The sequence below is a fragment of the Barbus barbus genome (genome assembly GCF_936440315.1).
Source record: "Barbus barbus genome assembly, chromosome: 42".
In the NCBI taxonomy this organism is placed as follows: Eukaryota; Metazoa; Chordata; class Actinopteri; order Cypriniformes; family Cyprinidae; genus Barbus; species Barbus barbus.
The window spans coordinates 10055663-10199841 of record NC_136720.1 but is presented as its reverse complement, the minus strand read 5'-3'; the positions used below and the strand labels follow the sequence as shown (position 1 = coordinate 10199841).

General features: G+C 37.7%; 3 protein-coding genes across 16 annotated transcripts in view; all 3 read right to left on the bottom strand.

Annotated features, from left to right (window-relative positions):
* Window positions 1-8739: 8739 nt before the first annotated feature.
* On the bottom strand, window positions 8740-58727 carry LOC306861593 (carboxypeptidase M-like). Its single transcript, XM_079403962.1, has 9 exons — window positions 58551-58727; window positions 57462-57628; window positions 49912-50009; window positions 36636-36805; window positions 18412-18599; window positions 16759-16929; window positions 16396-16548; window positions 14263-14411; window positions 8740-9493 (listed from the first exon to the last, which is right to left on the bottom strand). Exons 2-9 carry the CDS (start codon window positions 57625-57627, stop codon window positions 9245-9247), a joined length of 1344 nt encoding a protein of 447 aa, XP_079260088.1. The 5' UTR covers window position 57628; window positions 58551-58727; the 3' UTR covers window positions 8740-9244.
* Window positions 58728-59514: 787 nt separating this feature from the next.
* On the bottom strand, window positions 59515-124828 carry LOC306861765 (USP6 N-terminal-like protein). 2 transcript variants are annotated; one of them, XM_079404231.1, is made up of 15 exons: window positions 124493-124828; window positions 117977-118062; window positions 83303-83376; window positions 77946-78028; window positions 76625-76664; window positions 74110-74190; window positions 69416-69523; window positions 68875-68984; window positions 67545-67593; window positions 67192-67312; window positions 66683-66777; window positions 65723-65788; window positions 65515-65614; window positions 65147-65299; window positions 59515-62669 (listed from the first exon to the last, which is right to left on the bottom strand). In XM_079404231.1, the coding sequence occupies exons 2-15, from the start codon at window positions 117978-117980 to the stop codon at window positions 61300-61302; spliced, it is 2454 nt and encodes an 817-aa protein (XP_079260357.1). In that variant the 5' UTR covers window positions 117981-118062; window positions 124493-124828; the 3' UTR covers window positions 59515-61299. The 2 variants fall into 2 exon arrangements, with proteins under 2 accessions (XP_079260357.1, XP_079260356.1); XM_079404230.1 differs by lacking the exons at window positions 117977-118062; window positions 124493-124828 and adding an exon at window positions 98207-98526.
* Window positions 124829-128869: 4041 nt separating this feature from the next.
* The window catches only part of LOC306861751 (CUGBP Elav-like family member 2), a 154332-nt gene continuing 139022 nt past the window's right edge, over window positions 128870-144179 (bottom strand). For 6 of the 13 annotated variants that reach the window (XM_079404209.1, XM_079404206.1, XM_079404202.1 and 3 more), the window contains 4 exons: window positions 137684-137863; window positions 136094-136237; window positions 134818-134983; window positions 128870-133176 (listed from right to left, as the gene is read on the bottom strand). In XM_079404209.1, the coding sequence (XP_079260335.1) occupies window positions 134856-134983; window positions 136094-136237; window positions 137684-137863 (452 nt within the window). In that variant the 3' untranslated portion in view covers window positions 128870-133176; window positions 134818-134855. Of the gene's footprint in view, window positions 134984-136093; window positions 136238-137683; window positions 137864-144179 lie in introns of all 13 variants that reach the window. The other 7 variants (XM_079404205.1, XM_079404208.1, XM_079404210.1 and 4 more) reach the window with 2 other exon arrangements.

Below are 144179 nucleotides of genomic sequence, written 5' to 3'. Positions count from 1 at the left end.
CGAAACCAAACACTTATATTTTCGATATGCACAAAAATACATATATCCTTTGTATTCATTACGTGGTTAAAGCCATAGATGAAACAATCCTTAATTCTCAATAACCACATCAATCATGTGAAAATGAACAACTAGTGATCAGTTTCAGTTATACATTCTGGAAAAAGATTACCATAATACCATAAGTTCAAAATAACGCAACAAGCTTTCACGTCACAAAAACATCCTTTAATATTTTGTAAATATATGGTATATAGTGTTTTGTTTTCGAGTATAATTTCAGTCGCAGAAACTTAGTATAACCTTGTTCCCTTTTAAACTCGTTTCTAAGCAAAGCTGTGGCTCTCTCTTTGTCTGTTTTAGAGAACGCCACAGAAAGGGGCGCATTCCTTTCTTGGGCGAAACGCGAAGTCGTAAAATCTTCTTCAGCGATTACTTTTCTTGAATTACGGCGGGAGTAAGAGTTCTGTTTTCTTTCAAAATGACAAAAAGGGAGTTTTCTTCGCTAGATCCTGATTTTATGGTCCCTGGAGAAAAGGGGCTTTTGAGGGGCGCTGAAATGCGAGCTTTGTCCTTGCTTCGGGAATTTGTTGATAATAGGTGTGTGCGTATCAGAAATAAGACCAGTTCTTCTTACACCGAGTTTAAACCAAAGTTAAAAATAACTACAACTTATGCATTAATAGTTACACAATTATTAACCTTGAATATTAAACTTGTTTTAACAAATTAATTAAAAGAGCTTACCTTTTGGCGCAAGGCAAAAGAAAATGGCGACGAGACAACTTTTGCTGTGGTCTTTGGGGTTGTCTTGAGGGGCGGAGCTTAACAGAGTAAAGTTAACAATGCAGAATTCAACTCTGATCATTTTCACCAACACTAGAGGACATTTTTCACTATTTATTGTTAAGTTAACTCCTTAAGAGTAAACGGAGAGTAACACTGCTTAATTAACACTGACAATTTTACTGTGTAGAGACTGTTTCTGTTCCCCGAACTAGAAAATACAGAAAACATCCAAACCAAAGTAAGAGTAACAATTTAATTGATGTTCAATAAATAAAAAACAGATATAATACAGATAAACAAATGATAAAGCTTGGCTTATTGAATATTAGATCCCTTTCTACAAAAACACTTTGTAAATGATATGATCACTGACCATAAACTAGATGTGCTTTGTTTGACAGAAACCTGGCTAAAACCAGATTGACTACATTATTTTAAATGAGTCTACCCCCCACGATTACAGTTACAAACACGAACCGCGTCCAAAAGGTAAAGGCGGAGGTGTTGCCCCAATTTATAGCAATATTTTCAGTATTTCTCAGAGGTAGAATTTAAAGTATAATTAGTTCGAAGTAATGGTGCTTCATATAACGTTATCCAAAGAAACAAGTGTTAATGATAAATCCCCTGCGATGTTTGTACTTGCTACTGTATACAGGGCACCATACAGACTTTATTAAAGAATTTGCTGATTTTCTGTCTGAGGTAATGCTGGCTGCAGATAAAGTCCTAATTGCTGGTGATTTTAATATCCATGTTGATAATGAAAGTGATTTGTTGGGATCAGCATTTATAGACATTCTAAACTCCATTGGTGTTAAACAACACGTTTCAGGACCTACTCATTGTCAAAATTATACTCTAGATTTAATACTGTCATATGGAATATTCAATAGCTCAGAACAACTTGATGTTGTAACAGAAACTACAGACTCTCACTTTTCTAGCACTTTAGATACGGTTGCTCCTTTACGCTTAAGGAAGATTAAGGAAAAGAGTCTAACACCGTGGTATAATGAGCACACTCGGGCCTTAAAGAGAGCAGCCCGGAAAATGGAGCGCAGCTGGAGATAGAGGTATTTCGTATTGCTTGGCGGGAAAGTACCCTATCCTACAGAAAAGCATTAAAAACTGCTAGATCTGCATCTCTTTTAGTCATCTCTTTTACATCTCTGTATGTAATACAGTGGCTAAATTAACAAGAAATATAACCTCAGCAGGTGCAGACACCCAGCAGCACAGTAGTAATGACTTTATGAACTACTTTACTTCCAAGATCGAAACTATTAGAAATAAAATTGTAACCATGCAGCTGTCAGCCACAGTATCACATCAGACAGTGCACTATAGATCCCCTGAGGAACATTTCCACTCATTCTCTTCTATTGGAAATGAAGAATTGTATAAACTTAAATCATCTAAACCAACAACCTGTATTTTAGACCCTGTTCCATCTAAGCTCCTAAAAGAGGTGCTTCCAGAAGTAATAGATCCTCTTCTGAATATTAACTCATAATTGTCATTAGGATATGTCCCAAAAACCTTCAAATTCTCATTAAAAAACCAAAACTTGACCCCAAAGAATTAATTACAGACCAATCTCGAATCTCCCTTTTCTGTCAAAGATCTTAGAAAAGGTGGTATCATCACAACTATGTTCCTTCTTAGAGAAAAATGATATGTGAGGATTTCCAGTCAGATTTTAGACCATATCATAGTACTGAGACTGCTCTCATTAGAGTTACAAACAACCTGCTTTTATCATCTGATCATGGTTGTACCTCTCTATTAGTGCTACTGGATCTTAGTGCCGCGATTGACACTATCGACCACAACATTCTTTTAAATAGACTAGAAAATTATGTTGGCATTAGAGGAAGTGCACTGGCATGGTTCAAATTGTACTTATCTGACCATCATCAATTTGTGGCAGTAAATGAAGAGGTATCATACCAGTCACAAGTGCAGTATGGAGTACCTCAAGGCTCAGTACTTGGCCCCTTTTCACGCTTTACATGTTACCCTTGGGAGATATCATTAGGAAACATGGTGTTAGCTTTCACTGTTATGCTGATGATACCCAGCTCTATATTTCTTCATGACCTGATGAAACTTACCAATTTGCAAAACTAAATGTATAGTTGATATCAAAAACTGGATGACTAGCAATTTCTTACTGCTAAATTCTGAAAAAAAAAAACAGGTTAATTATTGGACCAAAAACTTTTGCATGTAATAATCTAGATCACTGTCTAATACTTGATGGCCCCGCTGTAAATTCTTCGTCATCAGTTAGGAACCTAGGCGTAATTTTTGATGGCATTCTTTAGAAAAACATGTTTCTAGTATTTGTAAAACTGCATTTTTCCATCTTCAAATTCAAATTTTATTTGTCACATACATATACATACGTAGTACGACATGTAGTGAAATGTATTGTACGACTGTCCAACAAATTGTCCAACAAAATTAAGAAAAACCTCAAGTTTACAAAAATACAAATAGAAAAAATACAGTAAACATATATACAGAAATAAACTAGCATAAAATAAAATAACAAATAGATATGAGAATAAAAATAGATATGAGGAATAAAAAATAGAATATGATTCTATATAGATTCTATAAAAAGTAAAGTGTATGTCAGTGATAAAGTGTCCGTGTGCTGTGCAGTGCAGTAAAGTGTATAAGTGAGTAAAAGGAATACTAAAGACAAAGACAAATGGTAAGTCCCACTCATTTATCCTTACGTAACCTTTTACAAATTAGTGCAGATTGTACTTGAAAAATGTGCAAAGTGGAAGTGTGGGGTGATGTGATTATAGTGGAGAGTGGTTAAGACTCCGAATGGCCTGCGGGAAGAAGCTCCTCCTCATTCTCTCTGTGTTCGCCTTCATGGAGCGGAAGCGTCTCCCTGAACGCAGCAGAGAAAAGAGTCCATTGTTGGGATGGCTGAGGTCCTTCACTATCTTCCTGGCCCTGGTCAGGCACCGCTTGCTGTAGATGTCCTGCAGGTCAGGGAGCTCGGCGTGAATGGTACGTTCCGCTGAACGCACCACCCTCTGGAGGGCTTGTCTGTCCTGCATAGTGCAGTTCCCGAACCAGGAAGTGATGCTGCCCGTCAGGACGCTCTCGATGGTGCAGGTGTAAAAAGTCTTAAGCACCCGAGAGGGAAGTCTAAAGTCCTTTAAGCGTCTCAGATGGTACAGACGCTGCCTGGCCTTCTTCACCAGGGTGCTGGTATGACAGGACCAAGTCAAGTCCTGCGTGATGTGAACACCCAGGTATCTGAAGCTGTCCACTCTCTCCACTGGAGTCCCGTTGATCGTGATCGGCTGGTATGACCGCTCCTGCTTCGTACTGAAGTCCACTATCAGCTCCTTAGTTTTGCTGATGTTCAGGTGTAGACTATTCACCTGGCACCAACTCTCCAGGTTCTTAATCTCCTGTATGTAGGCCGTCTCGTCGTTGTCTGAGATCAGGCCCAACACAACAGTGTCATCAGCAAACTTGATGATGGTGGTGGAGTTGGAAGTGGCCACACAGTCATAAGTGTACAGTGAGTACAGCAGGGGGCTCAGAACACAACCTTGAGGGGCTCCAGTGCTTAGGGTGATGGAGGATGAGGTGTGTTTACCCATCCGTACGGCTTGCTGTCTGTCCTTCAGGAAGCTGGAGATCATTTGGCACAAGGATGTGCTGAGACCAAGGACCTCCAACTTGGAGGTGAGTGTGGAGGGAATTATGGTGTTAAACGCTGAACTGTAGTCCACAAACAGCATTTTTACATAATTCCCTTTTCTGCAGTCCAGGTGACTTGTTGTGGTGTGGAGGAGGTGTGAGATGGCATCCTCCGTGGAGCGGTTATGTCTGTATGCAAACTGTAGTGGATCCAGTGTGTCTGGTAGTGATGCAATGATGAAGTCTCTGACCAGTCTCTCAAAGCACTTCATCACCACTGATGTCAGGGCTACAGGGCGATAGTCGTTTAGGCAGGTGGGCTGCGGTTTCTTGGGGACAGGAACAATGGTGGACTGCTTAAAGCATGAGGGGACTATGGACTGTTCCAGGGAGAGGTTGAAGATCTCGGTGAACACCGGTGCTAGCTGGTCAGCGCAGGCCTTCAGAACCCGACCTGTGATGCCATCTGGTCCTGCTGCCTTCCTGATGTTCACTCTCCTGAATGCCCTCCTCACGTCATGCTCCGTGATGGTGAATACGTTGTCCTCACCGGCTTCCTCAGCGTGCATGCAGTTAGCACTGCTAGCGCCGCTAGCGTGATTAGCTGCAGCTTCGAAGCGAGCATAAAAAGTGTTCAGCTCGTCAGCCAGAGAAGCGTCCGCATTCCCCGATCTGGAGGGTGGTGTTTTATAGTCCGTGATGGTTCTAAGTCCCTGCCACAGACTCCTAGAGCCGCCATGTTGGAATTGCGACTCTAGTTTCCTCCCGTAGCGCTGCTTCGCCGCCTTCACCGATCTGCGCACGCTGTAAGATGCAGCCTTGTAATCATCCATGTTCCCGGTGATGAGCCCTGTGGTTGTAGGCAGCGGAGCGGGATCTCAGGGCGTCGCGGATGGTTTTATCCACCCACGGCTTCTGGTTGGGAAACGTCCTGATGATGGTTTTCTGCACCGTATCATCCATTAGTTTCTCTATAAATCCCACAACCGCTTCCGTAAACAAGCTGACGTCATCAGAGCTGCGCCGGAACATGTCCCAGTCTGCGTCATCTAGCGCGTCCTGCAGAGCGGCCACCGATTGGTCCGTCCAGCGTTGGACCTCCCTCTGCACCGGGGCTTCCTGTTTCAGCCTCTGTTTGTAAACAGGCATGAGGAAGATGGCGGCGTGGTCCGATTTCCCAAACGGTGGTTGTGACTGTGCCTTGTAGCCGTTCTTGTATGGGGTGTAACAGTGATCTAATGTCCTTTCGCCCCTGGTGGGGCAGCTGATGTGCTGATGGAAGTTCGGCAGTGCACGCTTGAGGTTGGCACTGTTGAAATCTCCCAAAACAATGAATGCGGCGTCCCGGTGCTGTGTCTGGTGAAGGTGTAGTGGTTCATGTAAATCCCATATCGCAGTGTCCGTGTCCGCTTGAGGTGGAATATAAACGGCACTGACGATGACCGAGCTAAATTCCCGAGGGAGATAAAAAGGGCGACATTTGATGGTCAGAAGTTCAAGATTCGGTGTGCAGGAGCGTGAGAGGGCTACAATGCTTGCGCTGTCGCACCAGTGTTTGTTCACCATCAGACATACTCCACCTCCCCTAGTCTTCCCCGAGTCCAGCGTTCTGTCCATGCGGTAAACCGAGAAGAACTCGGCCGGCTGGATGGCGTGGTCTGGTACCGCTGGGTTCAGCCATGTCTCGGTGAAGCAGAGAAGGTTGCAGTCCCGAATGTCCCTCTGGAACCTGACTCTTGCCCTGACATCTTAAAAATATATCTAAATTACGACCTATGCTCTCAATGTCAAATGCAGAAACATTAATGCATGCATTCATGACCTCAAGGCTAGATTATTGTAATGCTTTATTGGGTGGTTGCTCTGCACGTTTAACAAACAAACTCCAGCTGGTTCAAAATGCAGCAGCTAGAGTTCTTAGAACCAGGAAGTATCACCACATTAGCCCGGTTCTGTCAACATTGCACTGGCTCCCTATTAAACATTGTATACATTTTAAGATCTTGCTAATTACCTATAAAGCCCTGAATGGTTTGGCACCTCAGTAATTAAGTGAGCTCTTATCGCATTATAGTCCTTCACGTCCGCTGCGATCTCAAAACTCTGGCCATTTGATAATACCTAGAATATCAAAATCAGCTCTGGGCGGGAGATCGTTTTCCTATTTAGCGCCCAAACTCTGGAACAATCTACCTAACACTGTTCGGGAAGCAAACACACTCTGTCAGTTTAAATCTAGATTAAAGACCCATCTCTTTAACCTGGTTTACACATAATACACTATCGCATTTCTATCATTCAAATCCGTTAAAGGATTGTTAGGCTGCATTAATTAGGTCAACCGGAACTGGGAACGTTTCCCAAAACACCTGATGTACTTGTTACATTGTTAGAAGAACTGCATCTACACTAATATTAGTCTTTCTTTCTTATTCTGAGGTCACCGTAGCCACCCAGATCCAGACGGTGGATCAGCACCTAGAGATGACCTCTACAGCCAGGACACCTAGATGAGCCCCAGAGACTGATCCCCAGTGAAGACCGTCTCCAAGACGGCCATCGGGACAAGACCACAGGAACCCAGATGAGTCCTTTGCACAATCTGATTCTGTTTTAGCCTAGATTTAAACTGCCGGTTTTGTCTGGCCAGAGGAGAATGACACTATTTCGACAAACTATTTTCCCGTCTAAATACTGTAAAGCTGATATAAAGCCACCCAGCTTTATATCAAGCCGATGTAAAGCTGCTTTGACACAATTTGCATTGTTAAAAGCGCTATACAAATAATCTTGACTTGAACATGACGGTTGAGTCGTGTTAGAAAGCAAAGTGTGGGTAATGTTCGGTTAAACACTGTGCTGTAGCTGCTGCAATTATAAAAGCTAGCTGCACATTTGTCATTTAAATATAATTATATGTGAAATATACAGAAATGTAGTGGGAAGAAAAATTTAATATGTGGTATCGGTTTAAGATGAATAACAATAATATATATATAAAAAAATGTTTTAATTCTTCAATGTTGTATTTTTTTTTGTTAATTTTATGACAAGTGAAAATTATGCACTTAACCAATTAATTGAAGAGCACTGATTTGATGCAGAAATCAATATTAGAGTGTTGTGTATTCCTCACTGTTGTCTGGTGTGTGTTTTTATGAATGCACAGATGGAAGACCTTGGGGCTGAATTCAGAGGGTGACATTTTGAAAATGAGAGCACTCCGGTTCAGAACGAATGAGGTAAACCCAAACAAGTATCAGTAGCACAATCATTTTAAACAATGCAGTAAAATCAGGGTTAAGGTCATTGACACAACGTGAGGTCGTATTTATTTTTTAACGTGTGAAAATTTCGGACTCATTGTGCAATCACATTTACACACTGCCTCCGAAACTTTCGTCCGTCAAAAAAAATTCGGATCAGGTTTGATTTTCTGCATTTTCGCATCCGTAGCATGCATTTTGATAGGAAAGGATGGGGAATACGGAAAAACGCATGCAAACATTTCGGACTCGATGACCTTTAGAATAAAAAAAAAGATGTGTCTGGCAGCTTAAGCGTAATAATAAATATAGGGTGGATTTCAGAAGCCTTTGGATTTGGCACTGGAGAGGGGTGTCTCAAAGTCTGCCCGAGATCCTTCCAGTAACATGTAGAAGGGTCATTCTCAGGAAATAGTGCTATATGCATTGAACTTGGTACTGATAAGTAATTATTCAGAAACGCTATTTTTATTAACTATTTATTAAAGGCCAAACGGGTTAAAGTTGTGACATAAGCACAAATAGCTGAAAAAAGAGCATGTATGTAGCATGCGATTTGTAATTGTATAAGTTAGCTGGGTACCTGTCTGTTCAAACGTGGGGGAAAGAAAAACAGCTGCCAGCTGCCATCTGAATAGCAAAAGAACATAACACAAGCAAAGATTAACAGTCCTATTTAAGGACAGAGAGAGAAAAAGCAAAACTGATGTTTGAAGTCATTTGCAGTGATTAGTATTGTTGAAATGATTGACGAGGTTATCAAGAAGGCTTGAACGAGCAGCGGCTCCTCTTCCTCCATTACTTTGACACTTTTTTTTGTGCAAATCAGCTGATGCGTCATCCTGAAAACAGAAAATTCTTAAGCATTTTTCCAAACCTTATGACTGCAGTGGCTCTAATAATAGCGTAATGAAGTTGAAGAGATTAGTGTAATTTAATGTGGTAATATCGGCCTTGCATGGCCACACAACGGCACGTTTTAAAGCACACATACAGCAGATCCTGCGTTTGACATGTTTATTGAAGGCACTGTCAGTCTTTAACGTGAGACTGCATGAGGTAGAAGGAGCACTGGGTTTCATGTTACACAGCTGCAGTGAGACTGTCAATGTAGAAATGAGGTTAAGGAAATGAGCTTGGCACAGTATCTGCAAATCTTGAAACGCTAACTCCAAAGAAAACAGACAAGATGAAAATTTGTCCAACAATGATATTTTGTATATAGCACATATGTTCATATACACAGCCTTCAACAGTATCTTCCACTATTTCAAATGAGACGGCATTATAAAACATTAAGTCAAACAAGGCTAAATGTAAAGCAGTTGGTCTTTTTGGTCAAGGATTTGTAACTTGGCACTAGTCGTTATTACACTTTTTACAGCGGGTTGTGGATATTTTTGACACACTCCATGTGTGTTGACAGTTACGATAATTGTAGATGTCACGATTTTGTGCAATAAAAGCAAAAATGAGTTTGTCCTTAATGTTTAAGAGTCTTTGCGCCCTCAGGACAGCATCAGAAGTCTTTGGAGGAGGAATAAGGTAAGTGTAGTGAACACGCTGGACAGCAGGGTGGCACTGTTGCTCTTGTGGAGTCCCAGATCTGAGGTGGTGCAGGACTGGGGTAGTTGCGTTGCCGTTGAGCTGTAGTCACCGTTTTGCAGGAGGAAGTTGTGTGTGAGTGCAGAGAATGTGTCTGGACCGTATGGCACTTGAACTGTCTGGATGAGGGTCTTGTGTCCCGGGTAAGTGACCTGGACATAGGAAGCAACATCGATGTAACAAACTGTTATTCAATGTCTGTATGAAAAAGAAATGTTTAAGTTGCAAATGGGCACAATTCATCTGTCTATATTGTGATTAATAACATTTTTGTAAAAAGACCGGTTATAGTTGTCCAAGATTGGCTGCAAACAGTGTCCCCATGTGTTTTTTGTTTTGTATTAGGCAATGTTCTGTAATGTTGTAAATGTATATTGTTTTAAGCGTGTATCTGTGTTAATGTGCTGTACTGTTTCCTGTAAAAACTTCAAGTTTTTGATTTTACTGCAAAAGTGTGTAATGTATCAAAATTTGCAGTGTTTCTTAGTTCTATATTCTTTGTACAATTTGAAGTTTAATTGCAAGCATAGGTGTTTCTGACGAGTTAAACTGCACTCTAACATTCTACAAACAACATACAGCTAACAATGTTACAATTTAGAGTGCAGTTTAACTCATCAGAAACACCTATGCTTGCAATTAAACTTCAAATTGTACAAAGAATATAGAACTAAGAAACACTGCAAATTTTGAAACGATACACACTTTTACAGTAAAGTTGTTTTTCTAAAGAAAATACTTAAACTGGCTTTTGGGAAAACAAAAATACTATAAACTACCCTTATGCTACAGTGGCGTACCTTATTCGACAAAACTTCTCAATCATCTATTAGCTTTCACCAAGTTAGACCTTTGGTTTTCCTTCTATCCCTTCATGTATGAATTAAACTATCTACTATGAAGCCCTGCTTAAGCCTCAGTTCTTATCCCCACCGTCACACTACTAACTCGTCTAAAACATCTATATATAGTATGGTCCATATAAGTTGACACGCAGATTCAAAATTCCAGTTAATGAATATGGGCTTGAAGTGCACACTCTGAGCATTCATTTTAGTCTAGTCTAATCACCACACAGTTCTTTCATATGTAATTGTTTCTGTCAACCCGCATCATGCTGTCAAAGGAGCTCTATGCCGGTGAAAGACAATGGTTAGGCTTCAAAAACAAAAATCCATCACACACATAGGAGTGGCCAAATCAACAATTTGGTAAATTCTGAGAAAAGAAAAAACACCACCACCGAGCTCAGTATTCCAGGATGTTCACCGAGGACAACAGTGGTGGATGATCGGACCATCCTTTACACTAGAAAGAAAAACCCTTTCACAACAGCATCCAGCCAAGAGGAAAAACTCTCCAGGAGGTATGCAATCAAGAGAAGACTTCACGAAAGCAAATACAGAGGGTGCAAGCAAGGCCAGATTAGACTTACAAAAAACATTAAAAAAAAGCCACACCACTTCTGGAAAAGTATTCTTGGGACTGCTGAAATGAATCAAATATCAACCTGTACCACAATGACACAAGAAAAAAGTATGGAGAAAGCTCATGATCCAAAGCATACAACATCTGTGAAACATTGTGGAGCAGTGTGATGGCCGGAGCATGCATGGCTTCCAGTGGCACTGGTGTTTTAGTGATGACGTGACACGACAGAAGCTGCCAGAAGAATTCTGAAGTGCATAGGGGGATATACTCTCTACCCAGATTCAGTCAAATGCAGCAAAGTTGATTGGACGGCACTTAGTACAAATGAACGATGACGCAAAATCAACCCAAAAGTTTTTCCAAGGGAAAAAAAATGGATTATTCTGCAATGGCCAAGTCAATCTCCTTATCTCAACACAACTGAGCATGGATTTTACTTGCTCAAGACACAACTAAAGGCAGAAAGACAACTGAAATCAGCTGCAGTAAAGGCCTGGCAAAGCATCACAAAAAAGGAAACCCAGTCTCTGGTGATGTCCATGAGTTCCAGACTTCTCAATTAAATATTACACATATATATATATATACAAACTTTTTACTTTACATTTACTTGTGCAATTACACTTGAGCCCCTGAAAATGGGAGGACTGTGTCTAAAACTGGTTGTAATCTTAAATTTTTGTTCAAGCCATTCAATTAAAGCTTAAAGTCTGCACTTCAATTTCAGCTTGATTGTTTTATTTTAATTCTATTCTGGTGGCATACAGACCCAAAAATAAGCAAAAATTGTGTCCAGTTATATATGGGCCTGACTTGTGCATGCATGTGTGCATATACACAATTGAAGACAAAATTATTAGCCCTCCCAATTAAATTTATATTCTTTTTCAAATATTTCCCAAGTGATATTTAACAGGCTAAAGGGAATTTTAACAGTATTTCTTCTTATAAATATTTTTTTCTTTCAGACTAAACCTTATTTGTTTCAATTTGCTTGGAATAAAATCATTTACAAAACAAATGGGTCTGGTCAATGTTATTAACCTCCTTAAGAAATTATCTGTTTCATTAGTTACGGAACAAACAACTGTTGTCCAACGGCTTGCCTAGCTAACCAAACTTGCCTAATTAACCCTCTAAGCCAGGGGTAGGCAACGTTGGTCCTGGAGTGCCGATGTCCTGCAGAGTTTAGCACCAACCCTGAAAAAACCCTCACCTGCCTGTAGCCTTAGTAATTCTGAAGGCCTTGATTAGCTTGTTCAGGTGCGTTTGATTAGGGTTGGAGCTAAAGTCTACAGGACAGCGGCACTCCAGGCCCGACGTTGCCTACCCCTGCTCGAAGCCTTTAAATTGCACTGTAAGCTGAGGATTAGTATCTTGCAAAACAACTACTAAAATAATATGTACTTTCATAATGGCAAAGACAAAAAAATATTTTACACTTCAGAAAAACATTTGTTAATGCTCATAAAGTAGGAGAAGCATATACATGTTTATCAAAGCGTTTAAGTGTCAAGAACTGCCGTGAGAAGTATTATCAAGAAGTTTGAACAGACCCACACAGTGGACAACAGTGGCAGGACGCAAAAGATTTAGAAAACTTTAAAAAGAAATCTAGTGACAGAGGTTTCTAAAGACCCAAGAACAACTGCCAAGACGCTAGTGAATGATTTAGCCATGTCTAGGACTGATGTCTCCACGAAGATGGACACTAGAGGCCCACGCAAGAATGGACTGTGAGGTTGCCGAACAAGAAAAAAAAAAACACTTCTGAAGAAGAGACACCTCCAAGCTTCACTGAAGGACAAGATGGAGACAAATTATGCATTCTGGAAACTTGTCCTTTGGTCAGATGAGACAAAACTACAGCTCTTTGGCCCTAGAGATGCTGCCTATGTTTGGAGAAAGAAGGGAGAGGCGCTAAACCCAAAGAACACCGTTCCCACAGTGAAACGTGGCAGTGGGAGTATAATGTCGTGGGGATGTATCGGTGCATTTCTCGTCAGGGTCAAAGGAATCATGAAAGAGGCAGACCACGAGAAGACTTTAAAAGACAACCACAGACGATCTGCAGCAAAACATGGTTTGGGTCAATGTTTTGTCTTCCAGCATGATAACGACCCAAAGCATACCTCGCTTCTGCTGAAGAACTCCCTCCAAATGAGCAAAGTGAACATCTTTGGACTTCTGTGTGCCCCACTGATTTTCTATTGGATTCTTTGTGCAGGCCAGTCAGAGTCCATGCCAGGACACCAACAAATCTGGTGGAGCTTGAGAGATTTGCTAAGGAAGAATGGGCTGCGACTCCTCAGGAGGACATGCCTGAAACTTGTTCACAACTACAACAAACGACTAAAGGCTGTTATCAAGCAAAAGGGATTCACCATTGGCTATTAACATCAGAGGGTTTATAGTTTACCTTTTTTATTCTTGGTCATAATTTTGTTTCTATTTGTATTAATAAATTTAGTTTCTATTTGTATTAATAAACTATTATGTTTAGAAATGCTGTGTTTAATTTTTTTTTCTCTCTGTTCAACAGCACATGGGAATTATAAAAAAAAAATGAAATATTTTATAGGGGGCTAATAATGTTGTCTTCAACTGTGTGTGTGTGTGTGTGTATATATCATTTTTTTTCTTACACCTACAAGAAAGTAGTGGTTTTATGTAGGTGTTAAAATAATAATAATAATACAAATAAAAAAATACATATACACAAACACACACATATAAAATATTTAAAAAAAATTCTTACACCTACAAGAAAGTAGTGTTTTTTTGTAGGTGTTAAAATAATAATAATTTCTTAAAAAAAACAAAAAACAAATATATTTTTTTTTTACACCTACAAAAAACTACTTTCTCAAAATGTATTTTAGGTATTGCTGACTTTTCCTTAACACTTAATGCAATTTTACCCATATACGTTGATTGCTTTACTCATAAACTAACATTAACAATAAACTAATGTCAAAGAATGCAGTGCTTCCTTGTGCGGGTGAAATAACTGATCCTGCAAAGACGCTACACAAAGAAATCCTGAAAATAATACAATCTACTTGACAAACACACATTGACCTTTCTCAGACTACTTTACAATAATGCTTCTATTGCATTATTTATTCCGGCCTTACTCTAGATATTTCCAAGGCTCCTTTTAACTGATAATCACTTTTACTATCTAAACCTCTTATTTAGTCTCAGGGAATGAAGCCTTTGCCCCAAATTTACAATTAAACAATTTGTTTCTCCCCAATGAACCGTATATCCTGGACTGAGCGATGTGAAAACAGCCCACTTTACACGAGGTGCTCAGAGAAGGCTGCCAACACTTATGGTTCAACTAGGCCAAGTACTAATCACTCTTTTCCTAAATATATAGTTTTGTGATACTGTTGTTGAACAAGACAGAGTAAAATCACACTGTTGAAATTGAGGACTCAACACTTTGAGCTATGAAACTCCCTACAAGGCGGCCTGATCTTACTTTGATTGTGTAGTTTCCGGGCAGCAGCAGTCTGTAGTATTCCCCGTTATGATCTGTCCTGAAGGGACAAAGGTTTCTTCTCCCCTCTACCTCCACTACAGCGTTTTGGACAGGCTTCCCATACGAGTCCATCACTACTCCTTTCACCCCTGTGCAAAAACAAACAAACAAATACATAAATCTTTCACTTCACGTTTCATAAAGGTACTTTTCCTCATATTTGGGCAGCCAGCTAATATCACAACATGACAGTGATCAAAGGGAACATATTTTGTTTATCAAATGGAAAATACGTTTTCTTCCTTTCCTATAATATTTTACATACACCTGCATGACCTCCATCCATTAAGGAGGTGCTACGCCAGCAAGTTGCTGTCTTACGTACGCGTCAAAGACTTTTTAAAGGTGCACGGCCAATGTTAGAAGCGGTCAACCGCAACTTGACTGTAAACAATATAGTGATCTCAGTGAGGTATTATGACACTCTAGCTGCTCCAGTTAAACATTGTTTGCCCCGTAGTTTAAAAGGTGTGGTGACGCGTATTGGTTTCCGATCCCACTGTTTGTTTGCGGATGGATTACAGGGACTGTCGTGTCAACGCTGGGTGTGGACAGTGCCTTTGTCCCTGTGACTCAGCTGTGGGATTGTCCCGTCGCTAAAGATCAGGGATTGGATGGTGTGTGTTTGTGCTATTTAATTGTGACTGTAACAGGATATGTTTATTGTGCCACAATAATCCATCCGCCCTAATCTTTTAATCCACTTTATTTTGCAATGTGGAAGTAAACAGTTTTCTGTAAATGGACCTGACTTCCAATTCGTTAGCTGCTATAGGCAAATGAGAAGAATACCGCTTTGCAGTTTCAAGCAGCATAACGAGCTGTTTTGTAGAGCTAAAAACAGTCCAATGACACCAGTAGCCCTTCACAGGAAAAACAGGTGGATAATTGAGTGTAGGCTCGAATGATAAATCAAGTGACATCATGCGCTTGATTTTTTTTTTAAACATGTTTGCTCAACTTGTTTGGTCACTCATAGGGCCCTATGATTTATGCAATACAGACAACACACAGATTCCAGCCTTTATGGCATTTATACTGTAACACAGTCCGAGATTTTGAATAATACATAATTTTTATAATGGCTAATTTGGATAATCAAATCAAGAGATAGACTACTGTACTTCATAAAACCACTGCTACTTAAATGCAAAATCTGCATAGCCATTTGTGAATGAGCACCATGATTGTGTGCACCTAACTCTTTACATCTCGCTATATGACATGCTATCCATAAACTTCATCTCCTGCTCTGACAGTTCTCTTCATCAGAATTTTACAATTTCAACTATCAGCATTTCATGAACACAGAAACGCAAAGGTCTTAATTTAAATATTAAACTCTGACATAAGTAGAAGTGAAGTGTGGCCAAGTATGGTGACCCATTTAACCCATCCAAGTGCACACACACACACCGTGAACACACACCCGGAGCAGTGGGCAGCCATATTGATGCGGCGCCTGGGGAGCAGTTGGGGGTTTGGTGCCTTGTTCAAGGGTCTCACCTCAGTCGTGGTATTGAGGGTACAAGAGAGCGCTGGTTATTCACTCCCCCCACTGACAATTCCTGCCGGACATGAGACTCAAACCACCGACCTTCAGGTTACAAGTCCGACTTTCTATCCATTAAGCCACGACTGCCATTGAACATTGTACATTGAACAATAATTAACACAATAAGTAATAATACATTTTTTTGGTCACACTTTATTTTAAGGTGCAATTTTCACAATTAAAAAAAACATTAACTATGACTTTTGCCTTAACCTCTTAATTGGCTGCGTATTAATAGTAAGGTACTACTATTAAGGCTTTATAAGTACTAATAAACAGCCAATATGTTAGTAATAGTCATGCTAATAATCAACTACTAAATATAGTGACAATTAATCCCTAAACTAAAGTGTTACCTTTAACATTTATTGTGCATAAATGCGTTCATTTCATTACATCAATTCGATTGTTAATGTTCTATGCCTTCATTTCTGTGTATATATTGTAATACTCTATTATATATGATAAGAAAATGTCACATGTACGCTTGTGAGCACAGCCTTGTTTTGTCTGCCTACCTAGGTGTACTTGCTGCATGTAAGCCAGTAGTGCGGGTTTGTTGGCCGCCCATAGGCCTGGAAGCTGCTCCTCTGGAGGATACTTGCAGCAAGAGATTTCCAGCGTGAGCTCTAAACATTGCGCCCACACATAGTTATAGTCTTGCATTCCCCCTAAGAGAACAACACATGAGTATGTAACTGTTACAAAACAGCAACAAATAATCTCAGTGTCTCAAGTGGCATTAAATGGATTATATACTTTTAGATTTTACAATCCTATTCCAAAAAGTAATCATTACAATTACTAAATCACAATATCAGCCATGTTTGCAGGTAAACTCTCATGAACAATTATTAAACTGATGCTTACAACCCTTTTACCTGGTAGAGGATACCAGTAATATCCGTTAGTGATGCCGTGGGTGAAGTCCTGCAAATCGTAACAGCTGTTTCCTTTGTGCATCTCGCTGTGGCTGTAGGAGTAGGTCTTTGCCAGGTGGACAAACACATCATCGTCGGGGGAGATGCTGAGGCTTCCTTGCAGCTCGCTTCCTGAAACAAAGTCAATCACATTACTGTTTTACGTAGTTGGACTCAAAAGAACTCCAACAGAATCGTTGTTCATCATTAAGACAGTTGTTTAAACTTTTTATGCGTTTTGAAAATGATAACTTCATTACTTTTAAAACTATTTCTGCCTATAATGACATGTTACTACAGACAACCATTCTCACAATGATAATAATTTTAATAATACTAAGAAAAAAACAACACATAACACTGGTTTGCCTGCCCCACAGGTTGTTAATGCAAGTTAATTACCATAAATGCATGAAGCTTTTAAAACCTCACAATATCGGTGCATGCCTTCAACCCTGTGAAGCCTAGCATATGAAAGGCACAAATAATAACATTGTAATAGTAAATCAATAAATAAGACACGACATAACAGTTTTTATCAAAAGGTACACAATTTTCAAATCAATTTTAAAACAGTAGGCATGTGCTTGCTGACAACAAATTCATATTCCATGCGTCAGCCTTTTATTAATCACATACCATACAGATCTTATGCACCAGAGAAATAAGAGTGCGATCATCTTTAGAATTCTGTCTTTCAAATTCTGTTTGTGTGGTAGCTCTATGGCATCGCTGTTAAAGATGAAGTAGAATTTCTTAATGTACAGTTCACAATATCATGAGCATTGTAATGTTCAAAGCAGATGTCAAATGTCCCACTACGACCTTACCTTCATGATCTAGAAATATAAACAGAAAACAGAAGACAAGTGCAGTGCTGAAAAGGGGCAGAGCTACATAAGGTCTATTAGAGAACATAAAGCTCAAATTGAAGGAGAAATCAAAATAAAACAAAATAAATATAAATTAATATAAAATATAAATTAAATTAAAATAAGATAAACTTCAATTACATTTTTAGAGGCTCAAACTAAGCAAAAATATTAAATTTGGTGCAACTGATGATATTTATGACCAAAAACAAGATGAACTATACTAAAACTGGATGTCTTGTAATTTACATAAAAACAATGTAATGCAAATACAGTAGAGAGACAAGTAAAAGATTCCTCAAAAGCATACTGCATCGGTCAATATTTTAAGATTTTCTAAAAATGTATGGATGATCAAGTAAGCCTAAGTTCCTATGTGTTGTTGATCTTGAAATATTACTAACATTAATAATATTCTTACATTCTTTAAAACATTTTCTGACATTTACTTGGTAAAAATCACAAAAACGTCACAGCAAAAACACACGTGTACCGGGGGGGGGGGGGGGTGCTTTTATAGTAATTTAGAAGTTTACTTGCTGGAAAACTATAAACTGTAAAGCAAACAAGGATAAACTACATTGTGAACAAAATATTTCTCTATATTTCTCATGCTATTGAAAATTTACAGGACTTACAGTTTTCATTTCAAATATGACACAGTAAGCTTTATACAGTTAACATTAACATGAATCTCTATCAATTAAAAAAAAAAAAGGATATAGCTTCATTAGCAACTGACCTCCATTGCTATTGTCATAGGGATAGCTGGCCACCACCGCTCCTCCGTGGAGATTGGCAGAGAGGACGAAACTTTCCGACTTTAGCCAGTCCATTACGGCCCTGACCTCCTTCTCCCTTGCCTGATCTGTTTTACTCTCAAACACATCTGGAAAATTGCGATTCAGGTCCACTCCGTTCTTATTGTACCTGTGGGGGAAATCAGTTACACCATAAAACAGGTTCAATAAATCTTTTCAGAAATAATTGCGACTATAAACTGTATTTTAGCATTACACACAGAGATTACACTTCACCTATGGTTTTCCCTGATTATTTCACTTGGCACTGTGTGTGTGTGTGTGTGTGTGTATGTTCAGTATCTCACAGAAGTGAGTACACCCCTCACATTTTTGTAAATATTTTATATCTTGTCAAGTGACAACACTGAAGAAATGACACTTTGCTACAATGTAAAGTAGTGAGTGTACAGCTTGTATAACAGTGTAAATTTGCTGTCCGCTCAAAATAACTCAACACACAGCCATTCAGGTCTAAACCGCTGGCCACAAAAGTGAGTACACACACGCTTGACACCATCTGGACCAAATAAGTTTATCTTGCTCTCATCTGACCACAGGACATGGTTCCAGTAATCCTGCTTGTCGTCAACAAACTGTTTGTGGGCTTTCTTGTGCATCATCTTTAGAAGAGGCTTCCTTCTGGGACGACAGCCATGCAGACTCCATTTTGATGCAGTGTGCGGCGTATGGTCTGAGCACCGACAGGCTGAGCCCCCACCCCTTCAACCTCTGCAGCAATGCTGGCAGCTACTCATATGTCTCATATGGGCTGACAATTCAGTGAATGTCCTTGGCTGGCCAGAACCCAACTCAATCAAACATTTCTAAAGCCTAAAAATGTCTGCCAGCCCCCATCCAACCTGACAGAGCCTCAGAGGTGAAGAGGTCAGGAGAAGAATGAAAGATAATTGCCAATCATACTTGATTATTTTTGCAAAGTACTTATTTCAAGTATTTCTTTTTAATAAATTAGCAAAGTTGAAAATCTTTTTTATTTTTCCTTTGTCATTATGGTGTGACATTAGTGTAGACTAATGTGAAAAAGCAACAAAACTTTTGCAAGGCACTGTATTTGTCCCAAATAATGCACACAATTGAACGTTCGAGACAAATGACATAGCTTATCCTTTCGCATTCTCATACAGGAGAAGGTTACACTTAGTCTAGCATTTACCTGAGACTAATGTGTCTCATTACCCATCTCAGACTTCCATCACGTTAAGCAAAATCTAACAAGAACTCGTTAAACTCTTTAAACTGTTATTTCACAGATCTTCAGACTATTTCAATGCTGATTTAGGAGTATAATGTGTTACACTGACTGACTGGAAATTAGCAAAACATTTCATAAGTGAACATACGAGGGATGGGGGATGTGTTCAGCTTTGTGAATGACAGGAATTCAATTGATTGAAGTGGCCTGCTCATTAAAAACAAATTCTAATCCACAGTCATCAACAGAGAACAAAACGCAGTGTCAGCTTATGACGACAACTCCAAAACAGTCAGAATTGTGTTTTTCACTAGCATTTCCCCCTTCTCTTAGACCCTCACAATAGGCTCTTTTTTAAATAACTCATTACCCCAAAACACTGTTTAGTGATGTTGACTCACCCCATTTTTTTAAGGAAGAGCTGATAAAAAAAATAAAATAATGTAAAAACTGTAACTTGAATGCAATGTAAGTCGCTTTGGATAAAAGTGTCTGCTAAATGCATAAAAATGTAAAAAAAAAAAAAAAAAAAAAGTTTCCTTCAAACTTTCACAAACAATAACATGATTATTTTGTGGATTTGAGTAGCGCACCTGACTCAGTGCTGCCTGAATCTGTGCTGACACCAAATCTTAAAGGATGAAGAACATCAAAAAGCTAACTAGCAAACTAACAGGCCAGTGACAGCCGTTCGCATTAGCTTGCGCTGACAGGTCTAAATTTGCAGGTGGATTAAAGTGTTGGCCGTGACACCATCGGGTGGAGCGATCCTTCTTAATCCCGAACGCAGAGCGCCCGCTCTACACTATACAGAAGTGCTTCCCTCAGGGATTCCTATCTGCTTACTGTTGCAACAATTTGAAGTGCTTTTAAATGGCCTCTCTTGGTCACAAATGCAGCAGAACTATACCAGCACGTCTGGATGCAGGCACACGCGCTGAAATATCAATATTGCTAAATCAAATCAAATCAAATACAAAAGAAAATGTTTTATTTTATTCTAATTTGCTGATTTTGAATTCAAACAATTATCAACATAAACTGGTTGAATTTTGATGATTTAAGTGTAAATAAAAAGATTTTGAAATATCTTTGGAAAGAAAACAATAATAAAATATTACATTGTTCTACATTGGGTTTCACACAAGGTCATAGTCTTATGCAACTCAAAAGCCAATGACGATGGAGAAAAACAAAAACAAACAAACAGGTTTACTTGAGGTTTTGATGCTCAATAATCAAGTCTCCTTGGGTGGTCGACGTCAAAACCAACCCAGGCTCAATAAAAAGGATGTGTGCACGCGCAACATTTCGCTGGCGTTCTCGCACAGCCGTTTCTTCCCGCTTTCACAATACAATAAAAAAAAAAAAAATTAAAATTGGCCTGTACTCTCATCTTCAATGGCTGTTGTAGTTTAATGGCAGAGATGAGCTTGCTTATGCCAAGTTCTCTTACAAATATTGAAGCTCTTCAACTTGTTTGAAAGCTTTTTGAAAACTGATTAAGCACCTCATAAATCCACTCAGATTCTATCGTGTGTCTGGCTCGGTTTGGACTTGGGTTGTTTTCTTTCGCTGATTGCAGGCCTCATCCAGACACCCGAATCCTCTCTTAAGACCCTTGAATCTAAATCACGGCAGACGCTTAAGATGATCGATGTGGCGTGAAACCGATTTGGTCGTAAAAACGGTTGATTAGCAGCTTTCGCCTCTATAAACTATTTGTCTAAAAGAGCTCTTGAGGTTTCCATTAGTGGTGAGCTGTTAGTTTGATGGGGCAGAACGGATCGCTCTGGGCTTCATCTTGTCTGACACTTTTTCTGCCATTTCTTATTCAAGCTTTGGGTTTTGTTAGGGTATAGCTGATCCTGGGTTAGCCTAAAAACACACACTGCTCCATCTCAGATATATAGAGTGATACTGGGGGTAAACTTGGTGGGGGTTACGTTCCTTCAACCGCTGTTTAATGAGAGCTTGGAGTTGATTTATCAGGATGACTTCTATATAAGTGCAACTTTACACACACACACAGAGTAAGATTTCTTAGCATGCACACATGCAGCCACAAAATATTTGTCAGCCTGCACTCAAGGTCTGTCAGCATAATTTGGAGGAGTATCAGGGCTGTCACGGGGCGTCTGGATGTGTGAGAACCATTAATCTCTGAGTGAAAGGCATTTAATAGTGTTTATGTTGTGCTTTGTGGCTGTGGAGTGATCGGTGCAGAACGGAAAAATTTCTGGCGTGTTTCACTCATCCTTAAAGGAATAGCTTACCAAAAATTCTCTCATTGTTTATCGAATCTCATGTTATTTCAAATCTTCAGTGGAACCAACAAAAGAGCAGAATGGCCAATCGGCTTTTTGTTGTACAATAAAAGTGAAGCAAATGGGAACATGGGCTGTCAAATTCCAAAAACGACAAAAAGACATATCAATACAATCATATGTACAACTCATGAGGACTTTCAAATAATATGATATTTACTTTTGTGTGCACTCAAAAATACAAGTTTGTCATCCAAAAGTTCAAAAATACATTTACATAAAATGCGAATTCAAGAGAAATTGGTTTGAAAAGACAAAATAATGCTTTAGATTTCCAAGATGATAATTTTATGCCATTTGTATGTAGTGTGATGAGGTTTGAAATGTCAGTTCTACAATAATAATCACTATTAGGTTTTCAAATAGTGCAGGACACTGTATATTTTGTGTAGGATTCAGTAAGTAGTAAGCCACTATCCCATTACAAACAGAGTCAGGTTTTCCCTATCATCATTCCGCCCCACCCTTCCCTATCTGCCCTTCTTTAAAGCCAGAGGTTGACATATCGCTCTAACAAAAACAAATGTTTCAAAGCACCGCAGATCCACGCTGTTTACACTGTTCGAGAATTTGACCTATAATAATTGTATAATTATCCCTGTACATTAAAACGAGGCAGAAACTGATTGTGTTGCCCTTTAAAGGACATCACTCTCTCTGTGTACAGTGTGTGTGAAATGTTAAAGTGTTAAAATGTTAAAAAATCAAGATGTAGTGGCCGCGTTCCACTGCAGACTCTCGAACTCGGTCTGAGGAAAAAATCCTGCAGTCCAGCTGTGCTTTCGCCATCAATTATAGTACTTTCTCTGAAACCTCAGAAGTTTGATTTGCGCTAATGACAAACTAACCGTTCGTGTGTGTTCGCTTCTTTCCGCAGTGAGAAAATGAGGAACTCCAGACCAAGACATCTGTGAATCTTTTGATCGCCCCTAAATGTTTAAAACCTCAAAAGTTGCCTTTTCTTAAATCGGCAGGTCAAATTATTGCCATATTGGACATCAATCTAACAACACGGTCTATTTTCAGACGCTTTTGTACTGTGACTATATTTGGTAGCTTAGAAAATCCACTGTTTCCCAAATGAATTTATCAGAATGTCCATTTCCGGTCAATTAATCCTTTGAGAACAACATTTCCTCTCAATCTAAAGGATGACATGATTTTGCTAATTATGATATGTGACTCATATCTGCAAAGAACTAACGTATCCAAGCAATCTACTGCATTAGATGCCAAGGATGATTATTGTGGGTGGCCATAAATTAATATGTCCTTCCTTTCTCCACAAGAAACATTCATACACAAAGCATTCCTGTTTTCAGTTTTCAACATTGATAACGAAATGGTACTTGGGGACCAGATTGGCACATTAGATTCATTTCTGAAGAACTGGAGTAATGGCTTTGCAACAGCAGGAATAAATCTAATTGACCCCTTACTAACTCAAGTACTTACAAACTATAGTATGTTTCAAGCCATTTACATGGCGCTCAGAATTAGGGATGTGCGGGTCTAGTCGACTAGTTGACTAAACGGTACAGCTTCGACCAGTCGACATTGAAAACAATAGTCGATTACACGAGAACAAAACCCCCCATAATTTTATCGTTCAAATTATCATCATTTTAACGTTACATTTAAAACATTTTAAATAACTAAAAAAAAAAAAACTTTCGAAAAAGAACATCAAAATATTTAAATGTATAATTTTTCATGTCAATCATGCTTTGGCAATCTGTATTGTTAAAAGTGCTATATAAATAAAGGTGACTTGACTAACAGAATTATTAAAAATGATTAACTGGGGTTTATCAATCACTTAAACACGCATTACAACACATAATAGCCTTTATTTAATCTCCATTTATGACATTTTTCATACAACCTAAATGCAGGAATGAAGAAAAAAAAAGAAAAATTCACCTACATCTTGGATGGCCTAAGTGTCAGTAAATTAACAGCAAATTTTCATTTTTGGGTGAACTATCCCTTTAAAGCTACAGTTGAAAAACATGACATCTGTAATACAACTGCAAAACCCAGTTTAAACTTTGTTTAATGAACTAAGAAAAAACTAAAAGCTAAACAAATGTTAGCAAACATTTACAAATATTGTTACTGTTCACAATTACATCTTTAAAATGAGGCAGAAGTATATATAAAAAAAGTGACCCAGGTGTTATAGTACATAAATGTGTTACAGTATATAAAATCAAATCACCTTTATTTACATAGCGCTTTATACAATACTGATTGTGTCAAAGCAGCTTTACAGAGTCAAACAGGAAAATAGTTGTCAATGCAAGAGGACATTAACAAGTCATTTTTCCAGTTAAAGTCGGTTCATCTGTGATTCAGTGATGACATCATCCAGTTCAACTCTCTTTCAATAATGTCTGTGCAATCAGCCAAGTGTCCCCAAATAAGCAAGTCAAAGGCGACAGCGGCAAGGACACAAAACTCCATCGGTGACAGAAATGGAGTAGAAAACCTTAGGAGCAACCAGGCACAGTCAGGGGGCAGTTCTCCTCTGGCCAGATAAAACCAGCATAGCGTGGTTTAATTCTAGGCTGCAACAGGTCAGATTGAGCAGAGGACTTGTCTGGTTCTCGTGGTCTTGCCCCGATGGCCAACGAGGTCTTCAAAGGGGATCGGTCTCTGGAGCTCATCTAGCTGACGTGGTCTCCGCTGACATTCAGGGCTGTAGGGGTCATCTCTAGGTGCTGATCCACCATCTGGTCTGGATACGGAGTGGACCTGGGTGACTGCAGTGACCATCTGATGGTGGCTACATTCACCTCGGAATAAAAATGAAACCGACTAATATTAGCGTAAATGCCACTGAGAACAGTAAAGCACATTATAATTGTAGTAAAAACTCTAAACATTTGCACATATTACCTGGAATGAAAACAAACTCCTAGACTTGAAAGTGCACACACAGTATGTAGTTGCAGTGGAGCGGTTCTATTGTACGGAACGTGAAAATCGAGACACCAGCCACCATAGTCCATTGTTTACTGGGAGCCAGAGGGATTGACATCTTGGCAAATTTAAAAGTGCTGACTAATGCTAAACGTAAATTCAGTAAGATTGTTATTCACGTCGGCGCTAATGATGTTCGACTTTGCCAGTCGGAGATCACTAAAAATAATGTTAAAAAGGTGAGTGAACTTGCAAGTATGATGTCAGACACTGTAATATGCTCTGGCCCCCTCCCTGCTTACCGGGGTGATGAGATTCATAGCATACTGTCGTCACTCAATGGCTAGATGTCTAAGTGGTGCCTGCAGAATAACATAGGTTTTATAGACAATTGGACAAGTTTTGGGGGCAGACCTGACCTGTTGAAAAGAGATGGTGTTCATCCTTCCTGGGGTGGTGCCGCTCTTCTCTCTAGAAATATGGCACATAGTCTTAGAGTTCGTACTTGACTAACTGGGGCCCAGGTCAGGAAGCAGACAGACTGGCTAAACCGACCGTCTGCTAGCCACATCACAGAAGTCAGTTAATTCTCAGCACATAGAGACTCTTTCACCTAGATAATCACACTATAGATTAGAGACTGTGTCTGTTCCCCGAACTAGAAAATACAGAAAACATCCAAACCAAATGAAGAGTAACAATCTAATTGATGTTCAACAAATAAAAACTGCTTACAATACAGAGAAACAATAGATAAAACTTGGCTTACTGAATATCAGTCCCTTTCTACAAAAGCACATTTTGTAAATGATTTGATCAATGATCATAACCTAGATTTGCTCTGTTTGACAGAAACATGGCTAAAATCAGATTAATACATTATTTTCAATGAGTCTACCCCCCAAGATTACTGCTATAAAAATGAGCCACGTCCAAAAGGTAAAGGGGGAGGTGTTGCTACAATTTATAGCAATATTCTCAGTATTTCTCAGAGGGCAGGCTTTAAGTATAACTCGTTTGAAGTTATGGTGCTGCGTATAACATTATCTAGAGAAACACGCGTTAGTGATAAATCCCCTGTGATGTTTGTACTGGCTACTGTATACAGGCCACCAGGGCACCATACAGATTATAAATAATTTGCTGATTTTCTATCCGAGTTAGTACTGGCTGCAGATAAAGTCTTAATTGTTGGTGATTTTAATATCCATGTCGATAATGAAAAAGATGCATTAGGATCAGCATTCATAGACATTCTGAACTCTATTGGGTTTAGACAACACGTTTCAGGACCTACTCCTTGTCGAAATCATACTCTAGATTTAATATCACATGGAATTGATGTTAGTGGTGTTGAAATTCTGCAGCAAAGCGATGAGATCTAAGATCATTATCTAGTCTTGTGTAAACTCCATATAGCTAAAACTGTAAATTCTACTCCTTGTTACAAGTAGAACCATCACTTCTATCACACAAGACTGCGTTGAAAGTAATCTTCCTGATTTATCTCAATTCCTCAGCATATCCAATAGCTCAGAACAACTTGATGTAACAAACTATGGACTCTCTCTTTTCTAGCACTTTAGATAGTTGCTCCTTTACGCTTAAGGAAGATCAAAGAAAACAGTCTGACTTCGTGGTATAATGAGCACACTCCCACCCTAAAGAGAGCTGCCCGGAAAATGGAGCGCAGCTAGAGGAAAACAAAACTAGAGGTATTTCGTATAGCTTGGTGGAAAAGTACCCTATCCTATAGAAAAGCATTAAAAACTGCTAGATCTGATTACTTCGGTCTGTTCTAGAAGAAAACAAACATAACCCCCGGTATTTATTCAATATAGTGGTTATTAACGAAAAAAAGCATCAACAGGTGTTGGCATTCCCCAAGAGCACAGCAGCAATGACTTTATGAACTACTTTACTTCCAAGATCGATACTATCAGAGATAAAAATTGTAATCATGCAGCCGTCAGCTACAGTATCGCATTAGATATATCTATTAGATATGCACTATAGATCCCCTGAGGAACAATTTCACTCATTCTCTACTATAGGAGAGGAAGAATTGTATAAACTTGTTAAATCATCTAAACCAACAACATGTACGTTAGACCCTATTCCATCTAAACTACTAAAAGAGCTGCTTCTAGAAGTCATAGATCCTCTTTTGGCTATTATTAATTCATCATTGTCATTAGGATATGTCCCCAAAACCTTCAAATTGTCTGTAATTAAGCCTCTCATTAAAAAAACCACAACTTGACCCCAAATATCTAGTTAATTACCGACCGATCTCAAATCTCCCTTTTCTGTCAAAGATACTAGAAAAGGTAGTATCCTCAATTATATTCCTTCTTAGAGAAAAATGGTATCTGTGAGGAATTCCAGTCAGGATTTAGACCATATCATAATACTGAGACTGCTCTCATTAGTTACAAATGACCTGCTTCTATCATCTGATTGTGGTTGTCTCTCTTTATTAGTGCTACTGGATCTTAGCGCTGCGTTCGACACTATCGACCACAACATTCTTTTAAATAGACTAGAACACTTTGTTGGCATTAGTGGAAGTGCCTTAGCATGGTTCAAATCGTACTTATCGGAACGCCATCAATTCGTAGCAGTGAATGAAGAGGTATCATATTGATCACAAGTGCAGTACAGAGTACATCAAGGCTCAGTACTAGGGCCGTTACGGTTCACGCTTTACTTGTTACTCTTGGGAGATATTATCAGGAGACATGGTGTTAGCTTTCACTGTTATGCTGATGATACTCCGCTCTATATTTCTTCGCGGCCCGGTGAAACACCAAATTGAGAAACTAACGGAATGCACAGTCGATATAAAAAAAAAAAAATGGATGACGAGTAATTAATTATTGGACCCAAAAACCCCACATGTAATAACCTAGAACACTATCTAACACTTGACGGCTGCTCTGTCGATTCTTCGTCATCAGTTAGGAACCTAGGTGTGCTGTTTGATAGCAATCTTTCATTTGAAAGCCATGTTTCTAGATCTGTAAAACTGCGTTTTTCCATCTAAAAAAAAAAATCTAAATTGTGACCTATGCTCTCAACGTCAAATGCATAAATGCTAATTCATGCGTTTATGACCAAGGTTAAGACTATTGTAATGCTTTATTGGGTGGTTGTTCTGCACCTTGATCAACAAACTACAGCTGGTCCAAAATGCAGCAGCTAGAGTTCTTACTAGAACCAGGAAGTATGACCATATTATCCCGGTTCTGTCAACATTGCACTGGCTCCCTGTCAAACATTGTATAGATTTTAAAATCTTGTTAACTACTTATTAAAGCCCTGAATGGCTTAGCTTCTCAGTACCCGAGCGAGCTCTTAGCACATAGTCCTCCACGTCCGCTGCGTTTTCAAAACTCTGGCCGTTTGATAATACCTAGAATATCAAAATCGACTGCGGGCGGCATATCCTTTTCCTATTTAGCACCCAAACTCTGGAACAATCTACCTAACACTGTTCAGGAGGCAGACACACTCTGTCAGTTTAAATCTAGATTAAAAGACACATTTCTTAACCTGGCTTACACATAACACTAATACGCTTCCATTATTCAAATCCATTAAAGGATTGTTAGGCTGCATTAATTAGATCAACACTCCCCATAACACACAATGTACTCGTTACATCGTAAGAAGAATGGCATCCATGTTAATATTTGTCTGTTTCTTTCTTATTCTGTTTCTCAGTCCGTGTCCGGATCAGATGGTGGATGGGCACCGGGAGATGATGTCTCCCTGATCGTTGGCGGAGGCCGGGACACCTGGATAAGCCCCGGGGACATATCCCCAGTGAAGACCTCGACTTGAATGTGATAAAACTAAAAGAAAATAAATTATAAAATACCTAACTACGTAATACTATTATTGTTAGAAACTGCAACAATATAAAATAGAAATAAATACATTTATACATTTAAAATTTTAATTAAAACAATAAGTAAACAATAAACAAACAATTATCTCTTGGCCAGAGGAGAACTGGCCCCCCAACTGAGCCTGGTTTCTCCCAAGGTTTTTTTCTCTCCATTCTGTCACAGAGGGAGTTTTGGTTCCTTGCCGCTGTCGCCTCTGGCTTGCTCAGTTGGGGACACTTAATTTCTAGTGATTATCGTAAATTTGATTAGCAGATACTATTTAAACTAAACTGATCTTGACAATGACATCTCTGAACTCTCTAACTGAAAATTGAGTGTTTGATCTTATTTTTATATATTCCTGACACGCTATCCTCCAATTTGATACTGTTAAGTGCTTTGAACAGTCTGTATTGTTAAAAGCGCTATATAAATAAAGGTGACTTGACTTGAGCTTGGTGCCTTGGAAGAACTGACTGGGTTACATCTGAAATCTTGCAAAGATGACAAAGCACCAATGAAACCTTTGGCTAAAAGTACATTTTAATTTCAATGTATCAATATCAGTTAATTAAATTTGCGACTGAACAGAAGTTGCAACCTTTTTTTGGCACAAATCCATTCCACAATCCATTGCACAACAGGGAGCATTGATGATGACTGGATTTGTAATAGCCCTATAATATGAAATGTACATGTTCTAAGTTACCTCAAATAGCATAAAAATAATATTAAAATATAACAGTCCTGCATGTTGTTGATAAATACCAGTGGTGACGTTTTACAAATTGATTGATCAGTTGTCTCAGTGTTTACTAAGCCATGGTCTTCCCCAGACCCAGTGCAGGAACTCGTGTGCACGATCTACTGATTCACTACCTAGGGAACTGACCGAGATGCTTTGAACGGCCTTGTGAAATGATTCAGTTGTTCATTTTTGTTTGGAACGACGAACTTCTCTTCCGAAGCGCCTTCACAAGAAAAGAAATGCCGTCTAACGTTAATCCACACGTTTGAAAAAGAGCGACAATTCACTGTGGCTTGTTGTTCGTCACGTCTTTTTACTTCACGGGACAATTGCAAAAGTTTACACACGAAAACCCATTAAACATGCCCATGTTAACTTCAAATGAGCGCATTACAGTGGTTTACATCAAGTTACTCGTTTCATAGATTTCGATTAACGTTAGTCGTATTAAGCATAACTTAATTAGTCAAAGTCTGTTCACATCTCTGTGGTTAGATCAGTGTGCACAATAATGTGTCTTTGACCTTAATTATGTATGTTTTGATTATCCTGTGTTGTAAATAAAATACAAAAAAAAAAAAAAAAAAGTTTTCAGTCTCCTCACACTCTGTCTTACCTGCCTCAGACACAGTCACACTGATGGCCCATTAGCAGCTTTAGGGGAGGGCCCTTTGTCTCTCAGGTGAAAATCACTTAATATTCAAGCCCATTACCACTCCCTCGCATATTGGCTTTCGATCACAAAACATGTCTTTAAAAATGTAAATTACTATTGTTTTCTGTGAATGATTAAGCAGAATGATTTTCACATAATTGTGAAGTAAATATTCTAGCCTACAAGACTGATTACTCAAAAGTCTTATTCAGGACTATGTAGTGTGGGTTTTATGGCCTTATTTCAGCTACATTTTTTCCCAAAAACTTACTAACCACGCATAATTTTTTTTTCTAAAAAAATGCAAACATGTACATCCATCTTGGTCACATATTATTGTAGCACAGTTTGTGCTGAATACAAAAAAAAAATACATGTTGGTCAATAGTATGTTATAAGTAGCTGAAATAAGCACAAATATCAGGGCATGTCAAAACATCTCAAGGGCCCCAAAATCACCTCAGGCCCCAGAGGGTTGTTTTGATTTGAAAAGTTGAAAGACCACATTCCCTTCACTTAAATTTCCCTCAGACAGATCATACAATGCTTATTCAATGTTTTATATATGTTGTACGTTTGTGTACAAATATATAAATTTTAAATAAAACATTTACACCTTTTAAATGTTTTCATAAATTCAGTCTAACGTCAAGTACAAATATTTATTAAGTGCCACTTGACTTACCTGACGCCTGAATTTGACACACGGTCTTATCCACTTTTCTTCAGAAATACAACTCATAAAATACTTTCCAAATGTCCACTCAAAAAATTGAATATATTGCCTGATTTTCTCTTTCAATTTAGTCTAAAAAAAATATTTACTGCAACTTACCTGACGCGTGAACTTGACAAGATGGTGGCGCTGTTTCTCCCGCAAAGTCAAAGGCTTGTGCATGTGCAGAATGATCCCTGTGTTGGCTGGATTTGGTTTTATTAGTTTAGTCAAGATTTAGATTTGAAAATAACCATTCATTTAACATTTTAAAATATATTTGTGCAGACTTAATATGTCTTCTCAACTAAGCCCAAGCAATAAAATTAGTTCAACTTAATTTTGCCCTTCCAACATTGTTAATTGGATTTTTTACAGTGTATTGAAACCCACAATTTTTTTTTTATATATATATATATATAACTTATTTTAAATATATATATAATACACAGTAGTGAAAATTTGAAGTGGATTAAAACCTTTGTCCAAAAACCAAAATGCATTCTTGTCTTAGGACAACTTCAATGAACTTTTTTCCATCCACTTCAAATGTTGACTACTGTATTGGGTACTTTCAATTGGGAAGTGGCTGTCCCAAACCCTAACCCCTAAATTCAAACTTATAAACATTATATTGAAATAATCCACCCATTACTTTCCTGTCTGCTCTCAACTGTCCTATCAAAAGCCCTAAAAAAAATAAATAAATAAAAAAGTATACTGAATTATGAACCAAGATGTTATGATAGTTTTTGGTTCAATGTATATTCAAATTAATGCTCAACTTTGATCCTTCATCCTTAGCCTTTTACAAAGAAAAATTTGAATTCAAAATAAAACTAATCTCAAATCTCATCTGAAATACTGAAAAACATGTATTGATTTACCGCTGGAAAAAAATAAAATAGCAATAAAAATATGTTTACAATCTAGATGCAAGCAAAATCTTGATAGGTCAAAATATCCATTCTAATTAAATTATTATTACTGTGTTTCAGTAGTGTCAAATTTGGGGAGAGGACAAATATTCCAAAACTTTCTGGAAAAAAAGGGGAATTAACTGCACAATTATTAGAAATGTATGCCTTAGATATTAAACAATTTGCATACATTTTTTGGAAAGAGACATGTCCTTTAACAGAGTACGAGATTCACCTCAGCAAAGTGGAAAAGCTTGGAGAGGGTAAGCGCACAAGTCAAACAGTGGCTCGGACTTCCACAGTGCTGAGGGATTGTACGGGAATGGCAAACTGCAACTACCCATTACAAATCTGCTGGAAGAATTCAAATGTACTAAAGCAAGAGTGGTTATGACCCTCACTGACTGAAGATTGCTGTTGCTATTCGAATAGCAGCTACTCGGGTGGCAGCAGAAAAGAAAGTGGAATCCAATTGAAGTCATGCACGATAAAAGGTCAGCTCTTCATTTCAGGGATTTGGTTATTCAAGTCCAACAAGGGAGAGCAGGCTTTGGGCTCATCCCAAAATCTAATCAATGGTATAAGGCAACTTCAAAGCAGAAGAGACGTTGTGGAGGAGATGAGGAGGCTGGAGGATCCAGAACGGCACGCTAAAGCCATTTCAGTGGCCAAGCAGGGTCAAGGAACTAACTGGTTGAACCTAAAAAAGAGAAAACTCAGCTGGTGTAATATCTGGGAAATGGAGGGACCTTAGCTGAGCTAAACTGAACTTTCTCATCAAGAGAGATGATCTCCCACCCACACCTCAGAACCTCAGCTGTTGGGAGAAGACACTTCTTGTTCCCCGTGTAAAGCACCTGCATCCCTGAGACACATACGACCAGCATGAGCTACAAGCCTCACTCAACAGCGTTAAGACGTGGCAGCATAATCAAGTTCTAAAACAGCTGGCATCAGTCCTGGAACAGAGGTGAACTACCACAAATGCTTCTCTACAATCATCAGTAGGATTTTCCTACCTCACACCAGCCGGCCAACCTCCAATGCCCCACATGACAACAAAAGATGCAAGCAGTCTCAAGCAGTCAAGCATTCTGCTCAAGACTGGAGGAGGAATGTGGAAAAAAAGAAATAAACAACTGGTGTTTCCCCCAGATATTGTGATTCCAAAACGTCCTTTGGTCCACAACAGCCAAGCTGGCATATTTTGAGGAGCTTACAGTACAATGGGAGGACGGAGTGGAGGAAGCATTTGAGAGAAAATAGAAAATGTTTCAAGTACAACTTGAAGAATGAAGAAACCGAAGCTGTGCAAAACGGCTGACTATTTCTACAAATATCTGACTTGTTTTGGTACAAAAAAAACTTGGTAAACTTTATGAACTAATTTTGAGAAACGAGGTCAAATCTGAAACTGCATTTCATGACCTCTTTAAGTAACCGGATTCAGAACTGGAATTAAAACTGTTCATTTGCTTGTGCTTCCCATCTGTTCCTCACGTGAAGAGTCATAGTTTGAGCTCCGCTGAATCAAAATAAGAGACAGTGGCAGCGACTGACGGGCAATAAGAGCGAACCGCAGCACGTAAAAATACCATCGTCATCATCGTCAATGTGCACAGCTGCGTGGCTGCTGTTGTAGCATGCTTGCTCGCTTTCGCTCTTGCTCAATATCCTTCTCTCTGAGCTTGCCCACCATATCATCAAATCCAGATTAGATCTGTTTCCAATTGCGCCCCATCTGAGCAGGAGCGCTTATGTAGTCTCAGGCTGCAGGAGCGGGATGGTTTGTATTCAAGGATGTGGCTTCTATGTTATTAGATGAGGTCTGGTGCGTCTCCAAAATTTTGGGGCGTACAGAGTTGGACATATGACTGAACTTGTTTCACACGGCCTCCATTGCAAAACCTAGTGGGTTGCTTCACTGTCAACTGCCTATAAAAGGCAGCTACTTTTTAATTGTGCATTCACACTTACAGAGGTTTAATTGTGGCTGGTTGCCAAGTCGCTGTGCTGCCAGTTGGAATTTGTTCTAACAGGACTTTACTCTGTTACTGCTCTTTTGTATAATGTTGAGCTCAATTTTATCACTTCACTAACAGCCTTAGTGGCTCACAGATCACTATATAACAATGTAACATTTACCAAAATTGATTTGACTCAATCACCTATGATTTCCGATAAAAAACAGAATTAAATGTGATTGCAATGCAATATAGCTGCTTTGAAACAATATTTATGCATATTCATATATGCATGCATTATTTGTGTTATACAAGTAATGAATTGAAACATTCCCGTAACAGTAAGAAATTCAGGTAGAACATCATTGGTGTGGTAGTCCCTTTAAACGTACTGCCGCAGTGACAAGTTAAGTTGTTATTTTTTTGTTTTTTTTGGACAATGTAGGAAACAATATGCTGTTAACTTGTTGATCATTTGATTTGGCTTTAGAACGATGATATTTTCCTTTATATTTTAAGAAGGGGTTCTTCTCAAGGATCATCACAGGTTTCAAGTTGGCGTTGCTCCCAACTCCCAAAACAATAACTTCAAATGAATATAAAAATCACACATTTGTGACCCTGGACCACAAAACCAGTCTTAAGTCGCTGGGGTATATTTGTAGCCAAAAATACATTGTATGGGTCAAAACCTATTTTTATTTTATGCCAAGATCATGTTCCATGAAGATATTTAGTAAATTTCCTACTATAAATATATCAAAACTTAATTTTTGATTAGTAATATGCATTGCTAAAAACTTAAATTGGACAACTTTAAAGATGATTTTCTCAATATTTAGATTTTTTTGCACCCTCAGATTCCAGATTTTTAAATAGTTTTATCTCGGCCAAATATCATCCTATCCTAACAAGCCATACATCAATGGAAAGCTAATTTATTCAGCTTTTTATTATTTATAAATCTCAATTTTGAAAAATTGACCCTTATGACTGCTTTTGTGGTCCAGGGTCACATTTGACACTAAACATACTGGAGAGTGTGCATAGACATGAACTTAACTTGCCGTTTTTGAGAGCAAAAAGGTTGCTGTCTGAGACTGTAGGAAAAATGAACAGACACCTCAAATAAATCACTTCTAAATTATCACTGAACACTAGGGTTAAGAACAGAGCTGATATCTATGGAAGCCTATTTCTGCCACTGAATAAAAAAAAAAAAAAAAAAAAAGAATTGCAACTTTCTCACAATTCTGACTTTTTTCCCCCTCACAATTCCAAGATTACATCAACATGTAAACTCGCAATTCTGAGAAATTACGTCAGAATTGTGAGAGATAAACACACAATTCTGAGAACAGTCTTTTTTCCTCCTCAGAACTGGACTTTATAACTCGCGTTTGCGAGTTTAAATCTCACAATTCTGAGAAGAAAAAAAAAAGTCAGATTTGCTAGATAGTCGCAATTACCTTTTTTATTTTTTGTTCAGTGGCATAAACAGGCTTCCATAGATATCTATCTACCCTGTTCTCTCGAGAACAAAGCAAAACACCTGCCAGTAGCTAAAAGCAAATTAAGAGTTAATTTGCAAAAACATAACTCTGTTTTTAACACTTTTCACAAATGTTTTTTTCATTGAACACTAAAACCCTGTTACGTAAAATAACTAGCAAAACATTCATGCTTTCAAGGGATTAGTTCACTTTATTTCTAATCATACAGAGTGATTTCAGATTGAGATCACCCAATGGGAACTCCCACATCTTGCCTCTATTCAACCCATCTACATCTAGTTTCTCTAAACAGAAAAGAACAACATGAGGTGCTGACTTGTCTTTGATTGTTATCATTAAAATCAGAAGACACCAAAGTGATACAGTGTACAGCATTTTGCCGTCTGGTTGGCACCGTCTGGTCAAAAGCCGCATTGTTTCATCCACAGGGATGAATTAAACTCAGTGATCCAGATAGCAGATTTCATATCCTCCAATTGCAGATTTCACCATTTTTCCACATGGGTACATTTTTGTTTATCAGCAGGTTGTGGCGACAGACCAAGAAGTTATTTTCCATTGCTTCAGGGCTTATGACACCCCTTTCCTCCAGGAAAAATATGTACCATTGTTTGGGAGTCTGTGGGTCCCACAGTTTGAGTTTCAGTCTGTTTGGATGTTTATGTTTATCTTTGTGCATCTGTATGTGTGAGTAAAATCCCTCATGCCAGATAAAACGTGTGTTTTCGGCATTTTCATCCTGCTTATCATCAAGGTTTTGGATGATTTGAGAGAAAAGTGTGCTGTATCTCTAAACTTCTCATCTGAGGCATGATTTCTCTAGGCAGACCATTACAGGCTCTGACAACTTGGAAATAAACTGTTCTGAATTCCTTGCAGCAAAATTAATTCAGCTTTTGAAAGAACAAATGATTTGGTTCATCTGGATGTTAAAGGGTGATTATGGAAAAAATTATTCTCCTTTTCTTCAATGTACAAACGTTAATGTTTTAAACTACCCAGTCCACTCAGAATGAAACTCTACAGCACATTGTCCCTAGTAGGCCTGAGACTAGAAACATCACAAGGTAGTAGCCAATACGTTTCAACACTGGTCTTTTTGTGTTGACAATAGTTTTCATTATTGGGTGAACTATCCCTGTATGTACGCAATAAGTACACAAATTAAGGACATAATGTTGATGGTTCATTGATCGTTTCTTATGTCCAGATTTTAACCATATGCCTATGCTAAACTTTGTGCATGCCAGCTGTTGTTCATACAGCTTTAGCATCTCTCTCACACTTACCGGCCTATTGTATACATGCATTCCCGGGTAGATGACTCGAAGCCATCCGGGTTCATGGATGGCAGAATGTGCACACGACTGCTGTTCAACAAACGTGTCACCAGCAGATCACTCCGGTAACGGCTGGTCAGATAATCGATCAACTGAAGCAGTAACACACGGCCCACAGCCTGAACACAGAAACAAAGACAGTCAAAAACAAACAACACTAACACGGTAAGCATGGTAAACTTACTGTAATGCACGACCTTTAGTGGTTTATTTTTAATAAGCAACTGAAAAAGCAGTATGATAACAGCCATGTTCATTAAAAAAAGAAATATACACAAAAATAGTGATATTAAAAAAATTAAATCAAATATAGCTGCAAGCAGCGATGACGGGCCCAAGCCGTCAATGCATACGCCACCCCGGTGGCATCAATAAAACGGTGCCCAGCGAGCACACGCATCACAGTAACCCTCTGGCATTTTGGTTTTAAGGGATACGGCAATTAAAGGGTTAATCCAAACCAACAACTCTGTGAAACACACACACACACAGAACAACATATACAACTTTATAACACTTTTCAATATTTCAGTTTTTAACATTAACTATATTAATGAACATGAACAATAATTATCTAGTATTTATGGTACCACTTTCTATGAAGCCCGTATTTATAACACGTAATAAAAGGTATTCTTAAGGCATTATAATTAATGCATAATGCATTCTAAATAACATTATAAGAAACTCTGCAACTACATGTCATCTAGCAGTCATGAGAGTATTAGTAGTGTGTCTGCTGAATATACTGTATGCTAACACTTTATTTTGATGGTTCCTCAACAGACAAACTGAGTATATGATTATTTGCAAGTATGTGAACATTCTACCTACCCTACCTAAGTCTACTAATACAATTAGTTTTATATAAACATTCATGCACTCAAGAGATGTCCTAAGGTGTTTATAGGCAGCTATAAATGATACATATACATATATACACATGTATATACATATATACACATATACATAGTTTAATAATTGTATTTTTCATACTATATTAATGATCAATTTAACATTTCTAAATTATTGTTATTTACAAACCAGTTGTTTAGGAGTTTTCAGTGGATCATAAGATCACTTAGAAAGTGTAAATGATTAATAAACTATTTAAATGTACATTTATAAATCATTATTTAGATAATTGCTCAGTGTGTTAATAAATGCTTTATTAACATATTCCTGCTGTAATTCATGATTAATTCAGGTAGTTATAAAACATTTAGCAGTTGCCAGCCTTTTATTTGTGTGAGGTCATCTAAAGTGAGGACGATTTATACCTTATAAAAGCATTTACCGTATGTTACCGTATATTGTATTATTATTGTTGTTATGATTCATGAGATTTTAAACACACAAGGTTTTTTATAATGCATTATGCATTCATTATAATGCTTTAAGAATACCCTTATAATGTATTACAAATACCGGCTTCATAGAAAGTGTTACCGTATTTATTAGTGTTAGTTAATATTCAAAACTGAAACATTATTAAGATTTAAAGTTTTATCTGTTAACATTAGTTAATGCACTGTGAATTAACAAACATTTTGATTAACATCAACAAACATTAATAAATGCTGTGAAAATATATTTTTCATTGGTAGTTCATGTTAGTTAATGCATTTATTAATGTTAAAAAATTAGACATTATAGTTACCATAGCTTTTAATGATTTAAGCATTGTTTAATGATTTATTTTTCCATGAACTAACATGAATAATTTACTAACACAAAGTAAAAAATATATTGTTAATATTTAATGTTATTTGTGAATTAACCAATGTTAAAAAAACAACATTTAACTGTTGTTAGTTAACATCATTAATAATTATATACCATTTAATGTTGATCAATATTAATTCCAAAATGTGTTAACATTAATAAAATTTTAAGTTTTATCTTTTGAACATGACTATTTTTCTAACATTAAAAATTTTGTTCATTGTAAGTTCATACTATCAATGAAGAATTAACATGCTGTAAAAAATATATTTTTCATTGTTAGTTAATGCATTCCCTACTGTTAACAAATGAGACTTAATTATAAAGTGTTATCAAAACCTTTAATGCTTTATAAAGCATTTTTAAGGATTTTATTGATAAGTTTAAACAGACTCACTCTCTCCCTCCCCCTCCACACTCACTGAACTCACACAGTCAGTCACCCACCAAGTCACCCACCGCACACATTAGAAGCACAGTGACAGCAGATCTCTGATAAGTTTTAAAATTTTCTTCTCGCCATAGTGTATTGTAAATTCATGAAATTAATCACATATCCTCAGACTGTCTTGTTCTGTGTATGTAATTTTTTGTTTGGAAGCTGCTCTTAAAAGAAAAAATAAATTGTGTTCTCTTTTTTACTTTAACTTTAATAAATTCAAGATATCCTAAATCCGGCCGCAATTTAGCATCTTCAGGATCTTGGCATCATGTGAAAAAATGTTTGGTGTGAATTTTTGGTTTCTGCTTGGAGGAGTATGAATTTGTTTACAGCCCGTTTAAAAAAAAATAAAAAATCTAGCCGACTTCCTGTTGGTCGTAGCTAATGACTGTAAATTAGAAAGTTGTCCGGCTTAATGTGAACAATTTATGTACCAAGTTTGGTGTCTGTAGCTGAAACTAACCCCCCCCATTTTTGACAAAAGGTGGCGCTCCACTTCCTGCAGCCAGTTGGTGGCGCTATAACTTTCAGTCATAAAAGTCACATCTATCCGATCGGCATCATACAACGAAGAAACCACTGAAGTTTGATCAAAATCAGACAATATATGTCGACGTTATTAGGCATTTCCTGGGTCTCATTTTTTGCCATAACTTCATCGCCTCGCCATGGGCAAACCGTTCGAGATATCAAAAATATCTTCGCAATTTAGCGTCCCCAATGTCTTGAGATCATGTTCACCGAGTTTGCTGGCAATCGTATGGAAATCCTCAGGAGTATATCAAATTCCAGAGCATGCGCTTTTTAAACAGCCCTGAATAGCCGACTTCCTGTTGGGCGGAGCCTATGACATGCTGCGCGGAAGCTGTTCAGCTCAATGAGTTCTATATGTGTACCGAGTTTCATATGAATACGTGCAAGTATGTGTGAGCTATACATCGTGTTTTCTGTCAATTTTCCAGGGGGCGCCGTAGAGCCCGTGCCACGCCCGGGTCCCAGCCTCTGTGGCGTCCTAATGGCCGCAGGTTCCAACGTGCGTGCCTATTTTCAAGAGTTTGAGCACGTTAAGTAGGGGTGTGCGATATGACGATTTTTGATCGTGGACGATAAAAATGTCTCCACGTTCTGCTTTTTAAGAAATATCGTAGTATCGCGCTACCGCGCACATTGTCAAATACAGTTCTGGCGCCTCCGTCTCTATATACTGTACAACACGACATACAGCAGTAGAGTTACTCAGACAGGACACTGCACTTATTCGCGATCGCAAAAGTACATTATTTGCATACAAGCCTTGCTGGTTAAAGGTTTAATTCGCGCGCTGGTCTGACGTGCGCTTGTTCTGAGCGCATACACCTGAAGCACGCGCACTAAAACGCCTGTCTAACAGCGCCTGATTACTCAACTAAGTTATATTTTGCGCTAATACTGTCAAAACACACAAGGTTTACATACAGACTGAGTTGGTTATCTCTAAAATGAAAGTAATTAGTTAAGAGAGAAACGGATGCGTGCCTGTACTGTATATTAGATGCGTGCAGCTCTTAAAGGGACAGGACACTAAATGTGCTGTCGACTGTCATTAAAGGGATAGTTCACCCTAAAATTTAATTTCTGTCATTATTTACTCAGTGGAAAACCAAACAGTTGCTGGTCCACATTGACTTTGATAGTAGGAAAGAAAAATCCTATGGAAGTCACTGAGGACCAGCAACTGTTTGGTTTTCCACCTTCTTCAATATAGCATTTATAAATGTTCAGCACAAGAAAGAAACTCATTCCGGTTTAAAACAACTTTTGAGTAAATGATGATATAAAAATACAACATTATGACAGAATTGACAGACAGATAACAGAATATTAATTTGTGGGGGAACTATTCATTTAACGTTAACAAAACAAAACGCAAAAGAGAAAAATCACTCACTATTCTTGACTGAAACACTTTAATACAGTTGCTTTAGGAATCAGTCTATCTAGTGTTTTATTTTTATATTTGTTCATTCAATTTCATTGAATGCTCTGCTAAATACACCTATTGTACCTGGAAATAAAGCACTGTTTGTTTTATTTGTATATTATGTGTATCTTTGTTCTTATTTTTTAATAAGAAAAATAAAATAATGACAAAGATTTTTTATCTTCGCCCACTTTGGCCTAAATATCTGCCATGCATCTTTGTCTTTCTAGTTTGGCTGTAATGCTCAGACAACTTGTAAAACCAAAATAGTAAAACTAACAAAGAATCGTGATAAAAATCGTGAATCGTGATATTTCTATAAAAAAAATCATGATATGATATTTTTCCCATATCGCCCACCCCTAACGTTAAGGCCCCCAAAAGTGCCCGGATAGTTGGGAAAAAACAATAAAAATCCTTAGGGGAACAATAGGGCCCTGCGCATTACTGGCTTGGGCCCTAATAAACTATATAAAAGTAAAACAAATGACATCAAATTTTACACCATCCAATCTTACCAGTGACAAGTAACTGTTTGACAATGATGGGAAAAAAATAAATAAATTAAAAAAAAAATTCACAATTGTGATGACTCAATTTCAAGTGTCCAATCTCAAAATCCTTGTTTGGAGTCAGATTAAACAAGGCGCACGGAGTCATATTGACACTAAAGCTTGATAAATTAAGTGAGCTTTGCAGAAGCGCAAGTAAAATAACTACATGCATTTTACCTTCGCCCTACGCCAATGAATTCAGCCGTTGGGCCAATGGGTGGTCCTTACAGACCACTGAGATTACGCTGTGGGACAGGTTACCCAGAATGCCCAACAAAATGGAAATCAAGTAACTGACTGTCTAATTGCCTTATCAATCACGGTTGAAGCTACTTTTATTATTAAGTAATAAGTTTAGGACATGGGAGTCAAAATGATCCATATTATTAACTGTCCAACTGAAATTCACCACAGCAAATGTGTTTCTTGCCTAATAAACTAAAATAATTAAATATAAACTCACACCTCAGTATTTACATAAGTATTTGTCATGCTTAAAAGAGATGTCAGTATCTTCAGCAGGAAATGAACGGTTCCTTTCTTGGAAGACATCACTGAATGGATCATTCATGTTAAATCATTGTGGTCTCTTCTGGACGTCACAGGTACTTTGATGTGGTGTGGCGTGCAAACCACTGCCATTCACATCTTACAGGAGCAGCTATACCAAAAACTACTCGCAGAACCTGAAGCCCGAGGCGCTCATATACTGTAAGACACCATGGCAAGCATTGAGACTACAGATATTATCGGTCTGGTGTGGATGTCTGTGTTCTCTTTCTGAGAAACGACTGCCTCCATTTGTCACGAGAACAAACCTTTTTCATGGAAAATATATCTTAGTGACACTTAGTGAGGTTAAACACACACTGTGACACCATGAGACCTGTGATTATGAAGCACAAGTACAAGCCAGTAGAGTTATGGGTTAAACTTTCTGTCCTGGAGTGTTGCATTCTGCATCTAAGAGCATGTATGATTACTGTTATCTGTGACAGCCGAAACGGACCACAGCAGACATCAGCTTATCATTGTGATAACACCTTGTAACAATCTCACTCATAAAAAGACACCCACAAAGAAAAACATGCCAATGAATATACAAATTAAAATTATATATTTATAATAGTGTATAATAAATTAGTTCAATAGGTAAATAAAACGTACATACACGTCATTTAAATAAACAAATAAAATCCATAAATTTCAAACAAAACAAAAAAATATATATAATTATTTTCTCTTTGGAATCTATACTATGGGATATTATGATTTAACGGTCTTTTCAGTTTTTCCTGTTCCGGTCTACATCAGCACTTACTGACTCGTCTCAGAACAAACATCCATTTCAGCAGCAATTATACTGTTCTGGGGAAACCGTAACGTCTCATTGACATCTTAGAAGTTCTTAAACATTGTACTTGTCTTTTTATTGTTCACATCACTGCAAATTGCTTTATTTAGCGGTTATATGTTGAGGTGTCATTACATTTAGCTTACAAAGTACATTGAAGTGGCTGAAACTTTATTGATGTGGTTTTTGTCTAACATACAGTTTACATGGTGTCCATCTATTGTAAGGGAGAACAGCAAATTATGAGAAGATCCAAGAACTGTTTACCATTTCCTCTTCAAAAGACCCACACCAACACATACGGCACACCCTCAGTGCTCCAGACGTGATCGCAGGGCCAACACCAGGCCTGAAAAACATGATCTTCATACGATGCCCTGATGCGCACACCAAAACATTTCAGCATGTGTGTGAGGGCACAGACAGATCTCTCACACCTGTGTGGTGATACATTTAAGGCCAAGCTTATACTTGTTGGTGAAACAAAACACCTGTGAGAGAGGAAATGGTAGAGGACTCCAGCTTAATTTAAGAAAGCATTCAAATTCAAACAGGATTTTGCTGTCATACTAAACTGCTGTGAGTTTATCTGGCTGAGCGCTGTAGATTCCTGACATCTATTCTTTTATGTTGTGAAATGTTTGGTTGAAGTGATTGGGAAATATGAAACCGTTTCAGACTGCTGACTGAATTAATACTGCGCACAAAACTAAGCATTTGCGAAAATCTTACAAAAGTGTAATGCTATTTCATAACATGGAAATGCCTTTTATTGGATATTTTTAAGGATTTTTTAAAAACAGATTAATGAGATCATGTGAATATGAAAATAACCAGACTTGTGCTGAATACTGATGGTAAAAAGATCTGGAGTTGGGAGTCAAGAAAAACATTAACTGACAAGCCTTTAAAAACTGTAGTGAATTAAATAACTAAACAAGAGGAGAATATTTATGGGTCTATTTCTGATTACCGAGGCGCGTGGGCTGCTTGTTTAAGTTGGCATTCGTGTGCAGCCCGTGTGTCTCAGTTGGCACGTAGACAACAGGAGAATTGTCCTAGATAAACCAATACACATTATACCCCCAGCTTCTTGTCAAGACCACCCAAACTCTGTCTTGTCATAACTACCTTAATTTACACAATCCTTAAATAAGATTGAGGGTCAAATCAAGAGTGAGTGAGTGAGTGAGAGAGTGAGAGAGAGAGAGAGAGAGAGAGAAGACGGAAAAAAGGGAGCCACTGTTGAAAACCTCCGGTTGGACTCAGAGCAGTCTGTATATTCACAATCGCGCTTTCATGCAGCCGGTGGGCCGGGTCTGGTCTGGCCGGAGCAGCGTGCAGAGGAATAATTTAAGATCGAAGTAAAACCAGAGCTGGAAAAAAGACTAGTCAGTCACACTGCACTGACTTTAAGGCTGAAGGTCATCTGACCCCGTGTTACACATTCACTAGACTTCAACTTTCTGTGCATGCCTCTGGTTACATAATGCAATCAGTTTTTTTGATGCAAAATAATGCATAATTTACAAACCCAATTCCAAAAGTTGGGACACTGTACAAATTGTGAATAAAAACAGAATGCAATGTGGAAGTTTAATATGTCAATATTTTATTCAGAATACAACATAGATGACATATCAAATGTTTAAACTGAGAAAAATGTATAATTTTAAGGGAAAAATAAGTTTTTAAATTTCATGGCATCAACACATCTCAAAAAAGTTGGGACAAGGCCATGTGTACCACTGTGTGGCATCCCCTCTTCTTTTTATAACAGTCTGCAAACGTCTGGGGACTGAGGAGACAAGTTGCTCAAGTTTAGGAATAGGAATGTTGTCCCATTCTTGTCTAATACAGGCTTCTAGTTGCTCAACTGTCGCATCTTCCTCTTTATGATGCGCCAAATGTTTTCTATGGGTGAAAGATCTGGACTGCAGGCTGGCCATTTCAGTACCCGGATCCTCCTCCTACGCAGCCATGATGTTGTAATTGATGCAGTATGTGGTCTGGCATTGTCATGTTGGAAAATGCGAGGTCTTCCCTGAAAGAGACAACGTCTGGATGGGAGCATATGTTGTTCTAGAACTTGGATATACCTTTCAGCATTGATGGTGCCTTTCCAGATGTGTAAGCTGCCCATGCCACACGCACTCATGCGATCCCATACCATCAGAGATGCAAGCTTCTGAACGGAGCGCTGATAACAACTTGGGTTGTCCTTGTCCTCTTTAGTCCGGATGACATGGCATCCCAATTTTCCAAAAAGAACTTCAAATTTTGATTCGTCTGACCACAGAACAGTTTTCCACTTTGCCACAGTCCATTTTAAATAAGCCTTGGCCCAGAGAACACGCCTGCACTTCTGGATCATGTTTAGATCTGGCTTCTTTTTTGACCTATAGAGTTTTAGCCGGCAACGGCGAATGGCACGGTGGATTGGGTTCACCGACAATGTTTTCTGGAAGTATTCCTGAGCCCATGTTGTGATTTCCATTACAGTAGCATTCCTGTATGTGATGCAGTGCCGTCTAAGGGCCCGAAGATCACGGGCATCCAGTATGGTTTTCCGGCCTTGACCCTTACGCACAGAGATTGTTCCAGATTCTCTGAATCTTTGAAGTTATCATCTAAAGTGCATAATATCATCCAAACTCTTTGCAATTTTTCTCTGAGAAACTCCTTTCTGATATTGCTCCACTATTTTTCGCCGCAGCATTGGGGGAATTGGTGATCCTCTTGCCATCTTGACTTCTGAGAGACACTGCCACTCTGAGAGGCTCTTTTTATACCCAATCATGTTGCCAATTGACCTAATAAGTTGCAAATTGGTCCTCCAGCTGTTCCTTATATGTACATTTAACTTTTCTGGCCTCTTATTGCTACCTGTCCCAACTTTTTGGGAATGTGTAGCTCTCATGAAATCCAAAATGAGCCAATATTTGGCATGACATTTCAAAATGTCTCACTTTCAACATTTGATGTGTTATCTATATTCTATTGTGAATAAAATATAAGTTTGAGATTTGTAAATTATTGCATTCCTTTTTATTCGTAATTTGTACAGTGTCCCAACTTTTTTGGAATCGGGTTTGTACATGATAATACCCAAGATACTAGCACAAGTAAGAATGATGCACTAATTGCAAGCAACACTATTACTATAGCTCATATACTTGATAAATTATGCTAAAGACATAAATGAAACCTTAAATGCATTTATGATTTTCACTTGTTGGACAAAGAGATTGAAAAAACGTGGACAATCACGGAATCTAGTCAAACATTTTTACATGGATAAATCAAAAGTAGATCGGTACACTTAAAATTGAAACACGATATAGACTAGCGTCTGTGAATATTAAGCCACAAAATACTATTTAAATATAAAACCTGCATGTTCTTAGTTTCTTACGTGAATGAATGGCGTAGACATGCGGTTTAGTTTACTACACACATACTGAAGTGTGACGCTTGCGGTGTTTTCAGCTGCTTCGTTTTCTGAGAGTCACCGAGTATATTACGGTTCATTTTGAGAAAAACTAACATTTACAAACAAAAACTTCAAGGTCTTGCAGTAACCCATCAAAATAAAAGTTTGGTATAACTTGAAGAAACTGTGACGGAAATATGTTAAAGTAGTGATATTATTACTACTAATAATACTACAATTATTAGAACATTTTTAAAGGAATATTTACCAGAAAAGGAAAAAAATATATGCTTTTGATTGTTAATTTAATTAAACCATTAAAAATGGAACTACATTTGCTAAAAAACAAACAAAAAAATCTATTTGTAAAAAAAAATTCCAAAATGTTAGCAGGAAACTTGTAGACTCATTATCATTTTTTTCCTCTCCCCAACTCTACCACTGTGCTTAGAATATCTGGTAAGCTTCAATAACAAAATGATCTTGAAATCTGTTATAAACCATGATTAAGTAAACCGATTTAAAGTAAACATAACTGATTCTGCTGTGGACAGCATCTTCTGGCAAAACACAGTAATGCATCTGCCTCAATCCTCACAAAGCATTATGGTCTAATGGAGCGGTTGAAAGTTCATAGTTTGTACGTTCAGAAATGCATTGCATTATGGGATTGAACGAGTGCACTCAATGTCCACTATTTTTTCGTTACACAAAAAAAACCACAAAAAAAAAAACAGCCAGTAGCCGATCGTGAAACGAGCAGAACAAATTGTCCAAACAGTTCATAAAACCATTTGTCTTTATGCAACTGGCAGAAGCTTTTATCCAAAGTGTCTTAAAGCACATTAAAGAAACATTCCTCAAAATCAAACTGATAAATCAAACAACCTTGATGTTGCTAATGCTTGATCTACAGGAATACAAAAGCAGCAATTGTTGCAATAAAGACGCAAAATGTTTCCGACATTCGTTTGTTCCATTTGCGTTTTATAAATCAGGGCCAGCAGTAATGTAATTATTTACTTTTATTCTCAGTACTGCATTGATGTAATGCACAATTCCCATCTCTTCTCCCCTTTCATCCCTCAGTAATCCATACTAGCTCTTTCTGTGTTTACCATCTGTACGCTCGCTTTAGCTAAATGTTTAAAGAGACTTTTTGCCATTCAGGTTTACACAATAGGATCATGTTCTGTCTTATGGGGTCATTAAGAGACTCTGACCATCTTAGGAGCACTTTAGCGGTGTATCAAAGGTCTGGCACACCTCATCGTCAGATGACTCGTGGATGCTGATTGTCAAAGTTTGTGTGGCAAATTTGAGTAATGTTTACATGTTTATTTGATCCTCCCATCCTGGATGTTCATACGGCTTCCTTACACTTGCGCGACTTGAACAGTGGTCCTCTTTAAACGTCCAGACAGGATGTTGTCTAATTAGATGACACCATGGAGCCGCAGCTGCCGTCAGACAAGTGATGCTTTGACTGACCAAATTTAAAATGCCATTAAAGAAATGTACAGTAGCTACGGGTGGTCCACATGAAAGCATCTGAAGGTGAAGCGTTTTTTCGGAAACTACTAAAATAACTTTAAAAGAAAGCACAATGACTGTGAAATTTCAAATACTGCAGAAGTATGCAAAATGACCACCAAGTTTTATAGGATGTTGTGAGTGGTTGCCAGGGTGCTGTTATGTGGTTTCTAAGATGTTTCTTCAGCAGGTAAGCAGCCTTTAGCATGTTTTTAAAGCATTCTGACTGGTTGCTCACTGGCCAAACAGCCCAAAGTACTTGCCTTAGAAAGCCACACCAATGATTGATATCCAAATACACGATTAGTGCGACCTTTAATCAGCGGTTGGTCAGATAATCAGGGTGTTTTGCCCCAAAATTACACCATTGGTTGAGCTCAAACATAAAGTTTAAAGGGGTCATGAACTTCCACTTTTAAGGGGTCCACTTATAATGTTATCAATTTATACATCAAAAAACATCATAATTTACAAGTAATAGGCTATATTCGGTCATGTTTAGACCCCTTTCATCGGAACACTGTTGGAATAGGCATGGCGGATCGTAAACTCTGACGTAAACGCTCACTGCTATGATTGGCTAACAGTTGTGTATGGTTTGACAGCCTACAACTTTCATAGATGGACGCTGCTGTGATTTAGGTTAAAAAAAAATGATCACAAACAATCTGTAAGACAAAACAGTGATTATGTGATAAAAACAGTTACTCACTTGTGTGTTGCGACATTACTGTCAGATCCAATGTAGTCAGCACAGCATCATCTTATAATTTAACCTTTTCTGAAAATCCTGCATCAAATTGTGCCTGAATCTGTGGTAGAATGAGGTGAACAAAGGACTAAGTTCTTACTGACATGGTCTAGCACTTTGTTAAAAATAAAGTTTATCATTAGGTTTCTGAGTAGACCTGCATTTGCCGTTATTGTCATTTACCTACTGTGCGCACTAATCGGTGGGCGGGGCTAAACAGGCAGTGATGCAGAAGCAGGCGTTGATCTTCTGTAGAGGTGGTGTTTATCCACACGATTACTTCATAAAGTGGCACATTCCACAACCTGCCGTTTTGGCAAATTTTAGACTAACAAGAAAGATTGGAGTTCTGAAACTCACAGGATGTTTTTATAGCACAATGACTTCTTATATAACAAGAGATTGATGAATTTTGATTTCTCAGTTCATGACCCCTTTAAATAATATTCTAAAAAGCACCCGTGAAAACAAACCAGGAAAGAGACTGAATGAAGATTTGGGAAAATGACAGATTTATCACATTCCAGTAAATTATTTATGGAATGTTAATTAAACTAGGAGAGTTGATCACAAGGGTACAGTATTTGTTGTCTTTTCCATATTGTTACCGTGGAAGAGAAAAATAAGCTAATTTGAAGGAACAGAACACAGCAGACTAAAATGTTCCATTATATCCTTCTGTTCTATTGCGTTTATGATTAATGTCACATTAAAGTTCCCAGATGGATAAAAACGCAGCATGATGGAAAATTCATGTGTTATTCAGTTAAACAAACAGATAAGAAACTTATTTGAAATAATTTCAGTCCTTTTGAGTTGAAGTTCCCCAAAGGGGATGTGCCACTAATTATACGAAACCTGTTCATAAGAGGATGGTCATCACTGCAAATTGATCTGTGATAAGTACTTTTTTTTTTTTTAAAGTAAATTAAATATTTTTACATTTTAGCCAATAATGTCTCCAAAATCTCTCCCAGCCCATTCATCCAATAGCAATTCAAACCAGTTTCTCCTCAGCAAATTTAGCTTAGCCCCCCTCACAAAGACAGGAAGCATTGAATTCACAATAGGCACATTGGTGAAAAATCCCCCCCATACACCCCACCTTGGAAAAAAAAATTCCCGGTGAAGGTCACAGTCCACTGCTCTTCATTGGCGTCCCGGCCGGTTCCTCGGACTGTAATGCTTGTGTACAGACCCTTTTTCCCCCCACACACCCCTTCAGACCAGCACTGGCCCCCTCTCGCCCAAACAAGAAACAAAACTAAACACACGCAGAGCTGGATCTATTTAAAGAAGCCTCCAAATACAAATTTAGCCGCATCTAAAGAAAACAGACATGCAAGACTGAGTTCTTTGGAAGCAGTTCAGGGATATGAAACCCGTTCACGCAAAAAGTCCTGCTTACAACACCAGACCTAGTGGAAGCATAAACATGTTTTGCAATAAATAACAGTGAAACAGCCGCATTACCTCGTTTCCGTGCATGTTGCCCACGTATTTGAATTCCGGGATGCCCGTTCGGTGTTCTATGGGATGTTGACCCAGTATTAAGACCCAGAGTTCTCTTCCTAGAAAGACAATGTAAATGTTAATCGACTGCAAACAAATGTTTCAATAAATGAATCAGTGCATTTGCAACTGAATTAAGTGCTGTGGATCTTGTGCTGGTCACATGATTAATGTCTCGGTTTTCTCAGTTAACCAGATACTCAAATAATGTTTTTGCACAGTTTGGCCAGGAACCTGGCAACCCAATCCCATGTAATCTCACGTCTAGCTCTCATTCACTCTGTCTGCTTGTCTCAGCCTCTGAGGACTACTGAATATGGAGATCTCATATTCATTGTGCAAGTTGAAGCATGCTTGCTTCAGAACAAAAAAAAAAAAAAAGAAAAGAAATCAAGATGGGCTTAAAAAGGGAAATGAAGTCTTCCAAACCATGACAAATAAGTGTTTGTCTTTAGAATTTAATGAGTGAATTTGATTAAAATTCAAATATTACAATTTAGTGTAGCTTTTCAATTTTAATCTTAAAATATAAATATAAAATTAAATTAAATGGTCTAATAAGCACACACAATACTCTAGCCCAGGGGTGTCAAACTCAGTTCCTGGAGGGCCGGAGCCCTGCCGAGTTTAGATGCAAACCTACTTAAACACACCAGGGGCCTGTTCCATAAAAGACGCTAAGAAAAGCGGGGATTAAAGTCCAAAACCTGACTTGAAATAACCTAACAAATCAATCGGGACTAAAGCGGTTTCATTAAGGACAATTCAAGTTAACCCAATCTGACTAATTCGATCCAGGTTCAATGAGTCAGGATAATGTGACGAACATGCTTATTCTGAAGCAGCCCTTAATGTCGATCATGGATCAATTCGATCCACCATGGCAAACAGCGAATATTTGTGCCGTTTAACGCATTTGAAACATTGTGTTTTCCTCAGTGCATAACTGACTCGTCACAGGTATATTTTTCATCTGTAAATGTCAGAAAGTCATGCAAATATATCCATTTAGCTGTCAGGAGTGGGCGGGGCTTACGTGAGTGAACGATTGCTGCGGCGCGCATGCGCGCTACACAGACGGAGCAGGATAGAATAATAGTGCAAGAATTCTGAATAAAATATACATTTTGCTAAAAATATTTGTTGTTGGACATTAAATGTGACAATTTTAATCCTACATTTACGTGTATTTTTATGATAGCAGTAACTGTTAATCAAATGTAAGCTGGCTATACAGCAATGGCTCAAATGAGTTAAATGTGTGTTCCTCTTATCAGTTAAAATGTAGTCTGATTTCTATTATTTATTTAAATTTTTAATTCAGTGATTTTCACTTTTGATTGTGTTTTTATGCTTTAATGCTTTAAAGAGCCATTTTAGATTGTAATGTTTTAATGTTCTAATAACCATAGGTACAGCTGTCATAAATTCAGAGAGAAAGGCTGCATGGCTAGAAACTTCTGATCAACTGAATGCACTAGTAGCCACAATGCTAAAATGTCATTAGCCTACATTTTGGGCACAATACATTAAATAGAGTTGGTTATAGCCTATTTTTATTTATTTGATTATTTAAGGTGTATTTTCTGTATACATTTATTTTTGGACCGATAATAAATTCAACTGCTTGTATGTGAGAGAGTCAGTGGTAATATTGATGCGTTCCTATTGGTCAGTGTTAGAGGAGCTCAGCTTAGCCTGACAGTTAGCCTGCTCTTGAACGGGTTAGTTTGCCAGCATAAGTTGCCACGGTGACTGAGTTTGAGCTATGGTAATTTTGCTTTCAGAAACCAAATCAAGTGAAAATAAGTCAGAATTACTGAAATAAGCCTGGCTTATTTGGTAAACTTGTTTTATGGAACAGGACCCTGATCCAGCTAATCAAGTCCTTCAGGCTTATTTGAAAACTAGATGGTTTGTGTGTTGGAACAAAACTCTGAAGGGCTGCGGCCCTCCAGGAATTGAGTTTGACACCCCTGCTCTAGCCCTTTTATATGTGGAACTTGCCATTGATCTACCAGGGAGAACGCTTTCCAGAGAGTACCTTTACAAAGATCATCATGGGCCATCCTGAACATCCCCAGGCGCCAAAGCTAGGGGTACTATTGTGCCTCCCTAAGTAAGCTGTGGTGTGTGTGGTCCATGTAAAGTTCTCTAAGGTGTGGACCTTGAGATACTTGAAGCCTTTCTGTCTCACTACAGGGGCCTCTCTCCAAGTACACAAAAGTTTCTTTAGTCTTGTTGACACTGTTAGAAAAAGTGTCAGGTTCTCCAACTCTAACAGATTAGCTACTTTTATATACATTAAATTCCTGTAAAATTACTGGATTAACTTGTTAAAACATACCTATTATTCGACACCAGAATGTCATTAAAACAGCCTCTGAAACTGGAAATATAGTAGCTGGAAGTATAGTACGAATTATTTATATAGTACGAATAACTTATGTAGTTGATCAAGATGTCTCGGCTCATAATTTACTTGTAAACGTAACGGCATCAAATTCTGTGAAATGGGTCAAACTATTATAAAGCAGACTTCTAAAAGTACCTCAGAGCATCCTGTACGTGCTCAAACGTGCATGCCAATGTTGCCATGTCCACACATACCATCTGTATAGGACTTTAACAGTTTATTTTGGCATTGTCTGCACTGATTTGACAATTTTGACAGCAAGTCCTGTCCACACACAATCTCCAGAAAAATGCAGATTTACAGCCAAGTGTCTGTGTCATCAACAAAGTCAATGGTCTTCTGGTCGAATACACTCAAATATACTGGAATAAATCAGACCTGCTATTAACACACCTGGACTTACCAAAGCAACAAAAGAGTAGGTGTGATCTTGGATAGATTTTATACAGGATTTAAATTTGACTCCATATAGTCAGCATGAAATTAAACTTCACCCTGTCTATTTTCTAATTGCATCTTATACATCTTATTGTGAGCAATTTATTTGGGTTTCTTTTTTTTTTTTTTTTTTTTTTAATGTTTTGACCTCAATGTTTATAACCGAACCAAAAGAGTCATAACAAACCTTGCCACATCTCAGTACCCGCCCCACATTTTCTTTCAATAATCCATTACACTTCGATGTGTCATAGATCTGATGCCACTTGTTTCATCGTGACTTTAACAGCAGCTGAAAAACTGCTCCATTCCATTTCCTACATTAACAAATTGTATTTTTGCATTTCTGTACAGATCTGAAATCCAGTTACTGCTGTTTATCAAAGACAAAATGATATGCAGAATTATGAATGATTAAAGGATTTCTGCAGTGTAATCTTGATTAAGCCGACACCGTTGCCAAATGACAACTGGCATTTGTCTGGGTTGATAATCACCATAGAAGCGCTTTAGTTAAATAGGCCCAACAAATCAAGCATATGAAACACTATTACATCAGAGATAACCATAGCCCACCCCCACCTCCAGTTCTTGCCCTAGTGGGCAACGGTAACATTGATTAGGCCGAGACGGGGCGGTCAACAAACAAGGACGGCCTTCCCGGCTAAGCAGCTGGTGTCCTAGATTACCTCTAGTCAGCTCGGGTCTCTTATTTCCTGACCTTAAATAGACAACACAGTGGGATTAGGACAAGGGGTTAGCCTGACGGGGCAAGAGCGTACAATGGCTACACAATCTCATTGAGGTCTGAAGTGATTGGAGAAATGGGCTTTACAATCAGCCAGTAACAAAGGCTCCCAAGAGATGGAGATGTGTCCAACTTCATTAAGGGTTGCTTTCTTGAAGTGCGACTCCAGCTAAATGAAAAGATATGGTACCACATTGTCCTTGGATTAGCTACGGGCACTACTTGCATTAGTAGAATCTGATCTTTAACTGGGGAAGCAGGGGTTTACTTGAGATTTTAATCAACTAAAGTGGGCCCAAGGGTCAGCCTTGGGGCACACCGCTTGTATAGAGATGAAGAAAACAAGATTTTGTCAGAAGCATATGGAGGACCACCCTCATGGAAACAGAGGTTGAGAGAATTTGTACAGCGTGATATTAGCATCTAAATCAGATGAAGAAAAAGAGAGAGGGAGAGAGACTTGGCAGCGGATGTGTTCTACTCAATGATGGTTTTGTGCTGAGCCAAAAGAGCAACCTGATCCACAGACAGAATTAAGTTAAAATGTCACGGACTAGCAGCACATTCAAAGATAAACCAATGTCTCCATCACTCTGTAATCTTAAACACCATAGTTGTGAGCTAGGTGGCCAGAGTAACTCAACAAAATTACTTTATTAAGAGCAAAAAAAAAACAGGATATGAACTGCAGAGTTTGGCAGATTTTGATGGAATGAAAGACTATCATAAATGTGTCATTTAGTTCTCTTTAAACACATTAAAAAGATTGAACAAATTACAGTTGTGTATATACAAACACTACCATTCAGTAAGGTTATTATTTTCTTCAGCAAACAATCAACAATTCTATAATAAGTAATTTTACTGTTTTTACTGTATTTGAGCAAATAAACAACCTTGGTTGAACAAACTTATTGACCCCACACTTTTGAATAGTATTGCGTATTCATTCACTCATTCTGGCCTGAAATTTTAAGTTTAAAAGTGGTAAAGTTTTATGCTTCAAAAAGGCAAAATCAAACATGAAGATGAACTACATTAAATCAGAAAAAGCCTTAACCTTTAATGTCAAAGGATGCCTGACAATCACTTTCTTTCACTGTTGAAAGTACTGTCTTGTCTGCTTCCCGCATGCAAATCAAAAGGTCAGATTTATTTGTTATACCAATCTCTAAACACAGGAGCTGCATTGTGCTCCTGTGCGGGCAGTATTTACCGGATCTGTTTAACTCTGACAGATTGACCGACTGTGGAAAACAGCAAATCTTTAGCTGCACTGATTTCCCTTTCAAATAACAAATGGGATGAGCAAACTATCCTTTCAGACATCCCCAGACAATACAGACTGCTTCAAAATGCTCTTTCAATATGACCGTATAGGCGTAGAGTAAGACCTTTGAAGCAATGGATCCTTTTGTTGGGGTAATAAAGTAAAACTGGCTGGTCTTTCCGAGCACCTGAGTAGAACCATGGGAAATAGTGTGAGGTCTATTCAAGCAAGTTGTGTTCTCTCACTGGATTTCGCTGCTGATATGAACCGCTTTGCTATACACTTCAAGTGGTTTGGTATTTGGCGCTCGGAAACTACGAAACGAGAAGTTCAGTCAGAGGCCAAGATCCTAATCAAATGTTGTGTCTAAATTATTAAATTAACTAAATACAATTTTCTCAGATGTGAACAACAGACTAAACAAATTTTAAGAAGTATATCAATCTAAAATCTAAATGCACTCTTTCAAAGTTTAATAGCATTGTGGTTTAAATTTGTATGCTTATGGAATTGCAACATAAAACTGGTAAGTACTTCAATCTTAGTAACTACTTGTGTGCCAGCTATGATCAGCATGTAGCAGGACTGAAAGGGCTGAGGAGATTGACTTGGACACCTTTATTATAGGACGCTTCAAGGGGAGACTATTTTTAGGTAGTCCAGCACATTCAGAGATATACTGATGTGAATTTCACAGACAGTGAGAGATTCTCTATGGAAGTTCCCAATATTGCTTTACAAGTGGCCCTAAACCAGGGGTGCCCAATCCTGCTCCTGGCGATCGACTGTCCTGTTTAATTAGAGTTGGAGCTGAACTTTGCAGGACAGTCGATCGCCAGGTGCAGGATTGGGCACCCCTGCCCTAAATTGTATTTGGACATTTAAGCAACACCTTAAATCAGGGTTCCTCAAATCTTACCCTGGAGGGCCAATCCACTGCAGAGTTTAGCTCCAATCCTGATCAAATTCATCGGTCTGTGATTTTCTAATGATCCTGAAGACATTGATTAGCATATTCAGGTGTGTTTGATTAGGGTTACAGCTAAACTCTTGATTTCTGGATCTACATCCTTCATAAACGACAAGCATTTCTCAGAAGACTTCTATTTTGTGAAATGTTTTGTGGAAGGTTCAATGACACTTAGTTTATTTAACATTTTTGCAATGATGTTTAGACTTCACACAAGGGACCACATATTTTTGAGGCCAATGTTCATGTAAACAACTGTCAGTTTACAACAAATCAAAAAGGCATCTGCTTACGAATCAGTCAATACAAAATTAAAAGTTAATCCAAATCTTTATCGAAAAACACATGAGCAAGAGTGCAGTTGATTTGGCTGTAGATACACGGCCTTAGGGGTAGAAGTACAGTGTGTTCAATGGATTGTAATGTTTAACAACATACCGATTGTTCAGCTGACAAAATTCTTTCTGAAAACAACAAAACACACCAAGTAGACAAAAACTCCATAAAACAGTTTTGAAATGATAGGACCTCACAGCGGTGTTTTCTTCAATATAGCATCTGACTAACCTGATTAAGGTCTATTCAGACCACAATGGCAAATGATACTGCTTTTCCACAATACTTACCAAAAAGAAAAAAAAGAAAAAAAAGAACTTAATTTTGAGCAACATTGACACTATTGCCAGCCCATTTTTTCAAAAAAAAAAAAGCCAGAGTGCAATGAAACATCTCCATGCAACATGCTGTAGCAGTGCTCCTGAATGAATTAGAGTGCAAACAAATCAGCTCAACGAATTCAATGATTTACCTAAAAGAAAAAACACACACACACACAACCTACTGCTGTGAGGGTGTAACCTACAGAAATATTAGTTGGAAATCCTACACTTTTCATTCCATTGACTTTCATTCATATGCAAAGTTCCAAAGTTTGGTGAACCCTGAATTCGTAACACATTATGATGTGCGATCAGAAGAAGAATGATACATCACATTTGACCAATAAGATGCATCAAATGAATGCAAACTTTAAAGCGGTCTATTTGTAATATGTTAAATTTGTGTTATTATAAAGGCGACACAGAGCAGGAAGTCATAACTCATGTGTTTGTCCAAAAACGTGTTAACATTTTACAATTATTATTCTGTAAACATTTTACAGAATGTTTTAATGTTTTGCTTTAACTTATTGCTACATTTAAAAAAAAAATAAATAAATAAAAATCACATGCTCACAAGTCTATTGATCTTGAACCTGCAAACATAGACAATACAAACAGTGAAAAGTCCCAATGCTGAGGGACTGTATATCAGGCCAATCAAATTAAATAACCAGAACTAACCGTTTTATGCATGTATAAAATAGACAAATTAACTCCCCTAGTTCAGTTTCCCCCCTACAGAAGCACTCTCTCAACTTGCTGTATTTGGGTCACTGTACTGCTGCTGCTGTTTGCAGACTCAAAATATCTGTTGCACAATAAGCTCTCTGATGGACATCCAGGCAATAAGTTTGAACCTGTTGCATGCATCTGCCACCATATGCCTGCCCTCAAACAGTCTAACACTGTGCTCTTCTGCAGGAACACATACAGACAGAGAAGAGTTCAACTCACGGATGATAATAGGCAAATATTGTCAGGTTAATGCTGAACCACAGCTGGTTTACCTTCAACGGACTGGCCGATACTGTGTAGATGCGTGATATCAGGAAACATCCTGTTGATGTCTTTCAAGTACTGCTCCATTTCCACGCTGTTATGATAGCGAAACTCCAGACCGTGAATGGATGACAGCCAGGACCATAAGAAAAGGCAGAGCGTGAAGACGAACATCCTTTGAGCCAACACAAACAGAGAAGACAATGACGTGGTGTGCCCTTATCTTGATTCATTTCACTTGTATTGTCTGTCAATATGGATACATATGTTTTAAAGCCCTGAGGTTTGGAAAAATATTCAATAAACATGTTACTTTATATGACAGGGGTGTACTATGTCCAAAGATGCTAAGCAGCTCACTAGGAAATTATCTGAAATATAGTTTGGACAGAAGAGCCCACGGCTGTCTATGTAACAATTAAATAATTTTCAGAATCTTCATAAAGTAATTCTGAGCATCACATCTGCCTAATTTGTTTTTAGCGCTTGCTTTGTAGGCATCATCACTTAGCATAATTATCTATGCACTTAATAAATGTCCTTGCAAAAGGTACTATGATGGCACCATGGTACAAGTATGATATTAATGCAATTTTATGGACTTTAATACATTTACATGGTATTTCAAGGTACTTAAAATATGGCATGTTAGTGTTCACGTCCAAAACATGATCATTGACTTGCATCTAACAGGTCAGCAGTAATCTAATATGCTTTAAACTGTAATGTAATATGTTTGTTTTTAGATATTAACGTTTGCCTTTTCTAGGAGCGTGCAGTGTATTGAGGATAAAGGCCATAAATTATGATGGGCATAAATGCAAATTTATGGATAAGTTTAGCAGGTGCTACAGTGATGGTGTCAACTCGATATAATATCATAACAACATACATGTATATGTACACAAACTCATAAGTGTCTGTACAAACAGTAAACGACAGTATCAACAAATAATTAAAACCACCATTGTGCACTTAAATTATAAATAAAACATGACATGATTAATAAAAAAGAAACAAACCGCATTACTTCATAATTAACCAAACAACTTTAGACGTTGTACTTCGTAATAATGAGAGTAAACGAGTAGCTTTACCTCTTGTGCGTTCTCCGAGACTGTTTATGTCCTTCTCCTGTTTGTTCAGTTACTCTCTTCTCATAATATCATACAATATGATGTTAATAAAGTTCATAAGTTGTCGTCCCGCTCGTGTCATTGATAAAATGAAGGTGTCTTGTTCCATACCGCAGTGAGTTCAGCCGACTCGTGTGTGTTTGGTTCAGCTGTAGGAGGCGGAGCGTGAATCAATGATACTTTAACTGAACTTACTGGTGAACTACCGTTTATTAATCATCGTACACGTACAGCGACAGGTGTTACCTGGGAATTAGTATTGCTTGACATCTTGATCCAGTTTGCATATTCATATATCCAGGCTGCTACTGCCTGTCACAATGACCGTCACGCACCACCATATGTTTGACTATTTTCAAAAGCTTAAGCTTAAAAAAAAATGCATATATTAAAAAACAACAACAACAACAAAACGCATAGAGATGACAGTCATAAAATATGGGAAAGGGTCAAAGGTAATCACCGATTATGGCTTGGATGTCACATCACATCCTGCATGGTTAAAAAGCAACATCAATGACGTTATCAAGCTCTTGAGTTTTAAGGTTTTGACTAAAATGTACAATCTAGTGGGTGGAAAACTCAGGCTTTGCCCTCTGGGTCTGCATTTGTTCAATGGCATTAACATTAAATCTAGAGTCAATAAAGTCATATATAATGAAGATTAAACTTTTATATTGTGCGTCGTTCGAGTAAAATCCTGCACCACCCTTACCTACTTCATGAATTGTGAAGTTTGAAATAGATCTCTGGTATCAAATTGCACAATATGTTTAAGCAGAAGGAGACATCTGGTGGTTGTAAGAAGATTGTGCATCAAAATATTTTCCAGTCTTTAGAATTGAATCAATCGCATATTATTTTCATTAAACAAGTCAGAACACAATATATTTCGACAAAAAAACGGCAGCCACATTTTTTTTTTAAATCACCCTATGTTTTATTAGAGAAGGGGAATTCTGATAATTAAGTTGCATTTAGTAGTTCAACAAAGAAATATTCAATTCAACAATCTGAAATGGAATGCTGTGTCAAAATGAAGTGTGCTAAACCAGTTTATTATATTGCAATGACAAGCCTGGAAGAAGGAAATAATTTGGCGCTAGAGCAGAGAATAAATTAGCTTGCTTGTCCATGAATAAGGCATGGGAATATATATATATATTTTTTTTGCATTGATATGATTCTGAATAGCAGATGAGATCACAAATAGAAGGAGTGTGTGTTGTTTTATGAAATAATTAATCTGCTACATATTCAGTAGCAAACATACCGGTGTGTGTATTAATGAATGTGTGAAATGAGTTGGTAGAATTGTCATGCCATATAATCAAGTCAAGTTGGCCATTAAAAAAAGAAAAAAAAGGTTATAAGTGAAGGTACATAGCAAGTAATGTTTAGTGAATAATGTTAAGATGATAAAATGATAAACACAGGTCTACCTAATGTCCATGTGGTTGGGAAAAAAAAAAAAAAAACATCTTTAAACTTAAACTCTCCTGAAATACATCCATGCAAAAAAAAAAAAAAAAAAAGGGTAAAAGGACTGGAAAATTTACCAATTTATCTGTAGAGATTCAATGAGATGTACAGCTTGATTGTTATAATATGTAAAACTGAAATTTGACAGTCTGTTGTAAAAAAAAGTTGATTATTTAAAGAATTCCACTGAGTAACAGCACAGGTACAACCAACTTAACACAGCAGCTGCATGCTACAAACTACCAGCCATATTATTGAATTATTGAACAGATTTGTGATTCAGTAACTACTTGCATAACTTGCACTGGGCATCACAGACAGACATTTTTCAGATGAATTTGGGTAAATTAGGCCACTTTAACTGTCCCAATTTACTCAAGTTCACCCTTTGTTACAGACTTCTCTGCTAATGACAGTAAAACAGTGTTGTAATATTCTACAGGCCGCATCCAAGGCAGCTTTCATCATTTTCATCAAGCTCTGGTATCAGTTGGTCTTATCAGTTATTAATCGGTTACCTTGATGAACTAAAAATATGAGATCTACTTGCTGGTCAGTGCAACAGATTTTGAGAACGCACATACCCCCTAAAATTCCCTTTCAACTTAAGATTAAATATCTGCATTTTATATATAACCTCAAAAAACAAGCCTTACAAACAAGGTTTTTACTTTCACTTGAACACTGTAGTGATGCATTGAAACGTTCTGTCCAACAGTGATTACATTCACTGTTAGTTGTTTGTAATGTACATATCTAACCTACACAAATCTTTGTTCTTAAAAAAATATATTCACAATCAAGGAATAAAGTGTCCTCTAAAGTATGCTTATGTCTGAAAAGCATTAAAAAAATAGGTGATAATTGATCAGTAACTGAGTCTGTCCATATGAAAAAGACTCTCCATAACCCTCTATTTAAATATCTCAGTGTGCTAACCAAAGAAACAATAACAAAAAAATCTCTCCTTGCACATTTAAGCTTTGTTATATTACTCACATCGGCAGTTAATGGTTATTTTACGGACAAAAATGTACAAACAAAAGCAATAGTAAATTCTTCAGTCAGTCTTTGATCAGTACAAATGCCTGAAACTGGCAACTCTTGTGTGGTAAGACTTGCCAGACAAATGAACAAACAAACAAAAAAGAACGCAAAAACATTAAACCAACACAACACTGCTTGCTAGCCATCACTCATACAGTGTATCCCTCTATCTCGGTCCTTCTTAGAGCAGCATGGACTCCTGCATTGCAAATGCCTCCTGCGCCTGCCTGTAGTGTGTTCCTCCGAACAGCGGGGGGAGCTGTTGTCTGTCTGAGTGCTCTTGGCAGGGTCCTCTGAAATGGAGCACAGCGTCCGAGATATTTGCAGGGGCAAAGTTAAACTCCTGAACGGGATGAATGGGAGAGAGCTGAGCTTTCTGGAAGCTGGGAGATCGAGGTAGTCCCACAGGAGATCGTGGAGGCCCCGCCTCCATGTCCCCATACCAACCCTCTCTCCGTCTGTGCGCCTCATAACGCAGTTCTGCTGGCGTGTAAGCTGGAGAGCCCATCAGACGAGTGGGTTGTCGCATGTAATACCCTCCCTCGCCAACACCGTCTATCTGGGACGAAAGCTCGGCAGGTGCAACCCTGAGAGGGGGCATGTTTGGGGGTGGCCGTCGGTATGTTAAGTAGCTGTTGTTAATCAGCATTTTTTCCGGCGAAGGGTTAGATGAGCCACGTCCCGTAGTTGCGTAAATTTGCTCAGCGTATGGTGGGCCGTATAGTCTGTCCTCAGACCGAGAATCTGAAACGTAGGAAGTGTAGACAGGAGTCATGCCAGGTGGGTAGTGCAAAGGTGCACGGGGTTCTGGTTTGCTCTGTTTGGGCATTCTAAATGGAGAGATGCCAGTTCCATCACTAGGGGGACGGGTGGGACTGCCCTGTCTCAAAGAAGGTCCGACATATGGTTGGGAGGGGGGGCGAGAGGGCGGTTTCTCGAGCTCTATAATCTCCATAACCTCTCTGTCTGCTCCTGGGACATTGTCGTATTGTGAGGCGTTGGAGGCGCGGTTGGAGCCTGGAACAAATGCTCGTGAACGGGGTTGGCGCTGTGCCCCGGTGGCCTCCTCTGGAGTTGGGGAGCTGGGCGAGGGTGGAACACCCATAGTTAGACTCGACTGGCTTTCCCGAAGTGCTGCAGCCTTGACTGCTTCCAGTTTGCCCTCCGAAGGCTTGACCCAACGAGGTGCAATGTCCCTGCGCATGCTGGATCTAGCATTAGAGTTGTGATTCGCCTGGTTCTGGGTCAGCCCAGTTGGGACGCGTTCCTTTTGAGTGTCCACACCCCGTCCATCCCTCTCACGCTTGTCAGGATGAGGCACCTTGTCCAGGGAGCTTGGTGGCCGACTTTCTTGGTACCTCTCTGGTGTTCCGTCAGTGACGGGACCAGACTCTGCTTGTTTACTGACACTTGCGGCAGGGTTCAAACCACGAGGGGGAAGGCCCTCAACTCTCTTCCCGACCGGCTGCCCGTTAGCCACATGATTTGCCAATCCTGGAAGCTCAGGAGGAAGTTGACCTAATGGTTTCTTAGGAAACTCATCCTCCTTACCTGCACAGGTGATAGAGGAATAGCCAATCAGAGCTAACATTAGTACAGACATGGCAAGTATTAAAGACCCCATGAAATTGAAACTTTGTACGAACTTCATCTGCGTTCAAAATTTGCAATCTCGCTTTTCATTTGAAACAGATCAAAACATTGATGACTCCTCTTGCACATACAAATTTCTGACCAATAAAATGCTCTCTGCCAGAAAACCACATTTCATGGAGTCTTTAAATCAGGGGTCTCCAAACTCTGTCCTGGAGGGCCAGTGTCCTGCAGAGTTTAGCTCCAACCCTAATTAAACACACCTGAACCAGCTAATTAAGGCCTGTTTTCCGAAATCGCCCCCTACACGCACAGATAAAGCAGTATTTGAGGGGACAGCCATTTGTAGTATTATCCAAAATCATAGTGGACATTCTCGAGTGCACTCATTCAATCTCACAATGCACCGCAAAAGCGAGTGTACAACTATTGCAGCTCAATGGCTAGAGAATACCCATAATGCACTGTGAGAGTCGAGTGCCGAATGAATTGCCACATCTCGCCAGAAGATAGCGCCTGCAGCATAATCATCCATCCATTCATTTTACATAGGACTCATCCACGACGTAATAAATTAATTGCAAATTGATTATTAAATTGTTTAACTAGGGTTTATACATGATTTCCATGACAGAGTTCAAGATAAATCCTTTAATCTTACTACTTGAGCTGCCAGTTTCCCAGTTTAAATGATTATTAAACAGCTAGTGTCCGAATTCACTTGCTCATTTTCATTTACTCCTTCAAGCTGAATTATTGACCTATAGGGAATTGTTAACGAGGGTATAGGGGGCGATTCCAGATACAGCCAAGGTCTTACTAAGCATGCTAGAAAATTCTAGGCAGGTGTGTTGAGGGAAGTTGGGGCTAAGCTCTGCAGGACACTGGCCCTCCAGGACACCCCTGCTTTAAACCATTAGAATATAAACAAACACTGAAGTGCAAGACTCATGCAGCTGAATGTCTTTTAGAAGAACCAAACTGCCAAATAAAACAAGAGTTACAGTTGACACTTCGTTCAAATAAAATCAAACCACAAACATCCACGGCTGGTGTCAAATCAAAGCTCAGATTGAGAACACTGAGGAGTCAAGAAGCTAAAAATATAAATGAAAATATTATCACAACACTTACAGTTCAAGCCTGACTGTGAACATATAAACCATGAGGAGAAAAGATGTGTTAGGTAACATTTTGGAACACACAGCATGTGCACAATATTCACGGTCGCAGTGAAGGAAACTGAAGAAAACGTCAAGGGAATGATGAACGTTTACAAACAGATACTGATGGTTGGGGCGGATATTGGTGTGCATTGAGAAGGGGCTTGAGGAACGCAAACGTCAAAGACACACAAACCCGTGAACACTTCCAAAGGTGCTGGTTATCATATTTCGGGTCCAAAATTAAGATTTGCCAAGCTGACAAAATGAATGGCATGTACGGTTTAAATCAAGACTCGTTGTTTTCTCATGCAAATCGAACAGAAGACTTGATTTAGAATTGATTTCAATATTTAGCATGTGGCTAAGCTAATGATGCAACACTCTATCATACAAAAATACCCATTTTTGGCAGTGAATTATTCAAAGTACATTTATTATCAGCATTTCTGTCAGCTTAGATTATTTTTTTATCACGCGTTTGTTATACTGGGACTTTTTTCATGAAGGACATATGCCTGGCCAATATTGGGTATCTTTGGAAACAACTTTTTATTTTTTTTAACAGTGTTGGGAGTGCAACGGCATGATGTGGTAGGCAGCTTATTAATATATATTAAAAAAAAAAAAAATTCAAAGCCAACAAGAAATATGTATGGTTCTCAATTGTCATCATCTACTTAATTCATTTGCCATTGGCAGATGTGGCAAAAAGTTTAATTTTGTCTACTGACAAGTGTGTTTTTTATTTGCTTAAGTTAAATGTATCCATTATAACTGTCCTTTTACATGTTTCTAGCATACAGTAGCCCACAACACATTTTTGTGGCATTCCGGAAACAAACATTTTAAATAAACAAAACCCCCCAAAATCCAGGTTTTGTGAAAGACAGAGAAACAAACGAGGGGAAAGGGACGTGTGTGTAGTGGGGGTAGACGAACGAATGGTTGGTTGATTGACAGATAAAGTAGTCAGTGTGTTTTTGCCCACCGGTTGGTTTTGTAGGAAGGTTGGTGCCCCCCTTTCCCAGACCCACTAGTGTAAGCAGAGGCTATGTTTAAAGCGAAAGGGAGAGAATGCAGATTAGACAAACAGTACATAGCAGCAGTGAATGAGTGTGTGTGTGTGAGTTTGTGCATGAGATAAAGGAACAGAGTCAGAGAGAGATTACCAGGAGACAGTGTGTGCAGTAGGATGTGTCCCTCTATGGGTGGTGACACACAACCATACATTTTATAATGTCAGTTCATGTGTGTATGTGTTTAATGTACCTGGAGGTGGCAGCTCCAGTTTAGACCGCCTGAGCTCAGACATGGAGTGTTGAAGCTGCTCTATCACAAAGTCATCCTCAAAAAAGAAATCCTTTGACAGAGTCACCTGCAGAAACTTCACAAGATCCTCCATGGACAACTTCAAGAGGGTTTCTAACACACAAACAGACATAGAGAGATGAGAATACAAGTAGTTACAACAAGAATGGGACATCCAAAGTCTGAATTCTAAGAATCATCATACACTATTTATATCTATTATAGTCTATCCTGATCAGGTCCTTTCAGGGTTTATTTAGCATATTGATCATCCATTTGAATTTATGAATAATCTGTATTTATCCGTATAATAATATCCGAGTTATTACTTTTGTGGAGTTTAAGGATGGTGTAGGACATTGCAGTCAGAACTCGCTCTCCTTCCAGAATATAGATGTCCCATATTCTCAGTGTAAGCGTGAATGGAGTCTATTCAATAAAACACACATTAATGCAGTCAAATAGGTAAGGTTTCACAATGGACAACAGATAATAATATACCCGGATTTACTGAAATAATGTTTAAAGAGTGCATACCCGATCCAAGAAACACTGAAAAAACCATTTCAGAGTGTACAGGCTGGTGTACACCTCTTGATTATCCTGTAGAGGGTAGTAAAGGGACAGGTATTGTACATGAATGGCATCAAAACACATATACTATAGGCTACACACTAGTGTACTACATACGCCACGTTATATACTTATCTTGAACTTTTATGTGAATAAAGAATCTTCACTTTTGGCAATCCAATCAAAAAATTGCTACTTGTTCATCCCTCTAGAACTAAGAGCACACTGTGAGCTTTATAGCTATTTACTGCAAATGTAGGTCATCTAGGTATCCGAAGCATGCAGAAGAAAAGTGTACATACTGCAAAAACAGTTCAAGTACTATGGTTGTACTGCATACTACTTGGAACAAAGCCATATGTTATCGCTCTCTCTCTCACACACACACACACACACACACACACACACACACACACACACACACACACACACACTTTATTGAGTGAAAGCTTATCGTTCTCTTTTATCCTCTTTCTAATCCATTCACATCAAAGACCGTCTCTCTCACAATTCATTAATTAATCCAGCTCATTATTTATTAATATTGCCTTTTATCAATTACTCTGCCCTTTAATGAATCCCAGGCTGGCATTTCTTTGTGAATTCTTTGTTACATCAGTACTCAGGGTTGGCCAGCTGCTCGAGTTTATTTGAAAAAAAGACACCATTACACTGACAAATAAAGATTACAGGCCAGAAATGATGGAATATAGGCCAACAATAAGACTGAATATGAAGCTTTTCAGACATTGTGAAAATTTGAATTTAGGACACACAGGACAAAATTAATATCAACACTATTAAAAAAGTCTTAGATGCAAGTAATGTGTACCGTAAAATATTACAAGCGAAGTGGTTTAAAGTTCAGATGTCCCACTTTTTGAATGTAGTACATGGTGTTTTGGAGGCGTTTGTGTGTCTTACTAGATGTTGTTTGAGCTTAGGCATCATCTTCTGCAGGATACGGTCATGATGCTCCTGGAAGCGCATGAGTTTAGGGAACCCTGGTATAAAGAAACCTAGACAAACAACAATTTTCAATTTGGTACAATAATTGGATGTGTTTATAATTCACAGAATTTAATAATTAAACAAGAAATTAATGTTGTAGCTCAGTGGTTTTGCTCATTTTGCTTTGGACATCAAGTGGTGACAACACAGTAAATAAAAATGTGAATTAAAAATGTATTAATGATACTACGAACTGCATAGCCTATGCTCATTTCATATATTTATTTAATTAAATCCCCATCTTAATATATAAAAACATGAATAATAATCATACTAATAAAGCAAGCATTTTCTTTTCCCTTATAAAATGTGCATTTTGTCATTTCTAAATATTTATTATTACGTTTATTACAACAACTACTACTACTACTCAACACCAGTTGAACACCACTGTTCTAGAATGAGTAAAAGTGTGTGTGTACCATGCATGGAGTGTTTCTGTCCAGACAGCAGTTTGACCAGTGCCCAGAAAGCATCTTCCTCATTCATATAGATGAGTAACAGAGCAGTGATCTGGCTCATGCCCTGACAATAGCCCACCTCCTACACACACACACACACACACACACACACACGCATGCACGCATGCACGCGCGCACACACACACACACACACACACACACACACACGAGAGAGAGAGAGAGAGAATCCATAGTGAGCAGGTTCTTTCCACACATAAATCAAGCGCAAGCACATACTCATAAAAATTGATTGCTACTGAGGTAGCATTTTAATTCAGTATTGTGACGAATATTTGTGGGCATATTTTACTCACCGTGTTATATACAGAATATGCTGTGAGCACATGAAACAGATCCTGCTGTCTGAAACACACAAGCACACACAAAACAATTATGGTCAAATAATCTATTCTGTTTTTCTGCTTTAGATGTCATGGGTCATTAGGTTTAGCACATTTTTGCATGTTCTGTTCTTTGCCACTCTCATTGTCTCATTGCTTTTTTTGTTCTTATGGATGTCTAAGGCCACACTGTGAGAATGATCTGACCCTTTCAAATCTCCACAGGTAAATGTCACATCAGTCAATATGGGCGCATTAGCCCGGTCACAATTCAATACACCAATAACTCAAAGAGAAACGGTGGGGCGTGGGCGTCTCTCTCTCTCGCGCACCATTGCGTTCTCAACTTTTCCATTTCACATGCTGGTTAAATGTAGCAGCTTTATGGCCATGAGAAATGGAAGCATCTCCGAGGAGAAATAAAAAATGTATTTTACGCAGACACAGATAAAATGTCTAGATAAAAAAGCCTCCATCAGCAAAGCAATTCAGTACGAAAGCTTGATAAAGCACCACAATTTGCTATAAAATGGTTGGATATTTAACTGAATGAAGTGTTCAGAATTCAGAAAAATAAAACAAAACAAAAAATAAATAAACAAAGAATAAAATAAAATAAAACACTAAATGTTTACATACTTCAATAACTTGCTCAGAATAAAAAATAAAAACAAAAAACAAAATGATTGGATTCTTGAACTAAGAATCAAAACAAACATACACAAAAGATAAAGAAACAAACAAATACATAAACAGCCTCAAATTGAAGCAAATAATTTGTTGGAGCAATAATTTGTAATATAATGGATCCTGGTTGGACACATGAAAACACACACACACACACACACACACACACACACACACACAGCCGCACAACAAACAAACAAATACAACCAACAAACAAACAAATACATAAATAAGACCTTGCCTATAATTAAAAAAAAAAAAAAAAAGTTGTAAAGAAGTTGCATAGATGCATTATATTGGTGTACATTTTGTCATGCATGTTAAAATTAAGATTCAGTGATCATCTTAAGCATTAAGTGCCAAAGGGCCCAAGAGTTTAGTGTTCAGCTACCAGGAGAGCCAAGGTGCCCTATATAGTGGGCAGCTTGAGCTGTTTGTGCCAAGAGGCCTAGATGCAATGTGGTGAGGGGCCTGGAGCACTCAGCGGTCAGCTCATGCTATATTCACAAAGAGGCCAAGGGGCTCTAATGGTCAGCTGGCATTGCCCATTGTGGCCAGCAGCATTTAAATCTCCTGTGTGTGTGCGTTTTGTTGGTGTGTGTGTTTGGATGCTCACTTGACATCATAGCGGTGCATGAACATGATGTGATCTCTGTATGTACGATTCACATCCAGATCAATCTGACGGACATCTGGAGACAAACCCCTGGCTCTAATCTTCAGTTTCTGGGGAAATAAATAGACAGTTCATGGAGTTCAAAATAAATATTACTAACTATATAGTCAACACTCTGCAGGCCACAAATTCATCTAACAACACACTCACAGACCACAGCATGATTTCTGCCAAACAAACACCTTCCGTTAAAAGGGATTGCAAGCTGCAAATCATGTTTTCTGTCCAGTTGGATGCTGCAGGGCTTTAGTAAAGCTGCTATTGTCCGTTTGGAGTGATATTTCCCTCTGTGGTGTGTGTCAAACCACATAAGTGTTACATTGCAAACCTCAGGGGTTGGCTACTTTGGAAAGTCATATTTAAGCAAAGAGTTTGCGATTGCCTTTCTCTCACACATGCACACACACATACGTGTTTGTGTGGAATAAACTAGCTCTGAAAAAAAGCCACGACTGTGCTGGAATGGAGAAACTGCATTTACCTCATAGAAGTCCTTTTTCTCCTCCTTGATTTTGGGGACGTCAAGCAGCAAACACCAAACCTGACCTCTGAGCTGCAGTGGAATCCCCTTATAGATCCTCCTCATCAGCTACACAAACACACACAAAAAAACACGATTAGAAGAAATCTCTAAACCTCAACTATGTGAGTGAACACACTGTAGTAATGATTAAAAAATATATATATACACACACACACACACACACACACACACACACACACAGGTACATCTAAAAAAAAAATTATATCGTAAAAAAGTTCATTTTTTCTTGTAACTTATTTCAAAAAGTTATATTTTCATATATTTTAGATTCATTACATGTAAAGTAAAACATTTCAAAAGTTTTTTGTTTTAATTTTGATGATTAGAGCTTATAGCTCATGAAAGCCAAAAATCTGTATCTCAAAATATTAGAATATTTACATTTGAGTTTCAATTAATGACCATCCATACAGTATAAATTCTGGGTATCTCTTGTTCTTTGAAACCACAATAATGTGGAAGACTGTTGACTTGGCAATGATCCAGAAGACGAACATTGAAAGAGGGTAAGTCACAGAGGGTCATTACTGAAAGGTGTGGCTGTTTACAGAGTGCTGTATCAAAGCATATTAAATGCAAAGTTGACTGAAATGAATAATTTGGGTAGGAAAAGGTGCACAAGCAACAGGGATGACTGCAAGCTTGAGAATACTGTCAAGCAAAGCTGATTCAAACACTTGGGAGAGCTTCACAAGGAGTGGACTGGAGCTGGAGTCAGTGCATCAAGAGTCACCACGCTCAGACGTCTTCAGGAAAAGGGCTACCAAGCCGCTTCTGAACCAGAGACAACGTCAGAAGCGTCTCACCTCGGCTGTGGAGAAAAAGAACTGGACTGTTGCTCAGTGGTCCAAAGTCCTCTTTTCAGATGAAAGTAAATTTTGAATTTCATTTGGAAATCAAGGTCCCAGAGTCTGGAGGAAGAGTGGAGAGGCACAGAATCCATGTTGCTTGAAGTCCAGTGTGAACTTTCCACAGTCAGCCATTTCTGAAGTCCACAGTCAACGCAGCCATCTACCTGGAAATTTTAGGGGCACTTCATGCTTCCCTCTGCTGACAAGCTTTATGGAGATGTTGATTTCATTTTCCAGCAGGACTTGGCACCTACCCACACCGCCAAAGGTATCAAAAGTTGGTTCAATGACCATGGTATTGCTGAGCTTGATTGGCCAGCAAACTTGCCTGACCTGAACACCATAGAGAATCTATCTAATTTATAACTAATATTTTAAAATGTAATGTATTATTATTATTAGTAGTAGTAATGGTAATAGTAATAGTATCATTATTATTATTTTTTTTATTTTTTTGTAAAATGCAAGAAAAGTGTCATGCCATTGACTCTCTGCAGTCTGGAATATAGACAATTATATCAGAGACAGATGACTTTGTTTCTTTGCCTTGGTTAGAAGAAGACCCAGATGGAATTGGCAGACTTTCCACATTTCCTGAGCTGATTTTGGGTGAAATGTGTTACATTGAACTAAGAGTGTTAGGATAAAGTATGATAAAAAAAAGGCAAATTATTTACAAAAAAAGGGGGGAGGGGGACAGGGTATATACAGTATACACAGTATATAATATAACTTCAATGATGTGGCCACAGATACCGCTGGCCTGGTTATTAGGACACGGTCAATAGTGATAATCACACCATCTAAACACATTCAATAACAGAGTAACGGAATCCATCTGTGTGTCTGCGTCTCTCACAGGTAATTGTGCAGTCAGTAAAGAATAAACTCCCATGAGAGGGCAGATTAAAAGCTCAAAAGCAAAATGCTGAAACCACAAAAGCTAATGGCTGGCGTGAATCGTCCCTCAGCTACAATTAAACTCACCCGCTGGAACAGAGAGAGAGAGAGAGAGAGAGAGAGATGTACGACTGTGGAGGGGTTGAGAGGTGAAAGAGAGGAATGAACACTCTTCCGTTTCCTGCACTCATCTGTCCACATTACTGCCGCTAAGTGATTTCCTGAACGTCTCTTCCACCCTCAGGGCCAATCCATGCGTGTATGTGTGTGTGAATTGATGGCTGCTGAGTAGTTCACTTACTATCATGGTAACGATGATATTAATAATCTTCGGGAGGCTCTTGAGGAGCTGATTATTGACAGACAGCAGTGGGCACATATCCCGCAGCCACAAACCCAGTGACTGTGTGTGCGTTTCTGCCTCTATTCTCAGCAAAATGAGGTGATTAAGACTGTTTGTTTATTTGAATAAAATGAGACATTACAAATCGGCAGGTGTCTGTTTGTGTTTGCTTGTGTGTTTAAGTGTGTTTGTTGACGGGGGATTGGTTTTGTAATTGCGGATGTGTAAGAAGTCAATGACTCCATCTGTTTGACAAGACAACAAACTCTTTGAACAAGATGTCTTTAGAGTGAGTGTGTGCAGTACAGTGAAATCAGAACCCAAACAAACATACAGATCTAGGGCCCTATGAAATCCCTTTTATTTTTTCCCAAATTCAGTTGAATGTTTTTCTAAATTAATTTTTTTCCGTTTTAAATTTTCTGGACTCCTTTTTAATGGTCAAATTAAATGTTATTAATCAAAAAGCATGTCTAATTAATTAAAATCATGAAACTTATACAATTTAACATTAATTTATTAAAAGTGTAACAAAAATGACACGTTTAGCGCTGTATGAAATGTTGATTTTTTTTTCTCACCTTATGTTTTATTGTTACCAAATTCTGTGTTTTTGCATGTCTAATTATTTGAATGCATAAAAACAATTATTTATTTATTCTTACAGTAGCCTTATGAAATGTCCCCCCCCCCCCTCCCCTGTGACAAATTGACAAATTCCGTGACATTCCGCGTTAAACTGTAAATTCCGTTTTTATGACTGGATTCCGCAATTCGGTCCACGTTTTCTGGATCATGTAAATCATAGGGCCCTACAGATCGAAACTATATAGCAGGGTATCCAAAAGTGGATTTATATAAACTAATAATTAATGTGTATAAAAATGTAAAATTGAAATAAATCAATAAATGTTAAAAAAAGGAAAAATACCTGCATGTCATTAACTGACATCGTAAAAGCTGTGAACATGCAAATTTTGTCATTAAATTTCTGTAATATTAACGTAAAATCTCATGGGGTAAATCAAGTAAGCATTTTAGTTCAAATGGGTTTAGCTGACAAAAAAGTTTAAGAATCCCTGCTGTATCGATTATAAAACCATATAGATGGTTAAACAACACAACTAAATAATGCAAAAACATCTCAAATCGTTGTATGTTTATTTGGATGAACTGCTTCGCATACGAACAATTCAAGAGAATTAGTTGTACATTTCAAATTGACACCATCTTAAAATTGCAAGACTTGGGGCATGAGCCAAATACTGAAAAATAGGCAAACATCAGTGATAGCGTGATCAATGATAGCGTGAGCTAGACAGCTGAAGCTCAAACAGGACATGAACCGGGTGGGACGTGTCTGGAATGAGACATTTGGTGGTAGAGTGGCTAAAGTGATCTAAGGTCACCCCACTCTATCCTGAATGCCAGAAGAAAAACAAAACAAACTAAAAAAACGAAACAAAAAACGCAGATCAAGGGAAGTTAAATTTCCAAAATAATTTCAAATCACATGCAAATCCAAGCCACTGCCATGAGTCGCCATGGCTTATTATTATGGTATGGCATTACCATTTTTGACGAAATCATGTCTTTGAATGTAATGTCATCAATATTTTTTTGCAAAAAGAGGGTTTTGAATGACACCATAAGCAGCCGATGTTAGCTTGAGTTTGTCTACACTGCAAGTGCTGAAGCAGACCTCTGAATGTTCAATAACATTCGACCAATCAGGTTTGAGCTTGAGCTAAACTTTAGCTACAGTAAAATGTGTCTCTAGCTGCATTTCTATTACCCCTCAAATTACACAAATTAAAATTGCATATTGAAAATACGCTCAATGGAAACACGTCAATTTCCCATACATCGCAAAAATTGTTTTTACGCTCGCTTTAGGTGCCTTCGAAAAATAAATAATTCACTAAATTAATTTAAACAGTTTTTGCGTATTCACAGGTCATCTGGGGAAGGTAAAAGTAACGGTCATTCATTGATCACATGATCATCAACTGTAAAAGCAAGAGGTTACTTAAATATATTCATATCAATCAATCCACACAGATATTTGCAATCTGAAGTTAGCTATGCAGTAAAAAAAATGTAGACAGTTTTGTTGTGCTTTTGATGCACTGCAGCGTGCTGCTTATGCTCATTTAGTTCAGACGCAGTGTGACAGTCTAATCAAACTAATTGGACTAATAATAAGAAGTAATAATTAGTTCTACTCAGAGTAATAACCTGCACAACTGTCACGCTCCACCTCAGGCGATACGAAGATTTCTCATTTCACAATAGACACTGTTAATGAACAGAAATGCAATTTAACAGCTGCCTGAAGATGTCCAAACACATAGATGGATAGAAACTGATGGATTTTGTTCAGCTGAAGCAGGACAGCGGTTTTATTAGGGGACCAGTCCAATAACGCCCAATACACAGGACAGAGACAGCCAAAGGGAACTTTAGCCATTTAAACACACAAGATGAAAGACCTCAAAGTCCTTCAGAGTTACAGTCCGTTTATGAAGGACACGCACCTTGTCACTGTTCTTGTATTTCTCCCAGCTTTTCAACATCTTCAGCCATTTTGTCGTTCTCTCCACTTCCAAATGTTTTTGCTAAGCAGAAAAAGTGCACACACAGTACAATCAATTATATAAAAAGAGACAAAATCTCCCCTAAATGTTTAATCTAAGGCAATACTAGGTGGACTTTAATGAAAATGGATTTCAGTGAGATCTAGAATGCAATATTAGAACAGCCATATTAAAATTTAGGAACTAACCCAAAAAATAAAAAAGTAATTTTGAATATCTGCTCTGCATTTTCTTCTACATGAAAATAATGGCCTCTGAAGCAGCAGAGTTACTCTGTTTCTCCAATTTAGAGCTCATTATTATGTTACAACATGACGCTTTAAGTGCTTTCTGTCATGATGATAAATGTGCGATCAAGAACTAAACATTTAAATTTAAGTCACATTTCTGAGTCATTTTTGCATTTACATTTAACCAACTGGTGACAAAGAGATTTTTAGTAGATGCATGATGTCCATTCTGCTCAAGTTCAGACAGGTGCCCTAACTTTCTTAACAATTAATGCAACTAATCCAATGGCATGCATTTATTTAATATATTATATACTCTGCAATTCTACACAGGAAATAAAGTGATTTCTGAGTTGCTATAGTGAGAATTTATTTTTTATCTGTGATAAATTACAAAACATAACCCTGCTGAAATCTATGGAAGACTGTTTCCACCACTGAATAAAAAAACAAAACAAAAAAGTAATTGCGACTTCTCACAATTCTGACATTTTTTTTTCAGAATTGCCCGATACAAACTCACAACTCTGACGTTTTTTTTTTTTTTTTTATCAGAATTGCATGATATAAACTCGCAATTGCATGTTAATAAAGTCCACTTCTGAGGGGAAAAAAGACAGAATTGCGAGTTTATATCTCACAATTGACCATTCGCAGGGAGCTTGATTGACAGGTAATCTGACCAATCAGAACGAGCATATTATGTGCCGCTGCTTCTAACCGCTATCTTGTCCGACAGCTACAGCTGGTCTCCATAGAATCCATGTTAAAACGGGGTAAAAAATATTTTTTTTCAATATAATTAAATACAAAAATGTGCGCAGGGTTAAGCTTTGCTGTTGTTGGCGGCCACAGTAACAGTAATAAGCTAAAGGAATTCCTTTAAAGAACTTGTTCTGCGTACCAGAAAATCTGTCCATGTCCGGCGCTGTATGCATGGCTTGCAGCACTTAAGTTAAAATACTGAGTGTAAAATAATATAATATGTTAAAACATGTGCTCTTATCATTCCGAGGACAGATCGGGAGCTGTATATGCACGTGTTTTCAATACAGCTAACCTCACGTCGCTTCATGTCGTCTTCCCACTCCTGAAAAAGACGGTCATTGTGACACTGTAAAGTGATGAAACTATGGTGCCATGTGCTTTTTTAAACAATTTTCATAGGTTTCACATTATGTTGTCGGCTCGGAAAATATGTAAATGTAACTAAAAACATCAGAGCCTGGAAATATATAGTAGAGCCCTGCGCGGGACTGTTTTCTTCATCCCGCTCCCGCCCGCGCCCGCCGAATTTCTGACCATTACCGCCCGCTCCCGCAACGTGTGTGTTACACTCCCGCCCGCACCCGCAATATGTATGTCCACTCCCGCCCGCACCCGCAAAACTCTGAGAATTTATTCCCGCACGATAATAGAGATGCATTGATTTTGTGTCTTCTCCCGTCCCGCAGGAAAAAAAAACCGTATTGTATTGCTATTATTAAAGAGATTCATGTTTGTTCCTTTCCCTGACCTGCATGTATTCTGACGCACTGGTAGGGAAGATGAATATAGCCTGGGCTATCGGGGACATCTAAAACGCTTAGGCTACCGCGCGTTTCTTTAGACTTCAAGTACTTTGATTTTGTTGACAATGACATCATGTCGCTAGGTTACCTCCCGATCCCGCAGTGTTTTTTTTTAGCCGCCCATTCCCGCCCGCAGCAAAGTTCAAACCGCCCGCTCCCGCGAGATTTGCGTTGGGTCCCGCGGGACCCGGCGGGTCCCAATCCCAATGCAGCCCTCTAATATAAAGCACCGTTCCAGTCGGGCAAGATTTCTGACTGATCAGAGGACTGATATTTTCTCAGAATTACAGGTTTGTCTCATGCAATTCTGAGGAGAAAAAAAAAGATGTGTACTCGCAATTGCAAGAAAAAAAAAAGTAATAACTGTGAGAGAAAAAGGTCGCAATTACCTTTTTATATATTTTTTATTTATTCAGTGGCGGAAATGGGCTTCCATAGAAATCAGTCAATTCTACTTAGGGCAAAAATCATAATGGATTAGTAGTTTGTTCCATTATCTTATATTGCTTGATTAAAAAACGGTTGATAAAACATTTATACTGTATTTAAAAGTATTTTTCTCATCCTACTGATGTATTTGCTCTAGTTTTCCAAGTTGGCTTTAAACTTATCACAGTTTTGGTGTCACAGACACAAATACAGTCCTTGACTCACCTTTTCCTCCACTACGTCATACACTGGAAGCTCATCCTCACTGCGAAAGACAAATCACATCAGATTATACTTGGAGTAAACTCAATTTTCTTCTGTTGAAACAAAAGTGTTTAGTCAGACTACTGGACTCACAGAGATTTATGGTCTCAAATAGCCACTAATGTCTGCCCACTGTTCACATAACATGATGGCCGTACAGCGAGAGAAATCACCACAATAAATCATACACTGGTTTATGTTGCTGACGCCAAATCTTGGTTTCTTGCATGTATTACTGAAAAATGAATTACTTTGTTCCACAGGAAGTCCACTAGCTGGATAAATAAACATCCCTGTTGATAATGATAACCCTGTGACCCCCACCCCTGAATCTGTTCAAAGTGCAAGATCTTAGTCAGCTACACAAACAGGAAATGCCTGTTTCCATGGCAGCCATTTTGGATCTGATCTGGGATATCCATGAGGTAACCCAGGGAAGTCGTGATACGACATTAAGGCTCCGTTCCAAACACTAGTGAGCTTCCTTTTTGCCTACATAGGCAGCTATATGTTAGTGAAAATTCAAGGTTAGTGAAAATTCAATCAGTGTAATCACTGACCCTTTGTTCATATGGTATTTATAAAGCAAAAACATTCAATCAACGCGCAAAAAAGCAAACAAAAATCAAAAGAAAACAAACAACTTAAGATACAGAACAAACAAAAGTAAATAATAATAAAACATAAGATCAAAAAAGCAAAATAAAACAGAGCAAAAATATATGCATACAAAAATAAAATAAAAAATGCAAACAAACATCAAAACAAAAAAGCAAAATACATAAAATACAGAGCAAGCTAAACAAAAATCTTTTTGAGTACAAAGCAAACAAAAAAGAAAACTGTAAGAAACAGAACGCATTTGTTGCCAATCTCACATCTGCATATACTTCCTTGGACCTTTCCAGTTTTGCAACTTATCTTTCAATCTTTTTTAGTCTCTTTCTCTCGGCTACCATCTTTTTTGTAGCTGTTTTTCTTTCCTCCTGTCTCTCTGCCCCTAAAATTATAGAGCCATGATCTGCCAGACACATGTGGCAGCCTATAAATATCGCATAGTGCTCTGCTGTTTAAGGGGCCTGGGTAAGCCACAAACCACCCTGCCAGGGTGAGAAGAGAGTAGAACTGAGAAGACAGGAGAGGCCAAAGGAGCAGACAGACACCAAGATAAGGGTGTACAGTGAACGCTCAGACTCTTTGAGCTCTCTGCTGGGTTTCTCCAGTACCTGCATCTCCTCCATCATGTAAGATCTCACAGAACAGAATAATGCATGCTTCTTACTGCAGGAATCCGAAGCGGTCCACCGCTTTATACAGATCAAAATTGGCCTCCTCCCACGGCTCCACCTCCGCACTTTCTTTACCCTGAAAGCACAAATAATACAAAGCTGTGAGTACACATTGGTTGAGACAGTTTTAGTGTGTGTGTGTGCGTGCGAAGTTGCTGTAGGCTTGAGTTCTCAAAGTGTATGGCTCTACTGATCTGTGAATTTGTTCATACATATTTAAGGCAGGTAATGAGGGGTGGACAGGTTCAGTATAACACAAATAAACAATTCAAAAAGCAGAAATAAAGGGAGAGGTGCCAGATCATCCTTGAGTAAGAACAGTGTCTTTATGAAAGTAGAAAGACACACAAGTCTTGTTCTGACCACACATATACACACGTATATATTTTTTTCTAAGGTTAAACTTGTGCAGTTAATCCTGAGCCGTTTGACATAGAAACTTGTCTTTAGGGACCAGAAAATAGAAAAAGATTCTGTAGAGGAGCTGGAGCAGATTTATTACTTCACTTTAAGTGGGGATTGAAATCTGACGCTCCGCTTCACTCTCAGTTCCAGTCTGTGACTGTTTTGGAACTATTTTCGTTTGCCAAAAAAAAAAAAAAAACACTGACATGCAGAACCATGCCTATCAATGAAAAAAAGGCCGTGAGATAAAATATGTACAGTCAATTCATTAGGTTGACATCAGCTATGCACCAATGTTAAATCTGATAATCATAATCATAAGCCAACAATGATTTTGATAGATAACCCATAGACAATATTCAAATTGTATACTACTTTGTGAAAAAAAAATTTTGTAGTAGAAATAATAATAAACACATAATATTACATTTTGAACACTCTGCGTACGCTATGCACATCTAGTTTAACTAATGAGAATTTTTGAGTCAGTTTTAGATATGTCACAAAAGCATGTGAAAAGAAAGGTGAAGCACTTTACCCACCGACAAAATCATTCATCCCAAAAGCCATTAACCTGTCAGGCCAATAACTAACTGTCTATATATGCAATATGCAATATGTGCACTTTATCATGTTGGCAAGAAAATTGATGCAAATTTAAATGTAATGCAAATGTGAAGGTCTTAATAGATCTGGGAAGCCTGGAGAATGAGAAAAAGAACAGGAGGAATCAATCGGCAGAAGCGAGAACAAGAATGGAAGCCATAAAAAAGAATGAGTATGAAAGAAATCGAGAATCGGAGACCAAATATGAACTGGTACAGAGAGAAGCCATATCAAGGGCACACACACACACAATCACTTATCTCTGTCTCACCCTCTGGTGTGTGTCACAGGCGTAAATCTACAGTGGGATATGATAATCTGATTGCATGTCACAGTGACATGGCTATGGGAAATATTTCGGTCGGCGACACGCACCAAGGACATACCCCTCCTGCACTGTTTTTCTCAAGTCTTTCAGCATTTAATTATCCCTCTTGAGAAATGACCTCACAAGAACAATACTACATGTAATAACATATTTACATATGATATTTGGATAACTTTTGACATTTAAACAATGATTAAATGACATCACTACCTGGCTTAGTGGCATTCACACTTCCCTTCTGTTACTTCCTTCTAAAATGTTCCATGAAGACGTGACCCACATCTACAGCCTAAACAACATGAACATCAGTGGCACGAGTTCCAGGATATACATAATAAAGTTTTAAATATTAAAGACATAGGGTCAGCGCAAACCATCTTTTGGCATTAAAATTTTACTGTCAGGTTTTACTAAAAATGCGCAGTGAAGAATTAGCGCTGAAAAGGTGTGGACAGTTATTTTTGCGCCTGGCCTTATTGAATATGCATTTGTTGGAGTTTCCCTTTCGGATGCAAAAGTTATGGGAGGCGAATATTCAAATTAATCACGCAACTTGTTTTGCTAACGTTTGCGCTCATCAAAATACTGGTATTTGCACTATTATTTTACGTCTAAAAAAGCATATTTTGCACTTGAAATGGCTGTAATTATTGTTGCTAGGAGGAGGCACTGCAGAGAACAGAGAGCGCGTGGTAGAAGGGAGAGGATTCTTTCTACAAGTATTAATTTATTTTGAATGCCAGAAGAACACATAATCTGAACATGTCCTTTGCCAAGCCATGTTATTTTTAAATTGCTTCAGGAAATAAAAGACGACTTTGAACCTTCAACTAGGAGTCACGCAATACCAGCTCTATCAAAACTTCTAGCAAACCTTCATTTTTTGGCCTCTGGTTCTTCTCAATGTACTGTGGCTTCTTTATTTCTTTATTCTTTATTTGCGACTACTCTAATTTGTGCTGCGCTTGGTATATTGCGTTGGTCGATATGTAAATGATATGTTGCATCTGCGTTCTAGTGTTCTGTGTTCTTATATTCTTTATAAGCACTAATAAACAGCCAATATGTTAATAATAGGGCATGCTAAAAAGGAACTAGTTAATAGTGAGAACTGGTCCCTATAATAAAGTGTTACCAACAAAACAAAACAAACAAACCAAACCAAACCAAACCAAAAATACAATGATACATGTTTGGAATAACATGAAGGTGAATAAAATTACTTTTCTATAATCAGAAAGGATAAAATAGTACTTTCATTTTTGGTGGAGCTACTATACGTTTTAGGGCATTAAGAGCTAATAGAGCAAAACTGTAACAATTTAAAGGGTAAAACTAACATTTTAGAGGGCGAAAAAATATGTAAGCAAAAAACAAACAAACAAACAAAAAAACATAAGAGCATGTGTGTTATGCTTTCTATGTCAAGAGACAAATCCCAGTGTACGGGAGCTTATCACAATCCAATTAACAGACACGTTACAGAATTAGAGCCCCCTAATGAGAGCTCATTAGCTCAGGGTTCTGAACCGGCTCAAAGAACGAAAACGAAAACGAACTAAATTTTGACTGGAACAGAACAGAAACAGAAACTAAATCTAATTTTATAGTTCCGAACAGAATCGAAAATTTTAAATGGCCATTAACCGGTTAATAACATTATTTTATCGTTCCATTTAATAATTGAAATTTGCTGTGAACCAACCAGGAATTCAAGTAGTACAGACTAGGGCTGGGCGATATGGCTGAAAACTGTATCACGATATCAGTGTTTCATATCGGTCGATATCGATAATTATTGATATTTTTTTTAAGGTGGTACATCAAGTTCGTGGTATTACCAGTCTTGGCGGGGACGACGGTCTTGCATAATTTGCAGACGACATTTGGTCTGACTACGGTCAGACTTATAATATCCAAAAAACTGCCATACTGGGAGGAGCTGACTTTCTCTTTTATTTACAATTTCCTCGCTCGCTGCGGCACTCATTTTCTGCTTATGAAGAGGAATCCAGCAGACCAGCCAATAGGGTCTGGCTGCAGACGTGCACTCTCAGCCGCTCGTGCGCACTTAGACACGAGACAACGATATGGCGCAACCGTTACATGATTGGCTGTTAGCGTGTCACTCCCTACGTTGCTATGTTACCAGAGAGCGAGTGCCTTTGTTAATGCAACCAAACTTGCTTCGCAGCCTTTGTTTTCTTCCGACGAAGAATAAAAAATATCGAACGTTTTATCGAACACATTTTTTATTGATATCGTTCACGTGTCTATCGCGATACATATCGTTATCGTTTTATCGCCCAGCCCTAGTACAGACTATGCAAATGTGATGTTGACGCATCCAGTAGCAATGGCAATGAATTCTGCTACCATCTGTTTTAATGGGAGGTAGCAAAATCTGACAGGGTAGCACAAATCGTCAGAACACCGGCGTTAGAGTTTATCCGACGACAGTGTAAGATGGATTCAACAGATCTTACGCACATGCGGCGCTTCTGTGAACGGAGAAAACAGAATAAAACTATAGGCTTACATAAAAAGGAATATAAATGCCTATACACTAAATATATATCACGTAAATCATTGACAGATTAACAAATCGAAAGAAAAATAAAATATGCTGAGTTAGGCTTACGGTTCATTGTGACGCATTCCAACGTTCTCGGAAAGGAAAACGAGACGCAGAAAGTAGTTTTCTTTATTTTGCAAAAGCTTTACAGTTTTATTTGTTTTGCAACAGCTTGACAGTTTTGAATGATGTCTAGCATCTGTATAACCAACCAACGTTGTTGGTATGGCCATAACGCGCTGGCGCCTCACGCGCACAAAGACACATATTTTTGTGACATTGCAGCCTGTTCGCTATCAAAATAAAATACAGTTAAAGAAACGTGTAAAAAGTTACAGTGCTCCGTTGTCCAATCCTCACTGTGCTGTTATTGTCGATGTGAAGGATGATGTTTTATGTCGATGAGTAAAAGTAAAAGCCAATAAATAATATTTTAGTATACATCGAGAATATGGAAACATTTGGATTCGTGCCGAGTGAGAGAGGTAGGCATCAGTTTCACCTTTAATTTGTTTTTGATTGACATTTTTATAGCCTTTTATAGCAGCCTTAAGTTTAGAGGATTTGTTGGGGAGAGAAACTAATAACTGTGTTTATAATGTTTGTAAACATTTTTGATTTACCGGCATTTTAGCCTACATCATTTCTGAATAATAGCCTAATAAAATGGGCTTAGCCTTTGGTTTTTTTTTCCTCAAAACGCAATTTTATACAAGTAACGCAGCAAACATTTTTAAATATCTTTAAAAAAAAATACTTTAATGTCTTTAAAGCATTAATTGGCTGTGACTAACTAAATCAACTGTGACGAAGCTTTTTTTTTTTTTCTTTTTGTGTAAAGAAAACACTGTACTTTATTATTATTATTATTATAGGCAAAGACAATTTAAAAAAATAACGGTATTAACCGTTATTTTTTCTACTCTAACCGGTTTCGGAACGGTAAATAATACAGACGAACGCAGGAACGGAAACGTTTCAAGCCCTGCTCAGATTACACTCAATTTAAACGATCAATTTACAAACCGGACACGTATCTTCTGGAAAGTCTGTAAAGATGGAAAGATACATTGCCAGAAGTGACCTAAGAATAAAAGTTGGCCTCCCAACATGAGTTATACACACGACAGCTGGTGAACAGGTGTTTCACATGATAACTGTTATAATAAAACATATTCTAATGCCTTATTGACTCCCTATTCTCTGTGGCATTCTAAATCAGAAACATAACAGAAATGTTTGCTAAACATCTGACAGACAATGTTTTAGCAACAGATGAGAATACAGAGAATCTTCCAGAATAAAACTGCAGGTTGTGAACTAAGATGGAAGGAGGATCTGGTTGGATCAGAGTATGTTTGCTGTGTTTCTGTTTTTCTTGGAAGTGGATTGGAGGGTATTTGGCTGGTGAGTGAATGGCAGCTGTTTTCTCTCACCTTGTCATATTTGGCGAGTATCTCAGCTCGCTCCTGTTCCAGCTTCACTGCAGCATCCTGCTGTGAATCAGACGCTGGAAAGAGAAACAGAGAGAGACCAATTAGCTGCAATTTTCACTGTCCACTATGTGAATCATCTTTAATAAGCCTGGGTTACAGAAATTTAGAGAAAAGACCTCTTTGCACTTTGAAACACACACACACACACACACACATTCTCTCTTTTCTATTAGCTACAGCATAGCAACAAGTGGCTGTTCAAATAGGTCTGAGCCAGTGTGTGGCTCTCAAGGGCAAACTGCATCATTCACATCCAAAGCAAACAACTTTGGTCTGCTTTTATAGGAAGATTCCGGGTTCAGTACAAGCTCTATGGACAGCATGTCTACATTATGCACAGAAAATATTGTAGACGTGTCCCTCAGTTTGTAAAAAAACCGAGAGACCAGATCGCAAGTCTTTTCAGTTTGCAAGAGCAGTAAAATAATAAAAACTAATAAAAAGATAAAGCCAAGAATTCGCAACCCAGCATTTGGTAAGTTTAAAAGAGCTTTTGCCACAGACGATATCAAAGAGTCAAGACACGTAAAAAAAAAAAAAATTAATTAAATAAATACAATCATTATTTTTTTATTTATCATCCTATAGAACAACAACAACAACAAAAAAACATGTAAAAATTTATTTAGTTATTTAGCAGCCTACGGAACTCAAAAAAGAAAAAGATATTTTGAAAATGTTCATTAATTAATTAATTCACTCATTCATCCATTTGTTCATTCATTCAATGGGAGTCAATAGCCACCAAAACTGATTACCAACATTTTTCTAAATATGAAGGTAAGTCCTACAGGTTTGGAACAAAATTAATTTTCATTTTCACAAATAGTTTCAAAAACACAAGCATGCCATTTCTGCTTTAATAACTCTCCAGAACATATTGTCCCGTAGACATTAAAAGCATTAAGGTAAAAGCAACTGTGCTTATTTTTACAAACTGAGGGATGAGCTGAAATTATTTTCTGTAGTACTTCACAGTATTTCAGTGAAGTTGTTGACAAAGCTTAGCTTGTATCGAACCTGGCACATTGCCATAAAAGCAACAGAATAAGAACTAGAGTGAGATAAGAGAAGAGGTCAATAAAGCACCCTACTGGATCCCGGTCTGGACTTTGATGTTGTCTATAAAGTGTGTTGACACAATCATATGGACACATTCTCCTGTGAGGAGCTCTGCTATGGGGATGTTGATGTAGGATTGGGCTTTCTGTATTCAATGTGTCCTGCTGCTAGTGCACAAACACGTCTATTTTTCTCATGCAGCAAGCCTATGAAATTACAGCCAAACACATGGAGTGGCCAATCATATCCTCTCCAGGAATTAGGGTAACACTGCCACTTCCTGTTTGGCTTGGTTCCTTTTCTGAGTGTATTTTGCAGTGTAAAGGCTTCCAACCAACTTTCAGCCTTTGGGTCAAAGCCAGACAGATTCCCTTGCTGGATGAATAGGCTTTTAAAGTCAATGGATTTTTTTATGCAAAGCATGCTGTTTGTTTGAGTGTGACTGTGTGTGTTCTATGTATGTAACAGATGCGAGTAGAATAAATAAAAGCACATAGAGCAGATGAGATTAGACAACATGTGATGAGACAAAATGAAATAGCATGAGACAATGAATGAGATTAGACAAGAAGAGTGAAGATTAGATCAGAAGAGAAATAGAGTATATAAGACAAGAAACAAGAAGAAATGAGATAAGATTACGTGAGGAAGAAGAGAATGTGTGACACAGGAGAATGAGAAATGAGACCATTGGAGTCGAGAGAAGAAAGAGTATGTGATATGATAAAAGATGTGAGAAAAGTAACCAGATGTGATTTCTCATGTGAGGGAAAGATGAGACAAGTATGTGAGTATGTAAAACCTGAGACAAATAGAGAACAGAATAGATGAGACAATACTAGATAAGAAAAAAAAAAAGAGTTTGGAAGAAAGAAGTGAGCGTGTGCGATAAAGTATATGAGATGAGAAGCATATTAGAGACAACAGTCAATACTGTGAGAAAATAGCCAAGATGAGAAAGGAAGAGCATGTGAGATTAGACGAGACAAGAGCTGTTCAATTAATCGAAGTCTTGATTTCGATTTTTGGCTTCCGATGATTATGTAAATACAATAATCGAGATAAAATGATTATTTAGTCCCAGTCCACCCCCCTTTCCAGCTGTGCACTTTTGCTTCTCCAAAAAACCCAAACTTAATGTGCAAATCAGTAAAATCATGTAATGAGATGCTCGATTTGTTAATGTTTACTAGATTTGTTTGTGTTTTTAAAAACGCGAAAGAGAACTGTTCTTTCCATGCAATCCGACACGGAACAGAACACCGACATGTAAAGTGAACTTTTAGCTTTTGCAGCTCTTAAAGCGACAACAGGTAATATTTCTTCAGCCGTCTGTAATATTAATCAAAGAACAAAAGACAAACAGAGAATCACTCACTGCTCTTGCTTGAAGAACTTTTGTAGCTTTAATAAGAAACAAAAGCAAGTTTAATTCTTACAGTAAAACACGGTTTCATCTGCATCTTTTTTTCTGTTGATTTCGACCTTTGCTTTTTTGTATTGATGTTTATTAAATCAATAGTTTTTGAGGACTTTTTTTTAACTCATATGTTACCCTAGTATTCTGCTGTGGCATTGAGATTTTTATTTTTTATTTTGCGGGTATCTAAAATGTAGATGTCATAGTCATTATTTATAGAAAATGTATATTTGATATATCTTGCTATCTTTAAATTAATCACAGTTTAGTGAAAAGGAACGAGACAAAAATAGACTAGATCATGTGAGAGAAAGAGACAAGTTGAGAAGAGAAAATATATTTGGTCTAAGACAAAATGAGACAACTGAGCAGAGATGAAAAGAGTATGTGAGAGAAAATGAGATAAGACGAGACTGAGATGAGAAAGGAAGAGTTTGTGACAAATGAGATGAAACAAGAAGAGACAAGATCAGATGTGACCCTGGACCACAAACCAGTCATATTTTTTTTGAAAGCTGAACAAATAAGCTTTCCAGTGATGCATGGTTTGTTAGGACAGGACAATATTTGGCCGAGATACAACTATTTGAAAATCTGGAATCTGAGGGTGCAAAAAAATCTAAATATTGAGAAAATCGCCTTTAAAGTTGTCCAAATGAAGCTCTTAGCAATGCATATCATTCATAATGCATATTGACATTTATGGTAGGAAATTATATATATATATATATATATATATATATATATATATATATATATATATATATATATATATATATATATATATATATATATATATATATATATATATATATATATATATATATATATATACACACATATATATCTTCATGATATATATATATATAATGTAATGTTTATGTAACATACAGAATAAGTTATGCGGTACTCATGTTGGGGGTATAAACATGGACCCAAGGTACTTATTGAGTAATTGATGGTAGATAGTAAGTATATGGAAATAGGACTGTAAAATAAAGTGCACCATGTTACATAAACATTACACAGGAATGACTAATTCTTCAAACTTTATAAGCACTGTTGTGGAGAGCAATTTAACATTAACACACACTTGTTTGTAAGTGCTACATATTTACTATGTGTATAACAAGTACAGTATGTGTCTTGTTTGTGCTACACATTTACCATGTACATATCATTAGTATGTACAGTAATGTGTCTTATTAGTTACCATATACGGATACAGTAAGGACGTGCCTGTTTGTACCCACTTGTCCGTAAGTACTACATATTTACCATGTATTCAGTACAGTAAAGTATCTAATTAGCTACCATGTACAGGCACTACCTGTAAGTGACCGTTCTTACCCACACTTGTCTGTATGTACAAACTAATTACATGCATGTACGACTGAATACAGCCGTGTTTCTTATTTGCTACTATGTACATATACTTCAGGTAACTACGTGTGTTACCACTCATTTGCATGTAGGTACAAGATATTTACCATGTATGTACCAGGGAAGTACACGTATTGTAAAATAAAGTGCTACCGAAAAGACAGTAGGTAAGAGACCAATCGAGACAGGATGAGAAGAGAAGAGACACGAAAAGAAGACAGTAGCTTACATGGCTGGTGGTCTTAAAGCTTTGGGGCTTCCACGGCATATTAGCATTCACTCAGTGCCATGTTTCAGCTCAACACTCTCTCGTTCATGCTCCATACATCAGTCTGACAGCTCATGCTGAGAGTATGTGAGCACAATCATATTTAGAGATGAGCGAATGTTCTCTGTGGCCTCTGCGGCAGACAGTCGTACACGAGAATGAGCAGCATTTCAATCCCTCTAAATGGTCATTTGTCAGATTAACAGCGCTCATTCACATGGATAAGAGTGAAGAAATCAAAGCTCATCTTCCCTTACGATTTCCAGAGCTGCACTGTTCAGCACAGATACTGCAGCAATGATGCTATGCTCAATTTTCATATTTTAAAAATGGAACACGTCACAGCTAATATTATTAGATGTGCATAAATATGTACATGAGAAACTCAAAAGTTACCTTAGCACTTTAAAGCCAGTGTAGGTGATTTCTGAGAGGCTAGGAATAACAAGCTTTGAAAGCATAATCTCCTACCCTCCCTGCAAATCACACTGCAGACTGCAGACTAACCAGTGACGGTGGAGTATTGGTGGAGGGTTGAATGCAGTGCTGTCAGATTATCTCGTGTCTCATTCACCAGAAGAAAACATTACAGTACAAAGCACTTAATATTCAATAATAACGCCTTCTATTCTCGCTCGGTCTGAAATAGTGTTATGGAATGTGCCGATGACGTATCATGTCTGCTTGAAAAGGGTGCATCGAGGTATGCAAATACATATGTTGACAGGCAGATAGGACAGCCTATCGAAGCCCTCGGACTGAGGGATATGATTGGACGAACATTTTATGGTTCTACGCCTTCCACAGATTATGTAAATACATAAATACATTTAGACCACTTAGTGATTGCTACCCTGCCCTTAACGCAGCAGGAATCATTCCCCAAGTTCGAGTATGCATACTTTCCTATGCCAAAAGTAGCATACCAAATAAACACTATTCACAAAACAGAAAGCAAGAAAACGTGGATCATGTACTACTACCACTGGGATTCTGAAGTCTACATCCAACTGACATTTTGCAATCCCATGAGGGCATGGGAGCTGAAAAGCTGTCAGTTTTGAAAAGTTGACTAACTAAATAAACAGTAATAGTTGACTAAATAAATAAATGGCGGAAAACTGTGAGCTGAGAAACTCATTTCTGTAGCACAACTTGTAAATTCTACAGGTACCAAGAAAGTTGTTCCTCATGCTTGCTTGTTCATGTTTATAATTTACTACAGTAATATTTTTCACGATTGTTGCTTGTAGGTCAACAAACACCCAGGTCAAAGGACAATGCCAACAATGGAGGATTTAGTGTATCTGGGAATGCATTCATTCAAAAGACCCAAATAACTGAAGTAAGCATCTTCATCAACGGTTGTACGGTAGTACTTTTAGATGCAGCTGACTGTCCTGAGCTCACATTATAAAAGCAGTTGACCCAAGTTTAACATCCCCTCAATTTGTCATTGTATTGATACAAAACAAAACAAACCATACTGACATATTAGCTGTGTCGCATTTCTAAGTCTGTACTTACAATGTAAAGGTAATTTTTCTTAACGTGCACACAGAAACGTTTATGTGTTACCGTTTCCGCTTCATGCATAGTTTTTTTTGGTGCCCGTGCAAGATTCTTCCTGTTTGTATGTCAGAGATTCTTGTGTATGCATGAAATTTTGTTTGTTGTGTTAATATGAACGTCTTTCTTTTTAGCCAGCAAATGTCACTGTAGGGTAAGAACACAGTTCGAGAACAAAAGTAAGGTACAGCAATGTTGTTTTGTGCTAGGAATCACACTGTAAAAACTTTTTTTTCCAAGTTGTAAATAAAACGAAAACTATTGCAGTACATTTTATAATACCATTTCAGATTTTTGACTTCACATTTAATTGAAATCGTTCCTTGTCGCTTCTTTCTAATTGTATAAAATTTACTAGCGATTTCACAGTGATTTTTTTTTTCCTGTGTACAGATGTGGCCAGTAAGAATGCGCTACATTTCACTTAAACATGTTTATCAAAGTGCACTCATAAAGATGACAAGAAAGATGACAATAAAGAATGTTGTGTAGGAGTACAGCAGTTCCAGTAATCTGACAGTAGTGTAGTGTGGAAGACACATCTTAAATAAACCACCCAGACACACACACACAAGTCTCTCTAGTGTGCAGTAAAAGTAACACATGCTCTTCTGTTCATTCTTTCACTCCGGCATCTTTGACCTCACAGACGATTCCACTCAGATTCAAGAGCCGTCCAGCTTTGTCACACAGACACACACATATGACACTGTCTGACACCATTCAACAAAGAATCATACAGCTCTAAAAGGAAGTCAGTCAGGCAGACATTCCCTGGCTATTTTTATCAGCACTTGAGGAACTTATTTCTAATTTTTCCCTCTTATAAAACTCCCTCCCCACTTCCTGCAGAATGTTCTTCTGCCTCTCTCAATCTCTCCACCTCTGTTTAGTGTGAAAATACCCAGAAGTTCCTCTGTGTGGTATTTTCAGTGGTGTGATGTCAATGGTCTGGATCTTTATGACTTTACACACATACACACACACAACCCTGTTAAAGTGTCTGTCATTAAAGCTCACTCACACACTCGTACATGGGCGGCTTCAAGCCGCAAAAAGCAAGTCATCATTCAAATCATAGCTTCTGTACGTCAAGTTCAGCCCACGATGGAAAAGATGCACTGTACAAATCTAAAAGCAATGTTCTTTAATATAATTTAAGGTTGTCCCTTAGTTTGTAAAAACATAAAAATGTTTAATGCATTTAGAATTTAAGTCTATGGTGCAACGTTTTTTTTTTTTTTTTTTTTTTTATTAAACATTACACTGTGTTTTAAAAGTCAGCTGCAGAATTCAACACTATACCAGTTAACATGACAACTTAAGCAAATTAATTTAGCATCTATTTATGTAGATTATGTATTTACAGGACGATTTAATTTATTAAATAAAAATAAGTGTTTAAAAGCATTTATAATGAAAGTCAAAGGCATTGAACTGGGCTAAAAGTTACAATACACAGTTAAACACTTTGTCCGTTAACATGCCAATTTATTAAACTAATTATTAGGCAATTGAATATTAGGCACATTTCATACACAATAGTAATTCAAAGTGCTTTACATAAAAGGAAATAAAATAAACAAAAAAATTAATCACAATAATAAAACAAATATATATATTTTTTAATTATATAAAAATTTATTTAAAATTAATTTAAAACAGTTAAAAATAGAAAATGATTATACATAAAATACAGTGCAGTCAGGTCGGACATAGCACTGTGCTCATTCAATAAATGCACAGCTAAACTCACAGATGAGTTTTGAGTCTGGATTTAAATGTGGTTAATGTTTTAGCACATCTGGGCCCGTATTCACAATGCATTTTATCTTACCACTAAGAGTTCTCCTAAATAGCAGTACAAGTTTTTAGCTAAGAGTTTTCTCTTAAAACCTATTCATAAAGCTGCTGAGACAAACTTTTATTAAGGAATAGAGATAAGTCTTAAACTAAGAGTAAAACTAAGGGTGGGGCTGACCTCGTTGCTATGGATCATGTCAGCATGCTTATTAACTATGCACACAGTGATTGGCTGAGAGGAGAGGGGCGGGGTCTCTGTAAGAGATTTATTCATAGAAATATTGTAGAGCACGATATTATGTTGCCATATCCAAATTTTAAAAATAATGTTAATTTCCACATTCAAATAAATATTTTAATATGCAGGCTAAATAAGCAAAGTGTCACTAATTAAACAAATATATGTTAAGCTAATTGTCAGTCTCTTACATGTATGCTTCTTGTAGCGGATGCATATAAACCGCCTTTTAATTAACAGAATAGAATAATCATGACTGATAGTAAGACATGCGAACGTAAAACAAAACAAAACTGGACGCAAGAGCATCTGTTACTTCTTGCCATTACTTCTTGCCAAGTAGACCGATAACCGATATATTGAACCGATATATATGTCTGGTGTAAAAATGAAAATGAATGTCAAAATTAAGAATAACAAGGGCTCTGACAAAAACGGCCTTCCCTAGTGTTGGTTGCACTTCTTACTCTTGTCTTCCCCCATGCATCCATCTACAATAAGGGTTATATATAAAGAGAGAGTTAAAAGTGGGGTCACTGTATGCTTCATGATTAAGCCTATGAATACTAAATACTACAGCTAAACAGCTTGGGGAAATGTAAGTATTTGGCTTCAATAATTTACATGTTAGAAATGTATGTGTAATAGCATAACCTCTCATAATTCTTCATTAATTATTTTCGGTTGACTAAATCATAACCTACAAGAGGTGACTATTCAATTCATCATCTAATGCACATCAATTGATTAATTTAAAAAGTGCAATGTATATAAAAAGTGTAAATAATTTAATTGTCTTCATAGCTCCATTGTAGAAGTTGCGAAGAAGACCGCAACTATTTTAATGAAACTATAACACTATAATAGCCTGTTATAGGCTCACTTGGTTCAATAGCCTATTGAAATGTCCCAATTTCCGTCATCCTAATCTTGGCCTATGTGACAGTAACTTAATCTTGGCCAATGTGACAGTATCTTAGTCTTGGCCTATGTGACAGTAATTTCCATTAGTTTTCATTTACAGAGCAGTGCAAATGAAGGCATAAAACATTATTTTAATTTATCTTTTAATCAAATGAGAGTTAAACTCTATTTTTTGGCAAACAAATGTGTTTACTATTAAAATTAAAACATGTAAGAAATAGCGTATTGTGTGATTGTTCTTTTAAACAAAAGTTGTAATAATTTAGTAGCATTAGTAAATAACCCGAACGTTTATTTTGATGGGTTGCCATGAGGACCTCTTAAGTTTCTGTAGCCTATTTATGATATGACGATCGTTTTACTCAAACGAAACACTCAAATGCTCATGAAGTAACTCTCAGAGCAGTTCTGGGGATGATGTTCATGTATTTATGTCCTCATTTAATGACATGGCAGATGCGGAAAACACCGCAAGCGTCGCGCACTTCAGTGTGTGTGTGTCAAAACCGCGCGTCTGTGCCATTCACATATACAGAGACACGCCGAACATGCAGAATTCATATTTAAATAGTCTTTTTGCAGCTTAATGTTTACAGATAGTCCATATCATGAGTCGATTTAAGTGTACTGACCTTCGTTTGATTAATTCATCCACTTTGACAAATTTCGTGACTCCGCGTTATACAGTAAATTCCATTTATATGACTGGATTCCGCGATTCCCCCTGCGTTTCCCCCATCTCGGAAACCATAAATAGATAATATTGAGGTTTTTACAACTTCAGTGTAGTGGATTGTAATTTATTGCAACTTGTGCAAGGTCTGCTGCTGCCTTTGAGAGAGAACTGATGCGTGATGAAGCAGCACCAGTTAGCAAGCGCTTTCAGTGTGAGAGTGCCTTTAGTCTTCCACGTTGATTGGTCGGACTCCTGACTCTCAACAAATCAGATGCGCGGTGGGCGGAGACTGCTCTAGGCCACAGAGTGGTGAGTTCCGACAGGCTGCATCAGAGCCAAATAGCGCGTTTCAAAATTAAATAATTTTATCGGCACATCGGTTTTGAAAATGACCGATACCGATTATCATAAAAATGTTTAATATCGGTGCCAATAATCGGCCAGGCCGATAATCGGTCGACCCCTACTTAGGAGTCCTCTTCACTGCTCCTAACGTTTCACAGATTTAGGACCTAGTTTTAGCATTAAAATGCTTTGTGAAATATTCAGAGCAAAAAATTAAGAGTCCTAAATTTAGGACTGACACGCCCATTATTTTTTACGATTTTCTCCTAAATCGGCGAGTTACGAGCTACTTTTAGCCTTAATATGTTTTGTGAATACGGGCCCTGATCTCTTCTGGGAGCTGATTCGCCGCGAAACTGGCTAACTAGTACATTATTAGGAAAGGTGATTTGCAAAGAATCACAAAAACCCTTGTACTCGCTTCTTCTGTAGATTAAGCTGGATCACAAATGATTCACACGAACATAGACGCATTTAGACAGATCTGGGATCGGCGCATTCCCTTCAAAACGAAAGTAACGTTAATCCTCTGCCTCTTCAGCGGCTCAGATGTCAGGAGTAAATGATGACTGCTATATTCATTATTACATCCAACAACAAAACACCTCAATTGCTTAATTGGAGACATCTTGTCTTCCCCTGCATCGGAGGAGGACAGCTCTCAGCTCACTCAGGGCAGGTCTAAGGTAAGACGGCCTTGTCAATCAACTATCGTGGGAGCGGTCTTGTACAGAACGACATCATTCTGACAGGAACCTCAGAACAGCCTGATTTGAGAAAGGGGATTTTAAAATAGGGATTTAAAAAAAAACACTGGGTGGATTTTTATCATTATAGGATGGATGTATACATACATTTCCAACACACACTTATGTTTAAACAACTTGAAAAGTGAATTTTGCATCGGATGGCCCCTTTAAAATCAATCCTAAATGTAATTGGAAGCCAATGTAAGGACCTGAGGACTGGTGCAATATGCTCAGATTTTCTGGTTCTAGTCAGAATCCTGGCAGCTGCGTTCTGGATGAGCTGCAGCTGTCTAATGGTCTTCTTGGGAAGGCTGGTGAGGAGACCATTACAATAATCCACCCTCCTTAAAGGCATGAACAAGTTTCTTGATTGGAAACAAAACATCTAATTCTTGCAATGTTTTTGAGATGATAGTATGCTGATTTAGTTACTGCTTTGACATGACTACTGAAACTAAGGTCTGTCTCCAGAATCACCCCAAGATTCTTGACTTGATTTTTAGTTGTTTGACCCCTAGAGTCAAGGTATGCATTCACCTTGAGAAATTCATCTTTGATTCCAAATGCAATGACTTCAGTTTTCTCATAATATTAATGAATTATTAATTTAATGAATTATTTATTTAAAAATAAATAAAAAAGATGTGCTATATTTAATGCAATTTGTTTGCGGGAGGTCAAACAAACTTAAAATTACATTTCATTTATGCAAAATAATAAGCAATACTATTTGCCTAACATGCCTAAAATGCCTAATATGCAGTTACAGCACATGCATGTATTTATGCCAAAAACAAAAACAAACAAAAAAAACATTTGTGAAATAAACAAGCTATGGGTTTTTGCTGAAGATATTAGCATTCAGAGACTCATTACACTTTATGTCTTCATCTTTTTCTCAGTCAAACTCCTCTTTCGCTCCCTCTCTCTCATCTGAGTGCAAGTGAGTAACTGTAATATCAGGCCTGATTGGTGACACGCTCATTTCCCGCCTGTTGTTCTCTCTTCTTGACTCATACATAATTTCATTCTTATTTTATCTTTAATGAAAGACAAGATGGACCAGAGACCAAGGGAGCACACGGTCGAAAAACAAATCGAATGTTTGACAGAACAATCTCATGCGGTTATTGCTGCTATGCTTTTACCACGACACATTGCTTTCAAATGTAGATGTTGAGGAATAAAGATGGTGTGAAAACAAATAAGAACCCACCACAGTCTGCATCTTTTATGAGGACATATATTTGAACAGACCCGGTCTCTGTTTTTTGCTCTTCTTTTAATAAACAGATAAAAGAACAGCTATATGGCTCAAATATAAACTAGAGATCAAGATTCTGATTATTTTAATTGTGTTTCCAATCACAAATTTGTAGAACCTATTTCTGGTTTGACAAATATTAAAGGGATAGTTCACCCAAAAATGAAAGTTCTGTCATTAATTACTCACCCTCACGTCGTTCCAAACCTGTAAGACCTTCATTCATCTTCGGAACACAAATTAAGATGTTTTGATGCATTCAGAGAGCTCTCTGAAACTCCCACATACAGGTCCTTCTCAAAAAATTAGCATATTGTGATAAAGTTCATTATTTTCTGTAATGTACTGATAAACATTAGACTTTCATATATTTTAGATTCATTACAACACAACTGAAGTAGTTCAAGCCTTTTATTGTTTTAATATTGATGATTTTGGCATACAGCTCATGAAAACCCAAAATTCCTATCTCAAAAAATTAGCATATTTCATCCGACCAATAAAAGAAAAGTGTTTTTAATACAAAAAAGTCAACCTTCAAATAATTATGTTCAGTTATGCACTCAATACTTGGTCGGGAATCCTTTTGCAGAAATGACTGCTTCAATGCGGCGTGGCATGGAGGCAATCAGCCTGTGGCACTGCTGAGGTGTTATGGAGGCCCAGGATGCTTCGATAGCGGCCTTAAGCTCATCCAGAGTGTTGGGTCTTGCGTCTCTCAACTTTCTCTTCACAATATCCCACAGATTCTCTATGGGGTTCAGGTCAGGAGAGTTGGCAGGCCAATTGAGCACAGTAATACCATGGTCAGTAAACCATTTACCAGTGGTTTTGGCACTGTGAGCAGGTGCCAGGTCGTGCTGAAAAATGAAATCTTCATCTCCATAAAGCTTTTCAGCAGATGGAAGCATGAAGTGCTCCAAAATCTCCTGATAGCTAGCTGCATTGACCCTGCCCTTGATAAAACACAGTGGACCAACACCAGCAGCTGACATGGCACCACAGACCATCACTGACTGTGGGTACTTGACACTGGACTTCAGGCATTTTGGCATTTCCCTCTCCCCAGTCTTCCTCCAGACTCTGGCACCTTGATTTTCTGAATGACATGCAAAATTTGCTTTCATCCGAAAAAAGTACTTTGGACCACTGAGCAACAGTCCAGTGCTGCTTCTCTGTAGCCCAGGTCAGGCGCTTCTGCCGCTGTTTCTGGTTCAAAAGTGGCTTGACCTGGGGAATGCGGCACCTGTAGCCCATTTCCTGCACACGCCTGTACACGGTGACTCTGGATGTTTCTACTCCAGACTCAGTCCACTGCTTCCGCAGGTCCCCCAAGGTCTGGAATCGGTCCTTCTCCACAATCTTCCTCAGGGTCCGGTCACCTCTTCTCGTTGTGCTGCGTTTTCTGCCACACTTTTTCCTTCCCACAGACTTCCCACTGAGGTGCCTTGATACAGCACTCTGGGAACAGCCTATTCGTTCAGAAATTTCTTTCTGTGTCTTACCCTCTTGCTTGAGGGTGTCAATGATGGCCTTCTGGACAGCAGTCAGGTCGGCAGTCTTACCCATGATTGCGGTTTTGAGTAATGAACCAGGCTGGGAGTTTTTAAAAGCCTCAGGAATCTTTTGCAGGTGTTTAGAGTTAATTAGTTGATTCAGATGATTAGGTTAATAGCTCGTTTAGAGAACCTTTTCATGATATGCTAATTTTTTGAGATAGGAATTTTGGGTTTTCATGAGCTGTATGCCAAAATCATCAATATTAAAACAATAAAAGGCTTGAACTACTTCAGTTGTGTTGTAATGAATCTAAAATATATGAAAGTCTAATGTTTATCAGTACATTACAGAAAATAATGAACTTTATCACAATATGCTAATTTTTTGAGAAGGACCTGTACAGCAAAGATTCTTACATGATTAAGGCTCAGAAACATAGCAAGGAGATCGGTAAAATAATCCATGTGACATCAGTGGTTCAAAAGTAATTTTAAGAAGCTACAAGAATACATTTTGTGTGCAAAAATTTGTCTCCTCCTACAGCAGCCTTTCGGGGAGTATCACATACGTAAACAACGTATGCTGTTCTGTTTCAGCAGCACCATACGCGGACACTCTGTTTACGTCGTTTACGCTTTGATCTGGACGTAAACAACATATCCGTGTACATACGTTGCATAAACTGGTTATGTGATACTCTCCAAAATGGCGCTATAGGGTGACGCGGAGGAGACGAATCGTTGAATAGTCGGGGTTTTTTTTGCTTTGCGCACGTTTTTTTTTTTATTTGCGCACTCGTAGCTTCGTAAAATTATGGTTGAACCACTGATGTCACATGGATTATTTTAACGATCTCCTTGATCATGTTAGGACCCTTGAAGTTCAGAGAGGTCCCGGAATGCATCAAAAATATCTTAATTTGTGTTCCAAAGATGGACGAAAGTCTTATGGGTTTATATTAAGAATATTAGCCATTTTTAGAAGTAATTGAGCACATATTATAATGCCTTATTCTCCATGACCTTATTCTACATCCCTAATCCTACCAATACTTAAATTTAACAACTACCTTACTAACTATTAATAAGCAGCAAAATAGTAATTTATTGAGGGAAAACTCATAGTTAATAGTGAATACGTGTTCCCTATTCTAAAGTGTTACCAGTTGTTCTTTAATGTGACATTCATTAATTAATCCAACACTGATAGACCAATAACCTATTAAAGTCCATGTAAAGCACATATTAAATGTGTTCTGAGTTGGTCACACCACAGAAAAATGTGTTATTAACCACCCAGACAAATTTGAAAGCTAAAAAAACTGCCAAGTAAATCAAATAAGGTAAAAAATAAGCAGTATTCTCTGCTCTCAAACGCTGGGGGCGTGTCCACAACTTCACAATTAAGTACTACATAGCTCACAGTCTTTGTAACATGTTTCAGCAATGCATTTCTAACATTAATAATGTGTTTCCAAACAATTCTCAGAATTGACTTTACACAGACTTTAAAGTAGAAAAGTGCAAACTTCTGTAACAAATCAGTCAAAACAACAGTAGGTAAAGAACTGACAATATAATGAAATGTAATGATTTAATAGAGCTACTGTTTAAAGAGAGATGAATGATGTCATCAGATCTTACCTGGCTCAATTTCTTCATGATCTGTGTCGCAATTCAGATTTTTGGTATGCATGAGTGTGACGAACACTCACACCAACACTAAGACAATATCAGTTTTCTTTACTTGCCATCGTAAAAGTCAACTTTCAGCAGCTAAACTAAAGAAATCCAGTTTCTTATCGCTCCGAGTAAAATAAGACACGACAGAGAGTCAGAGAAAGAAGAGAAAAGAGAAAGAAATGGAGAAAAGAAAGAGGAATGGTGGGCAAAGATGATAGCAAGGAGGAAAGGAGGCAATGAGACGCGTTCTGACAATACGGCTGTTTGTTTACTTCAGAGACACGTCATGCTTCAGACCCACACACTACATACCAGACTGACTAACAAACAAGAGGTCCTATTCACACACACACACTTTACAGATCGCTCACAGAACACACGCACAGATCTATTACACATCTTAGTTGTTGAAATGTAAACTTGCTTAGGTAAATTTTAACATGTGTCCGATAGTTTCATAAAATCATCCGTCTCAAAATGTGCCAAGATACCCAAGTGTGCAGTCAAAAGATGTCAATATGAGCTCAAACATTTCTTAAATATTAAAAATGATCTGAGATACATTATCCTCATTCTTCTTATGGCTCTATGCAGTCAATTTGTTTATTTTTAGCTCTCCTAAAAAAATGTAGGAGAACTAAATGAACTATATCTTAAGACCTCATTAACGTTTCCTTTGAACAATTTTCCTTTGAGATGACAACATGTTTTAGCTTTTGGCTCTGTTACCATATTTAAATAACTGATTGAGTTTTCCTTGTAGCAATAATGCAGTGTGGGAGGGAAAAAAGAAAGCAGATTATTACAAGTCAGAACAGAAAACGAAACCGAGCAAAAGAAAGAACAGAACCAGAAATAGAAAAAGATGAGAAGAGCAGTGGATAAATTATTTACCCCTACGTTTTCTCATGTTACACCACTGACCTGAGACTAAACACTTAAACCAATCAGATGACAGAATCAGCCCCTTCCACTTACAGACAGCCATGGCATATTATTGTTTGCATGTTAGCATAATTATCAATCTAATCATTATTTCTGAAATGTGAAAAAGTCAAAAGACTCCTTTTCCCGTCGCCAACTCCTTTTAAGGGAATTATGGGTAATTTTACTGAAAAAGGATCTTATTAAAATGTCTTTAAAATTGTTATTTTAAGTGGCGTTTACAAAAAGGTTGTTTGGGGAACCAAAGAAATTGTTCTTCTATGACATTTATACACGAATCCCCTTATGGTATCTTTATTTTTAAGAATGCAGGATAGAAGGTTTAACCGCATGCAAGGGACACAGACTCCAACTGCCAGGAAGCTAGTGAAAAATGACAGGAAATAAGTTTGCGAATGCGACAACAACTTAAGTCGACATTATCAACCAGGAACTGTCACTTTGAATCCAATGGTCTACAAAAGGTGCCCGTTTTACAACTCACACACACGCATACATATGTCAAACAGCTTTTAAATAAGACACAAATACACACACACACACCCACAAACAAAATCACAGTGAAATTAGCTCATTTCACACTAACCTGGAGATTTCACATCAAACTTCCTTAATAGAAACCCCTGAGGCAACATGAGCTATTTAGGTGCAGGTTGCAGGGGACTTGCGTGGATTGCTAAATCCAGGGTTTAAATTGATCAATAGTTTCACATTATTTTGAAATTGAAGACAGAACGATGCAAAGCAGACTTCTGTTTAGTTGATTCAATGTCGCTGTGTTTCACAAGAGTGGATTCTCCATTGTGAAGCAACTGCACGCACATAAATAAACGTGCACGGATTGGAAGGTGCAGTCCATGTCTTAAATCAACACATTCACTCGAAAATCTGTCATCAGTTAAATTGTCATGTTGTTCCAAACTCATCTGACCTTTTGTCTTTCATAGAACACACTAGGAGAAATTTTGAATAATGTTCATGCTGCTCTTTTGAAATTGGCATATTATTGTTCTTTTGTTGGTTTTGATTGCTTCTATTGTCCTCATTTGTAAGTTGCTTTGGATAAAAGTGTCTGCTAAATAACAAAATGTAAATATAGGAAATCGTGGACACCTGGTTTAAGTAAATCTTTTGGTCAATAATAATAATTTGTTTTACTTCCTGTCTGCATTATCATAAACCAGCTGCTGCTTTTATGTTATGGACAAAAACACTTTAATTGGGTTTTATTTTGAGTTGGCAATGAGTTATTTGAGACATTCTCAAAAGCCTTGCAGTGTTGCATGCAATCATTTTAAGTGAGAGGCATCTACATCGGTTTATGAGAAAGCAGACCGGAAGTAGAACAAATTATTATTACAAGAGCGGAAATTATTATTTTGTGTGCACAATTTACTAAAAATCACAGGAACAAATTATTACATTGAGTGCACAAATTACTTAAAACGAAGGAACACATTTGTAAATTGTGCACATGATTTAGTAAACCGATGGAAAAAATAGTAAAACATAGTAAAACTGCCCCACTTCAGACACTTTTCAGCCAAACAGAAAAAAACGCATTGTGCAATGCCCACAATTTAATGACTAATATCCGATATATCGGCCCACAATGACTAATATCCGATATATCGGCCTTGGCGAACCATGTTTTTTTTTGGTTTTTTTTTTTAAAGAACTGCAAATTTTGTGTTCCACAGAAGAAGAAAAAAACATGGAAGATACAATCACCATGAAGATGAGTTCATTTTAAAAGAACAAAGTGGCTTTTATCAATAGACGAGTCTTTACTTTGTCTTTGACTTCCCTCTTATCCACACAGACATACACAACTTTTTCACATACACTAATGCGAAACCACTAAAATAACCGCAAGCTTTTCAAAATCTTGTCAGACTCAGTTATTCCAATCACATACAAACGTACACTATTTTGTACAGTTTCACATACACACCTGCAAATCGGCTACTGGCGCGGCGGCGAGAGGGCGACACCAGCTCCTTAACAATCTGCAGCACTTGCATGATCAGAAGGGGGCGGGGCCAAGGCGTGAATAGAAGGTGTGACGGGGGGCGGGGCCAGTGCAGAACAAAGCGTGAAGAGCTTCATTCTCGCCACCCACAAACAAAAACGACTGAAAATATCATTACTAACCTGAATTTACTTACAAAATAGTCTTGAGTGCAACTGTCACTCTGGTTTAGTTTGGTAAATCCTTCGAACATTAAACCACATATCAACTTGAAACACAATTTGTTTTGTTAAAATTACAAAATATAATTAAAATAAATCTTTAGCTAAAAATAGCACTAAAACCTGTATTTTTCAGACTGGTCCAGCAAACGCATGTTCAAGAGTAAATGAGCAGCCAAGGCCTCTATAAAAAGGTGACTGGTTCTTCTAATAGAAAAGCTGGATTTCCATTTCTACAGCCATCATACTGTAAGAAGAAAATTCTTCTATTCATTTTGTCACAAGCTGTCTCCTCCCCTTATGCCTTCCCTGATGTTAGTCTCTTGTCTTTTCCATTAGTTTCCAGTTTTTACCTTTCATTTTGTGTCCACAATTAATCCAAAAGGCAGCTTCGGTCCGCAAGACCAATCAAAACACACCACTAATTCATAGCACATAAATAAATAAATAATGTGATAAATTATTCCGCATCCAAAACACAGTTTCGGTCTTCTTCTGTACTTCATAAACTGCATCAAATCCATTCAAAAACAGTGTTGCGGGTTAAAATCAGCAATGAATCCTGCAGAATTTGCTTTCTGCAATCCAGGTCCCAACGGTCCAAACACGAGGGTCCGCGTCTGTCTTTTTTATCCCTCACATCATTTCTTGCTGCTTGCCTCTGCCTCTCACACAGTCTTCTTCCAAGCAGAGTTGGGCATCTGCAGTTCTTCCCTTGTTTATTTCACTCTTTCGCAGATAGGCTCTTTCCTGTAACCGCAGTATGTTTGTGTCAGGTAGGAGAGACCATCTGAAAAAGTGGCTACACTTCTCTCTCTCTCTCTATCGCAGTCTCTGGCATCCAAATCAATACAGCTAGGGCAAGCAGTATAACACAGCTCTACTCTATTCTTCTCTCTCTCTCGTTTATTCTTCACAGCCCCGCTCGCCACTGACACACATGTTCCAGCTTTAAATTAGAGAGCATCTGTTACAACAGCCCCTTCCCTCAACTCTCTCTCCCTCTTTCTTTCGTTCTCTCTCATCAATTTTCTCTTCTGTTCCTCTCTCATCAATTTTCTCTTCTGTTCCTCCTGTTTTAGGATTTCATGTGAATAGGCAAATGCTGGTCTTATATTCAGAATATCATACAGATGGGATTGTAAATGTGGAATTCTTCAATCTAGGATAGATTATGGATTGGAAACTAAATGATTCAGATGCCTTAAGATCTTGTTAAAAATTATTTTTTGCAAGTTTAAAGAAACAGTGAAAGAGAAGCCAGTTGTCTGTATTGGTACAGGAATGGATACATTTCGTAACAGTTAACAAAACTGAAAGTCATGGAAATCTGACAGACAGACAGACAGAGTGACAGATGATAGACAGACATACAAGACAGAAAGATAGACAACAAAACAGGCAGATGGGCTGATAGACATACAGTCATGACCAAAAATATCGGCACCCTTGGTAAATATGATCAAAGAAGGCTGTGAAAATTAATCTGCATTGCTAATCCTTTTGATCTTTAATTTAAAACAATTACAAAAAATCTAACCTTTCATTGGATAATACAAATTTAAAATGGGGGAAATATCATTATGAAATAAATGTTTTTCTCAAATACACGTTGGACACAATTATTGGCACCCCTAGAAATTCTTATGAGTAAAATATCTCTGAAGTATATTCCCATTCATATTCACAATTTTGAGCACTCTAGGGTGATTATGAACATGAAATTATCCAGCCATGGCTTCCTGTTTCACAGAAATATAAATAGGAGGGGAAACAAAGCCCACATTCCCTTAATCATCCATCACAATGAGAAAAACCAAAGAACATATTTCTGATGTGCAGCAAAATATAACTGAGCTTCACAAATTAGTGAAGTGGCTTTGAGAAAAGAGCTAGAGCAGTGAAAAGTCCCATTTCCACCATCAGGGCAATAATTAAGAATTTCCAATCAACAGAAAATTTTATGAAACTGCCTGGAAGAGGACATGTGTCTATATCTTCCTAATGCACGGTGAGAAGGAGAGTTTGAGTGGCTAAAGACACTCCAAGGACCACAGCTGGAGAATTGCAGAAAATAGTTGAGTCTCGGGGTCAGAAAACCTTAAAAAAAATTGTCAAACAGCCCCTACATCACCACATGTTGTTTGGGAGAGTTTCAAGAAAAATTCTCCCAGCTCATCCAAAAACAATCTCCAGCATATTCAGTTATCAGACACGACTGGAACTTCAAATGGGACTGGCTTCTATGGTCAGATGAAACAAAAAAATGAGCTTTTTAGCAGCAAACACTCAAGAAGGTTTGGTGAACACAGGGATAAAAAGTACCCCATGTGTACTAGGGATGTAATGATTCACTCAACTCACGATTCGATTTGATTCACGATTTGTATTAACCAAATTAGATTTAAGACAAATTATAAATTAAATGTGTGTTACTAATGTATGTTTCTGTTAATGGATGCGCATTCTGGCTTCCCAGTACATTACAATAACAGCGATGAGGAAAAAAAAAAAAAGTGGACAAACCATTCACTCTTGTTCAATGTGAGTACCGTATGCTGGAACATGAGCAGTCATTTATTCCATCACCATCCAGGTGCTGATAGCGCACGCACGCACAGATGAGACCTGGACAGCACACACTGAAATCGGTGTTTAAACTAAACTCATGTAAGCTTTGCCAGTTTGAACATTTAAGAGCCAGAGGATGCGAACTCGCGCGTGCAGTGAGAAGATTTGTGCGTGCACTCATCAGAAGCGCGCAAACTCAGAACGTGCGCAAATATTAAGCTCTCTCTGAAGTATTGTGTTTGAATGGACAAATTCACACAAAAATTATGTCAAAATGCCCGTCTTGGTAAGTATCCTATAGCAGACATAGCCGGCTGAACGTACAGTATCAGTGCACTGGATCAGTGCGTTCTCTTAAAGTGACAGCACTTTCTTAATATTAATCAAACAGTAACAACAAAGAAATCACTCACTGCTCTTGATTGAATCGCTATTGTAACTTTAATAAAAATTAATCTTTAATTGATAGTCAAATATGCAATGCTGTTTTATATTTTATTACTTTATTCAATTTCTGTACCTAAAAACTAATGCTATATACCTACCTAAAAAAACTGAAATTCGCTGATTATTTTATTTGTATCTTTACTCTATTGTATTTTTATTTGTGCTGTTGCTTGTAGTAAGATATATTATTCTTATTTTCTTTATTTGTATTTGACAGTATAGTTTTTCCCTAAACATACCAAACCATACCAAAACCGTGACTCTAAAACCGTGATACAAACCAAACTGTGAAAAAGTTGAACCGTTCCACCCCAAGTAAATATAAGGTAATTGAAAATAATAAAATTAAACAGAAATTTTAAAACAAGCCCCAAATCAAATAAATAAGTAACCCATATAAAATAAATCTCTTCATATAAACAAAATAAGGCTTTGTCTGTGCTCTTTCCATTTAAAATTAGAGGCAACCACTGCATTTTAATCATGATCCAAACAAAGATGCTGCATACGTGCAACATTAGCAGATTTTAATCTAAATTAGTTTGTATAATTTCGAAATTTGAAGGAAAAACAGAATGGTCTGACTTTTGTGAAACTGCTGTATACTAGGGATGTGCGATATGACGATATATATCGGATGGACAAAATAAAAAGTCTATCGTTTCATATTATGCTCTATCATTTATATCGTGGTGTCGCAAAATACATTGTTTACAGTAATACTTTTTCATCATTTGGATGACTGTGATCTTTACACGCCACCATGGGGTGTGAAGGGGAGACAGAACCAGGTGGAGAATGAACAGAACAAAACGAGGAGTTGTTCCTAAACGAGGGACTATATATTTTTACATAAACACACTTATATGCGTCAGAATCCCCATCTATGCAAGTATCCTCATAAACACAGTGATTTAGATCTTAAGAGAGAGTAAACAGCTGAAAAAGAAAACGCGTACGTAACAGTATATTGGATCCGGACTTTGGTCTTCAAGGGGATGCTTTCTAAAAATTAATCCTGTCTGCCGTTCAAATTAATTAAACAGTGCAGAAAATCTCTCACTGCTCGACTAAATCAATTTTGTAACTTTAATAAGAAATTAAAAATAATAATAATTATATATATATATATATATATATATATGTATAGAATCTATACTTAATACACGCGTTAATTCTGTATATATCTATATATGAAGTGAAGTGGCATACTGCCAAGTATGGTGACCCATACTCGGAATTCGTGCTCTGCATTTAACCCATCCAACGTGCACACACACACAGCAGTGAACACACACACACCGTGAACCCACACCCGGACACATTCACTCCCCCCACCTACAATCCCTGCCGGCCCGAGACTCGAACCCGCAACATTTGGATTACGAGTCCGACTCTCTAACCATTAGGCCACGACTTCCCATATATATATATTAGGGCCGGGACTCGATTAAAAAAATTAATCTAATTAATTAGAGGCTTTGTAATTAATTAATCGAAATTAATCGCATTTTAATCGCATATAAATATTTGACCTGAGAACAGTGAGAAGTAAGTTTTTTTATATGGATTTTTAAATTTCCCATCCACAGGGCCAACCAAAGCGGTCTCATCAGCTTCTTTGTCCATGTTCACTGTGGTTTGTTTTTGGCTGTTTCTCAATATGCGTTCTTCAGCGATCTTGCGTCCTTGTTCTACGTCATCATTAACCGTCGAAGTTCAGTTCCAATTCTCAGGAACGCAAGTACAGAGAATGCATGAAAGTGCCCGGATATGTTCTTGAAACTGAGGATGCATCGAGTGCAGACTTAAGAGAATCGAGCCGTTAGAAATCCCAGAAAACGCTGTGGGTGGCCAGTGTACGGAAGCCTGTAAGCTTTAAAGTCGCTCTCACAAATACTTAACGGCTCTTCAAGTTGAAAGTAAACATTTATCGTTTTGTTTTGGTTAATTTTAATAAAGTTATAAGACCCGGAGAAAGTCTGCATTTTTATTGGCATATTAAAATGAATCTTAACAATAAAACATATAACGCTGTAAAATAAAACAATACAATTATATGAAAGTAATATCTATAATAGTATGAAATGTTTTAATAAGTTATGACATTTTGTAATATTTATTGTTCATTGGCCGTTTCTTATGCTGAGACTATGCGGTCAGTTAAGCAGGAATGCAGTAAGTTACAAGCAGTTTTGTGGTGCTTGGAATTCTTTATAATTAATTTAAAAACAAATATTGCCACATTGAAGCCTCAAGAAGGTGTAACTGTTCAAATAACATTGTTTCATTGTAAAATAAAAATAATTATTTTTATATATTCAAGTGTAATATTTCTGTAAAGGCTAGGGACAGAAAAATGGACATGTCCATAGAATGACACATTTATTTATTTATTAATTAAATTGTGTCATGTTTATCAAAATAAAGTGGAAAAATATAGACCCCATTTTATTGATATTTAAATAGTACAGGCTTATGTTGAATATTCTTGTACACACAGACGCTGTATTAAGCAGTACATAAATTATTGAATGTATAGTCTTTCTGTTACCACATGCAAATATCTAAAACGTATTTGACAAATATATCTAACAGAAATAAAGACAGCAAACACTGCGCAAGAGTCGCGGAAATCAGAAAGTACAACTTCTCCGTATATAACTCCTCCCTCGACTTCAAGCGGCAAATCTCGCTGATAGGTATTCGGTAAGTTCATTTGAGATGCCAGACGCCTCGTCTTGAATGAGGACGAGAGTAGAAAGCTGCAGTCACCCTTTAATCGTATTTGTGGCAGACGTATAAGTGTCTGGTTGAACTCCATACTGGTAGCGATAGCGCTTTACTATGCGGGCGGAAGTAAAAATACCCTGCTTCGACTCCCTATTGCTCAAAACGGACGTTGAGTGACGTCATGTGAAAAGGGCCTACTCTCATAAGTGTGCGTTCTGTGTTCTCGCGTCCTTCCGAGTTCGTTCTTCCAAGGAAGCTTGGCAAGACCGGTCTCCACGAGAACGCAAGTCCGTTCTTTGCGTTCTTGGAATTCTGAACGCTAGTTGGTGCTCCAGTATAATCGGTCCGCCGAAACTCATCCAGTGACGTTCCGCGGTGCAAAAATAAGTGCGATTAAAATGCGTTAAAAAAAATTAACGCGTTATTTTTGTGTAATTAATTAATCTAAATTAACGCGTTAAAGTCCCGGCCCTAATATATATATATATATATATATATATATATATAATTCTGTATATTGTCTATATCTGTCGATAGACAATTAACACAGTGAAGACTAATTATTTACACAATGTATGTAGCATTTATTATTTATTGTAGTTTTTTGTACTATTGCTTGCAATTAGTTTCTTATCCTTATTTCATCACTGTTTATTTATCTTTAGTGAGCTTGTGGGTTTTTTTCCCATCTCTTTTTAGGCTTGTATTAGTTTGATATTGACATTGGTGACAATAATTGTGAAAATTCTATGGTATCAAAGATTTTAATATCATAAAAAACTTTTTTTAAATAAATAAATAACTATATTGTGATATATATCGTTATCGTGATATAAAATTAGTCATATTGTGATATAAGATTTTGGCCATATCGCCTACCCTTACTGTATACATTAAAAATATCTGCATGAAATGAAACGCAGATTCACTCTCTGCCAGCAAGTGGTGCTTTAAGCATTTCCTTGGTTTCCGCTGAAAACAAAGCAGCGCTGCACTTATGAACTTTAATATGCATCGTTCAGAGACAAGATGAAAATAAATATTAATATCTGAACTTTTCTAAAGACAGTCAGTTCCCCTCAAACATGCATTCATATAAACTCCTACCCCTAATTGAATCGCGGTTTGTTTAGCATCTCAACCGATTTGAATCATCGCATAATTGAATGGATTTTCTACCGGCTTGCGGTTAATCGTTACATCCCATGTGTACAATGAAATATACTGCTGTATTTTTGATGTTGTGGGCCTATATTTCTGCAGGAGGTCCTGGACATCTTGTTCAGACACATGGCATCATGGATTCTATCAAATACCAACAGATAAAAACTCAACAAGTGACTGACTCTGTTAGAAATCTTATTATGGGCCATGTTTGGATTTTCCAAACGGACAATAATCCAAACACAAACCTCAAAAACAACACAAAAATGGGTCACTGAGCACAAAACCAAGCTTCTGCTATGGCCATTCCAGTCCCATGACCTGAACCCTGTAGAAAATGAGTGAGGTGAACTGAAGAGAAGAAGCACCAACATGGAGCTGTGAATCTGAAGGGTCTGGAGTGATTCTGGATGAAGGACTGGTCTCTGATCTCATGTCAGGTGTTCTCTAACCTCATCAGGCATTACAGGAGAAAACTTAGAGCTGTTAAACTGGCAAATGGAGGTTTCAAAATGTATTGAATAAAAGGGTGCTGATATTTTTGGCCATGACTGTAAATGAAGACAGACAGACAGACAGACAATAGACAGACAAGCATACAAACAGACTGAGACAGACAGATAGGCAGACATATAGATAGACAGACAGACAAGAGTAGAAACAGACTGAGACAGGCAGACAGACAGACAGGCAGAGAGAATGACAGACCGACAGACAGGCAGGCAGACAGATAGATAGACAGATAGACAGACAGACAGACAAGCATACAAACAGACTGAGATATGCAGACAGACAGACAGATGTAGTATGTTGCATTCATAATGCACAAACGTCTGAGAAAAGGTCCAAGGGAGATATATTTTCTTTTATATAACACAAATAACAAAAAAATAAAAAACAAACAAAACAAATCTTATTTGGATTATCATTACTTGATTGCCATCACATAATTGCAACAGGCCTAACTGTGTTCATAAATGTGGCCATTCATCATTTTTTATAATAGTTCTCACAAGAGTCATTTCTGTACAGCATGCCAACAACCCAACAATACAGAGAAATCAAACAGACATTTGAGAGACTCTTGAGGTCAGGTAAATGCTGCCAATGTAATTTTTTAGTCATTTAACACAACTCACATACGCACACACAGCAAACCTGCAAAGCGCTGGTATAATCATATGCCAAACCCCAGAGTTAAATCACAAATGCTCATGCATGTCTAAATGATTACACAGCTCCAAGCATGCTATTCATCTACCTTTACATTTCACAGTGCCTGATCTTGCTCAAGGACAGTGTGTTATCATGGCTCGCTGCAAGCAGTGTGTATGAGTCTTGTGCAGACATCCAGCAGCACATGTAACCTCCGTTGTAATCAATCTCTACATAATGGCCTCATTTGGATCTAATTACACTCTACCTCCCTGGAATGTGCTGAAAGCGTCAAAAACAGCCTGACAACATTACATCAGCATTACATCACCATTGCTCATCACAAAATAACACTAGTGAACCATGTTTAAACCATGAGATCCACTGAACTGGATTTAACCACAGCTATCATGGGACTATAGATAAAGTACTGCACAAGCCTGTGCTAACCAAACTGCAACATTACTGCAACCAGTAAATAATAATTTCACAATGTTCCTGGAATGTCCCTTAGAGTTACTAACCTATGCTGCAACAGAACTCTGAAATCTTGTTCAAAACTGCTCAGGGATGAAGACATACAGATAGATAGGGAGACAGACAGATACTTTGGTACTCTGCTAATTTTGTGGTGTAGAAAAAAAGATTTTGTTCCCCCACACAAAGCTTCAATTACAACAATGTTATACAGTCAGACTGCTGAGCAGACAACAAACACAGAGACAAATCAATCTGTGGGTCTCTGTCACTGTGGCCTTGTGTGAAATTAATGAGTCCTGGTATTGGTTTAGGTATGGGTCATAGGGGGGCTGGAGTTGGCCTGGATCTTAGGGGATCTGTATTGTATGCTTGCAAGAGGGTCTGTAATATGTCTGAGGAGCTCTTATATTGGTTTGGGTATGGGTTTTACAGGGTCAGGAATTGGTATGGATTTTAAAGGAACTGTGCTGTATGGGTGTAAATAGTCTGGAATCTGTCCGAGCCATAAGGGCTCTGGTATTGTTTTGGTATGGGTCTTAGTAGGGACTGGGATTGGGCTCAATCTCTTGTGATCTGTTGTGGTATGGGACTTAAGAGGATCACTAACTGGTCCTTGGGGTTCTGGAAATGGTCCATATCTGACCTTAGAGGGATCTAGTATTTGTCTGAGTCTTAAGGGATATATTATTGGTTTGGTTCTTAGCGGGTCTGGTATTGGTCTACATCTGGCCCTTAAGAAGTCTGGAGCTGGAACTGGAGCCAGTGCTTGGCCAGGGGCAGAACTCACTCACCGACTTGGGAGCTGTGGAAGTTCTGTCCACTGAAATCAAAGGTTCCCTTGTTCAAGACTTGCAAGGTCTGGGTCTTAGGGTGAGTCAGGTATAGTCTTATGGGGTCTAGTACAGGTTTGGTTCTTAGGGGATCTGGTATTGGTCTGTATTTGGGTCTTGAGATCTCCGGTTGGGTCTGAAAAACTGATCAGAATGGACAGAGCAGAACTGATCTGAAATCAACAAGTACGGCTTGTGGTCCAGACCCTAAGCATGTCAGAAGTAACAAGCATGATGGGGTATTATGTTGATGTGATAACAGTACTGGATTTGTAGAAGCTGAATGAAGTGAAAACGCATGGCTCAGCAAAGCTTTAATAATGAATGCAGAAGTGTGGATTCATTTGACTCAGATATGCAGAGGCACAGTAACATCCCACAGCACCGCACTGTGATCAGAGCGCATGTGATGAAGACAGATAATAATGCACCTCTCAAAATGCCCAGCATGAATTTCCCCTCTTTTATTCACTCTCTACTGCTGGACAAATGCCATTGAGAGAGAGGGGGTATAGTGGATTCAGAAAACAGTCTGTCATATCCTGTTTTCCACTTTCTCATCCTCAGTGTTATGTTTCACATGCAATGAAATGGTTGTTTAATTTTGATTGTTCCACTGAAATGATGGATTTATTTATTGTTTGTTGACATGTTTGCACTGACTATAGGGTGACTGTCTATGAATATCAGTATTAAAGGAATAGTTAAAAAAAAAAAAATAATAAATTGTCATCATTTACTCTCCCTCATATCGTTCCAAAACTGTATAAGTTTCTTGCTTATGTTGAACACAAAAGATGATATTTTGAAGAACCAAAGAGTTGTTGGTCCCCAAAAAAATACTATGGAAGTCAATGGAGACTATCAACTGTTTGATTACCAGCATTAAGGTTTGGTTCTCATTACAACTTCTTCTGGCCAAGAACTGCCCACTTAGAAAAGAATATACCATGTGACTGGCATGTAAAGTGACCAACCACACTTTAAAGGATGATTTATCCAATTTCAATAATATAAATAAAAATTAAACCCTCAGGTTTAGGAGTCTCTGCAGACGGTTGCATAAATTAGCAGAATATGTGTGCAGACTTTGTGATCAGAATGTCCATCTTGAAGTAATGAATCATTTTGCAGACATAACTTCAAAAGATGAAAATACTGTTCTACTTGTGGATATCTAGTTTACTTGCTATGAAGTGTCTGAAACAAAACTTGATACCGTGTACCTCACATTGATTAGCTCCTCCTCAAATGTGTTCATTTTATCAACCCATTACCTTGTAAACACAAAAGGGCCCTATTTTAACGATCTAAGCACATGGTTTAAAGCGTACGGCGCCGGTGCACTTAGGGCGTGTCCGAATCCACTTTTTCTAGTTTCGGTTGATTGGAACTTCTTAATTGACCGTTCGCAAAACCCGCCCACCCTTAATTACTGTTGCCAGTAAGTACAAAGCCTATAATTTGCATAATAAATAATAGTTTAGTTCAGATCCGTTTCAGTTGAGTGCACAAGCCTTTAAAGTATACTCCTTTGTCAGTCTATGTGAGAGACGCGTTCAGAATCAGCACATGGTCACTGTCTAGGGGGCTTTTTTTTCAAGTGCACAATTCATGGCATTCACTGTCATTCTTCTGCTGGCTGTTATCAAACAGCGTCGCATTGTTGCGGGCGCCCCCTTCTTGATTGGGGGTGAATTTGCCTGTATTCGGTGTAAGGTCACATGCACCGAACCGAGACGGTTCGGTATCAATATATGTATCGTGCCACCCCTAATATAGACACACACATACATATATATATATATATATATGAGATTGGGAAAAGGTTGTACGGGACAGTGTGTGTGGCTTCCTATAATATAATGAAGTATAAACTATGTCCATCTAAGCATCTGGGGAAGTGACTATGTAAAGAGGAATTTACAAGTGAGTGAGCAACTATTCACTATCATGCACCTATGAGTTCATGTGTACCTATGAGTCACACATGCACACCCTTGAACCAAACGTGCAGCAAAGTAAGAAAATTCTTAAAACTTGATCAACAACACAGACTACAGTGCATTTTGGGATTGCCTTAAGAAGACATCACAATTAAGCTACCTACCCTTCAGAAGATCCTGCACATCAGGAGAGCTAGGTTTTATACAGTATTCGAGCTTATGTGACTGTCTCATCCTACCTGAAAAAAAAAAAAAACCTACTTCCCTTGTCAAGGTTAGAGCTGTGCGTGTGTGTGTGTGTGTGTACACAGCAAAAGGGCACAGGATCCATTTCCTCATGTTTCACTGTTTACCATGAAATGTAATCACATTCCTGAGTGACTTCCTTCCTATGATCATCCATCTAGTTAGCTGTGTAAACACACCCACATGCTCAACAGGAGCATCTGGGTTATCTGGGTTTGTTTGATAACCCAGATAACCCCCAAATTATATGTTTTCCTATTTAACGATAATAATAATTTATTATTTATTCTTGACAACAATAATAATTTCAATGATTATTCATAGTCAAACGTTTAGTATAAAATTTCAGTGAGTAACTCATCTTGCATTTTTTGACTATGAATGTGAATAACACCTTAAATCATGCGGCTTGTTAAAGAAGAGGTGTGCTTTTACTTTAAGCAATCGGAATTCATTTTCACTTGGAATAAAATAAAACTGGCAAAGATCCCATACACTTACAGAGAAGCAGGAATCCAAGTCATATCTAGAGACTTGGAGCTCTTTCAAATTGGACCAGTAAGCAACTCCTAGCTTTTCTATGAATGTCAACAAGTTGGAAAACAGCAATATGCTTTTGTCAATGATTCATAATTAAATGTTAATCTGATGCTGAACACAGGCTAATTAGTAGGATGTTTAAAACACAACAATTATCATAATATTCTGAATTTATAATAAATGCTCCATTTTCTCTTAGCATTCTACATGCATTTGTGGTCATATGATCCATAAAACCAATCTTCTGTCAGCAGCTGGTAAAGCCGCTCTGCGTCACTGTACATTATCGCTCACATCAATCATAAATTGTGACCAAATCTTTTATAGATTAAGAAACATTTCATGCTGAGGGGGGAAAATGAAACAGCATCTTTCTTCTTTTTATCCCTCTTCATCTCGTTTCAGGTTCTTGTTTCAGCCCATCCTGGATGAGTCATTTCTCTCATTAGTGCTGCCACTCACAGGGGTACGAGCAGGGGGTAATGAGGGTAATTAACTCAACAGACACACAAAAACACACTGACACACACACACACACACACTCTCTCCCTCAGTATCAAAACAACTCACAAGCAAGGTCAAAAAGTAGTCAGTGCTGCCAATACTCTACACAAAAACAGTGGCTGAAATTAGATCAGAAGAAACAGGGAAGCTAATAAACAGGTTGTAGTTTGCGTTCCCTGGGTTATATTGTCTACACCACATCTCCAAGAGTCGTCGAGGACATAGACGCACGCACACACACTTCTCCTGTGTGTTTGTCTGGCTATTTCAGGTGCCTTTACCGTCACTGGCCTTTGTGTGATTTCTCTATTTCAGTCCTGATTGATGTTGAAGATGAAAGAATCAAGACCGTGAGGCGTAGAGCACTAGACGAGCGAACAACAGAAGAAAAATGTGGAGAGGTGTAGGAAGTGGGGTGTGTAACTAGCCTCAGACTTTGAAGAATACACAAATAAACCTTAAAGGCTTGATTCCTAGAACTTGTAGAGCTTTTGGTGAAAGGTTTGAGAATCGCTTTAAAAGAACAGCTCACCCAACAAAAAATTGTGAGTTTGTAAGTTGTTATTTGTCTAGTGGAACACAATTATCGCTTTTGGCATTGTTTACAGAGCAAATTACCTAGTGTGTTTCATCTGACAATGGCACTCAGAGAAATCTAATCACATCTGGATGAAAATGTCTGCATCTCATTTATTTTGACCTTTTCTGTACTGCGCTAAACCTAGTTCTCATTGTGTGACTGTCTAGTGCACCTTCATTATTAAATTCAGATCTTTTTGCCAGTATTAAATATAGCAGTTGGTGGTTCAAGCACTGCTGACTTCCTATCGCATGCAACAATTGAATTGAATCATATGGAGAGTCCGGGAATTGGTCACTATATTAGCAGCAGTCGGCTAGGCCACAGCTCTGACAAATGGCTCACATAGTTGCAAATGACTAATTACTTGAACAGGATATTTTGAGTGTAAATACAGGGTTCAACTCCAACGTTTTTACTTGCCATGCCAATATTTTCACTGGCCCGGTCACAAAAAAATAAAATAGCTGCTGCTATCATTGTTTTTGACCCATGTTATCTTTTATTCTAATAAATAAGCTTATATGACACCAAACATTTAGATATAATTCACAATTCCAATTTCGATAGCAGTAAAAAAACTACTTGCCTAACAAATATAAAGTTCATATATTATTAAAGACAAGTAAACAGTCAGTAAAAAAAGAACAAATAACCAAACTACAAACAATAGCACAACTGGATATCAAAGATACAAATGAAATGATGCTTTAGGAAAGACTGGCTGAATAAAATTGCAACTTCAATCGCTGCCAGCAGGTAGCGCTTATGGAACAGCAATAATACAGTGTTTCCTTGGTTACTGCTGTAAACACAGCAGTGCAGCCCTTATTAACACTAACATTACTTGAAATGGATTATACGGAGGCAGGGTGAAAAGAAAACGCCATGTAAACTTTTCTGAAGATAGTCAGTTTCCCACAGAGATGCATTCAAATAAAACCTCCAATTCAATATTTAGGGTTTTCTTCCAATATTCTGCACATCAGTGAGTTTGTGCTGCATTGAACAGTATTTTCTCCTCTTTGTGTCCGCCTCTGCTAACAGTCCATTTATACACTTTCCAAGCAAATGACATTTTGAAAAATTATCGGTTAAAATAAAACAAAATGTCCAGTCAACCGGTCGATGCATCTGTACTACACTGTATAAATTAAATATAGATTAATTGTTAAAACGACAAAGTTACTCGCCAAGACGGGTATTTTGACATATTTTGTTCAAGTGTAAGAATGCGCACTGTACACACAGAACACACCGCGGGTATTGAATATAGTCGTCTGTGCTTGAATGCCTTAAAATCACTTTAAATGTATTAATTCGCAAGGCTTAAAAACACACGCAAATGATAAACCTCAGGGATATCTATCACTCCGCTGATTCAACAAAAAAACAAGTCTTGATTGGTTTATATGAACAGTTTTCATTTCATTGCAATTTGAAATGTTATGAAAATGAACAAATACAACAATGAAATGTTTTATTTTGTTTAGCATATTTGATATGCTTTATGTATGCGTGTTGATCAATGTTTATATGAGAAAAAAAACTAAATCTGTTCATCACAGGTTTCTTCAAATAGCTCATTACATTCATATGTAATACTTTTACAACGTCTTTATGAATCTTTGGAAGCATCAAAGTTTAAGTGGAATTTCAGGAGAGGGACAGAAATCACTCATTAAATATCTTCATTTGTGTTTCAAAAATGAACAAATGTCTTATGGGTTTAGAACGACATGAGTGCGAGTAATTATTGACACAATTTTGATTTTTCATTTAACCACCCCTTTAAGCATGCAAGAAAAGTGCTCAGAATATACTATTTCAGTTTGACATCCTCTGTAAGTTTAGTAACATGCTGTCAAAGTATAATCGAGTTAGGGTCAATGAGCTGTCAGATCACTATCGTTCGCTTTACTGAAAAAGAAAAGTCCAGCTGGCTAGAGAGTATGTAGCACCATTACTGTTGTTTACTGGTTTGGTGTGGGACACACTGTGTAATCCAATTCAATTTCTCAACTCAGCCGTCCCCCGACATGGCAGCTGACCAATCCAATCGCCCCATAGTCGCCACAGCAACTGCACACACTTAAATACACTCTAAAACACCATCTGTGAGATTACATGTCAAACTCCCATAAAACCCTGTTCTTACAGGATCGAGTTGATCTGATGTGAATCAGGGACATTCTTTAACAAGATTTCATGAAGCTCATGCTAATTTCAAATCAGATTTGTAGAGCAATGCATCTATCTACAAATAAAGCAGTCATGCTATGAAGTCTCATTACATTTACTTAGTGTCACACCTGGTAACCTCTGCTCTGATCTCTGTCTGTGTACAGAATGGCACACTAGCTTGTGCTTATTTCTTATAGAATAGAATACACTGAATATTGCTTAAGTAACAATGTGCAAAATGTCACAATAAATGCAGCATGCTACATTCTTGTAACATGAACTCACTATACCATGTTTTGATTAGCAGGTGTCATCCAGTTATCATGTTAAAAAATATAAAAATATATTTTGTATTTAAATTCCAATTTACTTTTTAACATTTAAAATGATTGATTTTATTTGGACAAAATGGATTAGAATTAATAAAATTGACCATTTATTGGTTATTGGCCATAACATGAAAATAATTATTAGCTCATCGGAATATATTCATTAAAACAATGAGTGAAGAAGAAAAGCAGAACTACTCCTTTTGATCTTTATTTTGTCTAAAAGCACCAAATTAAATGGCATAAAATTGCCAGTCTTATTATTCTACTCCATTTTGTCTATTTCAAAGTGCAACCACACAAATTATATTTAGAAGCAAAAAAAAATATTTGCCACAGGTGGACAATTTTATAATTCTGTATAATATCTTAAAATTCTATTTGCCTTAGGCAACCAATTTTCTGATTATATACCATATATATTTACCATATTATATACTTAATTAATTTTTTTCCTCCATTTTCAAATCTCATTTTACATCAGAAAGGCCATTATTTAAAAAAAAAAAAATTAAGGAAATAATACGAAATTTGAAAATATAGTATTGGGTAGGGTTAGGGTAGGTGTAGGGAGGGCTTTGTTGTCCCAGAAATGTGCCATCCATTTAATAATTTGAATTAAAATTATAATAATTTACACTCAATACATCATTATTGCATATTGTTTTATACTGATAATTGCCACTTTTTGCATTTAGTATAAATAGCAGAAAATCCTGCTATTCTAACGGTGTAAATCGCTACACTTAGTGCAAATAGCCGCTGCCATTAATAAATTCAAATTCTGTTTCTGATTTATCACACATACTGCTGAGTACATCTATTCACCACAAGGTGAGTCTCTGTTTAGAGAGTGTTATGCTTATGATATATTATGTACTCACTCATACTGGGATGCTGGGAGTTGGTAGGGGTGTGTGGTCCAGGTGAGGTTCTTCTCAACAGCTATCCTCCTCAAGGCACTCATGACCTGTACACATCCAACAAATACACACAAACACAACACAAAAGCCATGGTGAATGCTCATGTAAAAATTACAAGCAATTGCTGTAGAAACAGATACTAGAACTGATACTAAGAAAAGCAACAGAATATCCCACAGAAAACCACAGCATTCCAGTCAGCCAGCCAAATGTGGTGAAGCAATGCTATCTAACTCACAAAGAAAGAAAAGATAACATTCCTCCACCCAAATCAGACGTGATCCAGGAATTGTAAGCAGAATGATGAAGCAGATAATAAAATTATAAAAAGCCCCATTACTAAAAAAAAGTTTAAATTTTCATTTACAAGTTAGTGAGTCAATGTTATTATTGTGTCATAAACTAAAAATATTTGGGCATTTATGACTTATTAAATACTTAAAAATGCATGGATGATATTGCCATCATGTGCTAGCAAGTGCTTTTCTCTCAATTAACTATGACCAACATCTTAAACCCTGATATGCATCATTTAATCATGGCAGTGATATACATCACCAATAATTAGGTTTGTCAAAACACCAAATTGTTATACGTTTAACAAAACAGTTTTCCTTTTACCTCCATTACACTGCAAAACAATATTCTAACTCCAGATTACAACTACTATTTGTATTTGTTTACTTGTTAGTTGTTGTTGTTTTTTTTCTTTGGCTACTCTAATGGTGATAACCATTTTAAATTTTTTAAAATAGGAAACAAATTTTCAAGACTGAATTTGGATTAACTTGTTTAAAAGCTGTTCAAGGTTACTTGTATTTCCAACTTTACCCTACTGAGTGATTGCTTATATCATCACTGAATGTAAACTACCCTATTGCCCAGTTCTCAACTATGTGGACAAGGCTGGGGTCGACAATATAAATGGCCCGGTGGCCCGGACGTACTTTTAAAACCGTCAGGGCCACCAGATCGCTCCAACCACTAGCTCGGTGGGGCCAGTAAAAATAATGCCTCGATTAAAAAAAAAAGTCTAATTTTACATTAATTACCTGTGGTTGGGTGTTTTGATTTCTGTTAAATCGTCTCGGTAACCACCGCTAACACGTTACGTGATCCCAACAGCCTTAGATATGGCTCAAATACCTCCTTAAAGGTGGGGTATGTATTTTTTCAAAAACACTTTAGAAAACTGATTCGGGCCGAGTACCAAAACAAACTTGTAGCCAATCAGCAGTAAGGGGCGTGTCTACTCATGATGCAGAGGAGAGAGCGCTCATCAGTGCACATGACAGACATTAGCCGAGCAGAGCGACGAAAGAAAGATAAGAGATGGCGGATAAAAAACAAAAGAGGAAAACGTCTGGGGAACAAAAGAAGGCTTGTCTACACCGGACGCCACAGTTGTCGTGTCGTGCCGCACAGCAACAGCTAAAGTCTGTCTACACTGGATGCAACAAAGCGACCGTTGAAAATCATTTTAAATTTGTGTCAATACGTCACAAATAGAACGCGGCAGCAGTTTACTGTCGGGGATTTGTCGTGTCCCATCCAGTGTAGACAGCATCACTGATTATAATGAGTTCTTGCCACGCCGCTCGCGTCCGGTGTAGACACGGTGTCAAGATAAGGCAAGAAGTAGGACCCGTGTAAATATCGGAGCAGCTTTCCAGTGCTGGAGAGAACTCAAGGAGCGGGAAGGCCTGTGATCGGACGCCGAGGTTGCTTTGTTTCTTCTCAAAATGTGAGTAACATTGGTTTTGTTTTGTTTCACAGAACTAAACGTTGCCTGGGTTGCGTACATATGTGTGGGGCGAACCTATCAAAATAGGGGAGAGCCCCTTTTGGGGTAGGGGCGTGTTTGTATTGGTGATTTGAAATATCAACATTGGCTACCAGAAATCACTTACCCCACCTTTAAGTGTAACTCTATGGGACTTTCCACCAGTTTTATCATCCACTTGGCAAATGTAATCTGATTGATTATAAAATATCAACATACCTCCTTAACAGTCAGACATGCCAACCAGAAAGGATTTTTTTGTTAAGGATCACAGGAAAGTCAACACTCTTCAGGAAGTCAACCAAAAATGGCTTACTTATTGTCTCTAAACATTAAGCTGGGATAGGAGTGAAAAAATAAAAATAAAACAAAAAACAAACAGGAGCTTAAAAAGTGGTCTATTACATAAGACCTCATGAAAGCTTATTTCCCCACCCTGCACCAAATACAAACACGCACAGTGATGATATCAGGACTGTATCAGGCTCGCTGTCATGACCCATGTGAGAGAGTTAACGCTACTCCCACCCTTCCTGCCTTTTCTTATTTTATCTGTCTCACTCCTTCATTTAGGATGACTAATAACCCCTCTCACTTACACACCACCCCTGCCTCCTGCAGACACCATTCACCATAGTAGAGTAATGATCAGTTTCATTGTTTGTGTATTTGGATGATAGTAATGGGACAGCAGCGAGAGGAGGTGATCACTGTAATAAGATGATGCAAATCGGGTGGAGGTGACAAGAAATGATAAGGGTCAACCCGGGGAGCAAGATCTTCCATCACATGCTTGTGTGATGAGCAAACTTTGAGTTAAAGGAATAGCTCATCAAAACATGAAAATTCAGTTATTATTTACTTGCCACACAATGAAAATAAACAGTGACCAAAAAAAGGCCCATTAAAGTGTCATAAAAGCAGCCATAACAGTCTTATTTTAGAATAACTGATGATAGTTTTTATTAATATCTTTAATTAGCTTTTATGTTTATATTTTCCATTTTAATGTTTAATTTTAAAGTTTTAGTGATTATCTTTTTTATATGCCTACATAGCTTTTTTCTAACTTTTTTTTTTTTTAGTTATTAAATTAAATGAGCTTTGTTAAATGAAATAAAATATGAAAGTTTTTTCCTGTTTTTTTTTTTTTTTAAGTTTTGGTTGACTACAATAATCCCATTCAATATCTTGTAGACTATTGTTGAAGCAGTTTATAGTATTTATTATACTATAAATATTTGAGTCACATAGAGTGCAACCTGAAGTCACTAAAAAGACATAGCACCGTGACTTAAATATTTGTAAACGTAACAATAATTATGTTGATGTGTTACGATATTTATGAATTAAGAAGTCATGTAGCCTATTTGTAAAAAAAAAAAAGTGTTTGTGGGAGGTTTACTATGAAAAGTATAATATATTTTTCAAAATGATTTCATGTTGCTTTTTACTTGGTTACACAACACGAGACTTGTAGAGTCATTTAATTTGCACTGTTACAAACTGTAAATGTTTCTCAAAACCATATGGAACCAAAGTGAATACGATTTACATGAACGTGTTGCATAGCTGGGACTTATATTGACCAAAGTGGGGAGAAAATATTTAAATGAACAGAGGCACTCACACGAAAGTTTCCTCATACAAAGCTGCACCAACTTTTATCATTCTTTCTTCTCCTTTTAGTTTGTCTGGTCACTATCTGTTTCCATTGCATGTAAAAGAGTGAACAGTCTTCAAAACATCTTTTGCCTTCCACAGAAAAAGGGTTTGAAACAACATTAGGGAGAGTAAATGACAGAACTTTTTCAGATTGCATGGAAGTCAAAAAGACAGTGAAAACACCAGCCAGGTGAGCAAGAGAGAGGGAGAGGGAGAACTCTGGTCTTAACGCTGGGATTACTGCGGCCATATGTTCACATATTCTGTGCTGTCAATAGAGGAACAACCATAGAAAAGTGAACTTAACCTAGTACATTCAACACAACCACATCATATTTGATTTAATATCTGAATATGTGTGCATATCTGTGTGTGTGGGGTGACCGCCTCGTCTTGCGCCAGACCGGTTCTCTGTGCCAGTAGGCATCAGTACCAGCACCGGCCGCCCCTCAGAGCCAGGGCAGCAACTCAGGAATGTGAAGACCTTATGCACTGTGTCTTTATGCAAGTGGGCCTCTTTTCTTTCTTGCAGTTAGAGTAGTCTCGCTTTGGGCTATATATTGAGTATTTGTAATAAATTCTGTTATTATTTAGTTGAGAATATAATTTGTTTTTAATATACTTTTGTTGCCCATTGCAAGGTCATGCTAACTGATGTGTGTGTGAATGTGTGTTAAAATTCTATATTAAATTCTAATATTAAGATTCCAAGATTCCATTTTGACTAAATAAAGCAAAAATGAAATACTACTACTACTGCTATATTACTGCTTTTGCTTTGAATCAGCTACAACAGCTGATTGATTGAAAAACTGTTGGGTTTTGAAACTAAACAAATCCAAAAACAACAAAACAAAAAACATACAAATCAAAACGCAGAAGAGAAGAACAGAACCATACAAAACAAAACAAAAAAATGAGGAGCAAAACAAAACATGCAAAACAAAAAACAGAACCATACAAATCAAAACACAACAGAGCAGAACAGAACCATACAAAACAAAACAAAAAAATGAGGAGCAAAACAAAACATGCAAAACAAAAAACAGAACCATACAAATCAAAACACAACAGAGCAGAACACACAGCAAAGCAAAGCTACAAAAAACACCCTGTTTATATCAAGCAAATTAATAAATAAATAAATAAAACACAGAAATATTGTTCGCTATATCACTCATCCAAAATGGCAAGTAACAAGACAACAATGGCAATGTGTGTGTGTGTGTTTCTGGGTTGGGGGAAGTAATAACTGCTTCCTACACCAGTGCCCACCAGAGAACTGTCTAATGTACCAGCTATGAAAGCTTTGCTCCATTTTGTTGCCATGGCACATCCTCCCCCGCACACAGGAAGTGATCTATCCTTATCTGAGGGCTAAACCAGTTGAGTTCCTCATCAGCTCCCCTCTACCTCCCCAGCTGAAGTCATCCATCAAACATCTATGTGTTTCAGCTATTAGATTGCCTCTTACTTCATTCACAGCAGTTAGGAGAACAATGAAGGCTTCAGGGATGCTGCTACTGTGACTGTCTGGGGGTTTCAGATTGTTTGGAGCTATGTTTTCTTTTTAATAGTCCTACAACAAACCGCAACATCATTTCATCTGGGACAGTGCTTTAAGATTTACACAGCAGAAAGAAACTTATCATTCTCTTGTTTTCAAGTAAAACCCCATTGTTTTCTAGTGTGTTTTTTAAGTAGGCAAATTTCTTGCAAATCTAACTCATGTACTGGACGTTGTTTGCTCTGGATCGCACATGTTAACTATACAGCTTACAGCTCTGTATAAGAGGACAGTGACGTGTGTGGTCAAGCACATGCGCATGTGCACAGCTCAGCAGAATGTGAGACATGAAAACACACACTCAACCAAACCCTTTAAATAGGACCAATACTGATTTATATAAACTACACTGACAAAATATATCAATTATGATCAATCAGTAATGTAATATACTTAAGGGGGAAGTCGTGGCCTAATGGTAAGAGAGTCGTACTTGTAATCCAAAGGTTGCGAGTTTGAGTCTCATGTCCGGCAGGGATTGTAGGTGGGGGGAGTGAATGTCCAGCGCTCTCTCACGACTGAGGTGAGACCCTTCAGTAAGGCACCGAATCCCTGCTCCCGGGCGCCGCCGCATTAGCTGGTGTGTGTTCACGGTGTGTGTGTGTGTTCACTGCTGTGTGTGTGCACTTTGGATGGGTTAAATGCAGAGCACGAATTCACCATACTTGGCTGTATGTCACTTCACTTTCACTTTCATTAGGCAGTGATTCATGAGGTGAGCTGCATCATAAAGATTGTGTGCTAAAATGATTTAGCAATCATGGTTTTGGAATTATTTCTACATTTAGACTATTTACATTGTACTTCACCGTATTTCAAAGAACACTACAGCAAATAATCTGAAAAAAAAAAATATGGTAGCCTAATACCACAGTACTTTACAGTAAGTGGAAATGTCAGGAAGCTGACTAACCTATTTCAGTGTTTTCCTACAGTACAGTATGCTGGATAAATAGTGATTTAAAACCCGAATTCATCTTTATTGTGAATTTCAAACCTGAAATTCCTCGCATCTCCACAGATTAATGTACCAAAACATTTAAAGGCGTTCGGGACACCTCGTGAAAGACAGCGCGCTCAACCAATCAGCGCTGTGCATCGGTGTCCTCAGCCAATCAGCGCTGTGCATCGGTGTCCTCAGCCAATCAGCGCACGTCATTTGTGTTTACGAACAGCCCATCAGCATCAATCCTGCTGCTCGCGTTTGGCTCGCTAGGCCTCATTGAATACAATTATAAACAACTTTAGAGTAAATAACGCAGTATTTCTCTCTGGAAGAGTTCATAAACATATACATTCAAACATATCACCCTATTTCCGGGCTTTAAACTCCCTTTAACTGCCTCGGTTGACTCTGAGGGGCTCATACTGCCCCGCTAGCGCTACTTTAGCACAGAAACAAACACAACTTCACCCAGATCAATTTCTCCAGATCACAGTTGATCATTAATACGCGCTTACCTTCGTCGCTCGCGTCTGCGCTCCGCTTACATCGCTTCAGCCGGTTCTGTGGAGTAAATGCGAACGGAAAACACGCATTGTCCCGCATCAGGAAGTCCGCGGTGTTCCCGCTGAAGTGAGTGAGAGTGAGTGCGCTCGCTATGGAAACCCCTGCAGCAGCAGCTCAGGTGCTCGCGCGCCGCCCACATCATCACCGTGCACTAGCCATGCATGCACTTACTGTACATAGATACTAGTCTTGAGAGTGATGTGAAAACTGGGATTTCAAGCCCTTCCTGTGCATATCATTTCAGTTACATTGTGTTCAGCATAACTTAATTGAGACAGGAAAATGTCACGAGATTATTAATATTTTTTTTTTGTTAACATAAGTTGTGTTATGAATAAATTATATCAGCCTATCCATGTCAAGCAAAAACATCATACTTCAATATCAGTTTTCTTTTGAATCTACATCATGCACAGATAAAGCAACACAAAATGTGATGCATATAGGCTAGTATTTGTTGTTGTGATTGAACTTTTGCGTTTTAAGAAATGTTTATTTATTTTATTGCCTGTCTTGGAGTGTTATTTCATACATATTCGGTGTCATGTTGAGAGTTTTACTTTTTACAATTTAAGAAGTAATGAGTCCATCTGGTGGCCTGTGTATGTAACTGCATACAACTCTCACTTTTAAAACACTTTATTTTAGTGCTACAGTGTAATTACACAAAATAAGTACTGCGTAATATTAATTAATATTTACTAACTACTATAGGGTTAGTATTTGGGGTTAAACTTTATTTTAAGGTGTCCTTGTTACAGTGTAATTATACAATTAAGTAGGCTACGGAGTAATATTAATTAAATACATGTAGTTTTAGGGATTAGGGTTACTTGCATGTAATTATGCATAATTTATTGTTATTATAATAGTAAGTAGGCTACATGTAACGTGTAACAAGGACACCTTGAAAAATAAAGTGTTACCGTGTTTGGTTTAAGTTTGTTGCTTGTAATACGTTTTACTGTTTACTAAGTAGCTACATGTCATTTGTAACAAAGACGCACTAAAATAAAGTGTCCCATTAAACAACAGGTAGATTTCACACATCTTCTTCCTCTTTTTTTGTGGTTGTGTGTATATGGGTTTATATTTATGTCAGCATTTTCATATGAGCAAGTGACTCACAACAATCCATAATTTGGTGATAATTTCACAGACCATTTGTTAGTGTAGTAGCCTACTTACTGTAGTTTACAGGTACATCTAAAAAAATGTGAACATCGTGAAAAAGTTCATTTTTTCTTGTAAGTTATTTCAAAAAGTGAAACTTTCATATATTTTAGATTCATTACATGTAAAGTAAAACATTTCAAAAGTTTTTTTGTTTTAATTTTGATGATTAGAGCTTACAGCTCATGAAAATCAAAAATCAGTCTCTCAAAATATTATAATATTTACATTTGAGTTTCATTAAATGGCCATCTCTACAGTATAAATTCTGGGTATCTCTTGTTCTTTGAAACCACAGTAATGGAGAAGACTGCTGACTTGGCAATGATCCAGAAGACGAATATTGACGCCCTCCACAAAGAGGGTAAGTCACAGAGGGTCATTACTGAAAGGTGTGGCTGATTACAGAGTGCTGTATCAAAGCATATTAAATGCAAAGTTGACTGGAAGGAAGAATTTGGGTAGGAAAAGGTGCACAAGCAACAGGGATGACCGCAAGCTTGAGAATACTGTCAAGAAAAGCGGATTCAAACACTTGGGAGAGCTTCACAAGGAGTGGACTGAAGCTGGAGTCAGTGCATCAAGAGTCACCACGCTCAGACGTCTTCAGGAAAAGGGCTACCAAGCCTTACCTCGGCTGTGGAGAAAAAGAACTGGACTGTTGCTCAGTGGTCCAAAGTCCTCTTGAATGCCTCCATGCCACGTTGCTTTGATGCAGTAATTAATGCAAAAGGAGGCCCAACCAAGTATTGAGTGCATAAAAATGAACATACTTTTCAGAATTCTGACATCTGTTTAAAATATCATTTTTTTATTGATTTTATGTAATATTCTAATTTTCTGAGACACTGAATTTTGGGTTTTCATTATCTGTAAGCCATAATCATAACAATTTCAAGAAATAAAGGCTTGAAATATTTCACTCTATGTGTAATGAATCTATATAATATATGGGTTTCATTTTCTGAAATGAGTGACACAAAATATTGACCTTTTTCACGATATTCTAATTTCTTGAGATGTACCCGTAGACAAATCCAGCGGTGAAAAGCCTTTGTCTTCAAACGTCTTCTCATTGGTCGTGTGTTCTTGCCCTTGCATTGTTTGCCTTGTATTACATGTAGTTACTTTAAGCTTAACGTTAAGCCTGCATGCTATAATACTATGATATGCAGCCTACTGTGGTAATGAATGATTACTGACATGCCACAGCATTATAACTGAGACCAAGATACGTTAATGAATTCAAATAGTAGGCTACTAATGTCATACGTTGTAATTTCAATTATTATTATTATTTTATTCTTTGGACATTTTTACATAAAGACTCTTCATTTAAAACCATTAGACACTTAAAGTGTTCATATACCAGATTGTCTGGCAATACCCACCTTTTATGGGAAGTCGTGGCCTAATGGTTAGAGAGTTGGACTCGTGATCCAAAGGTTGCGGGTTCGAGTCTCGGGCCGGCAGGGATTGTAGGTGGGGGGAGTGAATGTACAGCGCTCTCTCCACGACTGAGGTGCCCTTGAGCAAGGCATCGAACCCCCAACTGCTCCCCGGGGCAGCATAAATGGCTGCCCACTGCTCCGGGTGTGTGTTCACTGTGTGTGTGTGTTCACTGCTGTGTGTGTACACTTTGGATGGGTTAAATGCAGAGCACGAATTCCAAGTATGGGTCACGTCACTTTCACTTGCACTTGCGTGGGGTGACCACTAAAGGGCAAAAAACACTGCGTGTTGAAAGTGCTCATGTTCACTATATTAATTTTAATAGAAAGCGTGATACTAACAAATAACGTATACATGTCGGTAGTCTTTTGTTCTCTCCTTGCATTAATTGCTTTTGAAATATTCACTTTAAATCCAGCCTTTGATAAAGTTTTCTGATTTCTTATATAGCCCTAAGTTCAGTTTTCACACACAGTGACACGAACTTAGTTCTGCTTTTTCTGAAGTGATTCTGATATAACATATTTTGACAGCTTCATGTCTGAAAACGCACCAACATTGAACTTTTAAGTTTAACTATTGTGACTCACACTTTTACTGCTTTGTACCCCCGGTAAAGTAACAAAATCAAACAAACAAAAAGTTTGTCCTTAGATGTGTGTAAAACATTCCTGCAACAAAATCCTCTTTATTTCTTCAACACAAGAGCAAAGTTCTCTTTAGGACCACAGTTTTCAGTGGAATCTCAGAATTAAAGGGACAGTGCACCCAAAAATGCTAATTTAGCCATCAGTTCTGCACCTCGCACAAAAGCAATCATATTTCTTTAGAAGGCACGAAATATAGCGCATAAGTAGCATGGACTACATTTATGGTGTTGTTGTCCCATTCAGAGCTTGACATTCGAAGTCCCCATCTACTTTAATTCAAAAATGTGTGTTATATCATACACATTTCGAGTGACACGAGGGTGAGTAAACGACAGAATATTTATTGTTGGGTGCACTATCCCTTCTCTGTATAAATATGCACAAAACAAAATCAAGCACTGAATCCCTGGCACCTGCTCTGACTGGAGTTTCCAAAATACTGGAACACTTAAAATATCCCTTATAACGCTTTATAATGGTAGTAAATTGATTTGGGACTCTCTGGTATCTCTGTAGGGATGCAGTGGACACATGGACAGCACATAGTGGATAGGGACACAGACAGAAGGACAGACGGGGGTCTCGCCCAGAGCAGCGGTACAGTACAGAACAGTGTGACCTCTTAGTAAGCGCCTTCAGCAGGAAATCCTCGACCCCGACATCAAATCTAGTAGAAAAATGGGTCAGTTTTAAAAAATGATGATAAGATTTCCAGTTTTTCGCTTTGAGGTCAAGCATTAGGAAGCAAAAGGCTGGTGTTTTATAAGCGGCTGTCCATCTACTGTTACAGCAAGTTGGGCTGCACAGAAATATACATATATAAATCTTTATGTATATTTACCATGTTTGGTGATGAGACTGAAATTAATCGCAATGTAAATAAAATACATCAAATAGGAAAACAAATAACCAAGAAACAATCCAACAAGCGGTACAGAAAAAAGTGAGAAGGGAGATAGAAACGAGACGTGAAACACCGGAGGGTTGCGTGAACATTTGTACAACATTGGACAGGTCCTGGAACAGCATGCCACAGAGAAAGAGACGAGTATTAGGAAAAATGGTTTAATATCGGAGACAGAGGCAAAAAACTGCATCACACAAGAACATACATTTACAAAAATAAGTCTGACTGTTCCAGCTACACAGTTAGGTTAACAGCAAAGACAGAGAAACCAGAAAAATCTAAACAGCTAAAAGCAAAGTCCTCAAATTACTTTTATCTTGTTTGTCAAACTAATACATTTATCCACTGAAGGTGACTAAATACTTCTAAATCGTCTAATCGTCTTTATCATGGTGACTGCACAATACTTAACTAAATGAAACTTACCGCTGTTGTAAAGACTCGGCATTACGTATTTATAAGCCAAAAGGAAAACTCCTCGACCCTCTTTCCGAGAAAGGAAACGAACGAACGAAAAAAAAACAAGGAAAGCAAATACTGATGTGAAGAATAAAGAAGAGGAGGCTAAAGATACCAAGCCAAAGTTCTTCTAAAAAAATCTTTATATCAAAACCTAACGTTCTGGACGCCAACTAGAAATCAAACTCGGGAACCAGTCGCTGTCGGCCCCTGGCTGGGGCCGCGCAGCCTGTCGGATAGTTGTTTTTTTTCTTTTTTTCCTTTAATTGCCAGTATAAAAACTTCCACTGGTACAAAAGGCATAAGTACAATCAGTGATAGAAATAGGAAAGCCTGCTTTTTTTGTACTTTTTAAATTCCCATCCAATGACAGATTTTCAAAGTGTTGTCAAACAAACATGTATCACGCTTACATAATCCACTGAAATGCATTGACTTTGGCTTTTCTCAAGACGATACTTAAAACTATTTAAATCTTTTTAGAATCAAACAAAATGATATTAATCTACAGACGACAAGCTTTTGTTACGGCACGTTAGATAAACACATACATTTCCAAAAAACTTGACATAAGCTAAAATGCAAAGAAACTACACATCGTTTTTTTCCTTTAAAATACACTTGTTAAATAGCACTTAAGAGAAAGAAAGAAACAAAAGAAACAACAAACAGATTTCAGATGCGTGTGGTGCGGAAAACCCCTGAGTGAAGAGTCTCAGCGAGAACTCCTTGTGAGTTTGTGCTTTACTAAACATCTAACAAATGTGTGTGAAATTGTGCTGGCTGTGAAAGCTTACCCTGTTTTGTCTGAAGTTGATTGTGACGAAGGTTAAGTAGCGAGTCAGTTGACTCGACCGCTGTACTGGGAAAGCATAAAGAGTCGTCAATTTTAATACTGCGCAATAACGCTGTGCTAGTGCGCATGTGCTTTTGTGTTTGTGCTAGTGGTTATACGATTTGGCAAAGAGAACAGTATATCATAAACTGACCGACTCAAACTTCCCAATACGAAACGTAATCATTAAGGGGTAAATTATAGGAAAACATTTCCATTTCTTGGGCCTCTTTCATGAAAGACAAGTAGAACGTATTTCCGTATAAATCATTCGTACAAAATTTTCTCGTGTGCAGCAAAAGCCATTGGTCAGTTAACAGTTCAGTTTGGTTTTAAGACATTTGATTTACATGTTTTTACGAACAACGTACACAAATTCTTTCTGCATGTGCGTGACAATTTACGTAAGAATTGTCGTAAGTCACGATTTAGGCCTATTTAAAATGGTTGCATGTAATTCACGCAAGACGCAGTTTATGAACAAGTGTTTTACGTATGATATACACAGAAATTTGTTCGCTTATGCACAATTTACGTTTACACAAATTTACGGAAATTCGTTTTGCTTGTACAAAAGTTTACATAAAAATGGTTACGAATGATTTAGGCAAATTTGTTCTTGTTTCATGAATGAGTCCCTTTTGTTTTTCAACTGGCACAACGTTTGGCAGATCCGGTTTAGGCTAAAGCTTAGAAATAACATGGACGAATAGACAACGAACAACCGTTCATAGCACAGACACACATCTGTACGCAGTCACACAACACACTCACAACCTTGGCACACATTTTAAATGTGCAGCAATGTATTCCAGCCCATTAATACTGATCGACGTGTTAAGGCAACGGCAGAGCTTGGGTATAAAATAGTGCTATAGAGTGAAGTAAACTGGTTTTGAGGGGGCTGCCTGTAAACTACGTTTGTAAACAATATTTTTACGGGCCGTTCGAACGATGTGTAAACGTTTACAGCAAAGTGCTACAGGCGCTATCGAACACTGCGGATCACGCTTAACTACTTTGGCATCAGGACGGAGTTTTGGTTGTCCTACGAACGTAAAATAGTCCTGATAAAGGCAGCAGAAAGCGAGACTACACTGAGACGTTTCGAGTTTAACGTAGAGGAACACAGATCAGCTGTTGGGTAATGATTATGTGGCTGTTATGTTGGCCCTGTATTATATTATGATGGTCAAAAGTTCAACGCCTGATTCATAAAAATACGTCAATATTTTGTCCCATCACACAAACAATTTTTCACCGACAAACATGATGCATCAGATGAATTTGTCCTGTCAAATTTGGGCCTTCTGTGGGGTATTGTGTGTCAGTGTGTGTGTATAAGGAGAACAGCTGAGACTCAATCTCAGGGGCTCACATACACACACCGTCAAAGAAAAGAGGGTTGTGAGGTCAACCTTTAGCACAGGTGTGTGTATGCGTGCATGTATGTGCTTACCTGTGAATGTATGTGTGCGTGTGTGTGTGTGCTTGTGAGAGCGATAATGACACATGGGCACTTTTTACATCTTTACAAATAAAGAAAAAAAGAAAGAAAAGCAAAAACATGAACAGTTTCAGGCAACAAGACCACAGAAGAGCAAGTTAACAACCTTTTTTAAATCTATATCTTTAAATATGAGGGTTCCATACAAAACACTTACGTAATAAAATACCCATGTTATCAAATAATTTCACAAGTAAAACACTGAAGCTGTAGGCAGGATGTACCGTCAGAATTTGGCACTAAATTCCACTCATCTTGTTTTTTCTTTATAAGAAAAAAAAAATCACATTTTGCTGAACAACATAACACATCTAAATATTGTTTCCCACAATAGAAATAAAATAATATAATGACATAGATGCTTCACAAGCCGACACTGTAACTTTTAAGAATTTTTATATAGCTAATTACCCAACAAGAAATTTAGCAAAGAGGGACTCCTATCAAAAACAAAAATAAAGAACCAAAAAACAAACAAACAAAACAAAACAAAAAAAGTAGTAGTAATAGTACTTATGAAAGGCTTTGTCTATTGTTCAAGTAAATTGATTTTTAGTCTTCTCTTTAAAAACATGAGACAAATAAGACTGTTAGACTTGATGAAACCACGACTTTATCCACGAAAAGCACCGACGGGACCGCGGGTTACACAAACTCTGTTTTTTTTTTCCTCTATACATTTAAACAGTATAAAATATAGGTCATTTCATGTGCATTTAAACCACGGATTGTCTAACTGTAAGTCAGTTCAGCAAAAGGTGTGACACGTAGGTAGCATTTCCCCCCAAACAGGGCAATCTTGTGTGTTTTTTTAATACCTTTACTACTCTAGAAAAAAGTGGTTTTATATAGACTTTAATGAGAAATCAAGCCACTTAAAATGGCCTTATCAAAAAACTTTACACTGCCTGAAAAATGTAAAAACCACGAGCAAGCTCTGAGAGATTCTAATATCGATCAGACAGCTTTTTTTATTTATTTTTTTATTAAAACTGCGTGGAAGTAGTCTATTCGTTTAGAAACCAGCGTGGGTTTCTTACGGCAGGCCTCAAATTAAGAGTGTTGCCGACAGTAAGTCCCAACGCCAATCCCTGTATTGAACGTTCAAGTTTACTTTAAATGATTGAAAAACAAAAAACAACAACATAAAGAGAGAGAGAGAGAAACAAAAACAATCTGACAAATAAAAAAGAAACAAAAAAAGTCAAACGCAAATATTTGTAATTGTTTTGCCACAGGATTTTTTTTGTCGTTTTTTTCTTCTTTGTTTTCTTAAAAGGATGCTCTGGTTATGTTAGTAAATATACTCTGTCTCTAGAGTGTGAATGCAGCGTTTTCACATTATTATTGTTTTTTTGTTTTTTTGTCTTTCCTCCCTTCCTTCCCTCCCTCGCTCCCCTCACCAGTTAATCTAAACAAACAAAACAAAACAAAAACAACCAAAAAAAAGCTCAAAATGAGGTCACATGCGAAAACTTTCCTAAAAAGATCAGGCTAAGATCAAAGTACAAAGATCAGTAAAAGGAGACCAGATTATGAGCAGGAGAACTCAGAAAGACATCAGAAACAATGACGGGACGATGAGACAGGTTTTTTTTGTGCCACGTAGACATGCTAGGCAAACGATGAGCATAGAGTCATGGAGATGAGTTCTAGGGAAGAAAACGGGAGAGGAGAGTTACACACACAGCTCCGGCACACAACTAACATCATTAAACCATGAGAACAACAAACGAACAAACAAAACAAACAAACAAACAAACAACAGCAGCAGCTCTATTAACCAGCGTTTCACCAACATCACATTAGCATTTTTTTTCGTACAGTACACAAATTTGGAAAAAATTGCCAACATGTACACGTAAATGAGGCACTCGCTCACACAGAGAATACAAACACACTCCATCTCCTCCATACAGACATACACCCAAAAGTATCCATCCTGATCCAAGACCGCAGATGGATCGCCGTTTGGGAGAGATTATTCCGTTTTTTTTGGAGAGCACAAACAAAATCAATACAAAAACAAAATGAAACGAAAAAGAGATTTCACTTATGAAGTGCCACTACTTATGAAAAGAGAGAGGAGGAAGAGAGAGTCGAGACAGATATGATGGGGACGTGACGGATGGGATTGTGGGAAATGGCGAGAGGGAAGGTGAGAGAGAGAAAGAAAGAAAGAAAAAGAGGGGTTTTGTACGTGATTCTGTGTTCTCATCACACAACAGATTGTGTGGTTTATTTAAGAAGACTATCGGACGAGGCTCAGGATAGAGAGAGCACGACTTTCCAAACCCAATAACTTAAAAGATAATAAATAAAGTCCTTTACTTCAGAGGCAGTAGAAATTTTGTATAAAAATAGAACTGCATTTTTTTACAAATAAAATTTACAGGCCTGTGGCTTTCTGTAATTTAAGTTTTTTTTCTTTCGATAAACATCAAGTTTTCAGTTCCCCACCCCGCCACATAGAACCTAGAACGCTTTAATCTTTTTAACCATCGACAGATCAAAATATTTTTTAATGCTCTACACAAATTCTGTTGGACAAAGACCACAATCATTTGACGCATAAAATTAGGACTTTTTTTTTTCTTTAAAAAAAAAAACAAACAAACAACAATAACGAAAAACCCTTACTGACAGAAAATGACTGAAAAAAGAAAAAAAAGAAAAGAAAAATCACTGAACATTTGACGGCAAGTATTTGTTGAGGAAGCTGTTTAGGCAGTTGTTGCCGTTGACTACAGAGAGGCCACAGCGGGTTTAACCCTTTCCTCTCTAGTGCCAGTGGGCCAAGGGTTCGAAGGAGCAGCAAAGCCCTGAACCGACACCAGAGGCCAAAGGGCAAAGGTTAATGTGCATATTGGTGCTTTAATCATATCGGAACCTTCTCTACTTGTCCTTACAAGCCTCAGGTTCACAAAGAGAAACAAATAATACTTTATACATCGTTTCTTTCTGCTGTTGTTATCATATAATGAAATAGCCATTGTATAAATATTTACTTTAAAAAAAAAAATCAAATAGTTTACACATGACTCAAACGAAAAAAAAGTTGACCAATAATAGCTGTTCATCCATCGCAAGTCATACAAAAAAAATGGCGGAAATGGAAGCGTTCATGTGAAAAAAAAAGAGACAAAATAATACTGTTATTAATTAAAAAAAAGCTGAAAAGAAGGTTATGGGAGAGTGGCTCCCTCTGGTGGTCAAAGGGTGAAACTCTCCCCCCGTGCACCCCCTCCCCCCGGAGTCCCAGTTTGGCAACCGTGGCAGCAGTGGGGACTTACCCTAGCAGTGTAACATGAGAGAGGCCCTAGTGCTAAGATCAGTACGGTTTGCTGTCGTTCTTCGAGCGCTTGAGCTGGACTTTGAGACGCTTCATGCCGATTTGAAACCCGTTCATCGCCTGAATGGCGGCCTGCGCTGACACAGGATTGTCATAACTGACGAAACCTACGATAGAGGAAAAGGAGAAAGGGATATAGGAACAGCACAATGTCTTTCGACTGTAATATTTGGCAGTAAAACACAACGCAAATACAGCAAAAAAACTGAATTTAGAAACATAGAATTACAGACTAAGCGGGAACTAGGGGTGTGCGATATTGACAAAAAATAATATCTTGATATTTTCTGCAATTTTATCGATTACAATGATTAGACGATATTTTGCTGAGTGTGTTATTGTGCTGGTTTCTTGAACTGACTCCTAAAGTTTTTGATATTTTTCATATTTTGTATGGTGGTCAGTTCACACTGATAGAAATTTATCTTTTTCAATAAGTTTAAATTGATTTTTAACTTTTATGGGCAGTTTTACCTTTATAAAGCCATTTTCTTTCTAAAAGTGTCCGTTATCTTTTGAGTCAAATTCTTACATTTACTCAGCGAATTAGATAATGCAGAGGAAACACAGCTGCATCTGAAGTGGCATTTAGATGTATTTACACACTGTTTAATGCAGGACATGAATGCATTTAACCTGCAGTTACAGATGCAGAAATAATGTTTTGATATATTCAACATAAAACGTTGAATACTGATATTTGAATATGTTTTTCTTGCTGCCACCTACCGCCAGTAGGTGGCAGCAAGTCACTGTAAACAAGTGAGTCATTGCAATTGAACCGAATCATGTAAACAGTTGATTCATTCAGGAACAAAACGCCGTCATGTTGCTCAGAGACGCAAAACAGTGCTGTGCCTGGAATTTTTATTTTTTTTGGTGAAATAGAGGAAAAACAGTAATGTTTTTTACATTCAAGTAATGCAAGCATGCACTCTGAGGGTGTGTTTTGGCAAAACATAGGTTTTGCAAAATACTCGATAATGTCAAATCGCACATCGCTAAAACAACAATTACGATAATGTCGCAGACGATATCGCACACCCCTAGCGTGAACACAATTTTAATTCAGTTTTGCAAAGCAACAATTGTTGTAGCCTAATGACTAGTTTAATGTCAAATTAAACGTGCCTACATACTGTAAGCCATACGCAAATAACTATTACTGGTATATTCTGTGTTGTCTTTCCTGGGACTGTTTGTATGTCAGTTCATACCGAAGCACTTGCTCAGATTGGTCTGTTTGTCGATAAAGACTTTGGCAGACACCACGTTTCCGAAAGGCATGAACATCTGTAGGATGTCCTGGTCCCCAAACTCCTGTGGCAGGTGGTAGATGAACAGGTTGGCTCCTTCCGGTCCTGTTCCACACACATACGAAATGTACATGTCTACATGTTTAGTGAAGAAACCACAACAAAGTTACACTGACATTTAGTCTTTCAGCAGACGCTTTTATCCAAAGCGACTTACAAATGAGGACAATAGAAGCAATCAAACCAACAAAAGAGCAATAATATGCAAGTGCTGTGACAAGTCTCAGTTAGTCTAACATGTGGCAAGCTTTTCTTATTTTCGAATTATTATTATTATTTTTTATAAATATAAAGAAAAGAATAGAAAAAGAATAGAGAACGCTAGCGTTAGAGGGTCAGTTATTCTTTTTTTAATAAACAAAAAAAGGAAGATAGAATAGAAAAAGAATAGACAAAGCTGGTGATAGAATGTCAATTATTATTATTTTTTTAAATAAAAATAAAAGTCAAAAGAATAGAAAAGAAGAAGAACGCTAGTGTTAGAGGGTAATTTGTATAATAAATAAAAAGAAAACATATAGATAGAATAGAAAAATAATAGAGACTGCTAGTATTAGTGGCTTGTTTTTTTTCTTTCAATAAAAATATAACAAGAAGTTAGAATAGAAATAGAATAGAGAGTGCAAGTGTTACAGGGTCAAGTTTTTTTGTTTTTTTTTAAATAAAGAAAACAAGCAGATAAAATAGACTGTATATATTATGAAATATTACAATAGAAAATAACACTTTTCTATATTTTAAAATGCAAAGTAATCCTGTGATGAAAAGCTGAATTTTCAACAGCCATTATTTCATTGTCATTCAGAAATCATTCTAATATTGTTGATAAAATAAATACCTTTTTCAAAAAACGTCAGTATTTCAAACTTTAAAATGGTAGTGTATGTTTTTGACTGGCACTGATTTGGTTATGGATGTACATTAATGACAAAAGTTTCACAAAAATTGTGAAGCTGCACTTAAAAAAATACTATGGAAGATTGATACAGAAATAAATTTACATCAATAATAAGTGCAATGTGCTTATTGTGTTCATACTGTACTGAAAAAAACAAAAACAAAAACAAAAACACTTTTGCTGCGATTGAGGTGGGGTACGGTAAGTTTAGGGACAGGTTTGCTGGTATGGGTAGGTTTAAGGGTGGATTAAGGTGTAAGGGATGGGTCACCGGTGTAATTATAAATGTAATTACAGATGTAATTACATGCAGGTATTTTTAAAATATAAGTACAATGTAAAAACATGTATATACACAATAAATGAACTGTACTAAATGATTAATTTACATGTAAGCTCATAGATGTTAAGGAGTATAGATAGATATTCAAACATGTTACACTGTAGCCTCAAATATGCAAAGTTTTTTTTTTTTTCAACTTTTGTCATTAATGTACTTCCATATTTGCTGTACTACTTAAATTAAGTTGAACTAGATTTAACTTTAGACTTCCATTGTAAGCAATGTCCAGTGTGTGTGTGTGTGTCCATACCCTCTTTCTGGCTGCCCGCAGCACTCTGTTGCTGCAGTAGGGACTGGCTGTAGAGGGTGGGCAGGGCGGCAGCCGCGTACTGTTGGATCCCTGAGTAGGCCTGTGTGAGAGCGTCCATGGGTCCGGCTGACCCGTTACTCAGGCCCGTGCTGCCCAGCCCGCCGTTCAGAGCTGCCATACCTGAGAGCATGTGAGCAACTTTACATAAAACCCAACAATAAAGAAAAAAGAAGTGCTCTTACTCGTTAGCATTTGGACTCAGGGTGTGTTTCTACAACAAAGCACAACACGACACGCACAAAAACAGACAGAACACGAAAAACCCAACGACACACGTGAACGTAACACTCGTCGAAACAACAGAATCACAAACGTCACGCTGGACTTTACGTCAAAAACAGCACCCACTCACACACATATACACACAAACACAAGATAGAGAAGATACATAATATACTGACCGGTGTATGCAAATGAGGAGCGCGGCCTACACATGCACACTAACGTCACAATAGCAGCACGAAACGATCACCACGGCGACCCTCAGACACACAGAAACATCTGACCAATCACCTTTTTAACCTCACACAGCGGAAATCTCATTATTTGTGTCAGCAATCTTGGCTGTATTAAAAGGGTTGTGTGCAAAAAAACATTAAACTCTTTTAATAAAATACAAATGCATCCTTGGATCCATTAAAAGCAGAACCCCTGACTGCTAAAACAGATGCACATGTGCTTCAGGGAGTAACTCCTGTAAATATATGAGCGGCATTTAAGCACAGTCTATGGGAATATATATATGCACACACAAATTACTGTTTGCTAAGGTTTTGAACAAGTCTCTTTTGCTCACAAAGGTATTTTTTTATTTTTTTAACACAAAATTGGCGTATTAGAATAAGTTCAAATTCTGCTTTGACATAACAGGAATAAATTACATTTTTATTTATTTTTTTACACAAAACCAGTCGCTGGGTATATTTGTAGCAATAGGCAAAAATACATTGTATGGGTCAAAATTATCGATTTTTCTTTTATGTCAAAAATCAGAAGGATATTAAGTAAAAATCATGTTCCATGAAGATATTTTGTAAATTTCCTATCAAAACTTAATTTTTGATAAGTAATATGCCTTGCTAAGGACTTCATTTGGACAGTTTTAAAGGTGATTTTCTCAATATTTTGATTTATTTTATATCTTATTCTAATATGCCGATTTTGTGAAAAAAAAAAAAAAAAAAAGTCTTATATCAAACCGAGATTTTTTTTCAGGATACTTTGAATAGAAAGCACACAGAATTCGTTTGAAACAGAATATTTTTGTAGCATTATAACTGTCTTTTTAAAATCAATTTAATGCATCCCTGCTTTAAATAATTATTAATTATATAACTATAATCAATTTCTTTAAATATAATTATTGAACGTTATCATTATTGATTTCATATACACTGTCTTTCCTTTTAATGGTAACAAATCTCAATACTTAATGGGGGAGGGGCGATAGAGTTCAAATCATTGTGACATTAAATGGATATTAGTTTTTCATTTTGATTATCAAATAATCTGTCAGTTATTTCATAAACTGATAAACTTAATGTTCCAAATCTTGTTCAAAAACTCTCCTTGTGCAAATGATGGTTTGTATAATGCATCAGATACATAATTACAGTATAAAGTAATACAATAAAATATGTTTTTCTAGCTATGGCAGAAATAAAGAACTGAAAAAGGACACTTAATCTAGAGAATCCCTTGTGGCAACTCATATTCATAATGTAAAACAACACATCAAATTGTGCTACCGTAGAAGCAGTTGTGCACTGTGTACAGAATATATTTTATGTCTTAATCAGTGTGTGTGTGTGTGTGTGTGTGTTTATAAAGACTGATTCATGAGTATTTACTGACTGGCCTTTTAGCTTGACGGCCTGGAAACAATAAATGATGAGTGAAGTGCTTGGATGGCCAGCTCCCTCATTTATCCAGCAATAATTACAATACTGACCTTTTATATTCAATTACACTATACAGACTCTTAAATTAGCACTGGGAGTGTGTGTGTGTGTGTGAGAGAGAGAGAGCCATTTGAATGAATTTAAATTATAGACGTTCTGTTAGAGAGAGCTTGATTTATAAAACCAGAAACCTGGCTAAAAGGTCACTGGTGGAGATAGAGATTTTGTCCGCGTGCCGACACACTGACATATACACATGCACAGGCCACGGTGATCTTTAGCTCGTCTATTCATACTAATTACATTCCGCAACGCCCATTAGGTACATTTTATTATAAGATGAGTAGTTCTGGTCTTGAATGCTGATTTGTCAATACAGCATTCCAGTCGTGCTAAAATGCACAATGTGGTAACATCTAAATGCAAAACATCTATTTACAAGCTACTGGCGTAAGTCACAACACCCACAGAAGCATACATACAACTTTTGTTTATTGTCGAAACAATTTTTACATTTTGTTTTTTAGGACCGGCGAGACTTCTGTCCTTCCATTGAAAGTCCATTCCAGTACAACTAAACAGTGAGGTTCGTTCTTCTATATCAAACAATAAGTGTTGGGGAGTAATTAGTTGCATGTAATGTGCATGTTATATATTACAAAATATATGTAACCGTAATCAGTTACAGTTACTGAGAAAAAATGTGTAATGAAATTCACTTAAATTAAACGTTAAATTTCTTTAACGATTACAAACAGGATTACATCAGATTTGTTTCACACACATCCACATACAGATTTTATTCATTTATTTCTCAAATTGCATTGACTGCTCTAAAATATGAGACACTGACGTTTAAGGAGTTTAGGACACAGAATAGGGCACATGCTTATTCGATATCTGTTTTATTTTCTATTTGGGTTTATGTATATGCTTTATTTTTTAAGATTAACATTTTTTTTTCTCCAAGGCATTGTTAGATGCCAGTGTTATAGTTGTGACGTCATAGTTGTGCAAACATTTGATTTAAAAAACAGTGTCATAACTATTAAACTATTTCTTATGATTTTAAATCTGTATTTAACCTCAGAATGATCTCAAAATAAATAAAAAGTGCTAAAGGCTGATTTTGTGATTGCTGTGCTTTAAAATTAAATTATTATAATCTTAATTGAAGCAATGAAGGATTTTGAAAGTCTGACAGTAAGCAGTGTTGAGTAGGTAAACCCCACCTGTTTTAAAATGATTAACAATTGAAAACATTTGTTATACATTTAGAAAAGTAATCAGTTACATTACTTTAATAAAGTAATTGGAATACTTACACTACTTGTTACATTTTAAATAGGGTAACATGTAATCTGTAGCCTATTTCCAAAGTAACATTTCCAACAATTACCATATTCTGTTTACCATATTTGAAGTGCTGTTCATACGTGCATTGATCAATGCTTATTAAAGAAATAAGCCCCAAGAAGCCGTGGTTTACAGTGAATTTATAACAGCTAAGAGGCGTTGTTAGGCACGATTCACTGTAAACCACAGCTTCAAGGGGCTTATTGCTTTTATAAAACGGTTATTCCATATGCGTAGTAAGGTTTCTCAAAATAAAACAGAGCAAATAAAGTGTAATGATATTAATAAAAACATTATTCTTCCGCCAAACAATGTAGTTCCTCAGAAAGAGTTGTGGTTCCAACAAAGTGGTTGCCGAGTAACACACAAATGTAAATAAAGTTGTATGTTTGTGGAGTAATTTCAAAGGCCGTTTCTCAATATGCGTTCTTGTCTGCACTTGTGTTCTTGTGGACTTGTGAAACGTCATCAGTAGTCGCCCAAGTACTGTTCCAATTCAAAGTTCACGTCTAGCCAAGTACAGTTCAAATCCCCGGAGGATGTGTCCTTACAAATCCCCTTTTATCAAGGATGCATCCAGAGGTGACTTGTGCAAACCTCAAACTTTTTATAAGAAAATATTACTGCTATTGAAATGAAATGCCGTTCTAAGAGTATTTAAGCCGAGAATGTAGTTGTTTAAAACTGAAATCTGCGGTTTATTTATAAAGATAGCGCCTTTTCGAAAATATGCTTAGCCGATTTTGGAGACGTGAGCTCCACGCGATCAGCGGGCACTCAGTGCTCATGTATCTGCCGAGAGCAGGCTCACCGCGGCTAGTCCTTCTGACATTTGCTGCTGGCTCTGATGTCTCTGTAGTGGTTAAACATGAGATATAATTAGTTTTGGGTTAATCTAATAGGCAATCTTTGGTCTCATGAATCTATTATTTCTTCCAGGTCATATCGTTTTGGCTGAGCACAAATACCCGTTTTCCACCAAGGCAGTTCCAGTGCTGGTTCGGAGCCAGAGCCTAGTTTCAAACCGGTTCTTTGTCTTTCGACACCCAAAGCACCAGCTCCGAACCAGTAAAAGCGGTTCGTAAGTAGTACCAAAACATTGCTGGGCTAGAAGGAAGAACCGCTTGCATCAGGAGCTGGGGGAGGGGTTACCGTGACCAAAAAGACGAACAGAAACTTGGGCCGGCATATTTGAAATAGCAGCTAAACGCTAACACGTTTGATTCGCCGTGTTTGGATACCGATGTAGGTTCGCAAAGCCATGAACATCAATAGCAACGCAACATCCGTTGATAGTTTGTTTAGGCTTGTCCGGGATTGATCGGTGCGACGGAAGCGACTGGAAAGCAGACGGCTCTTTATGCTTTTGGATCGCTCTCGCGGTGCTTTAGTGTGTTGTGTGCCGATCGATCGATCTGCGTGGCGCTGATGCACCTCGAACAAGCCTGTTGTGCCGCGCTAGTGAACCAAAACATGAAACGTATTCAGTGACGTAAGACCTGGCTCTGTATTGGCTCTCTAGCCTGTGGAAAAGCAACCGATTCTTAAAGCGCTCGCCAGTCAAACCAACTAAGATCCGGCAATAGCACTGGCTCTGAACTAGCACCTGGAACTGCTTTGGTGGAAAAGGGGTATATGTTATGTTTCATGTTCGTAATACAGCGCTGACTTTGTTAACGTTACATACATTTGACAATTGCTTGCTTTTGTCTTTATTTCCTATTACATAAGTCTCTTATACTTTATACTTATACTTTTATAATGGCTATTATTGTTCATTAAAACTGACTTTAACAAAAAAGGCTGTGCTTGTCATATTTAATTTTATTATACATACAGTGAAGATAATCAGAGTATATGTGCACATATTACCTAAACCACATACTAATGTTTTTAAAATGAAAACAAAAAGAGGGTTGTGTTTTATATTTTGAAGAAAATTAAAAGGCAGTGGTGTTTGATATAATTTTCGTTTTATCTTAATGCGTGTACACATGGCATGAACCGCATTTTTGTGCCTATTAATATTTTAATAGAAACAGAAAAGAGGCAACACTGTTTGATATAATATTTTGTTTCACAGTAATGTATGTACATTCCCTGAACTCCATTTTTGCGGCTATTAATATGTTAACATGAAAACAAAAAGAGGCAGTGGTGTTTGATATATTTCGTCGTATTGTAATACAGTGTAGATAACTTAGGCGTTAACTGACGTTATCGAGTCCACTTCTGTTCCATTTGCAGAATTACCTCCCGTAATTGTGTCCTCCCGTCCGCAGGAGTTCGCACTCCCGAGTCGAACTTGCGTAGTCCGAACTACCTCGTACGCAAGTCCAAACTTTGCGTACTTGGTATTGAGAAACGGCCAAAGTCTCTTTAAGACAAGTTATGTCACTCGGCGGCCATCTTTGAAACGCCTCTCGGGCATGCAAGAGCAGCTCCTATCTCTTTGTATGGGGAAACATCAAATTCTCCAAAAATGTTCACTAAGCTTACGATTAAATTTCATATTTGAAATCACCAAAGAAATCTGACAACAACTGTATCATAAATGTTGTTTCTTTTGTTCAAATAGCGCTATAAAAAGGTCATTTTTTAGGCTAGATCAGCTAGTACGTATGCGTACTCCTAAGCACACATCTCAGAACGCTGACTGTTTCTATAGCAACCGCGACTTCTAACGGCAGCTGCAATGATGCGCTGACTTTACCGATTAATGACTGGCTCTTTCATTCAGAAGGTGGAGCTTCCTGCGATTAAGCGGCCGTATTGAACATTGCATTTTTCCCCATTCAAAACTATACAAGTGACACGTCTTGGGTATTCTATAGTCTTGGCTCAGTCTATCAGAATCAAGGACTGGAACTGTCCGTTTTATAAATGTGAATAAAAGCCTATATAAATCTATTCATCAAATAAAATCATGTTTCTTCAAAAGATTTAGATTAAAGTTTATTCACATGAATTACTTTAAATACGTCGTTAAGTACCGCCAATGTTTTGGTGGAATGGACTGTTAATAAAAGGACAGCAATCTATCAGGTTTCACCAAAAATACAACTGCGTTTCATAGAAGAACACAAGGCTTATGGGTTTAGAATGACACAAAGGAGATTAATTAGGGACAAAATGTCCTTTTTTAGCTAAACTACCCCTTACAAATGACTATTCTGTCA

Bases quoted from the DNA above. Each gene is read 5' to 3' on its own strand.
- LOC306861593 (XM_079403962.1), bottom strand. From the start codon at position 57,627: ATGTTCGTCTTCACGCTCTGCCTTTTCTTATGGTCCTGGCTGTCATCC. The intron at 18,600-36,635 runs GTAAGTGTGAGA...TTTCCCCCACAG, and splicing joins TGCATGTATACAATAGGCCG to GTACAATAAGAACGGAGTGG. The intron at 14,412-16,395 runs GTAGGCAGACAA...GTTTTTGCACAG, and splicing joins CATGCAGCAAGTACACCTAG to GGGTGAAAGGAGTAGTGATG.
- LOC306861765 (XM_079404230.1), bottom strand. From the start codon at position 98,258: ATGCATACCAAAAATCTGAATTGCGACACAGATCATGAAGAAATTGAG. The intron at 83,377-98,206 runs GTAAGATCTGAT...TTCTCTTTCCAG, and splicing joins TCATGAAGAAATTGAGCCAG to CGTCTGATTCACAGCAGGAT. The intron at 78,029-83,302 runs GTGAGAGAAAAC...TTGTGCTTTCAG, and splicing joins TACTCGCCAAATATGACAAG to GGTAAAGAAAGTGCGGAGGT.